The sequence below is a fragment of the Microchirus variegatus genome, assembly GCF_963457635.1.
Source record: "Microchirus variegatus genome assembly, chromosome: 8".
NCBI lineage: Eukaryota > Metazoa > Chordata > Actinopteri > Pleuronectiformes > Soleidae > Microchirus > Microchirus variegatus.
Window position 1 is genome coordinate 1,145,519 of NC_139809.1, and position 121,896 is coordinate 1,267,414.

At 40.5% G+C, this 121,896-nt stretch overlaps 4 protein-coding genes across 4 annotated transcripts; 2 read left to right on the forward strand and 2 right to left on the reverse strand.

Annotated features, from left to right (window-relative positions):
* Nucleotides 1-10,421: 10,421 nt before the first annotated feature.
* Nucleotides 10,422-11,738, forward strand: LOC310930196 (G-protein coupled receptor 22-like; the record flags this gene model as incomplete). Its single annotated transcript, XM_083893108.1, has 1 exon — nt 10,422-11,738. The coding sequence occupies one exon, from the start codon at nt 10,422-10,424 to the stop codon at nt 11,736-11,738; it is 1,317 nt and encodes a 438-aa protein (XP_083749234.1).
* A 12,149-nt stretch (nt 11,739-23,887) lies between these two features.
* bcap29 (B cell receptor associated protein 29) lies at nt 23,888-27,523 on the forward strand. Its single transcript, XM_083894406.1, has 8 exons — nt 23,888-23,968; nt 25,629-25,725; nt 25,910-26,010; nt 26,143-26,290; nt 26,388-26,523; nt 26,725-26,821; nt 26,916-27,016; nt 27,097-27,523. Exons 2-8 carry the CDS (start codon nt 25,634-25,636, stop codon nt 27,130-27,132), a joined length of 711 nt encoding a protein of 236 aa, XP_083750532.1. The 5' UTR covers nt 23,888-23,968; nt 25,629-25,633; the 3' UTR covers nt 27,133-27,523.
* A 1,197-nt stretch (nt 27,524-28,720) lies between these two features.
* LOC310930618 (solute carrier organic anion transporter family member 1C1-like) lies at nt 28,721-40,973 on the reverse strand (the record flags this gene model as incomplete). Its single annotated transcript, XM_083893653.1, has 14 exons — nt 28,721-28,946; nt 29,094-29,211; nt 29,327-29,391; nt 29,615-29,799; nt 31,195-31,360; nt 31,508-31,703; nt 33,599-33,763; nt 34,191-34,439; nt 35,182-35,280; nt 35,568-35,714; nt 35,810-35,931; nt 36,093-36,225; nt 38,249-38,390; nt 40,878-40,973. 14 exons carry the CDS (start codon nt 40,971-40,973, stop codon nt 28,721-28,723), a joined length of 2,109 nt encoding a protein of 702 aa, XP_083749779.1.
* Nucleotides 40,974-48,820: 7,847 nt separating this feature from the next.
* On the reverse strand, nt 48,821-121,548 carry LOC310930828 (cGMP-inhibited 3',5'-cyclic phosphodiesterase 3A-like; the record flags this gene model as incomplete). Its single annotated transcript, XM_083893879.1, has 14 exons — nt 48,821-49,134; nt 50,254-50,539; nt 52,613-52,774; nt 53,772-53,975; nt 54,638-54,837; nt 55,469-55,582; nt 55,838-55,949; nt 56,384-56,521; nt 56,608-56,759; nt 57,461-57,534; nt 64,038-64,195; nt 67,752-68,012; nt 78,663-78,713; nt 120,622-121,548. 14 exons carry the CDS (start codon nt 121,546-121,548, stop codon nt 48,821-48,823), a joined length of 3,153 nt encoding a protein of 1,050 aa, XP_083750005.1.
* Between the last annotated feature and the right edge of the window lie 348 nt (nt 121,549-121,896).

Sequence of the window (121,896 nt, forward strand, 5' to 3'; positions counted from 1 at the left end):
TCACCCAAACATCCACTTTCCACTCTCCTCAGGACCTTTTTTCTTTTTTACTGAAAATGCACTGACTTGAGTTGCAGGCACGGATGCAGAAGCTGTTTTGCGATGATGTGCTGTGTAATTACAGTTTGACAACCAGATGGTAGAGAGACGGGGTGTATATATATCATGGCACACACATAGCACATGTGTGTGTGTGCAATCCTAAGGATCCTATACTTAGCTCTCGCTGCATCTGTCATTTCTCTCCACATGTGCTCCATGTCATGCAATGTTGATATCCAATGAGACTTAGAGTTGATGACATGCTTAAAACTGGTCAGTGTTTGCTCCTTAATCCTGGTCTCTGTATGTCAGTCAGAAAAGCGTATATCAGTGTGATCAGGAGCCCTTAGTAAGACTGTAACTAAGGCTGACCGCCAATTTGCCATTGTTATAGTACCAGGGAAGAGATTCCATCAAGAAACTTAGTCATATGTGACTGGAAAGCTCATCACGCTCCTTCTAGCATGCATGATCCACGGGCATCATTACGTGTGGGTAATGTAATGCGAAACTGTCAACAAGGGCTGATGTGACTATTTGTATCTTCACATAGTTTGGTGAATAGCCTTTCAGATGACTTGGCTTTTAGTCAACTAAATATATGAAGTATGAAGTAAATTATCGAGCTCATTATTCAAAGTAGAGCTGACGTCCTTTAATTATCTCAAAACGTATACAGTAATATTTCTTGAAAAATCATCATCATATGAATTTTTTTTCATGTCACCTATTTATTTCGTAATTTCTAGTAAGATTAGTATTGACTAATACACTTTTACAGTTGGAAATTATAGATTATTGGAGCTGCATGTAAAACATATTTTAAAAATATTAAATTATTTATACTGAGTATTCACAGAGTTGATCTGAAGTCTCAGGTACTGAGTGTTCAGGATCATGTTTTCATTAGAATTACTAGAAAACTCTGTACTTTACTAGTAGGTCAGCTTTCCCTCATCCCAGTGTCCCTGTTCCTGCCAGTGAATAACACCAACATGTCTCACTGTCAGGTCTGGTCAAGTGATGGACAGTGCCCACTTTTGTCCAGACACAAGGCTTTCACTTGAGGCCAAACAGTTCAATCTTGATTTCATCAGACCAGAGAATCGTGTTTCTCACCGTCTGAGAGGCTTGCAGCAGTGTCTCTTGGGCTCCTCTTTCAACAACAATGCAGAAATCCCTGACAGAACACCAGCATGCACCAGTCAAAAGAATATAAAAGTTTTAGAATTAAGGTCAGGTTGATGATATTTAACAAAGGGCACGTTTGAGGGGTTTAAAGCACGGTTAGGCATGTTTAAAAGGTAGTGATGTGCAATTACACTGATGCTTGTGTGATTAAGAAATATCAAAGTGGTTGTATGGTTGAAACACTCATTGCACTGAGCAGTTGGGCCTTCAATGGGCAAAAGCTCAGTGAAAACACTGCTCAGGGATAATATGTAGAATAAGAAAACTTTAGCCACTTTACAAAAAGCTCAAACCAACCAGCGTTTGTTAAAGGATTGACCTTGTGCAAGTTGGTAGAAATAAAATAAAATTTTGATTGTATTTTCTACACTTAGGGAAAAGTATAATGAGTGAAACTGACAAATGGTATAATTTCATGTCACTATTGAAAACAAATAATTACCTGCACATTTAATTCAATTCAATTCAATTGTATTTGCATATATCGCCAATTCATAGCATACATTATCTCAAATACGGTCAAGACCTTACCATTATTACAGAGGAACCTAACAGGAACACAATGAGCAATCACTTCTACTCCCTTTTGACAGAAACAAATCGCTGACAGAACCAGACTCAGAGTGTACGAACATCTGCCTCAACTGGTTGGTCTGAGAGAGGAGAGAAAGAAGGGAGAAGGAAAGGGCGTTAGTGAAGGAGAGGTGGGTGAAAAAAAAGAACAGGCATCATCTTGCCCAGGGTGTGACATGCCTCTTGCCCCAATGCTATCTGGGATTGGTTCCAGCTCCTCGTGTGTCAGAAAGGGACAAGTCATAGATGAAGGATGGACGTAGATAATAATAACATTAGCAGGAATGAGTAGCTGTAAGATGTGTTGTAATAATTATAGTTATAGTAATTGAGCTGTGGTGTAAAGTCCGGACAGAGAGAGAGAGAGAGAGAGAGAGAAAGATCACAAACTAAACTAGATGGAGGGAGAGAAAACAAAGTTATTGTCATCAAAGTGTCATAGAGTGCAGAGAAGGGAGGGTGTTGAAGAGTTGTGAAGGCCCCAGTTTACATGATTGGTTTATGACCTCTGAGAAGGTCCCAGGGTATTGTATGCAGTCTGTACTGTAACACTTTCCTGCTGCAGGTGCTTTCAATCAGCTCATTACATTTCTTTCTTTGCTGTGCAATACCCAGCTCCTGGAAGGTCACAAATTACATCCCCTAGGGAGGTTCAGAGCTATTCAGTGTGCAGGTAATCCTTTGTTTTTCTCTACCAAACACCTGACCCACTGCTGGATTGGAGGTGCACAGCTGCTGCTCGCTGTTTGGTTATGTTCAAGTAGAAAAGAAAAATACTCTTGGAAATAAACAAAAATGCAGGCTCTGAATAATAATTTGTCAGTGTTTGGTGCTTGGGATCTCTCTCAAAAACATTCAGAGATGTCTTAAAAGATCAGAAGTGTATATTGCAGTAGTATTTCCACTTTTTACTTTAATTACTTTTTTATCCCCTGACAAAAAAGTTAAGCTTCTTCTTTCTCTCCTTCCTGCTTCTCCTTTTGAAGGTCCTCTTTTAGGGATCTTGTCCCATATCTAGTGCCTTCATGTCCTCCTTCACAACATCCAAGAGCCTTCTCTCTCTGGTCGTCCCCATTTTCTCCTGCCTGGCAGCTCCATCTTCAACATCATTTGTTCATTTTAATCACTATCCCTCCTCTTCACATGACCAAACCATCTCAAACTTGCGTCTCTGACTTTATTTCCAAAGTGTTCAACCTGAGCTGTCCCTTACATATGCTTGTTTCTAATCCCGTCCATCCTGGTCACTCCCAATGAAAATCTCAGCATCTTCAGCTCTGCCACTGCCTCCAAGCCATACATCATAGCAGGTCTCACTGCCGTCTTGTAAACCTTCCCTTTCACCTTTTCTGCTATCCTTAAGTCACACATCAACTGTGACACTCATCTCCACCCACTCCTCCCTGCCTGCACTCTCTTCTTCATCTCTCTTGTGCACTGTCCATTGCTTTGGATGGTTGACCCCAGTTATTTAAGCGCTACCTTTACTTTCTCCTTGACAAAAAGTTAAGCATTAATGCTGAAACATGAAACATGTCCATCCATCCATCTTATACCACTTTATCCTCCACATGAGTGTCGCCGCGAGGAGTGGTGTCAACCTCAGCCAACCAACAACCATCAGAGTGACCAATTTACCTAATATATAAACATATTCTGCTAAATTTAAGTATAATAGTGAATTGATTGAAATGTGAACCCCATTGTAAGTAATGAATACATTTAAATAAAATGATATCCATAAATCAGTACAGGTGGACAATATTACAACTATACAAGTTGTAACAGCTATGCCCATCACTGACAAGGAGCAGTGAGTCCCTGTATAGAAGAAAATGGTGGGACTGAAGGAATGATGAGGCATAATAAACCAGAATTTAAAAACATGTCATTTTATAAGGTACTGACACCTTTATGTCAGCCCTGATATCACTAGGCAGCACCAGCGCACTGCCATTGTCAAATCAGCCCGATACTCACTGCTGACAGTGCGGACACAAGGAAAAACAAATTGTATCCTCTAAACAAAAAGATTTCTGCTTAAATTCCCTGTTTTATCTAACCATTAGAAAGTGTTTTCCAGCTGGAAAAGTTTATTAATTTCCCACACCTGCGTGACGCGGGCCCCCCACTCTGCTGCACCAAAGTCCGGAGAGGAAATCTGTGTTTTTCAGCTTGAGGAAACACGAGAGCTGCTGGTCTACTGCTGCATCCTTTGGTGAATCTGTGTTACTTAGGTAAAGAGAAGAATGTCAAGAAGTGTATCCCTTGTAAAGTCACTGACTTTCTCTATGGTCTTTGGTGGAGGGAGTGAGTAGATTCCAGTTCTTGTGTCTCATTTAGCAGCCATGTTTTCATGGATAGTGAGTGTCCATGTCTCAGACTGGTTTCCAATGATGCCAGCGTGGTGGTGGCACTCAGTGATGTCAGTGGTGGTTGTACCGTCGTGCAACCACACTTTAAAAAAGACTGAACTATCCCTTTAAGGCCCAAATTCAAAAGCACTGACACTGCTATAAGAGGTTACAGTTCAGTTTTGGGAGGGAGAAAGACATGGAGGTGAACGTGGTGCAGGTGTTCCATCATGTTGACCAGCCTGTTGCTGCTGACCTTCCCAATGTCGCCACTATTGGTTGACCAAGGCAATGGGAAAAGATGATGAACAATCAACAAAGTTGTTATAGCCTGACACAGTAGTGTAACTTCCCAAGGTTGCTGCAGTTCTCTGGTCTCTTATAATGTACTTATAAAATACACTGCCTGGCCAAAAAGAAAGTTGCCACCCAGATTTAACAGATGAAGTGATGCACCCATCATACCTATACTGTACAAGCCTGTGGGGGCAGTGCTATGATCTGGGGTTGCTGCAGTTGTTCAGGTCTAGGTTCAGCAACATTATGTGCCCAAAGAATGAGGTCAGCTGACTCCCTGAATATACTGCAAGACCAGATTATTCCATCAAATGTATTTTTTTTCTTCCCTGATGGCACGGGCTTATTCCAAGATGACAATGCAAGGATTCATCGGGCTCAAATTGTTGAAAGAGTGGTTCAGGGAGCATGAAACATTATTTTCACACATGGATTGGCCACGACGGAGTCCAGACTTTAACCCCATTGAGAATCTTTGACATGTTCTCGAGAAGGCTTTGCGCAGTGTTACGACTCCACCATCATCAATACAAGATCTTGGTGAAAAATGTATGCAGCACTGGACAGAAACAAATCTTGTGACATTGCAGAAGCTTATCGAAACAATGCCACAGTGAATGAGTACCGTAATCAAAGCTAAAGGCGGTACAACGAAATATTAGAGTGTGTGACCCTTTTTTTGTGGCCAGTATAATATAATAAATAACACAAATCAAGCTGTGTTTGCTTGTGTTTCTGTGATTCAACCCTAGGATCATATGCTGCCTATGTGAGGACTAGGCTACAACATCTAGGTAACCATCCCCCCCACTCTGCGGCACCAAAGTCTGGAGAAATCTGTGTTTTTCAGCTTAAGGAAACACAGGAGCTCTTCTGCTGGGGAAGCCTCAGCAGTAAGAAAGGGTCAGGTAGGAATAAAAACAATAGCTTTAGCTATTGAAAATTAGAGGTGTCAGAGTGGAGGTGGACAGAAGCCAACATGCTGCAGTGGGAGAGTCAGAGCAGGTGTGACTGACAGCATACACAGAGACAGAGCTGTATAATGTTCATTTGTTCTCAGTCACAAAGTAAGCTCTATGCCAGGGGTCTCAAACTCAAATGACCTGGGGGCCAATTCATATCTATTGAAGTCAAGAGGGGACTGGCCTAGAGAACATAAAGTGGGAAATAAAACAACTGTTCACAATATTGCACACTACTGTATACTTAATAATACTATTTATGATGCAAAATAAATGTATTAATATCAAAAACAGACATTTATTTTAAATTACATAAATAATAGCATGGACAACTGTAATTAAAATTCATGTCAGGAGCCGTTTCGGCCAATGCCATTCCTAATTATGACCAAATGTCTCAGCTACACACTGTGTTTAAAAGATGGTGAGGTAGTGGTCCATGTTTTCATCATAACATGATATGGGGGTGACGTAATCGATTGGGGGGCCGTCAGTTTGAGACCCCATCTCTGTGCAATATGTGCCCGTTTTTTCCAAAGTTATTTAAATTAAAGCCACCGACAAAGCTTACATTTTCGGTACAATCAAATCAAATCTGTCAACCAACTTGATTCTTACAAAAACGTTAAACCAAAGTTACAGCTTCTTGTTATAAACCTGGAGCACATCAACTTTTAATGTCTTAATAATTAAGTGAAATTGTTAAACTGTCACCATTGGAAAAACAGCACATGTGTTTTCTATGGAGCAATCATTAGTTTATCAGGAAGCCATGCCAGAGTGACAGATGCCCTGTTCTCTTGACTGGAGGCTGCCAGGTACCTGAATGCCCTCTGGCAATAATTGCACCTGACAAATGGACCTTGACAAAGGAATGGAGGGTGTTCAACCTCTAAGTAATCTGACAGTGCAACTTAATTGAAACTATCAATCAGAGCCACTATCCTCTATCTCTTCTTTTCTGACTGTTATTCTTTTTCTGCATAATCCGTCTCTTCTCCTCACAGCTGTCCATCAGTCTCTTTGCCTCTTATGCTCACTTGCACAAGCATGTTTACAGAAATGTTCACAAATCAATACAAAAAAATAAATGCTTTTCTCTACTGGCTCTGCATCCACATTATTCCTCCTACGGAAAAATAATAATAATATGAAAAAAACATTACTTGATCATTAAATCTTGACAGCACTAATTAATACATCATCTGAGCATTTACTGCTGTTTTTCCTGCAACAGTCTGCATATACAACTCTGCAGCAGGTTGTGTATTCAGTGCAGTGGCATCATTGTGCCAAAGGGTAGTAGAAGCCTTTTTTTCCCTAAATCACTACAACCCCAGAAAGGGATGTCACAGACACTGGTAGGGAAGAGATGATAGAGTCAGAACAAAAGGAAATACCTCCCTTCACTGGAGAGGAGAGGGTTAAGCCTATTACAGAAGACCAATCAGGATGGGGGGAGCACTGCAAACCTCCGCAGTAAGAGAGAGAGTGAGGGAACGAGGGAGTAGGTAGAGAGAAGAGAGCAGAGCAGAGGATAGAGAGATACCAGGAGTGCAAACCATTGCACTCCAATCCAGACTGTTAGACAAGGAGGGAACACAGACACTTGGTGAGATGAGTATTCACACACCAATCCATGTGGATGATAAGAGAAAAACAAGGACAAAAGAAGAAAAAGAAGAATCCCACTAACATCTCTGTCAGGACTAATCTCTGTGGACTTGCTTTTTTTTCTGCCTGGGACTCAGGAAGGAAAGAACATCTGTCAGTTGTGTGATCCTTGTATGTTCATTAATAGTCGGTCCTAATTCTTGGATTATTGCTGACAGGAGCAGAGGATAAATCAGAAATGTGTATCTGTCAAACGTAGACTGTTGCAGAGGTGGAGAGGAGAGGGGACAGTGTGTGTTATGGACCAGTCCCGGAGCATCTGTGTTTACCCTGCATGGTGAGCTGTGCTGTGTTTTGATGGGTCACTCTACTTATTGGTTTGGTTTACAGCACTCAGCTGAGAGACGAGTCTGTGACAGCAAAGCAAAGTCAATGCCAAACATCTCTGTCACAACCAATCAAATGCATAGGATTAGGAACCAACAATAATGATTTAACTTTATGACCGACTTTCAATCGGAAACATGTGGTTGTTGTTAAAGTAAGAACTACTAGCAGATTATTACATCATGGCTGTGCTTCCAAGCAACTGGTATTGTAAGCATCACATTGCAACACACTTTTGTTATTTTGTTTTATACATTAAGATGACTACATATACACGTATTTCCTTGTGCTGCTTACATCATAGTCCAAACTATCAGACTCCTATGATACAAGACACTTGTGGTTGTGCACCTTTAAACCATGCACGACCCCCTCTCTTGCCTGGTATTCATTGCTCATGTCTGCTGACAATATATCATCTTAAAGTGTGGCATCCCACACTAAAGCAACCTTGAACAATGACCGACATGTTCCTCTCCGAGGAGATTACATGGATCACATGTATTGACACTGGAGCCAGCTTCCATGTCTTTAAGTTCCCCAAGGAGCAACACTGCGCTAAAGCTCTGAGCAAGTCTGTCCTTTGACAGAAATTGTATGAGCGTTCCAGCACCACAGAGGCTGAATGTGATAATGAACACTGAGCTTTTCTTGTAGTAATATAAACAACAACAACAACAACAACAAATCCATCTGAAAGCAGAAGGCTGAGTTGTGAAATACCCGTTGTTTTTGTACAAGCTCTGTATTGTTACTTTTATGTTAATGCAACAGCAAAGATGTAAAGCGCATCAGGCAATGCACAGGAACATGATAAGACATCAGAGGCTTGTTGCTATGCTAATATGATTTTCCATGTCGCCTCTCTACTGAGGATAATGTTTATTTTCATTAATTCATCCCCCTACGCTTCACTCTCCTACTCCTCCCACTCTCTGCCTTTCTATCCTCTACCATTACCTTGTTCTTTCTCTCTTTCTTCAGGTCACTGAGAAAGAAAGATGTGTGGCTGAAGGACAGACAGGAGATGCTGTGTGCTTCCCAAAACATTGTCTGAGGTCTTGTTTTTATTTATTTTTTTTATAAAACTTAAAAGTGGGCTCTTACTTCCACTACCTCATAAGGATGACCTTCTTCCATATTGCTGCACCAACTGCCCTCCCAAGCTCAAATAAATATGGTCAGATAAAAAACAGAAACAAATGTCACTATGATTACACATTATGGTGATTGGATACATATGCATGCTGACCATCTGCTTCGCTCGAGCCATCTCCAGTGATTTAGGGATCAACGTGTCAAGAGGTAAACTGGAAATCTGTGCTCGATTTCCAAGTCAATGGCGGCTGGAGCCAGGCGTACAGAGACTGATGGGAAAGGTGGAGAGTGAAGGCCTGTTCCATTAGTGATCCCAGGAGACACATGGGCCTGGATGCTGCCTGGATGCACTGACCTCTCCTGGACAGATTCTGGACGTTTCTGTGCTGTACTCTGGGGAATCTACATGTACATGGCTCACTGACTCTTGGAGTACAACCTAATGGATGTAAAACATTTCCTATATTTATAGATCTAACTACGACACTCTCCCTGGGGACAATACGCAAAAAAGCAAGGGTTTGGATTGTAGTGTGAGCAGTAAATTCATTCCTCTGTGCAGGGGAAAGATTCTCCTTCCTGGGAATATCATGAGATTATAAACAGGAGGTGGATCCGACATCTTATCCCTGTTCCAATCACCCATCAGTGCAACCATTACCAAAACAAACAGACCAGAGATCTGGAAAAAAAAGGTCTGGAGAGGACATTAACTCATTTCTGGGTGCAGGTGGATGATTTCTTGTCTTTTCTTGTCATTGAAGTCAGGAAGAAAAAGCTGGCGGTGTATAGATACTCTTTGTCAAGACAGAAAGGTGCTTTTCTGGCTGCCAGCCTCTCTGGGAGGACCAAGCAGGGAAAGGAAAAGCCTCACTGGGAGGCCCTGCTGATACAGAATCACTTTTCTACTGGCCATGTTTGGATGCGATGCTTGTCTCTGTGGATCTAGCACAGACTGTATGGCCTGATTACACAGCCCTGGTATTCAGATAGTGCTGGAGGGAAGGGTAAATATTACAAACCATTTTTTTTTTACCATATTATCTACAATTCCATTTGGTTTGGATGTATTTCTTTATGCAGTAGTAGTGTTGGTGGATAATATTTATATTGCACATTTAATTTAGTTTGTTGTACAGTACACGTGAATACAATTTTTCTCCCCCTAACCCCATGTTAATGACCGTCCCAAATACAAACAGTATTTTTGGAGCGCATGTTAGTTCATCAATTATTTATGTTCCGTCTGAACAAGCATCTTGTATTTCAAAGTTTTTTTTGTTTTTTTTCTGTGAGAACGGGAAGCCTGCTGATAATGAGATAAACATGACTTTCTGGCAAAATATTCTTGTTAGTCATGAACCACCTTCAGTTGTCCTCATTTGGCAAGGACTAAAGGGATGAGAAAAAATGTTATGGGCTTAGTAACTAAGGACTGTGGAAAATATTTTATTACCTACCTCCTAAATATTACATTAATCTTATCTAAATAGAGTAAATATCTGCTTTATGCATCACGGCCTTCATCCTCCTCCACATTCACTACATAAAAGGTAAATGCTAATGCATTAAGACGATGTTATGTGACACGTCTCTGTTTTAATGCAACTTTGCGATCAAGGAGGGTGATAAGAAAATTAGAAGCTGATTGAAGTGAGGTAATTATTGCTTGTCTTGCCATGCTCACTGCGAGACACTTTAGTCTGCAGGAAAAAAGAAAAAAAAAGTTCCAGCACTGCTCTCAGCATTTCTCATTTCAACTCAAAAGATTTCCTTATCATTTGCCAAATGGTGCCATTACATCTGACGAGATTTGTCAGATATGCGTTAATTACAACTTTTTCACAGATGCTGTTTTCCTCTTCATGAATTCTCTCTCTCTTTCCTCTCCTCACACAGGATAATGCATATCCTTCCCGATCTGGAACAAGAAGCCACCATGAGCAACGTCACAGTCACCGACAACACCGAACCCATCAGCCGCACCATGAGTCCGGCGACCCCCAGCCCTTATTCTTATCCTGTCAGTTTCCAAGTCTCCCTGACTGTATTCCTTATGCTGGAAATCCTCCTGGGCCTGAGCTCAAACCTCACTGTACTTGCCCTCTACTGTATGAAGTCGAACCTCATTAGCTCTGTCAGTAACATTGTCACAATGAACCTCCATGTATTGGATGTGCTGATTTGTGTGTGCTGCATCCCCCTCACTATCGTGGTGGTGCTGCTGTCCCTGGAGGGAGACACAGCACTTGTCTGCTGCTTCCATGAAGCCTGTGTCTCCTTTGCTAGTGTTGCCACTGCCGCTAATGTGCTTGCCATCACCCTTGATCGCTACGACATCTCAGTCAAACCAGCTAACAGAGTACTGACTATGGGCCGTGCCCTGACCCTGCTGGCTGCCATTTGGGTGCTATCCTTTGTTAGTTTCCTTGTACCCTTTATTGAAGTGGGCTTTTTTGCCCAGGGCCATGCTGAGCTGAACCAAACAGTTGGGGAGAATGTGGTCCACACTAACCAGTACTATACAGATCTTGGCTTGTATTACCACTTGCTTGCTCAGATACCCATTTTCTTCTTTACTGCTGTCGTCATGCTCATCACCTACTCAAAGATCCTGCAAGCGCTCAACATTCGCATCGGTACACGTTTCCACGCATCACAGAAGAAGAAGGCTCGCAGGAAAAAGTGTCCGTCCATGACGGCCATGACGCCACAGCAGGAGGCCACAGATGCATCGCAGAGCAGTAGCAGCCGCAACCCCACGCTGGGCATGCGTACTTCTGTGTCTGTAATCATTGCCCTGCGCAGGGCCGTTAAACGCCACAGAGAAAGGCGAGAGCGCCAAAAAAGAGTTTTCAGGATGTCCCTCCTGATTGTGTCTACTTTCCTTCTGTGCTGGACACCCATCACAGTACTCAACACAGTCATCCTGAGTGTGGGCCCCAGTGACCTAATGGTCAAGTTGAGACTGGGCTTCCTGGTCATGGCATACGGGACCACTATCTTTCACCCTCTACTCTATGCCTTTACAAGACAGAAGTTCCAGAAAGTCTTGAAAAGCAAGATGAAGAAGAGAGTGGTGTCCATCATCGAGGCAGATCCCACGCCTAATAACGCCATCATCCACAACTCCTGGATCGACCCAAAGAGGAACAAAAAGGTGACATTTGGGGACAAAGATGCCCAACAGAAATGTCTGTCTTCTGAGGATGTGGAGTGAAGGAACTCATTACACAGTCAATAAACGCAGCTAAAACTGACATCAGGTTATGATTTAAAAAAGGGAAAATATTAATCCAAAGCAGTAATGTAAATAATATGTGTAACAATGTACAAAAGTAAGAGGTGGATAATTTATTTATTACTATTTATTGAGATCAAAGTAGCTTTGATAGATAAAGTACATACGATAATGTAGATATTGCATGGCTTTTTGTAACAGTAGCAGTCAGTGTTTCCAATGAATTAGCTAAGAAATTCATTTACTGTTGGTAATTAATATCTAATTTGTCCCGCCACAATTTCTTAATGAACCGACAAATTCTAAGCTTCTCATGGTGACATAAAAGATGTGCAACTTTGTGTCTTGTGTCATTGCCTCATTGCAGAGCTGTGTGCCCTCTCCACACTGTTTGTTTGTCTCCGTCTCCCAAAACATTGACATTAGACTCATGGACTCGTCTGTCACAGTCTGACAAGTCACCGGCAGCACTAGGAGAAATCCCTGCTCCATCAGCAGCCCTGTGGATCCTCAGAACACAAAAATCAAAAAAAAGTTTCTTACTGCCGTTGTCAAGCAGAACTCTGCATAACAACGTTATGGGCATGCAGTTCTAAGCAGGCAGACAATGACATAACATCCCCCCCACGCCCACTCCTAACGGCGACATCTACCACCACAGACAGGATCTAATTCTGTGAGAAACACTGCATAATTATGTACATACACAATAAATGTAAAGAATAAGGTCAACACGGTATATACATAGAAAGAGAGAGAGGTATTGTTATCTATACGTATATTTGTAATAAAATTTGTGCTAACTCACAAAAGGCCCTCCTAGTCTCCCCAAAGTGAGGTGTTTGTGATTGTGTTACAGCTGTGAGATTACTATCATTCATCACTTCCATGCTTACTTGCTCAGAGACCAGACGCTGCAGTGCTCACTAACTACTGATCCCTCAGAGGGAAGGACCCTCTAATTGAAATGAGACTGTAGGTCCAGGGATACAATAGAATGGATGTTGGATGTACATTCCAATGGCAGTACTGTTCACAATCGCTGTTTTGATCTGAAGAGCATTCACAGTCCTGACACTCAACAGAACGCTGTGTTCTCATTGTCTAATTTGGCATAAAACAGATGTGAATTTAAAAAAAACAAAAAACGAGTCTGTTTCATTTTAACAGCCACCTCTTTGAGCCAAGTGGAAACTCTACGGTTGCCTTATTTTGGTATGATATATTGAACACGACTTCATGGTAGGACAGGGTCTGACACAGACAGATCTCATGTTGAACATAATTTAACAATATTGTTTGGATTCTAGAAGAGAACACATTCCGCAGATTATACGTTTTCATGTAGAAATGAATCGATGAAACGAACAATATCGTGCATTAAAGCATTGTTGAATGAGCTCACACACAACGCTGATCAGTGTCACAGACCTTATTCAGTGTTTCTCAGCATTGCAGTGTTTACGCCTCGCGTCACGCGGCAACATTCCGGCGCCGCACGCAGGAAGTGATTATTTTAATGTCAAGGCAGAACTGTACACTGCTAAAGTGAAGCAGCTGCAAACAGGTTTGAGCCCAACTTCACCAAGAAGTGAATCCTGGTGCTCAAAAAGTCCCGTCATTCAGCAACTTGATAGGATAAGTGCTTCTTGCCCCTCCCCCTTTTGCGCTGACACTTTATATGCACAAAATCTCCCTCAGTCAAGTCTGATAGTACTGCTTGACAGGGACGCAGCACACAAACACTGTTATGTTGTTTATATTCAGAAAGACATAACAATGTAAAAAATATACATATATCAACATGTACACACTGCTGCTTTATAGTGAATGTTGTGTGAATGGGGTACCTTGGGATTGTTTGGGTTTTTGTTTTAATTAGCCTACAGCAATGTTCACCAAATACGTAAATCCATCCAACTGCAATAAAAGGTCTAGTGCAAAAATATTTAAGCTTAATAAAAGATTATGTTTACAAAACCCAAGAACAGATAATGGAGTTCTTCTTCCATGCCTGTGTACATGTATGTCTACTAGAAGTCTTCCTTTCAGGGATTGTCAAATGAAACTGTATTTCCCCAGCGGCTGCTGCTGTTACATTATAAATGCAGCCAGCTTTTTATTGTTTGTCTCAACCTATCGAGGAGCAATGATGTTTTCATATAGATGCAGAAAGATACCAATAGTATGAATCTACAAAAACATGATTATAGTCAGCGCTCAGCTGACCTGGCTGGCTCACTTCATTAAGCGTCAGGCATTCAAACCTTGTACGGTGTGGACACGTGCATCAAGATACAATCGCTCACAGATGAATATGAAAGCGGTTTAGTTTTCAAGAGCATATCTCAGTAATGAGCTTATTATGCCTTTGTTGTCTCAGGTACAGTAAAAAAACAACAACAAACTGAAGAGCCCTTTAGATCCTGAGAGCACCGGGCCGTCGGCTATACCAAAGTGATTACACAACCACGATGGGACGCCTCCCTGACAGTCAGCGAGTGGTTTGTAGCACAGCAGAGAGCGATGATATGGGAATATTGATGCAGGGAAGGTTTTTTATGACCCTGCTATAAACAGGCAGTGTGGATGTCATGGTGCCTTGAAGGCATGTCTGTGATTGAGAGTGGAGATGGGATCATAGCCAACAACAGATCAGCTGACAGCGGAGGGAAAATAACCAATGAGATGATTGAGGCTGAGGAAGCTTTTAAAACACCCAAGTGCAGATGTTTTGAAGGCAAACTTTCAAAGTTGGGTGTATACACGTCTGTACACTATAACAACAACAAGGATCAGCTTCAGTTCCTGAAAACAAAGACAAATATAATTTGTATTGATCACATTCTAAAATTACCTCTGAACAAGACCTTGATGTCACCATTTGTTTTCCATCTTTGGGTGCAGCCTCAGTGACGAGGCCTTTCAAGCACAACCAACATGACCTGATGTTCTGCAGAAAATACAGCAAACGTGTAGCTATGCAGTTTTAGAGTGACGTCTTTTTTCAGTTTAAGTGACCAGTATTTAATGTGACCTACCTTCACACTTGAACAATAACATCACCCGGACTCTCTCAAAGCTGGAGTGGAACCCTAATTCATGTTATTGGTAAACCATGTGTTTGTCTATTACTATTTCATGTTGACATTCATTATTCAAGACCTGTTGATGAATGAGTATTACATACACATGCTCAAGACCTACAGGGCCCCACACGACATAGGGGAAAAATAAACTCTTTCACGGCCACATAATTGGTGCGAAAAAAACATACTCATTTGTGGCCACGAAATAAGCGCAACATGCACACGAAATATGAATTTGTTTAAAAAAAAGAAACGGTAATAATGATTCCTTGCAATGCCAGGCTTTTGAGTATATCTTTGTAACTCATTACCAACCTAAAATAAAACTCCACCTGGTCATCGTGCAGCTTCAGCCCTCTTGCACCCATGGCAAGCAATTTTTACATTCAATTTCTAGACAGGATATTCACTACCGACTATCTACAACTACATTCTTACAAGATACAGATATCAGCAATTCAGTGTTTACTTACCTTTTTGCTTACACGCTGTCAAGGTAATTCAAGGGAATTATATTATTTATAGTATAAAATAGTATTTAGTGTGTACATTATACCTATTTTGGAGGCACAAATGACTATTTTGTGGCTATAATTTAATATTTGGTGCACACAAATCATGTCCGTCATGTCTGGGACTGTAAAGACCAACTTTCGGCCACATTACTCCAATCCAAATGCCAATGATCACAATATTGATAGACAAATACAAAGTTGTTGGTGCCTTATGACCTTTGCACAACAATATATTCTGACCTGGCTGTTTCTCTTTCATTCCCAGTCTTAATAACTCCACATTTTCTACAGATGCTTGCTGCTCTTGTGGCAGGAAGTGGAACACAAAATAACTTACACAGTATTTAATACTGACTAAACAAAGGGAATACAAAGTTACCCGTGAATACTCAAACAGTAAAAGTCACGTTCCACAGGAATTAAAACCGTAATGGCCAGAGCACACAGATAAAAGACATTAAGTACCGACGACGTGGTTAATTAATAAGTCAATTTCCACAACCTGAGGCCAGAAATCCACAGGAGTGAATCGGACTCGAACCCACAGCTAACTGCAATGAAAAAAAACGACTCGGCCCAGTGCACACACACACAGCCTGTTAGCAACAGTGCAGTTTCGCTGCAGGAGGACAGGCAAATCAATTTGCGGCTCAGCCACTCACAAACAACCTGCCAAGGTCAGCCATAACCTGAGCACTGCTCTGCACTCCCTCGGTCCCTGTCAGACACGGCTGACATGCACCGCATCACCAAGGTTTGTGTACAATGGCGTCACGCCAACAAACCACATAAAACAATTTAGCACACTGAGCTGCAGCCACCAAAGACCAGAGGAAGAGAAGAGTGCGCCATGAACGCACACCTGTATTTAATTACAAGCACCGCCCCACAGGTAACGCATCACCTAAAGTGGTACAGTGCGCCACATAGTGGTGGGGATGAAATCCCTTTCGGTTCCACTACATTTGTTTTGATTCTGGCTCAAACACAGTTAGATCACATTCCTGTAAAGGTGCCAGTTGGTTCTGTAGTTCCTCCAACTTTAAAGTGTTTCTCAAATCTAAACCAGGTGCAACAACAGAAGTCTGAAATTTAAAAAAAAATATTAAAAAAAGGAATTTAGATGCCTGGAACCATGCTGCACAAACATGTGCAGAGCCATTTTGGATAAAGAGCAAACAGATTTTGTACATTAGAACCTGTAAATCTTAAATATCATTATTATTTAGAATTATAATAAAATGAAAGAACCAAACACCCAATGCAAGAAATACAATTTGTTATCTAAGTCTATAACATGGCTGAGTGCGAATCCTATAAAAATGACAAATATAGATTAATGACTCTTGACATTAATGTGGTGTATCAAGCTGTTTAGCATGACTGTTCATTTATGCAAATTAACTCTCTTTTTTTAGCCTTATTTCATTCTTTCTTTATATTTTGAAAACTTCTAAAATGTCTGCATGCAGTTATTTGACCTTGTGACACAGTTTTCATTCATTTATGCATTTTAAAAAGCTGCTATGAATCCATATGTCCCCGGGCAGGTCATGCTGGTTAACATATTGATCATGTTGACAAGCCACAGCTACAACTCTAACCTTAGGTTACCAGCAGAGGGAGAGGATGTTCAATGAGGCTTCACTGCAAGCTTTATTAGAATCACTTGACCTCGATGTGTCCTTCCCCTTCTCCCCAATTCACCACATCAGCGCGTCTACTTGCTGCTGGCCCCTGCACATACATTACGTCCTTCCTTCTTTGGCTCAATGGCTGCCCTAAGTCAGATGCCATCTCTTCAGATCTCCTCTCTATCCGGCTGCAGACACCGAATAAGAGCTTGGGAAATCACATTACTCTGTCCGTATGGAGCCTCTATTGCATTAAGTCAGCAAACACTCAACTGTAATTCTGCAGCCGTATAGAAGAAGAAAGTTAATTGAGCACATCAGCTGGCGCAGCATGACAAATTGTTGCTTGTGGTCATTTTGTAAATGTTACTCTCACCAAGCTACAGTTAGAGAGATGGAAGGACACTCCATAGAGTTTGAAGATATATGACTGTGATAACTATAATCTCCACACCAGTAAATCTATGGTAGTGACAGAAATCGGGCAGACGGCGTAATGGAGCATGACCTCTACCTGCTATGACCCTAATAGCACCATTGTGTGGTATTGAAGAAAATAAGACACCAGTCTGCCTTTAAATCAATAGTGCGTAGATTACTGTTTTCTGCCGTTATCAACAACGAGCAGACGGTTCATGACACAGCAAGTGCCTTTACTATTTACTCCAGGAGCAAACTATTGATTCCTGGAGGGTAAAAGGGGATAAGCCACTTAAATGCATGCCAAAGAAGGCAAAGGAGAAGAATGTAGTGAAATAGCATTTCTACAGCATTTCTTTTACCATTGGAAATCCACAAATGACCATAATAAACTGAACAAAAAACAAACAGAATGGGGACTTTTTGGCACTGTGTTATTGGTTCAAGTTGTATATACAGGATATGCTGACACCAAAATCTCATTAACTCTAACACACTGGATCTTTAATTGTCATCCATGTGTAGGAAGTGTGGCCTTCCAACTGCATTTTGGAGCCTTAATTGCAAGGCCAGCATCTGATCGTTTGGGTTCTTATATTTTCTTGTGAAGCATTTACAGTTTCATGTTTGTACCCCTCTTCCACCATGACAATTTGAGCCAACATATAATAAGAACAGTGTATGGCACCAGAGGTAAAGTAAAAGTATCACTATTTTGATAACATTATACTAAGGTACAAGTAAAAGTACGGGTTTAAAATTGTTTAAAATTTACTGTAAAAACTACTTAGTTACCTTGTTAACAAGGTTGGAGTTCTTCTTTCTTTTGTCATGCAAAAAGGACGAGGGGACACAAATCTCACATTAATTGTTTTTAACTAAAGGCAAACCTTTACAAATTAAAGTGCTGACAAAATGAAATATACATAAATGTATCAGTCAAAATGGTTCAAAGGTCACGAATGCTTTAACTTTAAATCTTTAATTAATGCCAATTCACCTGTCCTCATTATTCACTACCAAAGTTTCCGGATGTTTTTAAAGGGGACATATTATGCAAAAGACTCAGTCAGACTCCGGAAGCCCTTAGTGTGAAAAAAGATGACTCACTCATGTTTTTGTGTTCCGTCTCAGTCTAAGTACAGGAGATAAAACATGCATTGTTGACTTCCGCAGGGTAGCTGACGTCAAACTGATAAATTCCTGGAATTGTCGTCTCATGGAGCTCCGCTTTGTCCCTAAATACCGCGAGAGTGCAGACGGGGGCAATAGTATCCGGAAGCACAGTGCAGCACAGAGTTCTACACAAACATCCAGCCTCAGAGGGTTTGGATTTACGTATCCAGTGGATACATGTTATGACGGCAATGTGCCGGCTAGAGTCGGCAAATGATGGCTTTTCCAAATGCTAACTGCTGTTAGCTGCCGGAGCCTCAGTGACGCTGACGTAGTTTCCTGTGTCTCATTTGCATTTAAAGAGACAGGCGCTCAAAACAGAGCGTTCTGAACAGGGCTGTTTTTGCAGAGTGATTGAACTGCTGTGGTGCTTCATCCTTAAGGTATTTTGACCAAAGCATGTCACAGACATGTTCATTAGGACACCAGGGAACTAGTTTCACTTTTAGAAATAGGGTATAATATGAGTACTTTAAAATGTTTTTTGTTTTTTTTTGTTTTTTATTCAGGCCAACATTTTTTTTTTACTCAGTAACAGATGTGATTTAAAACGTAGTGGCGACGTACAGTTCTTCTGGAAAAAACATTCTTAAGCGAAAAGTAAAATTACAAATTTAAAGGTGCATTATATAATAAATCTAAAGCCTAAAAGACCTCGGTATTTTGAATTTGAATGTAGTAACCGTTTTTGGCCACATTCTTACATATGGTGCCTTTAAAATTACTTTAAAAATACAAAAAACCTACTCAATTACAGTAACATGAGTAAATGCAACCCATCACTGTATGGCGCTCAGTATTTACATGGACCTCTGCCAACTCATCTCTGTCCATCTCTTGGCCAAAATGGTGAAGAGTAATCCAAGGTTCCCCTTGAAGTGAGTTGATCATTTGCTACAAATTGTTTATATCTCAGTACCAGGTCTTTAACATCATATATAAACCATTTCCTGGGAAACTGATATGGAAAGTTATAAAAAAAAAAAAAAATAAGATTAGCATCAAAATATTAAAATGTGCTTGCCTTATTTCTCCACCTTCTTCGTCACAAGTTTCTTTCCACATCAGTCCTGACAAAACAAACAAACAAACATCGGTGAAATTACAGACTCTTCAGTATAATAAACAACAGAATTGTCCATTGAGCACAAGTATAGAACCTGTTAAGTGTGTTAAAAAAAACTAAAAAACAAGGTTGTCTGGCATAGCTCTTATTACACCGACTCAAAAACTGTAAAAGACAAAAATAAGTCAAAAACTGTGTCGACATGTCTGTATGCACAGTCACTGCATGTCACACCTTTCACCGAGAGTGTGTTTTGGTGCGTGTGTGTGTTTACATATATCGTTTCTCCCTGTATTTGTGTGTGTGTGTGTGTGTGTGTACTCTGGCATCTATGCCCACACTGAATGTGCATGCAGCCATGTGTCAGTCTTTTTGTTTGAGTGTCACCCACTGTGTGTAAGAGGGGCGACGGCAGAGAGAAGATTGCTGCTTTCCAGCTCTCCACCCAGTGATGACACACTCTCTGGTGATAATACCGCCATTCTTCTCCCCACATGGAAACATATGAATAGGACCAGCACAACAAAGATCACTGACACAGCCTGACAGTCTGAAAACTACATGGCATCAGTGTCTGTATTCACTAAAAATAAAAAAGTAAAAATCCACGTAACAAAATAGATAAATTCATCTCAAAGCGTCTTTGTGTCACAATAGAAACTTATTTCAAGTCTCCAATGCTCCTGGAGTAAGAGTCTGATTAATTTTCTCCAGAGACAATGCTGGGCTTAGATGGAATTAAAAAGCCATTACAGTACAATCATCCACACAAGGCATGAGCAATAAAGGGCTTTCCATGCAATAGCAAATCAATTTGAACAATCAACTCAACGCATATCATCAGAAGATGTTCTCTGCAGCTCATGAAATACTGAGTATAATCTTAGAGGCTGTACCAGTGAGCTTGAAGAAGCTGATTTTTTGTATTTAGGCACATAGACATGGTCAAGGCAACCTGCTGAACTGAAAATCCAGCATCAAAATGAGGAAGCAACGTGATTTAAGAGTCTTTGAATGTGCTGTGGCTGTTGGTGCCAGAGGACTGATCTGAGCATTTTAGAAATTGTTGATGTACTGGGTTGGGATTGGGGTTAAGCACAACCATCTATGGGAAGTACAGAGTATGGTGTTTTTCTATGAAATAGAAAATGCCTTATTGATGGCAACGATCACGGTCGAATAGTTTGAAATAACGGAAAGGCAACAGTAGTTTGCAGCATCAGCTAAAATAACCACTTGTTACAATCTCCGAACACACACGCACACACACACACATTCTTGTACTTGCGGCATACTGAGGACTGGGTTGCTGACAAAGTGAGGACCAGCATTTCCACTTTATAAATCAACACAATTACAAATATCTACTTCATGAATGACATCTACAAAGAACTACTGGTTGCAGTACCATAACATGTCTGCAGGTAGAGCCCCAGAGCAAAAAGGGCTGGAAAACTTTTTTTTAATTTTTTTTTAATTTTTGGTCCAAAATTTAACAAAAAAATCATACTATATTATGTTGTCCAAAATTTGAAAAAAAAATTTGACCAAAAACCTTTGGTCCAAAATTTGACAAAAACGTCATACTATACTATGTCGTCCAAAACTTGGAAAAAAATTTGACCCAAAGTTTTTGGTCCAAAATTTGACAAACACATCATACGATACGATATCTTCCAAAATTTGAAAAATAATTTGACCCAAAATTTTTTGGTCCAAAATTTGACAAAAACGTCATACTATACTATGTCGTCCAAAATTTGTCCCAAAAATTGACCAAAAATGTGTCCCAAAAATTTCAAAAAAATTTGACCCAAAATTTGAAGAAAAAAAAATTGACCCAAAATTTGAAAAAAAAAATGACCCAAAATTTGAAAAAAACATTTGACCCAAAATTTGAAAAAAAATTTGACCCAAAATTTGAAAAAAAAATTTACCCAAAATTTGAAAAAAAAATTTGACCCAAAATTTTTAGCAACCTAAGGAAGTGATTTCAATGAAAACAAAGTGAGGACCGGCCAAAATGTCCTCACTCCGTAAAAATGACCTCACTTTGTTGGTTCAAAACCCTCACTGGTCCTCAGTATGCCGCAAGTACAAGAACACACACACACACTAAAAAAAAGCCATTTTATGAGGTGTCCTGTCCTGTCCTGCATATATAGTGCAGTATATATACACATCCTCTTGGCCATGGGCTGCCTGAGATAACATATGCATTGTCACATTTTCTGCTGAAACGCACAGACAGACAATAAATTAAATGGATGGCACTCTCTCAGGTTATAACACTCTTCCGAGCATGCTATCACTGCAGCCTGACCACCTGCTTACTGCAGGCATTTTCCTATAATGACTGTTCAAGTCTCCTGAGTTGTGACCTCTGAGATGGTGAGGAGAGCAGAGCAATCACGGCACATTCAGTTCTGCTACAGTCATTTGCCTGCTCTCAAAAAGCCATCACTGGGTGCAGCTGTAAACATTTTGCTCCTCTGCACTCCTGAGACGTGCAGTCAAAGAGAACAGCAGCCATCTATCCCTTTCACAGAGGAAGCCCACATGAATACGTTTTGCAAGCTGAATGTAGCCGAGACGCTTATAAATACACAGAATAGTCCATGCAGCTGATCGGGTCAAAACAAATCAAAAGGAAGAATGAGCTGAAAGCGTTTGCTGGAAAAATCCCCCGAAGTCTCTGTTGTTGATGTGTAACACCCCTGCAGTCTATGTGTTAGTGAGCAGGTCAACAGCTGTTTGGGTCCTTTTTCAAAGGCACACAATGAAATAAAAATTGCGTCAATAATTTGTCCCTCATGAATGAACACTGGGAATAAATCCACTTGTTTTAAATTACATTCATGTTATGACGTCAGTAAGTCCAGTTTTAGTCTCAGATATAATACACTGCCTCACAGACTGAAAAAGACTTTTTTTGGCTCTGTGCTTCACTGTTTGACGTATTTAAAGGACGTGTGAATCTACTGTGGATTTTCCGAAGAAAAGAAAAAGGCTCACTCTCTGACCTCCAACTCACCCTTGCTCACACCATAAACTATTACATCCTTTACCATCATTACTCAGATGACACCAGTGTCACAGTCACTAACATCGCTAAAGGAATTCAACAATTCAATGATTAGACGAGACAGACTTTTCTCCAACAAAAACTAAAGTGACTGTTATGGCCCCGAAAAAAAAGAAGAAAAATCCAGTGCCATGACGATAAAAACTCAAATTAATATCTGAAATTGTGCAGTTTATGGGCTCAGATGAAACTTCTGGAGTTACATTAAAAGGTAATTGCAAAAAATGTTTCAGCGGACTGGGCTACTCTAATATAGTGTCAGCACAGATCTTAGTAAAACATTACATCAGCACTGGCTCAGTGTAGGAGGCAAAGAGTAGTTTGAAAACTGGTTGCTTGTCTGTGAATCACTAAATGGTCTAAATAATGTACGTCACTGTCATCTGGGACAGTTTTACCTGTGGAACAAGCTTCCTGAATAACTGAGTGTCAGCTCAATTAAACCAGGGCTTCAAACTGTATCTGTTTTCTCGTAAATGAGTCTCTTCCTTTTTACACCACTTTATATTCCATTAATGGTTTTTATAATGGTGTCTGCTAAATGCTTAAATGTTAAAAGAAAATGTCTTTTCAGTGTCCATTGTTTGTCTTTGCCTTATCTGTAGCTGCTACTAAAGACAACTGACATAATTACAGAACACTCCCTGACCTAAAAAAAAAAAAAGAAGCTCCTGTATATTATATCATGAGATAATACTGCCACCTTGTGGACATGGGTGTATTTTTTCTGTGCCATGTTTCGTGCAGGAAATGCTGAGTCATAAAAGTCAACATATCAAAAGAGATATAATATATTCTAAATAGAGATAATATCTCTATTTAGTTGGTTTAAAGTTAAGGTTTGACTTAATTTATATTTAAAAACACAGCTCGTCTCCCTCGTCACATGACTGTTCTTTGTATGCATGACATGAAACGTGTGATGGCATCAACACACACACACACATATACACACACACACACGCACGGACATACTGGGGGAAAATGGGTCAAATGTATTAAGTCACATCTTGCAGTTATTCACTAGATTGAAAGTAAAGCACTTGGATCACAGAATGCTGTGGTCTTTTAAATAATCCAAAGGGAGCCGACCAATGAGGTCAACTGACCAGAGGAGATTTATTTAGAACTCTGTCGGTTCTCTGATGGTTCTCAGCAGCTGTTGTGAATGAGAATGAGCCCATGTGCCTCTCTGAACTCTCCCATTCCTCTGCGGTCTGTCTGGTAAGCGAACAACTTGATTTTATTTCTTGGAACGGGCTGAATTCCTCCTGGATTTAGACTAAAATGAGAATAGAACATGGTTTTGTTAATTAAGTTATTAATAAAAGTCTAAATATAGCAAGAAGCAATGGATATTTACTGCAGTCTATTTTTTTAATTTATGAAAAGCCCAACAGTAACTAACTAAGAATATGTTTGAGGTGTTTTTGTATTATCCACTGCTACATGTCTGGTGTGAATGACAGTAAAGCTGAAGTGCGTAACTTTTAAATGCTACATTCAAATCATTGTCAAATGAATTCACACAAGGCCACACTACTCCCTCTCTCTCTCTCTCTGTTTCTTAATATAGCAATGTTTTGATCTAGTGACGCTCTCTCTGTGTGTGTGTGTGTGCGCGTGTGCATTCTTGCGCTGCACGCAGGAAGTCATTTGTTTTGTGTCCAGACAGATGAAACGGCAACATTGTGCTGGTAAAGGTATTTGGTTGGAGTGTGACTTAAAACACAAATAAACTGCTCCAAAAACAGGATCAATGATCAGTTTGATGGAATAAATGCTCCTTGTCGTCACCTGTCCCTGCTCTGCCGCTGAAAACACTAGACATGGCCTGTTTTGAGATGAATGACGGAGAATATTAATAATGTTTTAACATCATTTCTGTTTCATGAAGACCAAACACAGGCAGAGAAACAACGTTCACAAAAGCTATGTACTAGCAGAGGTGGACAGAGTACACAGCTTGATTACTTGAGTAAAAGTGCAGATACCCCTTGCTAAATTTTACTCAAGTACAAGTAAAAGTACTACAGTCAGATGTCTACTAAAGTAAAAGTACTTGTTTTTAAAAGTGATACTTGAGTATCAAGAGTACGTTTTCTAAATATTGCATTACTACTGCCACAGTGCTTACATTTACATACAGAAACATCCTAGATAGAGTTCTGTAAAATGTTCATGTTAATACCTTGAAGAATGTAAAAGGAATTGAAAGTAAAATCAAGTCATTTTCACCTTTTTACCTTTTATGATGTTTTTTTTAACATTTCTCACTCTCTGCTAGAGTTTTCATGGATTTGTTGCATCCACATTTGAACCTGACCGTGTTAAACACACAGCAAACTCAAGAACCTCAAAACTAATGCTCAGCTTGTATCAATGTGCAATATCACTGGCGGTGATGAAGTTTTGTTTTGGTAAACGCAGCAAAAACTTGAAGCGAACACGATCATTAACTTGTTCAGAAAATTGAAATAGTCTGGTGAGGTGGGGTCACAGGTTGGAACATTCCCGGGATGGACCAACTGTCTTCATCAACTAAATCTGACCATGGAGTCGTTTCTTTAACGGGTAATGACGGTTATGGATAGAAATTTATTAGAGTAAAGAGTACAATATTTGCCTCTCAAATGTACTTAAGTAAAGTCATGAGTACTCCCCAAAAATGATACTCGAGTAAAGTACAGATCCCTTAAAATTAAAAAGTACTCAAGTACCATACTCAAGTAAATGTACTCCGTTACTGTGCGGCTCTGCGTACTAATAAAAACTGTTGTATGAATGACACTGTATGGATATGTCTCAAAGTGTGGGTGTCATATTAATTCACTCCTGGACTAAACACACACAGAGTAAATCAACTTTTCTCATGAAATCACAGAGACAATGACTCTCCAGTGGACGGCTGTGGCTTTCTTCCTCTATGGAGAGATAGCAGTCAACCTCATCTTCTGTATACCCTTCATTTCAGCACAGAGGTAATTTCATACAGTACAGCAACATACAGTCTGTGTTACCATAAAACAACATGTTCTGTGCACGAGCAAGAAAACTGTAACATGCAGTTCATACCGCTCACCAGCAGAGTACGTCCACATCCTCTCTGATCGACCGTTTGTTATGACAGCTGCACTCACACTGTCCTTTTGACCTACTTTGCAGATGGCGTAAGGTTTTCAGCTGGAGAATATGGAGCTGGTTATCACCATACTGGAACAAATGCTTCTTTACTATGATCATGGTTCTGATTGTTCTTTTCCTTGGTAAGCAGTCTGCGGTGAGTCAGAGACAATCTGCTGTGAGTGTCAGATGCTGAACAACACCAGGAAGCCTGATATACATGTGTTTAAGTCAAACTGCAACAGTCATGCCTCCGCTCTCCCGCTCACACTCAGATGCATTCCGTGAGGTACACAAATACTCCGGGCCTGAGCCAATGCAAGATGCGAAGGCGAACCCGAATGTGTACGACCACGTCCACATGAAGCTGTTCAGGGCCCAGAGGAACCTCTACATATCTGGCTTCTCCCTCTTCCTCTGGCTGTGAGCTTAACGGCTTTCCATACTTATGCCCAGTCGCCTATATTCACCTTTTGCAGTACACGCAAGGCAATGATTGGCTTTTCTTTTCCTATCACAGTGTCATGCGTCGGGTTGTCACGCTGCTAAACCAGGCTGCGGTCACGCTGGAGAACAGCGCAGGCCTTCAGGCACAGATGGAAAGTGCAGCCAAAGCAGCCAAACGGCACGAGGAAGACAACTTAATACTCAAACAAGTAAGAGATACAGTTAAATCGAGCTTGGTGAAAACATGAAGCTAATTTTATCTGAGTTTTCCTTCAGTACACCAGCTCTGAAATGTATGCCTCACGCAACAATTTCATCATATTTTGAGTGATTTAAGTGTCAGAGTGAGTCATGTTCATGTTGCATTGTTCAGAGTATGGTTTCTATTTTGTATTTTTGTATGTACTCAGACTCTCCTCGATGAGGAAAATTCCTTGTCAGCAAAAAACCAGCAACTGAAGCAGGAGGTGGAGAAGCTGGCAGGTCAACTGAAGACTGCACAGGAGGGCGAGTTATCAGTCCAACATTTCACAAGTGTTAATGCAAACCTTGAAATCACGAATTCTGACACGCAGTGACTGGTTTGTGTTTGTGCTTGTAGCTGTGCACAAGTCTGATGCCGAAGTGGAAGCCATGAAGAGGCAGGCGAAAGGTCTGGCACAGGAGTACGACAGACTACTGAGGGAACACCATCAACTTCAGGTAACACCATCCAAAAAACAAACAAACAAACGGCCAAATCCTGGGGGTTTTTATGTTCTAATTCGCTACTTAATCCACAGAATCTCCAGAGCTCTGAAGACAAAAAGGATCAGTGACCACAGGAACACAGCGACAGAGGCCGCATTCGTGTTTTCCTTTATCACATTCACCACGGCACGTTTGAGCTGATAGAATTAAGCAAACGACCGTTTATTGGATAAACAATAGCACTGAATATTTTTAAATGCCTGAACTGACATTGTGCCTTTTTGTATCATCTTTTAATACCTGCTCCCTCTAGTGGTTGACGGTCGTCATGCTAATGCTAAATGACTGCTGATAGAATGTCTATGAGATGCAGAGCTTACGTGTTTTTGTATTTATTATAAACCATTGAAAAAGCAATTATAGCAATTAGCTTATTTTCTTTTTAAAATAGCGGTTCAAATATCTGTCTTGAATGGTGGATTTCCCTGTTAAAAGAAAAAATAAATAATGATAATGCAACACCGATCTTGAGGTTTCTTTTGTTAAAAAAAAAAAAAGGACATAACATAATATTACAAATAAAGGGCATGAAAGTGTGGTTTTTTTTGTGTAATCACTGCAAAGGCGGACACCATACATGAGGATACATGCTCCATGATGACAAGACTACACACAGTTTATTATACACATGTTATTATATATATATTATGTTTGTAAACTGATGCTGCAGATATAAAATATACACGTTGTTGAGCGGTTTGACGGCTGCACATTTGTTCCTTTATTCTTGGTAACTCACTGTGATGAAGCCACAAAATAAGGAAACAGTGATGCCATTGTGGGAATGCTGTATTTTATCTTTATCTCTACAAAGAAATAATGGTTTTAACCCTCGAGGCGAACACCATAGTTGCAGCTGTCCTTTGTTTCCTCTTTGATCGGGTTGTTTCACCTCATCTCACCACAGGCTGAAACGGCTACTTTGCTTCAGTGCAGCTAAATGCAGTTATTCCAGTGTGTTTGTGCCACTGGAATAACTGACAACAGATGTGTGGAATATTTGTATTTCTATGAAATTAAAGCACAGCCAAAGACTGAGGTGATGCCATTTAACCCTCTTATTTAGACACGCTAAACCTGAAAAATAATCATATTAAGCTTAATCATGATGATCTTGTTTATGGCAAAGAAGAGGGAGAACACAGTGGTTTCAATGACTTCACAAAAGTAATTTATTTAACCTAAAAAACATAAAATATGAGGTGTGATGTCAGTGTAACACCACTAGTGTGTGAGTGTAAGTAGTCCATCAGATTAAGTGGGGAAAAAAAACAGGATTCCACATCACAGAATCTGCTGCTGCTGCAAACACTGGCCTGATTTGCAGACAGATTAACTGAACCCAGGTTAATATCTAAACCTCCTTAAGCTTAACCCGCCAACACTCCAAGACTCTTGTTTCAAACCACCATGGGTTAACACAACAGTAATAATAAAAGGACCTAGGAAATTTAAGCACCATTACATTCATACATTCAAATTTCACATTGGTCAAATACCACATTTGTAGGTATAAAAAAAGCTTTTTCTCAGATATGTCATAATATCAGTCTTTGTTTAATACACGTGTTTTGTATTAATAAATGTGTAATTAGTGTATATTGCTACTTCGTGCTACATGGAGCTGATTCAGATGAGAGGTGGTTGTGTCGAGTCTCACAAGTGAGTTTCTGAGTCAGAAGTGCAGTCTGTGGACAGTATTACCTGCTCACAGTGCACGGAGCCGTTCTCCTCTTTCCTCAGTGACGCCATCTCACCATTCTCACTGGCGAGAGCCTTTTTCTCCTTCCTCTTAATATGTCTTTTGAGCAGAGCAAATCCCAGAATACAAAAGAAGAAGGAGACTGTCCTCAAGACCAGTGTCAGGCCCAGGTACACTATCCTGTCAGAAGAGACAAAATGATCATTTTTACTGACGTGTCAGCGTTAAATGACAACTTGGCGATGGCTGGTCACAAGTCATCTGAATGGGTTCTTCAGAATTTTAATGTCACAGTATCACCCGTGCGATTGTAGATTATTATCTTACCTGTAAGCTGAGGTATTATATATTCTACATGCTCCTCTTCCTCCGCACAGCTTGTATCCCCATTTGAGGCAGGTTGTATCGATTATGGCTCCAAAGTATATGGGGGCAGGTATTCCAGCTATTGTACAGTGTAAAATCAGTTGTTAGATCAGCAGATTAAGGGCTACATTAAGAAAGGTTCCCACAGTTGTCCTCACTCCTTGTGCATTAATGTGCAGAAAAGTTATACTCACCGAGCATACGAGTGGCCAGTGTGTGGATTCCAAGTGCAAGAGATTTAAGCTCAGGTTTAATGAACCTATGGAAACAAACCGGAAACATTATATCTGACTTTTCAACCACACAACACATCAAGGACAACTTATAACAATAAAAAAAAGTTGCTATAATAGACAAAAGAATAAGATGTTTAAAATACTAATTACATAACAGATACTGTCAAATAGACTGACACAGTGATAACATCAGTTCAAAACTTGTCTGGTACATAACAAGAGCCCACAAGAGGACTGTTGACAGACCTGATAAGCAGCACAAAGCCAGGTGTCCCCCCAAGAGAAATAATGAATGAGCTGAGGACAGACAAAGCCAGGAAGTACGGAAAGATTTGTTCACAGTCGTCGTTGCGTGGGCACTGACCCAGAGTGACCGTCATGTTGCCTGAAGGGATCATAGTCAGCGCCAAACACCTGCAGTTGTCAAAAACCTAAGAGACAAACACATGTTTTGATATCAGTGTTAGATGATAAGCAGCAAGGACGAGGCAATAATTCAATAACAATACACTATGCTTCTTCAATATCAACACAATGTTCAGTATATTCCTATGATATGTTTATACATACACACTTTTATATCAAATAACTGGTATTAAATGCTTTCACCGTTTGATTTCTGTCCATAAATGAGTCTAAAACCATAATGTACTCAACTGTCAACGGTGAGTAAAACCTCATCTTTAATAGCAGACATTTTATCACAATGACTATCAATAAACTACAAAAACTGTGTGATAAGAATGAAACAGCACTTCAAACTCAAAATAATGGCCGTAAGTCAATATGCCATTTTGATAATTGTCACTTGAGAAATCTTATAGAGTCATGAGTCATTCATGCTCTGGTGAAAGGTTTCAGTCTTCTCCATATAACCACACAGTCAGTCACAGTTGTGTCTGTTTATTAGAAACAGGGGTGGGTCAAAATATCAATTTGGTGCAATAACGTCGTCCTTCGTCGTGCAATACGATAATCGATACAAATATCAAATATTACAGGGCAAATATCAATATTTTAATTAATAAATGAAGGCGCTCTAAAGTAAACAGGCCCTCCCATTTTCACTCGCCAGGCATCGCTACTTGATGACTGCAGTAGACAAAGAGGTGTGAAGGCACGGCCTGGAGGGTCAGACCCCTTCAACAGACAAAGGGGAGTTCCTCAGGTATAAACGTTTAGCTCTCGCCATGCTCTGGCTCTTTCTTCATCTCAAACACTCGTGTGTAGATTGACCTTTTCTTTGCAAAGAAAAGAAAACCTTGTCCGCCAGAAGAAGTCTCCATTTCATTCTTCACCAGGAAGCTACGTTAAGAGATGCATCATCCATGTTCAATGCATAGACTTTATGCACATTGTTCTCTATGTTGTGAATAAACAAAAGAGAAATCGTGCACTTTTAACGGACATTTTGTTTCAGTTAGACAGATATAGTGATATATCACTATATGATTGTCTTGGTCTTGCAATATAGTGATTATCAAGGACTATGCATCGTATCGTGAGTAACCCTGCCATTCCCACTCCCAAGTTAGAATCCATATGTGTTACTTTTTATGAATTTGATGAAGTTGTTGACAAAACTGAAAAATATTTTGAATTTATTTGTATTAAAAGGACAACATGAGAGCAAGATATGGTGGTAGACAATGCATTGGTTGAATAAAGAAAGAGAGCAGCAGGGAGAGTATTATGTTTTGGGCTGAAAATGTCCACATCCATCACACTGGGCAACAAAATGTCCACCAAACAAAAACATTATTGAGGTGTGGAAAGTGTCGAGCAACAGCATTTCCTTTTGTCCATTTCATAAAAGTGTGTCTGACCAGGTTTTTTGCAGAGCCAGAGGAGGAGGTGCATCCTGCCAAGCATGGCGACACGTACGTGATCCCATTCTCTCCACACACTGGATCCCACTCTCTGCCTGAGCACGAGCACTGAGAATTGCAGTCGGAGAAGAGAGATTTTTCCTGATAAGACATGGCCTCCACGCTGCAGGATGTGACAACATGAGAAAAAAAAACACATATATTATTGACAGCTGTCATGAAAAATGGATCAAAAGAACCCAACACAGAAAGACAGAGAGAGGATGAATGGTTGCAGAATTGACAGGAAAAACACACAGACGTCACTAACCCAGTGTATGAAACTGTGACGCCTGCCACTTTAGGGTTCTCGCAGCCCATGGCTAAGAAAAAGAGTGACAGGAGATATCCCAGCAGGGAGGTCCCAAAGGCAAATTTAGCTGCTCCCATGACACCCAACCTGAACTTCTTCATAACAACACCTCCAGAGAACATCCCGAGGGCCACAGCTGGGATGTTGATCATTCCTAAACAAAAAAAACGGGCACAACAAGACAACACATTCTTGGATAAGAAAACAACCTGATGACGAGGCAAAAGTCTGTTCTCCTGGAAACAAAAGATCAAAAACATTCAGCTAATTCATATCAAAGTAGTCTCATTCATACTTCAGGTGAAGTGACCTGAGGTCATGTTGTGAAAGATGAAAATGATTATTGATGGTTGAGAGGATGTGGTATTTCTCATCATCTCTTTACTTATTCAGTTACGTGGATGAAAAGATTGTCTGCACTTTTTCCACCGTGGTTTAAAATGTTATTTCACATTTGCAACCGTTTCTTGAAACACTGATGTGGGTCCAGGGAAAAAACACTTCAATGTTCTTTTATTTATGCAGGTAAATAAGGAAAATGACACCACATCTCGAGCCTTGAATCTCGGTTGTCGTCGTAAAAGCTGTAGCCTTTACTTAAGAGGCATGTCGGAGCTGGAGCATTAAATATTAATCAAAATCTCATGAAACACTTATGACCATCCAGCTCACTTCACTTAGCATTCGTAAATATTGTTCTTTCAGCAACACAGGTTTAGAAAAAGCACGTGTTTGGTTGATTACTTCTTTGTTGTAATAACGCTTGTTGGGTATAAATCTTATACTGCTTATTGACTCTTGTTATTGGATAGAATGACTGGTGTTCGAAGAAACAATTTAAAGTAGACATATTATAGCCTATTTCTCCAAGTTAAACTAGTTCCCTGGTGTCCTAATGAACATGTCTGTGACATGCTTTGGTCAAAATACCATAAGGATGAAGCACCACAGCAGTTCAATCACTCTGCCAAAACAGCCCTGTTCAGAACGCTCAGTTTTGAGTGCCTGTCTCTTTAAATGCAAATGAGACACAGGAAACTATGTCAGCGTTACTGAGGCTCCGGCAGCTAACAGCAGTTAGCATTTGGAAAATCGATCATTTGCCGTCTCAAGCCAGCACATTGCCGTCATATGTAAAATGTATCCACTAGACACGTAAATCCACTGAGACCGGAAGTTTGTGTAGAACTCTGTGCTGCACTGTGCAGCCAAGAATAGAACACTTTGTGGACTTCCGCTCTTCCAGATACTATTGCCCTCCTCGCCTGTACTCTCGCGTTTTTTAGGGACAAATCGGAGCTCCACGAGGAAACAATTCCAGGAATGTCTCAATGTGACGTAACAATGAGTGCAGAAGTCAACATCACGTGGAGGACCACAAAAACATGACCGAGTCATCTTTTTTACACTTTGCCTACTCATAGGAACTCCAGAGTCCCAAATATAAGTATTAAAATGATTAAAAAGTTGATTTTGCATAATGTGTCTCCTTTAACAAACAGGGGCTTCAGTAGCATGTGGAAGAACCATACACAGTCACAACAGCCTGGTAGCTCCTCCTCAGGCCTTTCTATCCTCTCCACTCCCAAATTAGTAAAAATTAATCATAAGGTAGTCTCTGATAAACCTCGCTCTGCAGGAGCGAGCATTGTCTTCTTGGAGGAAAGAGATCGGTCCTGGACTATGGAGATATTGGATTGCCACTGGTTGCAGAATCTCATTTTGAGATTGACTCCAATATTATGACAAGACTTGTGAGGGAAACACTGCGCTGCCAAAAGCTCAAAGCAAGAGTCAGTAGCAGAATAAGCTGTTCGGCATTGGCAAAGAAGATTTGGCAAGTTTTTCATGGATGCAGCTCACATACTCAACTCTACTGCTCATCCCATGAATGCAATTTCTAACGGTATGAGATTAATTGCTAAGAATCATTCTTACAACAAAGAAATAATCCACCAAACACAAACTTCCTTACTTTTTGTGCTAAATTATACATCATCTGAAAAAAATCATAAAATGAGGGATTCATTATAATCATAATCTGCTTACCCATAAGAAAATTGGCTTTCGATGCCGACTGGCCATAGTGCTGCTCGATGTATTTGGGTTTGTATGTGACCATACCAATGAGAGAGTTGAACTGAATGATGGTCACACACAAGTAGATGATGTACACTGGATTTCCAAGGAGACTCTTCAATGTAGGCACAAACTCTGTGTGACAGGAGATAAGAGAAAAATACAACCACGATCAGACTGAAACAGGAGCCGTGTGGTTCACATTTTGCCCACTAGACGACAAGAGCACATGCTGTTCAGGGGGGTTTAGAAATTCATGTTCTCATAATTTATAGATTGAAATTGTCAGCGTGTGGCATTCAAAACTAGACCCAGAAATGGATTTAAAATGTCATCATCTACATACAGCATACTGGGAGTTAAAATGAGTTTGCAGTTGTGGTAAAAAAAAAAAAGGATTCTGATGGTTTCTTAAGAAATGAGTCACAAGTAAGTGTCAGGTAAAATGTTTTGTTCATCGTAAAAAAAAAAGGAAAAGTTGTTACATCCTCACAGAAACGACTGTATGCATCACAATGCTATTATTCAATAAACACTGCAATCAATTTGTTTGTCTTTATACCCTTGGCCATCTGATGTAAATTAGGCGGCTCCTCTGGTCTGAACTTGTGCTTCATGTTTGGTGAATCTTTGATGAACCTGCTTTGCTCTGGTGTGCAGCTGGTGTCATGTTTATCCACAGGCATTGGCAGTGATTTGGGCAGAAACCAGAAGGGAACAGCAGTCATGAGAGTGATGATGCCAGCGATGAGGTAACCCAGCCACCATGCCCCCACCCAGCGGGCGTCACTGGGAGTAATGGTCACTGTCTCTGTGAAGTGATGAGAAAACTTTCATTAGAGATTTGTTTTGCTTGCTTCTCGGTCATTCACTGCAGGTACAATTTTCTTTTGAGCTACATATTAATATCTTAGTAAATAACAGACGATGCAAGTGAAATCTATCTAAAGCAAGTTGTGTCGGTGTGTCAGGGTCTCTGCAGGTTTCAACAAGTCAAATTTAAGACTTTTTTAAGACCATAATGAATACAATTTAAGACCCATTTCAAATCCATACTGGCAAAAAAGTACAAAAGACATGAAGGAGAATTGGAGCCACAAATCTTTGAACTTCGAACCCAATGGTGTGTTTCCTTGATTTTCACGTTTTTTGGAGCAATTTTAAATTTCGCTGATTTATCACGCTACACCAGGCAGATGCACCGTCAGAACACACTAGAGCTATCACTTGGAAAACTGTAAGTCCGCAAAAAAATTATATTCTTGGCTCCACAGTGCAGCACAGAGTCCTACACAAACTTCCAGCCTCAGAGGATACATGTTATATATGACGGCAATGTGTCTGCTAGAGCCTGCAAATGATCACTTTTGCAAATGCTAACTGCTGTTAGCTCCCAGTAGCCTCTGTGGCTGATGTCATTTCCTGTCCCTTAAGTTTTGTTTTTTCTGGACCTAGCAGTATGAAAGAGATACTACTAAAAAAGTAGGAATACTTACTTCCTACGGGCACTGCACTATTGTATAAATAGAGGAAAGATGCCCTCGCTTACTCACCCATGTCCACGTAACCGATATCAACGTAAATTTTGGCACAAAGTGAACCCAGTAGGTATCCAAAGACAGGGCCGATGATTGCTATTGTTTGGACACAACCTGTAATAGACAAACAAGACATGAACTTAACCAAATATATCTTGGTATCTATAGTTTTAGAGGACCATGTTGCAAGAAACAGTGTATGCAAGAGGTATTCCATTGGTCACGTCACATTAGCAAATTCCAGATGTACTGAACATGCAATAGATGAGCTTCACATACATAACAGACCTTGACAATACATTTTGGAAATAGGTTTCCGTTAAAAAAAAGTTTCATGAAGACAGGTTCACTTCCCAACTTTCTGTCCAAACCTACAAATATAAAATATAAAGTGTATTCACCAATGTAGAGAGCCGTATTCTTGGACTCTGCATAATCATCAATGTAGGAGATTCCCAAAGGTTGTATCGGAGTCTCTCCAATCCCTCGCAGAACATTTCCCAAAAACACGTAGGCCAACATGGAAACACTAGACTCTCGCACACAACCTAAAGTTGAAAAACAAACCGTTAAGGTGAGCTGAGGAGTTGTAATTCAAATACTTGCTGACTAAGCACACTAAGGAATCTACAAATGACTCTACCATTAGGTGGCAGTAGAGAGGGTCTGTCCCCCACACTACTGGACTCCGCTGAACTCACTGGACATGGAGAGAGGTTATTGGTTGAATTCACTGACGATCTAATGGCTGTTTCGATCTTATAGCTGCGTACAAAATACCAATGTGACTGTTAAAAAAGGGAAGGAAGAAAGCACCGGGTATTGTTAGACGATCTGTGGTGCACAGGATCATCCATCACAGAATACATGTGAACGTTTGAACAGCAGTGCATACATTATGAATACAGATCTCCTATTGTACATACCGACCACTGATGAAATGTGGCATGGCCATCAAGAAGGTCCCGAAAGACATCAAGAGACATCCCACTGATATGATCTTGGGCCGGTGAAGTTTGGCACCAAAATAGCTCACAAAGGCAATCACCAGCAAATTCCCTACAGGGATGAAATGATGAGAAGGTGAGAAGGAAATCTTAGTCGGAGTATTTTTCAAAAGGTTTGCGTTATTTAGAAATGAAATCATGCCTTTGAATTAAAAATCCTTATAAGCACGTTTATATAAGCGTATAATCGCTTTGAAATAAAAATAGTTTTGTTTCTTGGCCTTACATTACGTCTTTTATACAGTATGTATGTCAGGCAAGGGTCATGACATCTTGTGCTAGAGTTTCATGTTATGAAGTGGAGGCTTACTGCACTGCCATCGTCATTCCCTGACACACTGAGAGGAGGGGAGTCCTCCTTTTGTTATAATCTGCAGTCTCACTGTTAAATGTCACTAATTCTTGCACACTGGAACTTTAAAATCAGTCACCTGAATGATACAGAGAGTCATGCTACGCACACACACACACACACACATTCTTGTACTTGCTGCATACTGAGGACTGGGTTGCTGACAAAGTGAGGACCAGCATTTCCACTTTATAAATCAACACAATTACAAAGATCTACTTCATGAATGACATCTACAAAGAATTACTGGTTGCATTATTTTTTTTTTTTTTAATTTATTTTTGGTCCAAAATTTTACAAAAACGTCATACTATACTATGTCGTCCAAAATTTGAAAAAAAAATTGAAAAAAAATGTTTGGTCCAAAATTTTACAAAAACGTCATACTATACTATGTCGACCAAAATTTGAAAAAAAAAATTGAAAAAAAATGTTTGGTCCAAAATTTTACAAAAACGTCATACTATACTATGTCGTCCAAAATTTGAAAAAAAAATTGAAAAAAAATGTTTGGTCCAAAATTTTACAAAAACGTCATACTATACTATGTCGACCAAAATTTGAAAAAAAAAATTGAAAAAAATGTTTGGTCCAAAATTTTACAAAAACGTCATACTATACTATGTCGACCAAAATTTGAAAAAAAAAAATTGAAAAAAAATGTTTGGTCCAAAATTTTACAAAAACGTCATACTATACTATGTCGACCAAAATTTGAAAAAAAAAATTGAAAAAAAATGTTTGGTCCAAAATTTTACAAAAACGTTATACTATACTATGTCGACCAAAATTTGAAAAAAAAAATTGTAAAAAAATGTTTGGTCCAAAATTTTACAAAAACGTCATACTATAATATGTCGACCAAAATTTGAAAAAAAATTGACAAAAACATTTTTTTCCCAAAATTTGACAAAAACGTCATTCTATACCATGTCATCCAAAATTTGAAAAAAAAATTTGACCCAAAATTTTTCATCCAAAATTTGACAAAAACGTCATACTATACTATGTCGTCCAAAATGTGAAAAAAAAAATTGAAAAAAAATGTTTGGTCCAAAATTTTACAAAAACGTCATACTATACTATGTCGACCAAAATTTGAAAAAAAAAATTGAAAAAAAATGTTTGGTCCAAAATTTTACAAAAACGTCATACTATACTATGTCGACCAAAATTTGAAAAAAAAAATTGAAAAAAATGTTTGGTCCAAAATTTTACAAAAACGTCATTCTATACCATGTCATCCAAAATTTGAAAAAAAAAATTTGACCCAAAATTTTTCATCCAAAATTTGACAAAAACGTCTTACTATACTATGTCGTCCAAAATGTGAAAAGAAAATTGACAAAAAAAAATTTGACCCAAAATTTGAATTTTTTTTGACAAATTGAGTATAGCATGTTATAGCAACCTAAGGAAGTGGATGTTCATAAGATGTCAACATAAATATTTATGTATTCATATTTATCTGCAAACGTACGACCTATTCTTCATTTGATGTTCCCAGTCTGTTGTGCAACAACACAAATCATTACAAAATCCCTCTAACTCATGCCCACAAAAGGATTTTTCACTCGGTACAATTCAATTAATAATATTCAAGCCTCTATGATGTCAAACCGGCCGACGTGCTGGGAAGTTATACCTGCATTAGCATCTAAATGCTTCATGAATACCCAGCGTAAATAAAGAGACGCGTGGATGAGAAAACAGAGAAACTCACCTACTTCAAAGCTCCCGTCTATGATGCCGATCAGGTAACTGGAGATGTCAAACCGCCTTTCCAGTTGTGTGATTGTGCTCTTCATGTAGCTGCCAGATAAAGACTTAGCAAAGGAGGCAAAGGACAAGGCTGCGAGGAACATCTAAGAGAAGAATGACGTCATGAAAAGTCAGAAAATAAGTGTAATAATAACCCTGTGTGTGTGTGTGTGTCTGTGTATATATGTACATACATATATGTACATATTTTTATCTGTATATATATATACACATATGCATATACATACATATATGTACATAATTTTATCTGTATATATATATATATATATATATATGCATATACATACATATATATATATACACATATATACACACATATACATATATATATACATATATACATACATACATACATATACAGTATATACACACACACACACACACACACACACACACAGTATGTACATATACATATATATCTCACAGATGGATTTATGGGAGTATTGAGCTTCATCCTCCTCTCCCTCAGCCACCTGTTGTCACTGACAGTTGCTAACAAAGAGAGGATTAGAGAAGCCAATCACACTGTGACACAGACACTGTCCACAGTCCAAAGTATGAGAGCTGACGGACCAAAGGAGACACAGCATGATTGGAAACAGGTAAGAGGAAACAAAAGACTTCACCCTTGTGAAGGAAAATAGCCCAAACTCACACACACACACATCATTGTCCATGACGCACACACAGGCCTGTCTTCCATGTCATGTCCAAGACTTTGAGATCTGAAAACTCCATCAGTTTCATTGTTTTGAGTGATAACAAATAATGGCACAGGGTGATAATAGACTTAACTGCAACTTCTGTCAATTGGAAAAACGGCGGTTGGAGCAGTGTAATTATAACAACTACTAATGTGGACAAAACCCCTCAGTGTGAGAACGTAGTTAGCATTCATACCACACAGTGTATGCATGTCATACGACTCCATAGATAATATTGATGTGTGTAAAACTCAAAGGAGTCGTCTCTTTTATGTTGTGCTTCATTGTTACTATGACATTAACTCTGACATGAACCCAACACCAGTTATGCACACATACGTCCTCATATCCCTGTTATGACGAATGCTGCTCAGCACGTTTACATGATTCATTTAGTTTGCATCAATTTTGTACAAAATTATAAATTACTTTGGAGAGACCAGCATTTCCCATTGGAAGTGCACAGTGTTTTTGAAAAACCAAGAATCCAAATATTGGTTTGAATAACTCCCATAATCCGATTACTTGGGTCTGTTTCCCCAGAAGTATTAGTCTAGTTTTACTCGACCTAAGGTAACCTGCATTTCCATTATAACAGTCAATGGTGTACTTCTTTATATCAACATTGCACTTTCAAAACATTCAACATAAATCAAAAGTAGTGATTTACTTTGTTGCATCTGACGGCTACAGTATCTCATACAATCTTAATGTCACATAAAACCAAAAGCAATAGACAAAAACAAGTGAATGTTGTATAAAGAGCACCACAGTGAGAGGTTTTACCATCGGATTAAACCACAAAACACAGCATGACTGAAATTCCTCATTGTTTTGGCTCGTAGCTGAAGAATTTCCCTAAGCAGCTTTTTAAACATAAACCTGCAAACCAATTCTGTCATCTCTATGTGTGTGAATCAACAATGCACAGACTGATTTCCTCAAACCTGGTAAGAATAATATACTTGAGAGGACATCGGCCAGAGGTCAAGGTCAACAAAATATTATCCAATTAAAAGTTTTTCCACAACATTTCCACATATATTAGGGAAAGGAGACACAGTTCACTGTATATTGATATGAAAATGATTTCCCCTGCGCTGAGAACCATCCTGAGACACAGAGGTTCGCCGTCTCTGAAAACAAGGCGAACACAGCTTGACGGAAATTAAAGTTTTCAAACAGCTCAGTGTCCTGCTGCAATGTCAAAAAATATGACAAACAAAAGACATGGGGATACGGGAGCTGCCGATCTACTGCTGCCTCGACACAGGGATCACGATGCATGACTGACGCAGGCTCCACCTACGTTTTCATTTCAAAAGTACAAAGGTCACGGTAATCCAATTACACTTTACTCAACACTTTGCATGCATGTCATCATCAGCTAGGACTGGAACATGCAGCATGCTTCAGTTGGTGTTTCAGGGATTCATATAAACAAACACAGAAGACTCCTTCAGTGCTTCTTGTCAGCTCGTCATCTGAGGAAATCATCCTCGTAGAGCAGAGGCGCCGACAGTCATGTCTGTTTTTACATACTGTATACACAACATGCACACATGAGAAGGTGCGATCACTATCACATGTATTCTGTGACACAGTTTCTTTTGCACATGTGACTCTAGTCCTATTTTCTTACACACCAGTCAGGTGACTCCCCAATCACAGCCTTGTGGGCCGTCTCTCCCGTCAGGCTGAGTGTTCGTATGACCTTTCTCATACGTTGTACCCACTGGCTTATGTAAACCTAAAGATACAGAATCTAAAAACCTATGGGCAAATTCTCACCAAGTATTTTCTCTTCAATCAATTCAATGAAGAGTTTCATACACATCCAGATACTTGGTTTCTGCAGAACAATACCTTCAGATTGGGACGGCAGGAGTTCTTTACTGCAGAGGGGATGTGGCTGTTGTCGAGGGGCCAGCTGCCCGAGGCTGAGCTCTCCTTCTTCTTCATGGCAGTCTCTTCCTGAGCCGCAGCTTCTCATCAGATGATTGACTTTGTCTGTCCTCACTCACACCTGCTGGTGGGGGGAATTCAGATTTGGAGGTCAGCAGTGATCTGGGAACGTATAGTGTTCAGCAAACAAAAATCAATCCGAAGCCCAGGACATGCAAACAAGGACACACGCACCAAGGGTTCACACATTTATATGACAAGGTGACTGTCTATGAGATGACGGAGTAACAGAATAAACAAATGCTGTATTTGACATGCACAGCTGCTGTAGGTTCTCTGGTTTTGCCTTGTTGATAGTGATTAAAACACAAGCGCAAAATGTAGATTCTGGTCGTTTGCCGGGCGGTAGTCCAAGAAGTGTGCCTGAGTGCAACTCTTGCCTCCGAGATCCCAATCGTGTCCCGATTGGTCATTGTTCTTTGTTGTTGTAGTGACTCCTGGGCCTAAGACAACGGGACGTTGACATACGACTTCTTTTCGAGAAAATCGAGTGTGCTTAATGTGTGCTATTGTGCCAAATGGTGCTAATCGTGACCATGAACTCACGTGAAGTTGACACTAAATAGTACAAACAAAATTAATTATCCGTTTATCACAGTATGTTTGCCCTGCGATAGACTGGTGATCTGTCCAGGGTGTACCTCTCCTTTCACTATATCCAGAGGCGCAGCTTGTGAACAAGCAAGGCAGGCAACTTCTTGGGGCACCCAAGTCGATAGGGGGCCCCCGACAATCGGAGCCTGAGGGCTGTTTTTACTCCCCGTCCCCATTAAACAACAATGGGCGATTTGCAATGACATCTCAGTAGTAAACCTCCCTAAAGAGGCCCCTCCTCACTTTAACCTGTGTGAAGTTATCGTTCTGCAAAAAATGAAGAGGATTATTTACAGTGTAATGCATCTTTTTTTTTTTACTTAATTTATGTTTTTTTCCAGTTATTTACAGTATTTTATTGTTCTATATATTTATAATGTGGGTTCTTTACAGTGTAATGTGTTTTATTTTTACTTAGTATATAGTATATATACTAAGTTTATATAGTTTTTTTTAAGTTATTTACAGTATTTTATTGTTCTTTACATTCATATTTTCACATACTTTTGAATTACAAGGTTTTTCCATGTTATTTCATTCATTTCGGAAAAAAATATATTTTTCGAACTCATACATTTTTCGTTGGTGTCAGATTATTTATAACATCATGGTGATGAACACTGGTTGGAAGGAAGGGCCCACTGGGAATTTTTGCTTAGGGCCCCTACAGACTCTAGAATCGCCCCTGTCTATATTTGTTGTACATCAGATGTACATGAATGAATGAATGAATGAATGAATGAATGAATGAGATGATTCCATGACAAAAAGTGTGCAGCATTTTCAGTAGAGGTTAAGTAAATGTCTGACTCTTGACGATGCACACCAAATTTAACATATAGGTCAGTTCTGCATACATTACAGTAACAGCACAGTAACAGCACAGACTCATGGACATATTGGAAAATAAAAGCAAGACTAGTAAATACTGTATATCAGTTTTGTCATACTGGAGTTCGGCAGAGAATGTGTACAAAAAAACATGTCCTTCTCTTTGTTCTCAATTGTTTTTATACAAAAGATGAAGGTCAACTTAGAGAGGGATTTACAAACATATATATAGTCTTTAAAAAAATTATAATTTTCCATTTAGAATCCACATTTAACACGTGTGATCTGATCAATCATGCAAAACAGAATTTAGGATAAAAATCCAAATCCACAAAAGAGAGTGTTCAGTAATCCAAGGACATCTGATATGAGACACAGATATAAGAGCAAACAGAGACAGATGTGGACACAGGTTGTGGACACAGGGTGGCAAATTAATTAATTAATAAAAAAAGATTTCATTCATATTTTTATTGGTGCGTGATGTGCAATATAAACAAGGATTAACCCGAGTTCAAATAGATGCTAAATAGTCTTCATCTCTGTTAAATGACTCTTCTCAGTCTAATTAAGTGACACATAATGAGGACAATGAGTGTGTGTCCAAAAGAACATCATGGTACTCACCTAACTTCACGCTGCTCTGCTCCTCACGGTGTCTCAGACAAGTTGTCCACAATCAAAGAGACGATCAGACAAAAACAAATGTCCTGTTGTTTCAGTGAAAAGCTTCAGAACAAAGTGTCCATCACCATCATCCTCATCATCAGTGTGTGTGTGTGTGTGTGCGCGTGCTGAGCAGCAGCAGCAGCAGCAGCAGGGTCGGTGTGTTTCACTGAAAGCAGAGCACACACACACACACACACACACACACTGAACATCGTGTTCACACTCAGACCCACGACGACACGTGATGACTGCACTCAGCGAACCTCAATAGTGTTGGATTGTTGCTGCACAAAAACCCCTGCGGTGTGTGTCGCTAAAACATGGAGTCATGATGATGATGAGGAGGAAACACGTGGAGTCTCGAGCTGTTTCGTTCGTCACGCTGCGGTTGTCGTGTTTTTTTTGGGTTTTTTTCACTCCCACGACACACAGGTGTGTTTTATCTGTGCGTGAAACGCTTTCAGTGGCGAGTCTGACTGATAATAACACCAGGAAATGAAGCGTGTGGACGCTTGTGTATTTACGCACTGTGTGGAGGAGCATGGAGTGAAGTTAGTTTCACGTTGGCTTAATCACGTCACCCAAATAAATAAATAAATAAATAAATAATAACAATCCAAAATATCAATAATAATACAGTAAAAAGGGGCTTTTTTATTTAGGGAACATCAACAAAATTTAAAAATTAAAAGAACTGAATAGTTTTCTTCTATTGAATGGGGAATTTATTGACGTCTCTAAATGAATCTTAACTTATTTATGTGTCCTCACTCCACAATGTCAGTCTAATGGAGCTCACATGAGTGTTTTACCAATGACAAAACAGATTTTCTAGCACTTGTGTGAACAATAACATTATGTTTGAGTTTCTTCCCCCCAAGGCATAAGCAAACAAGAAGGCTGCCTGGGGGCCCCCTGATCACCGGGGGGCCCAACGGTGAGTGGAGGGAAAAAAAGAAAAGATTTTAACATGCATATATTTAGCAGAGGTGGAAAAAGTACTAAAATATTGTACTCAAGTAAAAGTACCAATACTTTGATGAAATTTCAATACAGTAATTTGAGTAAATGTATTTCGATACTTTTCACCTCTGATATTTAGATATCTAAACATTGTTGAGTTTGAGTTTAAATTTCAAGTGTTATTGCACATTTTGTTCTAAGTTTTAAAAACCAATGACATTAAACTGGTTCACTTATTTAATGCCACACCAAGTAAGTAAAATCACACTTATGCTGCCTTCACATGCTTTCAGAATGATGGTAAATACGAAATAAAAATAATTCCCAATGTGCAAAATGCACACGAACACACCTCCACGTCGGGATTTCCAGTGGGAAATTGGGACATAATTCCAGAGTGGCTTTAACCTTTGACATTTCTAGATTGGCACAGAGTAAGATCTGGTCATGCATAGTAAATTATTCCTTTATTATAATTAGAAATACTTTTTTTGTAATTTAAAAATACTATACTGCTGATTTAGCCAATAAAATATAAAAAAAACAAAATACCTCATCCTGCTCAAGCAAGTGAATGAACTATTCAAAAACTGTTTTACCCAAGAAGCCGCTACAGTGAGGGTGAACCATGTGTCGGCCATTTTTCATTTCGCTTCAACAACAAAACTCATAGTTCTAATTTCACTGTGTTTACAATGTCAAGTATGGTCTTTCCGATGCACGTGAAGGCAGCTGTACTTCACTTTGAATACAAGAGTGCAAATGAATACTAGGGCACTTTTGTGATTTTTGTCACTCACTTATTTGGTGTAAATAACACAACTGTGATTAATGCAGTTTATAGTGTTATCTGTATATGTGCATCTATAATAGTCAAGCACTTTAGCAACATCTATCTAATTGGGTCCCAACAGCCTTCAAATTAAAGCTATTTAAAGTATATACATATATATTTGTATTTTTTCACAGCTATTCAGCCGATCACATCCATTTGGAGTGGAACTCTAGGCTCAACCTCCACTACTTCAAAATGAAGATGACACATATACAACCTGATGTATCATTCACTACCTTGTACATTTTAAAATGAAGCAAATAATGAAACAACGCAGACACAGTGTTACCACAGAAATGATAGTCTTATAATTCAATGTATTCACATTACAACATCCACACGGCTGTGACAATAACTAATGATCTTCAAATATACTCACTGTATGTTACATAATACCAATATAGGCACTTCCAGTAAGTCTGGCAATATTGCAGCTACAGTATAGTGTCTAAATTACAAAATGGTAAAAATAAATAATGTATATCTAAAAGGGTTTTTTGTAGTTTTAAAATGTCTTTACTGTACAGCATATGTATATTTATATATATATATGTGTGTGTGTGTGTGTATTGTACAAAATGGAGCATCAACCTGGAAGGAAATTAATTATGTTACTTTCACAAATACCATGTATTTTAGAATACTTCTTCCATGTGTTAGTACTGTACATGTGGTAAGTGCAAGGTACTAGTGAGAAGAAAGCAAGTCATTATTTAATCATGTGTCAACTATATAAAAATACTCTTTTTTTTTTTGTTTGTTTACATAATTGTAAAGCTTGTTTGGTTCCCACCGTTACAATTATGCTACACGTGTGAATAATTATGACAATCAAAAAAAAATAAAAAAAAATGCACTAGTAAAGCAAGTTGACTGCTTGGCAACAAAATGCACGCATTGTCCAAACAAACAAACACAAAAGTGACCATCAGCAAATTAACAAAATGGACAGATGGATTAGAATCCCCTTGCATTTAAGGACGAGAGCAGTTCTGTGACGACCTCTTGTCCACTGTTGCCAGTGAAGGTCTCAGATCTGCAGGACGAGCGGAACGTATGTCAAAGAGGAAGCGCAAGGACAAGTGTGCTAAAGGGCCTTCTGTGAAAAAGTCTCATCAGAGTCGAAGTCTGAAGAACTAATAACTGCGTCACCGCTTTTCTCAGTGGTGCAATTGGTCAAATAGAGGACAGAGTCACATTAGAGAGGTCAGTGGCAGAATTCAAATGGACAAAAACACACACTGTACAGTATATATGTGTATACTGTGTTTCTCAAAGCAGGAGCTGGAAAACATAAACTAAGAAAATGTAAGGAAGTGCAGGTAACGTACTAAAAAAAAAAAAAAAAACAGCAGGAGTATTGTAAACAAGATACAATAGGTGAGGCAACACATGATCATTAGAAGCCAAAAAAAAAAAAAAAGGCTGTTCTGATTCAGTGGCTTCAAACAATTGTGGTCTGATACTGGGCTTAGGGTGGTGAATGATGCTCTGTTTAATGTCTCTCTAATCAGTGGGTCAACCAATTACCTTCAGCATGTGGCCTTTGTGCTGCAGTATCGACAGAGCATCCTCTCACACTGACAGCAGAGAGAGAGAGAGAGAGCAGTAAATGGGTTATTACTGTATGTCGTCTACCATTCACCACAGACGGAGACATTATGTGGTGGAAGAATATGTCACTGCAAGGATGTGCTGTTCTTTTTTTAAAAAAAGATCAGACATTAGATGAGATGTGTTACAAGTCCGGGACGTACATCTAAGTCCGGGAGCCATTCAACAACTGATTTACTGTTTATGAGTTACATGCAGACGCAGATTATGGGCACTTCATACGTAGATAATACTGCCACAATGTACTTGAAATTGATGTGACAACTCAATGGCGGTGCTTCCACCGATTAAAAGCAAAGTACATGTGAAATAGTCATCTTGAACATGTCGCATCCTGTTTGAGACGCAGTTGAATTTACTCATGTTTTTGTCTCAGGCCAAAGTCGAGGCTCTTATGTGACTTGACTTTACAGCACATTGAGTCACATTTCTTAAACATCAGGTCCTGATCACTGAGATATTAAAATTGTGTCAATTAATATTTTGGTACAAAATAGGCTCGGAGATTAGGAAGCAGTAAGAAAACAATGACCTAAACATGTGCATAGTACCTGTGATGTGGAAATGTAAGGACAACATTGGAAGTTAATTGCAACTTTTGGCTAAACTTGTAGCTTCAGAGACTTGTTTTGATTCCAATGACTTTGCCCCACAAAAAGCTTCAAAAGAATAAATTCAAAGTAAATCCTCTCTGTGTGACGCACACATCTGATGTCCTGTCTGATTTTAACCGTGAGAGAAAGAAAGTCTCCCTGAGGTGATGGAAATGGAGGTTACGTAGATTAACAAAGGTTTTCTGCGTAGATGTTAAAAGCAGAAAAATGTATTATCGTCATTGTTCTTATTCATTATTGTTAAAGTAACCTGCCATTCCGGTATGTTTTATCTTACTGTCCCAAGGAGTAAATGCAAATGTTGACTTTCAATAGTTTCCTGAGGGTTTAAGATCAGCATCATTTGCAAGTGATTACATAACGAGGAGCAGGATACAGCATACTGCAGTACACTGAGCCTTCAATACAGCAACGTGTCAGAAAGTGATAGAAAAGACACAAACAACACTGTAGTGATAAGACAAAAAAAAAAAAAAGATTACACATTTAATCCGCATCAGGGTGTTTTGTTTTAATATATTAAGCTTTCTAACTCTTTATATATTTTTATTGCATGGTTTCCTGCTTTGTTGTTTTTCCCTTTTACCATCCTAAAACCTTTGGTAGTTTCGACGTACGACTCGCAGCACTGACTCACTTTCGTACAGCCCAACATTAATTTGTCGATTCACTGACCCGTCCATATTTACCCTGAAACTGGGGACCGGAGATGGTACGAATAAATTATTTCAAGCAAAGACCCACACCTGCAAGCTCGCACACATAAGCCACTTTCAGACATGGAGAGTTCACTGTTCATATAAAGACATTTGAGCAGCTCCAGATTGGCGATGGCCCCGGGTTTCAGGACAACCCGCCGGCTGGAGCATTTCCTGCTGTGTTCTCACATGGGCTCATGGTAAATTATCCAGACATTTTACTAACGGGTGAAGTTAGCATGTCGCCCCTCTGGACAATTTCAGGAACATGCGTGCACTTATGTGCATGTCTGAGAGCAGCTTTACAGTGTGAAGGGCCTCAAGTGTTCCTCCTTAAATTAACACAGCTACACTGAATGGTATGGTATTCGTGACGTAATTAATTGGGCAACGCATGTAAAACATAAAACAAGTATTAAGTATTTAATGCTAAAACCCACGGGTGAGCAGTTAATTTTGGCAGAAGTTGAAAGGAAGGAAGATACATCAGTGTTCCTCATTTGATTGACTGCCTTCATAATCCGTATTTATATTTATATATAAAAAAAACAAACATTATGGCCCATGTGCGGCCTTAAAAACTCCTGCTAAAATCGCCACACGTCTACAGTTAATTGTGATGTCTATATATAATTGCATTCTGAAAATATTTATTTATAAATTGGCAGCAAATGTCTGCAGTCCTGTGTGACCACAATGGGTTGAGGTCTGTGCAACCAGTCGTTTCTCTTCTCGTGACAGTAGCAAAAGAGTCTGTATCCCAAAGAACATGAACAATCCTGTATTGCAATATGGAAAAGCTCCTTTAAATGTTTGGATATTCAGATAAAATGTGTAAAGCACAAATTTTTCCCACCCTGTTATTTTTTTTTTCTTTTCTGTATAGGCACACATTTCCCAAACATCTACAGTGTTGTGTCTAAGTGATGTGCTGGCAAAAACAGGTGTCAGTTGATAGGATAAGAAACAAAGAAATACTTTTTCACATCCTTGCCCTGACTGACACCTTATTTCCCATGGGCCTTTTCACTGTGGGTCGCCCTCCTGTAGTTCCTCCTGAGGTTTAGAGTCTTCCTGTGGAGAAACAGGCCACTCTGGTTCCTCCACTCCCTCCTCTGGATCTTCTCCTTCTACCAGCTCTTCTCTGCTCCCTGGCTCCTCCTCTTCTTCATGAATCGCCAGAATAGGCTCCGCTACATTGTTTAAATGGACAGACTCTGACCCTTGGTCTTGTTTCTGAGCTTCCTCTGCGATCACCTTCTTCCACATCTCATGGTTCTCCATCAGGTGCTGCGTGATCTGACAAAATACTTTCCTCCTTTTCTTGGGAGCAGTATTTTCTGGAAAAGAATAAAGTCAATTCAAATGACGTAGCACATTATGTGAAACCCAGTTCATCCAGCTGCTAAAAAGCAAACTAACTTTGTGTCTGGAATGACTAATTGAGATAAAATAGGGTAATATAAACATCTTCTTTACAAAAGGGTCCTGGCAGAGACAGGCAGCAGCATAGGCATACTGACAGAAAAGTTTTCTATAAAAGAAGAAAAAAAAAAAGCACAGATTCATAAAATATAAAAAACAGAGCAGTGCAAATTAATTGAAACATCCACAGCTAGACTCACATGAGTTATTCAGACTTTATTTAAAAGCACTTCAGTAAGCTGTTATTTCAAGTGATTCCAAACAGATGGAGCAGCAAAGTGGAACATATTTTTTTTTTTCTCTCTCAATGCAATACAGGCTTTTGGAACATTTAAGAAGTGAAGTGAAGACGATCAGTTCCACTATTTTAATGGGGAATGTAGGTCACTATTTAAGAAGGTAATAAACCCAAGATGATCCTGCAGATTAAAATATGCCAAACTTTGGGTGAACAAAAGCAGAACTCTAACTCTGGCATTGAATTTAAGATGAACTCCAGTGCTCCATGATACACTGTGTCCAGCAGGTGTAACATTCTGAGGATCCTTCAATACATAAAACATCACTATAATCCAACACAGACACAAAGGTGTTGAAAATGAAGTCTCTTTTTGGCCTTAAAATCAGCTGCAGATAAGTTGTTATATAATGTTGATTTTCAACTGCAATGTTAACCACTTTTATTTCAGACCACATGGTTTTCAAACCGCGATACATGTACCATCAGTGGTACGCAAGCTTCCTCTGGTGGTACTCTGGTACCTCTGGAAAATCAGAAATACTTTTCTACTGTACATATCAGGGTATGTGATGTGATTATTAGAGTCACCTTATCGCTCACTCCATCTTCATCTAATTTCACTATACCAGTGTGTGTGTGTAGTATAATCTTATAAGAATAAATCTTCCTCCTGAGAAAAGTCGATTTTCAGACTTTGCTCGATCTGTTTACACCTCTATATTTCAACATTTGTGATAATATCAATATTTTCTCAGATGGTTTGAGAAGCACGGTTTTGCACCATAGCACTTACCTGAGACTTCTGAGCTCGTGGAACTGTCCTCTTCTGCAGTGTCCTCTTCTTCATCATCCTCGTTCTCCCTGATCTCTGGCTCCTCCTCCTCCTCCTCCTCCTCCCCCTCTTCCTCCTCCGGGTTGGGCTCCACCCATCGTCCAGGCATGAGGCTAGCTGAGTCGTAGGAATTGCACAGTGGTCCCACAATGTGTGTGATGAACGATTCCTGAAGTTTGGCCAACTGTGGTGCCGCTCTGTCCATGAAGGGGCTGATGGGAAGACCGAGGCTCGCCTCCTCATCACCCTAAATAAAGCATTGCCACATTAGTATGAAATAAGCGCCGACTGAATAAATGCCGGGACTGAACCAAAGCAGAAACTAATTTACGAAAATAACCGAGTCATTCGGATATATTTAGTGAACAGATGGAAATGATGTCAAGCATGTTAATTGCTCCATATTTACAATTGATAATTTACTAAATGATCTGTTTCACAGTTAATTTAAGTCCTAACAGTGAGAGGCAGAGTTTTCTGTGCTGACATCATCACATAATGTGAAAATAAGGGAAATGATTTATGACATTCATTCTTAACATAGATCCACCTCATTAATCAATGGCTGTTTTACTGCCAAGTAATGGGATGTTAGCGTCACTCTGAGTCCTGGAGGCCAAGATGATTATTTTACATAAAACCTTAGTAACTGGGCCTAATAGAATAGTTGTTTTTTTAAAGGAGATTGTGAGATTTTAAAGTTTAATACTTTATGTTGGTTATACATAATCGATTATGTTCATAAGCTGCAATAAGATATTTCTTTTTAAAGGACTGCCAAATTTGAGACAAACTTATTAATTATCTATTTATTATTTATGCATTGTTGGAGACTTTTAATTTCCCTGTCTGTATTTAATCGTATCCACGTAATAAAATTAAAGTTCCTTATATTGACCTTAAAATATGGTTCCAGAAACTACGCTAGAAAAAAGGGCTTCATAAAACAAGTATTATTCAAAGGACAGACTGTGTTAGCTTGTATAGAATGTACATCAGTATACTGTATATCTGCTTCTCATGACTCAAAAACAGCCACATGTGCCATCTATGACGTCTGTGCAGACAGAAGTGAAGAAGAGCAGATGTATCCTGGTTGCCATAGTGACTGACCCAAAGCCCCATACAACTGTATGACACAAAAGCATGTTCCTGCGTTGAAGTGCACATGTGATGCACAATGTATGAAAGAGATTAACGTTCCTGTTCCTGCACAGACATACATTCATTCATTCAATTTCTACAGCTTCGTCCTTCACATGAGGGTCGCGGGGGGGGGCTGGAGCCAATCCAGCTGACATAGGGCACAGGGCACAAGGCGCGCACACACACACACACACACACACACAAGAGGAACTTTGAGATCCACCTGTCACCATCAATAAATCCTGATGAGACTTCAGAAGCGATACAAGGTTGTCTTTCACAAATTAATCTCATGTTCCTTCATGTTTAATAAATATGAATAGCGTCCAAATATAAGTGTCGACATTAGTATCACAACATGACCTTGAAGTATTATTATTAGCCCCATGAGAAGATATTTACAAGACATACAGACCTTGGTTCATACTCACACAATAATCAATCTCACGTATCCCTCAAGCTCTATGAACAAATGTCATAATCAAGGCTCCTTTGATATGTTTTCTTGCGTCCCGTGAGAGTTTTTGTGTGTGTTTGTATGAATGTGTGTAGGATTTACACACGTTTTAATGCTTTGGAATCAAAGCTGCTCTTCCACAATGACAGTAACCTGGACCATTTTGTCAACACATATCAGCTTCCAATTATTGTGAGTGAACAACATGAAAAACCCGCTCACTGTGTCTCCACCGTGAGACCTCACCTCAGGCCTTGTGACAAGCTGGTTGTGCTTTCTAGCTAAAGTAATGCAGTACATACAATAGAGTAAAGGGCCTGAGCCTTTAGCCAGAGGCCAATAGCAGTGTGGTGTTGACCAAGGTGTTGACGATGCATGTGACAATTATTCTGACAATAAATATAAATATGTAGGAGACATATATGTGTCAGCTAAAACAGAAAACAATGTATTACAAAAAGAGTGATTCAAGATGAAAGACAAGGAGATCATAAAACAGAAGAGAATAAACACAAATGAACACATGCAATGATAAAAGTACAATTATATACATAAAATACTGTATACTATCATATACATAACATATTTCCACATTAAAATAGGTCAGCAAAGGGCCACCCTAGGAATACATGTTTTCATATTCAGTCAGGAAGCACCATGTCTGGTTGTTGTTGTTGTTGTTGTTGTTGTTGTCTTTCACTGCATACAAACACTCACCTGTTCATAGAATTCGTTGACGATGCCCTCTGTCCACTGCAGATGCAGGTCCTTGCACTTCAGCGGTCCATTAATATCAGCCAGTTTAATGCACATCTGGCAGACCAGCAACCTGTCGTTCTCATTGGACCAATCGATACCTGAAGATGGATCGTCACCCACCTGGAGGATCAACGAAAAGACGAGGTGACATCGAACATGTTTGTGTTTGTTGGCGCAAACGGTGTTTGTAGCTATAACGTGATTAAGTGATGCCAAAAAATGTCTATTCAGTTGAGTCGTTGGTGCTAAATCTTAAAGGTTTATGGTCTAAACCACCTTTCTTCTAACACTGTAATGAAGCACATACACAGACTCTTTTATTTTGAAAACCACTGTGTTAAATACTTCACCAGTTGTAGTTTGTGACTATGAGGTTCTCTGCACTGAATCAGTGAGGTTTTAGATTTACAACTCATTTTAAGGGACATGGCTGCTTTTTCCTCGTAACCCCTTCCTCCACATGACTCTACAGCAAAGCTTACATTAATCAAAGAATAAATATCATAAATGTGTTATTTCCAGTAAGGCCTGATGAGCTTCAGATGACCACAAATCGCTATGGGTTAGTCGTTCTAAGTTAATAACGGCAAGAGCTGAGAAGATCAAAACTTGACGGTTACTTCACAGAAAGCTAATTCGCTTCCAGGAAACGCAGAGCAGGGTGTTTGGTCATGAGAAACATTATTTTTGCCGCCGAGCCAGCAAGCTTAGTGCCGACTGACTGGCTCTGGCCCCCTGATCACCACCAACACTGTACTAATATTCACAATGGAAAAAGCTAGATCCTCAAATCCAAAGCCAACATACTGCACTTGAACAAATTCTTGAAAAGCTGCAGGATGTTTTATGTCACTGCCCTTGAGCAAAACATATTTAAAGTGATGCACAAACTGTTCTGTTCCTTAAAATCCAATGATGACAAGTGACACTTGTGTTTGTATTAGAAAAGCTGTGGTATTAATATATAATACAATATGTGTATGGTACTATTTAAATTATCACTAGCAAATCATTATTCAGCCAATCCAGTTTCCAAAGACAGTAAAAACAGACAGACAGACAGACAGACAGACAGACAGACAGACAGACAGACAGACAGACAGACAGACAGATCTACCTTTGCATTGAACTCGGCAAGAAAGTCAAAGTGCTTCTTCAGGTCAGTGGCCAGAATGGCCTCGATAACCAGGAATCGGAAACGTTTAAATTCCGCGTGGTCCAGGTTGACAAGGAAGTTGTACTCTGGCCGTGACATGAAGAGGTTCCAGGCTGAGGCAGCGTGGTGGTTTTCCAGAACGGATCGATCGTTGTAAAGCACGGCCTAGAAACACACAGAAACTTTAGAATTACAGTAAACAAACACGACAATAAACGACACTCTTGCATAATTGATCATATTTTCATATTTCTACTCCCCTCACTGTACTTTTTACTACACATTTTACCCTTAGTTATTAAACTTCCAGATCAGATTTATTATGCAACACATTTTTTGTTTTTTTTTCAATTTCTCTCTGGGTCGCGACAGTGGATCACCTGGAAACATTACAATTTATGACTTTAAATCCTACAAGGAGGATACATAACAAGTTACTGAATGAAACAAAGTTAAATTGTGAATCAATGCTTATTCTTCATGTAGTCTTAAATATTCAACATGTATTGGAATGTTTAAGGATCATCTCATTTTTGATTTCAAACAGTAGCTGCATGCAAATTAATTGGATCTTAATTATATTTTAATCCATACTATAGGCTAATGATTATATTGGGATACTGGCATATAAACAGATATACAGTCAAATTCAGTCAAACTTTGCAGTACATTTCATAATACAAAATGAACTGGTGTTGCTCAGTGAATATTTTGGAGAGGCAATTTTATGTGGGAGTAGGGGATACATGGCTGGAGGTCAAATGTCTGAAGACATGGGACTATGTAAAGTTTGGGAACCACAGCTAAAGGCCGAATAGCGCGAGTACCTGTGGAGCACTGGTGGCCACAAGGAACGCGTTGGTCCGCCCGGGGTGGTCGTAGTCGTGCATTGCAGCAGCCACATAAAGGGCCATGAGCTCCAGAGCAGGGATGAGGCCTGACAGACAGCCATAGCCGTCTTCTGACACAGTGTAGGTCTTTGAAACCAGGAAGCCCATATGACTGTGTGTTATTCCGCTGTCTGAGTCTAGCCACGGGGGAATGGACAAAACGAGGAGGGTGAAGAGCAGCATGGTGGAATTTACACCTCCTGTACTTGCATATGCCTAGCACACACTCGAGCAGTCAAATCCAGTTACACGTGGATCAAAGGGATGGTCTTAGCAAGGCATATAAATGAGGTTATGGAAATATGAGTGAGAGGGAACTCTAATCTGTCTTTAATTTCATGCAGTTCTAGACTTCAAATAATGTTTGGCACATTAATGCCACTGGCAAAAGCCTGAGTAAGATAAGACAAACTGTGAGTAGGATAACACACACACACACACACACACACACACACACACACACACACACACACACACACACACACACACACACACACACACATGCACTCCTGCAGGTTCAGTGCTCTGACATTAGGGTAGTGCCAGGAGTGATGCTGCAGGCAGGTAAAAAAAAAAAAAAGTAATAAGATCTACCTAAAGGAAATCTGCACGCTCACAAATGGCTGAACAAAAGTTGGAAGAACTGAACAGTAGAGCTCGTTGTTCTTGTACATAATGGCATCTTAACTGGCTTCAGACACACATCTGTGCAGCTACTGGATTCAAACACAGGCCATCACTCCTGCATTCATGCACATATCAACACACCCGAGTCACTGGCGGAGCCGTGGTCAGCGACGAGGCTGGGCAGACCGGGCACAGACTGCGTGGTGAGGTACCAGACTGCATGAAGGACATCTGTGGCATGGACTCTGTTGTGATCTGGGTCGGAAAAAAAAAACTTCTGTGATCTCTGTGTTCGTAACCTTCTCCACCAGGGTGCACTGCTGGGCTACTTATGTTTCTTGCAACGACATATAGGCCGATATACATTATACTGTATGACTCACAATAAAGAAAATCTAAATGGTGTGATGTTTCCCTCTAGTAACTGCTTCCATTGACACAGTTGCACACAACTGGAGGATAAAATACAATGAAATAAAACCCACAAGAAGACAGATGTGGAACACTTACATGGTATATCTCTGTAACCATTCTCAAGGGTATAGAAGTAGTTCATGAATTCTTTTACAGGGATCTTAAAGATCCCAAACAGGCCAGTGTCTTCAAAGAGCCTGTAGGAGACCTGAAACACAACAATCACACTGTCAACTTCAAACACATTATTTACAAGTAAAAAAAATATGGATACTGGAAATGGCAATTCAAAATGATTTCACTCATATATTTGTTTATCTTGACAACTGTATATCAGTTTCCTCATTCCCGTAATTTTCCCTGTGCAGTCACATGCATAAATGGAAGTGATGTTTCAGTCAAGTGGTTTATTTTTCACGCCATCTTTAACTCACTGAAACATATTCACATTTACCTTTTATCGAAAGGCCGACTGTTCCACCAAGTGTAAAAAGCAAGTGTAAAAACTTGAATGTGATATATATCCAGAGCTTTTCAAACTGTCTCTGTTTTCATTTGTGTTTTTATGCGCAAATCGAAAAAAAAATGTAAATGAAACAGGGTCATCAAAACTCACCTATCGATTCATTAAGATGTGCTCACCTGACTGAGGATACGTCCACATTTCCCATTTGTCTTTTCCATCAAGGTGAAGATGGGGAAGTTCCAATTATTTAGCTGACTCATTAAAGGATCTAAATCCTCCATTATTAACGGCTCTGGAGCCAGAATGGGTTTGTCCTGTATGAAAAAGATACATACAGTTTACATGTGTGTGCTTCATTAATCGCTTCACTGTAACAGAGACTGTGGAAAGGGAGCTGTACCTCAGGAGGTATTAGTTGGTGGAGGATGACATTTTGAGCAGGGGCTTTTCCCTCCTCTGTGTCCTCCTCCGTATGTGCTACATCACTGCTGTCACTGTGGTTCGCTTCGTGGGTGCTGTCATAGTCTGATGACACAACAACTGGATCCTCAGCTAGTAAAGAAAAACAAACAAAATAGAAGATCACAAACAAATCATTGCTGATCTCAATTATAATAATAATAATAATAATCATTTTTGAGTGGTGGTGAATTTTCTTCACACAATAATAGTTTGCATACCTTTAGCTGAGATTAGGATTAAGATTTTGATGTACAGACTATGTAAAGAGAATGGAGAATGCATAAATAACACAAAAATACACAAATACAAAACAGACTAATTGGGAAACTCATTAGTTTTGGCGGTTATATGCAGCTATGGCCTATAGGAGAGATTGCATACTGTATATATGATATAGTGCTTAACACATTCTTTAGACCACCACCCAAAGCCAGAACTGCCCTAAATTAACAGCATGTATAATTATCAAAATAGTTTTTTTATGTTTCCATCATACACCAGTTTGTAGAAGCTCTACAAAAGGATATTTGTAACGCTAACATATACTTATTATTATTACCTTTTATCAAAAGGCCAAATTTACTGTTTTATATAAAATAAACATACAATTATGTCTTGATATAAGACGTTTACATTTGAAAAATTATAGTTAGAGTCACCACATAACGTGCACATCAAAAAAGAGAGAAACACTGTAACACAGTATGTACTGTACTCTGTAGTTTGTATTCCCATGGTGCTTTGAGGCAGTGCTGTAAAGTGATGGTTAGAAAGACAAAGTCTGAGTTTACCTGACCGTGGTATCCTGTCTCCCTTGTCTACAGAGCCCTCCCCATGGCTCAGTTTGATGTATGGTCTCCCACAGCTGCAGAAATAAAGGGTTTTAAAAGTTAGACGCATGTAAATAATGTCGGTTATTGTGTAAAGCTGGTGTTTGGCAGCACAGTAGATGGCAAATGCAGAACAGTGCGTGCGCGTTTGCTTGTAGAACACAACATGTGTTGTGCCAAACAATTGGGAATAAATCCATTCCCTCACATCTGTCTTTGATGAGTAACCAGTCGACAGAAGTTGTCCAGAAAAAAAACCCCCCCAAAAAACTTAATGGGTTTCCTACTGTGCTGTCACCACATTAAACAGATGCTTTACAGATGGTGAAGAAAACATATTAATGAACAAATTGTAATGTAAATACACAAAAAAACATATAGTAATAATAATAACAATATATAAATAAAACAGCTGGTAGCATAAAGACACTGTTACAAGAAACTGACCGCACCCTTTTTGAGATACATGACAGACCGTTGTCAGCTGCAGACGAGTGTAGAGCAGAGCTACAAACAACCTCGTCGACAAATGGAAATGTTCACATTATTTGACTGGTTTATGAAGCGATGTATAAATATTTCTACAGAGACAGCCTTGAGCTGCTCTGTGCTGGTTTCTTAGCTGTGTGACGACACCTGGAGCCTCTCGAGCGTCACTCTCTCAACTGCTTTTCCACGTTCCTCCGTTTAGGCTACTGTCAGACTGTATAGGTGGTTCCAATTAAAATACCTTTCCCTAAATGCTGTAAAAACCTGCCTATTCGGAGCAGGAAATGCCTGCTGATAGAGCATGGTGTCACAGGGAGCACACAGACCTTTGGTGTGTCTATCTCCTTCTGATAAATTGTTTCGTGAACACTTTTGAGTCGCACCCACCCTAACCCTAATGGTCGCGAGGCCCCAACAAAGGAAGTTCTGTTTTGTTTGCACGGCCAGGTCGAACCACTGTGCGTAATGCCTAACAGGTGTGGAATGTAAAATAGTTTGATAGTTTGGCGGGCGAACAGTTAGTACATTATTGTCGGGGGGGTCTGGGCAGGCAGCAGTACTTGGCATAAAAGGTTTACTTAATGAAAGTTGAAGAACTGGCAGACACTCTTCATATTCTGCTAATGCAGCAGAATAACCTCAGCTACTGACATTGAGCTTTCAGCACTGAATGTAAATAAGAAGGCCGGCTATTTTCACAGGGGGAATCTGTCAGTCAGAAATTAAGTGACGCTGCTTTTATCACAAAAAAACCCCCCAAAAAAAACCCTGTAATTACAGTTGTTAGCTCTGCAGTTACAGTAATTTAACTGTCTCACTAACACCTCGGTACGAAGACAAAACACACATTCCTCCTGTACGCTTTTTGTTTAAACCCTGTTTCTATGTAATGACATATATCATTAAATAATTTGTTTTCCTTGATACCTTTGGGAAGTATCTTATGCCAGCAAGTATATCATCTATCTTGAAGTGAAGCCAAGTTTAGCCAACATTAACACTTGTTGCCTAATCTCTACACTAAAATGAAGTTTGTATATTGATTGTTCGAGTAGCACAGCAAACAAAACCAAAAAATCTAATTTACTTTAGTATACACAGCAAAGGAATACATAATAATATATATTAAAAAAAACATTTAAAAGATAAATAAATGTTGTATTACAAATACAAAAATTCACATTTTGTTAAATGTAACCAGAGAGGCAATTCATCTCTCAGTAAAATATTTTTCCAGATGAATGAGTCATGACAATATTCACCACCCCAACACACACACACTGGTGCACACAGACCGAAGACCAACAGAAGTCTTATTTCACTTACATGTGACAGTTCTTCAGAAATTAACCATTCAACAGAGAAAGCAGAAATACAACCAGGTACTTGACTGAAAAATAAGTTAGCTAGTCCAATTTTTCCCATTCCCATTTTCTTCACACCAGCGTAGGCCTATTTTTCAAATTCTGTACTCCAAAAACACAACAAAAAACATGCAAAATGAAAATAATATGCGGTCCATGGCGTGTTGAGCAGTGGACCAGCTATGAGATGCATTCAAGAACCATCTTTAAATTCATCACTTTTTTTTCACATTCATGTTCATGCTGCCACTTTGCCGTAATAAATGCACGACAGATTAAGCAGACACTGGATTAAAAAGAATCCCAGATAAACCATTTTTCAGTTTTGTATCTTACAAATAATTGAATTGATTGATTGTATAAACAAACAAATAATCAAATCGATAATAAAGTAATAATAATTTTGTGACTGCATTCACTTAAAAATGTAAGATGTATGTAGTGGGAGCTTTAGTGCATCTTTTTCTAAAAAGACTATTCACACAAAAGTCAAAGCTCAAGATTGGTTTCTTGGTTTTTAGATAAAAAAAACAAAAAAACAATAGCGTTGTATTGTGTAACAGTGGACTGAGAATCTGTCTCTGGAGTGGAAAAATCACTCCTATTCTCACAAACTCTAAAACACATGTTGCCTTTCTTACAGTAAGCATGAACCTAATCAAGCTAATTATGTTGCAATGGGAAATACTGTATAAACTGCATAAACATTGTCTGCTTTGTCTGAGAAACGGCTCCTTCGCCTCCCCTAAACATTTATTGCTTATCTTAATGTTTCGAGCCATGTAATAAGCAATGACTCTCTGCCTGGTTTCCTCTCTGCTGCAGTTTACTTCCAGATTTTATACTCAACCACTAAGCAGGTTGACAGATTACTTTTGGTTGAGAGCCCAAACGGACAGTGTCCAAGCCATGATAAACACAGCAGCCATTATTTCTATTTCCAGTAATCTACCTACTCTTGAGCCAGATGACGTGGAGAAGATAACAGAACAGTGGCTGGAGCAGAGGAAAATGGAAGGTATTCAATCACCCCCTTTTTACCAGGTCTGTCTGATATAAAGTCGATATTGTAGCTTTGAAGTTGATGTTATTCCTTCTTAATGCCGTACGTCACAGAGGGCTGACATGATGGAAAAATGAGGGAGAAAAAAAAGACGCCTAATGTCCAAATTAAGATGGTAGAGATTTGATGATGGAGCAGAGAGAAGGCAATTGGAGCCATGTGTTCATGGTTATTGTTGTTCTGTTTGATCTGGGAATACATTTGGTTGTTACTGCTGTGTTGGCTGAGACTCAGGGATAACACTGACAAATACACATTCAAGTGTGTGAATCATAAAACACTCCCTTCTACTTCCCTTAAAACTTGTGATTGCTGTGTTAAAGCATGCAAAGCAGATAATGTGCAACTGCGAGCAGGCTGTCTGTGGGACAACAACCCAATAACAGTAAATAAATGTCTTTAAGCCCCGTTTAAATGTCTTCTCGCTTTGTTTCTAAAGCAATACATGGTCTCTATATTTCAGGGGGAAAACTCCCTCTAAATGAAGTGTTACTCTGCAGAGAGTTCCCTCAGCTGCATATTGAACTAAAACCCTGTACTCTCCCATTCTGTCTGCATAACCCGTGCCAGAAAAACAGCTGTCACACTGTGCATGTGTGTTTAATTGTAGGGCTGTGGTGATTGGGGGAGGCCCAGATGTTTGTTTATTCTCACACCACCATAAGTGGCCATCGCTGGGGCTTGTTGCTGAGCTTTAGGACCAGGCAACGTGGCTTTGTGTACAGAAGCAGCACAGTGTGTTTACATTTGCACAACGTGTTCAACTATCACATTGTCATTGTGCAAATAAGACCCAAATAAACCACTGGCAGAGACATGGTCCTCAACACAAATCAAAACAAGTAAATACATCTACAATTCATGTCTAAATCCAGTTTTGCAACTACTGTATATTGAATGAATATTGATATATGTAATATGGAATCTTCTGCAGTTTTAGAAACATTGAAGGAATTCAGAAGGAAACTATTTGCACAACATTTTGATTACATCTGCGTCATTCAAAACTCCGCCCTGTGGTCTATGCATTAACTTGCCACAAAGAAGCAATGCTGTCTCCTGATGTGTGTTCCTACAGTACTTTGGCAAATGATGGGTTGTATATCTGCCTTTTACTTGTTTGGGCCACATCCAGCAAAATTAAATGGAGCTGTGTGGTAAAGGAAACAGCAGCAACTGTGACTGGCATATTTAGGCAGCTGTTCAGGGAGCACAAAAAATGTAAACGTGATTAAGATATGATTGTGAAGTCCCATTGAACGTTAAGGATTTAGCTGTGCTACAGCTTTAAGGGAAACTACAGAAGTCCTTATTATATTGTCAGACCAGGACCACTATAAGTTAAATTGACTGTGTATTTCAAAGCTCTCACTGACCAAAGGTTACCTATTTTTGTAAGTGACACATTGCATTGCTTTACCTGATAGGTCAGTCATCTGTTCAGGTTTGAAATAATTCTTTATCTATCTTTTAAAAAAAGAAAAATAAATGTGGTAACTTACCACATTAAATATGCAGCAAGAAACATATCAGTAACATGTTAAGAGAACTTTTCTACCATTCAAAATCCACAACTGAACCTCTAACTCCTCAAATGAAGTTGTTTTCACTAAGAGTGTGTCTTATGTGCAGTACTCATTCCCAGTGTGTGCAGCTCACAAAGCCATACTTAAAAATAATGTAAATGAAAAATGTATCTAAAGACTTTTGGCCTAAAAATGTGAGCAGGTCAGATTTCTGCAAAAGAACCACTTCATATTTAATGCACATTATTGTGACAAAAGGCAGAGACTATAACATTCTGCAGGCATTGAAGTTGCTTTGGCTCATGTGTTACATGATCTGTCTCGATGGATGCAGCAGCACGCCGATCTGCCTCCTTTAATAAATGTTTAGAAATAAGGCCGTCGACGGTAAAATGAAAAGCAGTGGAAACAGTGGATTGAATCTCTGATTGGAGCAAATACTGCAGGTGTCCGTCTAAGACGAGCTGCAGACAATGTCTGGCGAGCTATTTAACTTTGTCTGGGCAGCTTGGCTTATTCCACGATCTGGGATGAGCCACATGCATATTGATGGCAACAGTTCAGTTGTACAGTACAGACATAATAACGCGTCTTCATAAGTCATATTAAAGATGTGGCTTCAGGAAAAGGGTTATCCTTTCTCAATAGAACTAAAAACTACATGGTTGACGTTGTCTAAAATCAAGAAAGTTAACTGCATCGAAGCACAAATACATCAACTTTACTCAGTACATTAAATCAGGTGCATAAAACCCATTGTTCACCTGCCTATGTGCTGCCTTGTGATGTGTTTTTGCCTCTAAATTCCAAATAAAACCAACAAATAGGAAGTGACTCCCTTATAGCAGAAAAAATCTATCCCCCAAAAAATGAATTTGAGGTTTGGAAAAAGGCCATGCAGCTGTAGAGTTATGCCTCATTTTACCAACTGAAACAGGATTCATTCACTGAGTTGCCAAAACAATGGGTTTTTATCTTTAAGTTTGCTGATTGGCCTATAGCAGACGATAACAACCACATACAGACGTTTACACAAGCCCTCAGTGTGTCCTAACTAACAGTTTTCTGCCTCAGAAGACTTTTGTGCCCACAACATAAATCCATCAGCGTAGAAAGTGAATTAAGCGGATGAAACACAACAAAAGCCTCTATTGTTGCGGCACAGTGAATATTTTAAAAGATGGGGAGTGAGCGCATGTCAAGTACTGTTTGTGCATCCACATCATAAAAACACATGCATGATTAACCTTTATACACAGCTTAATAATTTCCAAACTGACTGAGTTTTTCTATCATTATCAATTTCCCCTGAGCTGAAATGATTCATTACTTAATCCTAACAAACATTTTTTTTTATTTAACATTCGATGCTTCAATGTAATTTACTAGCATAGGGGGAAAAAAAGAGACTTTTATCCTGTTTTCAAGAAAGCTTTACTAATGGCTCTGTATATTTCTACTGATTCACTGCATCAGCATCCAGGCACAAACCCCACCACACACATATTATAAATGGTTACATGCACACAGAGCATCACAAACACCCATCACTCGTCGTGCTCTCATACAGAGAAATTTGACTTTTTCCGTCACAGTTCTCCCTAAAACCACTCAGAATATTCAGAACACTGACGTAAAAGCTGCCTCGTCCAGCACAGTACTTGCATGCAGGTCTATATTTAAGATATTTATGTGTATTATCATTCTTATGAGAATGTAAGAGTGTAAGTGTGTCTTAGTTATGCAGGTTAATGCATTTGCCTGTGGGGCATATTTCCATTCTGGCTCCCTTTGCATACATATCACTTTCCAGACTGCTGCACCATTACAGTACACTCACACTGCTCGTCCTGGTAGAACTACAGCAAAAGAGTCATGGATATACCTACAGTACAATGTTGCACAGTGGGCCCTATTTAGCATAATGAAGCGTAAAGAGCTTCCAGAGCTTTGAAATTATACTGCAAGTAGTGGATCTCACTTGATAAATCTACAATTTGAGCAAAGTACAGGCCTAGGACAGGGAGAGCATCAGCTAAAAATAGAATAAAACAAGACTGAAGCATGAATGAGTCAGTCAGCTGTTGTCCAGGTACCTGCAGGTGAGCGTTTCATGGTAGGGTTTGATGCTGGCGCTGCGATCCCTGCAAACAGGCCCAGGCTCGATGGTGGGAAGACCTGTGGCAGAGGTGGTGGTGGTCCATGTGGAAGAGATCCTCCTCAGAAGACCAGGGTGGAGACTCCGCCTGAGACGCTGCACACACACACATACACATACATGTATCAGAAAGTAACATCACTTTGATTAACACTTTGTGGGAGTCAAAAAGCATCGTTTTCATTGTGTTAACAAATCGATAAAAGCTCTGGAAATACAATTTTTCCACATAAAGTCAACCCTGCCGTCATCATTGCCTCAGAGATATAATTAGACAAGTGTCCCAAGAGTCAAGGATGGCTCCATACCATTTTTTCTTGTCCAACACCCATACCACAACTTCGAGTATCTAGCCGTACAATTATCAGTCTGATACAGTGGGTTTTACAACCTTTAAACAAGTACGTCCACAATATATCTGTGCAGATGCATTAACCACCTACTGTAGCCATAACCAGACTTTTCAAAAGCAATCAACCCCAACCGTAAAACAAATAATCCACTCCCATAAAGAAGATAAAGACATTTTTACAAACTGTGCTGATTTAGTGTTTTGGGGTTTTACTGAGTGTATGTTTTTCTTTTTCCAATAATCAACCCAGTGATTTTGTATCACACTGTATCACACTGATACAAATTAGGTGTGGGAATCGTAGGGTACCTCACAATAATATGCAATGCATGGTCCACAATATAATATCAACAAATCTGTCATAATCAATATATCGCAAGACAATCATAGAGCGATACGATCACGGTATATGTCTGAATTCAAGAAGACTCTTTATTCATTACATTTCTAGAGTGCTTTTCTTGACACCCAGAGCTTTACAAATTACCCATTATTAATTAACACATTCTCACTGGTGGTGGTAAGCTACGTGTAGCCACAGCTGCTCTGGAGCAGAATGACGGAAGCATGTGCGTCAAACGGCCCCTCCGACCACCACGATCATTCATACGTGCATGTTTTTCGAAAGCCGGAGAACCCGGAGAAAGCCCACACACACACGGGGATCGAAGTTGTTCCAACCAGGGTTTGAACCCAGGAACTCGGGTCTTCTTGGCAAGAGTGCTAACCACTACACCAACCGTGGGTCTTTAAAAAGAGCAGGACTTCTCTGTTTATTCACAACATAGAGAACAATCCCGCTGCAATCGCTCTTCTTCAGCCAGGTAATGTCCATGAAGTAGAGACGCCCGGCGAGTAAAACTAGCAGAGATTTTTTACTTCAGAGCATCTTAATTTGGAAATTAAAATATCAATATTTGCCCTGGCATATCGATTATTGTATTGCACGAGGAAGGACGACGGTGCAGCATATCACCAAATGGATTTTGACCCACCCTTAATACAGATACCAAGTGTTCTCTTCTCATCCCTATCAAGAAAGGTGAATTGCACATATAGATTCATCATCACTGAACTTCTGCATAACTGCAAGAGTTAGGGTGTGTTACATGGAACAGTCAGCATCGCTGGTCTGTACCTGATGTAATACATTGTTTCATTTGGTTCATGTTCACAAAGGCAACTCGCTATAGATTCTAAAAAGCCTGTCTTTTCTTTGTCTCTACATGCCTCCTCTCTGGAATTCCCAGTGGTCTGTTCCCTTGTGAAGCCTCCATCTGCTCAGTGCCATGCAGCAGCTTGGCACTGCACGTGTTCTCTCTCTCCCTCTCTCAGTCTTCTGCAGGGTGACCTAGTAAAGATCGCCTCAGAATCCTGAATGAGCCCATTCACAGTAAGACGTCATATACAGAGCACTGAGTGCATACACACATGCTCATACAGGGTGTTCATTAAGGTCACTTTAGGAGACATTTCAATGACTGTCACACACATACCTAAAAAAAACAAACAAAAAAACTAAAATCTCTGCACAATCAGGGCACATGAACACACACACACACACACACACACACACACACACACACACACACACACACACACAGACACATTCATGCACCACAAAATGTCAGGTCCACAGAGCCGCTTTCTCCACAAAGACAAAAAAAACAAGTGTATGATGATCTCATTCAATATTTATTCCCAGAATGCTGAGTTGTATAAAATTGCATGGAATTGTTTTTTAACTCCCAAATATTAACTTGTAATAATAGCACTGTAATGTGATTTTGCAGCTCAGTTGTTCCTTTAATGAAAGCCCTGCAGACACACACCAAAAGCAGCCATGACACAGACGCATACACATATCACCAGCGGTGACTGTCTGACAAAACCAGGCCATCTTCACAAAAAAAAAGAAAAAAAAAAAATCAAACTTCAGCCTGTCTCTGCAGCTGCTAGTGTAGATTTAATCATAACCTTTTTTCGAGCTACTTAAAGCTGAAAATAAACAACATTTTGTCTTTAACTTGTCATTATGATGTTAACACTGATTGCACAGTGTACGTATAATAGAAAAACAGCACCTTCTTGGTCCATTATAAGCTCTGCTGTCACTACTTTACTGCTTTATATTTTAGAGCAGTGACAGCGACCAAACAATAAGACGTGCCACAAAAGCTATCTGTGGCCTCTTAAAGACTGAGGTCATTTCAAATAATTTACAGGAAGATACAGTATGTGTTGCGTCACTCACGTTATTGATGTCTGCACAGCATCTAAGTTCAATGTATTGTACTTTTTTTTGCACCTCAGCAAACATGCTTTGGGTCCACAATAAATCAGTTTCAGGGAAAGAGGATGAAATGCATCAGTGTCTGCACCATATGATGGACATGGAACTGAAAGCCAGCAGGCAGGAAAAGCAAATACAGGCATTCTCATTACTCCACTAACCGCCTTCTCTTCTCCTGCTTTTCTCCTCATAGCTGGTTAGAGTTAGGAACATTGTCTCTGGGGAGTCGTATTGAATGAAGCCTTACTGGCAGCTCTGGAGGCACAGTCTCACTTAGCTACTTCTACTACTTTTTAAAGTTCTGACAGTGTAAAAAAAACAAAAAAAAACACACACACACACCTGTCAGACAAGCAAATGACAAGGTGGCACAGCAGCCGTCAACCACACACCTGCCAGCTGCTAAAACGGGACGGGTATCACCTCAGATTAATGGCTGATCCATAATCGGGGTTGGGAGTCCAGCTTTGTTGACACGTAGTCGTCGCTCATTGCGATCGATTGAGAGATGTGTTCACCTTCACACTGGCCTGTTCTCTTCTACCCAACACACACACACACACACACACATACGTACTCACGCAAGCACGCACGCACTGTCTGGCTCTGCACATCTGTCATGTTGACACAGCTGTGGCTATGAAAGGGAAAACAGTGCTCTGAGCAGTAGACGTGCTCTATTTTTCTTCACTCAACTCTATGAAAATACACTCCTTCATTTGAGGCTAAAAGCTCTCAGAGTGAAAACACTCATTAGCTCAAACTCAGGCTAAAAGATTAACATGTGTGGGGAGAGCTGTGTGGTGTATAAATCATTTGGCCTTAATAAGGTGGACTGAATTTCTATAAAAGGATTATTTCATACGTTTCCAAATAAAACTGTTTCGTCTGATTAACACTTGTGAATTTGGATATTTGAGTGAAATATCCCCCCACTTTCATCTGGGCTACCGAAATATCTTACCGGTCGTAAATCAAGACACTTGCGTCTTCAGTCATTGCTTTACCTTGTGGAAAGATGTCTTCTCGCCTTTCTCGGGTCCTTCCTCTGAGTCGGAGCAGGTGTAGGCGTCGCTGAGATTGAGGAGGGGAGCAGGGCGTGGCCGGTGCAGCGGCTGGAAAGTGAGCTGGGTGGTTAGCAGGTTGCTGACAGCACGAAGTGAGGTGCAGGTATGAGCAGGCAGGGAAGGGTCAGCCAGCAGGTCTGTGATTAGTCCGTGAGCCTCTCCCATCACTGCGATGTCCACCATGACTGTGGTGCCTGATGACTGTGACAGTGAGACAGAGGTAGCAACAAATTGACAATCACTGACAAGTCTCTTGGTCTCATAATGGCTGAGCGTAGCTTCCTGGTGACAGGCATGAAGGGCAGTTTAAAGATATTAGAAGATAAGAGTAAAAGGGGTTTTTCAAAATAACTGGCAGCCAAACTGTGCAAAAGTTTCTTAAAATTGACCAAGAGTCTTTACTCAGATGTTAAACCAAATAATATTGGATTTCATTCAAAGGGAAAGAGACACATTGAAACATTAACTTTGTTCCATATCTGTTCCATGTGTTTAAAACCTGTTCATTTCATTTATTGCTACTTTAAAGTATAACTTCAAAATCATTGTGATCATGTCCCCACTCTGAATGTGAATGTCTGTCCTTGCACTGAATACGTTTGGGGTCAGGCAGAAAGAGTGAGAAAAGCATGAAACATAATCAAAGTCAAGTTAGTTCAAGAGTCAAGCAAAACCAAATGCAGTAAATTAAAATACACAGTGATGAACAAAATATGTCAAGTACTCGGCTTCAACAGGACAAAATGACAGCGACAGGCGCCTCTGACTATTGCTTTTAATGTCAATGTGTCTGTGTATCTTGAATTTCTACAACTGTGATTAGTGTTATTCATGTTACACAGGACACAACCAGAGAGGGCAGTCAAACACTGCTTTTTTTCAAGAGCTGATTTTATTATAATAATAACATTGATGGGCCACATGGTGGATTAATGGCTGGCATTGTTGCCTTACAGCAAAAACACCCGTGTTCATAACTTAATAATTAAGTCTGACCTCCACCAAGCAGGTTATGCTTTTGCTGGTGTTTGTCTGTCTGTCTATATTATTCCATTTTAGTGGTGAGCCAGATATGGATGCAGGATAAAACATTTTTTAAACCTTGCACATTCAACAATAACAACTTTATCACAACAAACTCTGCAAGCAAATATAATGTAAAGGCCAACAACACAACAGAAATTGCCACCTCTCCAATTCTCACAGCAAATGTATAATATGGGGACGGCAGCCGCAATGAGAGCCAAAACCACAGCATTCTTTAAAAGTGCACTAAGCTCAGAGGGACAAAAAAACAACATAGTGAAAAATATATCAAATGATAACTTTTGACAATATCCAAAGTGAGAAACTGTGAAAAAGAAACACAAAAGAAAACCATTTTTTTCAGGAATCATATTAGTGTCAGACTGTGATTCTGCCAAGCTTTGTAAAAATCTGCCATAGTTGTGGTTTCACATCAGTTGCGTGCACATACACATGCACACTTTCAACCACTCAACACACCAACTTTTTTTTTTAGCTCAGAGGGAGTGAAAAACATGAGGAGGAGCAGGGTGGTAGGTGTCGACATGTCAGCGGTCGAACAGATCTCATCAACAACATTGAACTGAAACATGTTCAGCACGGTTGTGTATCACTTGGTGCTTAATGAATGGACTCGTTAGCAAAGTCTCCGAAAGAATCTGACCTTTGACCTCCTCAGTCACGACCTCTCAGACGGCTAACAGCCATCGTCTGTTACGGACCGTCTGCGCCATTGGCTTTGAAGGTATCAGGTCGTGTGAGCCAGCCTTGTTCTCGCAGCGCAGAGTAAAAGTTCACAACCCGCTCTTAATTGCTTTGCTGAGAGCAGTTGAACAACCACAACTAAACACAGGTCAGTCTCGGCTGCCAGCTAATTGATCTAATAAGCTCACAAGTTCCCCTTTCTCCGAAGAATGTTATCAGATTTTTTCTCCTTCAATATCCCATTCACTCTGACACCAGCTGCCAGGCACCCGGAATTATTCTGCTTCTACTGGCTAAGTGACAAGACGTTGACCTAAATAACACTTTCACTCAAAGGTGTGTTTTCAGGACATTCCCTGACACATTTAACGATTCATATGACACGAACAGCATTGGGACCGAGCTAATCTCTTTTAAGACATTAAGACGTCCGGTGGGGAACCTGATGGATGGATTTCTGCACAGATAACCATTGTGCTCCTATCATCCCTCCTCTGCATCTACTCACGCTCTTCTCTCCTTTACCCTGCACTGATGCATGCTTTGAGGACAAAATGTAAACACCTGTCTCACAGCTCATTTACAGGCTGATTTAGGAGTTTGCTAAATGGGGGTTAAAGAAGAATATGGCTGCTGGGGAACATCTGGCTCAACGGAGACAACACTGCACAGGGGATCTGAACATTTTCAAAAAGTGTGTGTCTTCAACTTCTTAAATCTTTACCCACTTCTCACACAGCCAACTCAAACGCCAGGTAAACAAATACAACAAAGGGTGGCACAAAAATATACCTTGCCATGTCCTGAGCAGTGACACGTGTGTGCACCCACACTGCGTCACTAAACTTGTGACTCCAAATTTGGACCAATGTGACTATATGGTAATAATGAATACCTTTGGTTCGATTTTGTGCTGTGAACAAGCCACTTAAAGCCCCCAAAAAAATTTATATTTCCGTGAAAGACTCCATGGATTAGGTGAATTGGTCACTCTAAATTGACCGTAGGTGTGAGAGTGTGAGTGAATGGTTGTTTGTCTCTATATTTGGCCCTGTGATGGACTGGCGAACTGTCAGCTGAGATAGGCACAGCACCACCCGCAACACTCCGGTGGAGGATAAAATGGTAGATAATGGATGGATGAAAGACTCCATGTGCATACGTAGAATCTGAAAGTTAAACTCTGGGACGCAGTGGGGAAGTGCTTTGACGGGATTTGTCCCATCAGTGACCCAAAAAGTGTTCATCAATGAGGAATCGTCGAGAAATGTTAAACAAAGCTGACGGCAGGTAAAGATAAAGATTGTCCCCCTAAAAACTAAGTCTCAGCTGGACGGCACCTCTTGATGTTCCTAATCATCCCAAAAAATCGGCAAAAACTTAATCCGGGAAATTTAAGCATCATCAATGGACATCCTGTAGCAGATCATACCTAAGTTACATCATATCATCAGATAACTTCCTGTTACATGACTGTGTTCATTCCTTAGACATGGCCACCTTTGTAGCAGGAGGCCTTATCTTCAGAGCGGATATACTGTATCTCATATGAGCCTCACTCAGTGACCTCAGTGATTAAAATCTGTTGTTTTTTTTTATTCTCTTTCCCCCGGCCTATCCCACATTCATTTAAGCACACTCAAATCTAGGAACCGTCAATGACTGTCCACCACTGGCTAATCTCTGTGGAGATTACATCCGGCAGAGTTTGTGTGGGACGCAGCACCAGGGAGAGACAGGAGTAGTTGTTTTAAATTAAACAAATCAAAGAGAACAAAGCTGCCTCTTAGGTAATAAAAAACAATGACGTCCTTAGATTAAAAAGTATTAAACATCCCCCTATTTCCAAACGAGCATATTTAAAGGAAACATGCAGACAGTTGATGGGTCTGATAACAGCTGATAACTATAGGCTGGCAAGCCCAGATAAACACATTAATACACTGTGTGTGAGCTCCTCAACAACTTTTTCACTTCACACCTCTTTTGTCTTTGATAGAACTGTTAGATTATAGATGTTCAATTTATTCACAAAGAGTAAAGTTAAATACTAAAGTCAAAACCGTGAACCTGATGCACAGTGATAGCTGTCGCCCTCTAGAAGTACTAGATATATAGGTACATTTTGACATTATAATGATACTGATCTACGCATCAATTCTTGGTAACAAACAATGAAATACTATATCTATTGCGATATAAACTACAACTTTGAATACTCAAGCCACTGTGCCAGAACATTTGGTCACACAAGTATCACAAATCTTCACAAAGTTGAATCATAAACTCTGTTGCTTTGTTTAATAAAACTATAAGCATGATTATGATTCCCCCAGAAAGTCAATCCGTGCACCAAACCTTGCACAGAATTTCTGTTATGACATTTTCACTATGAATAACAACAGTGAACATGATCAACGTCCGTACTGTGTTAACACAGCTTGGAACAGTACATCAATAGACTTGCCATAGATTAACACCAGCACAGCAGTTCATGTAAACTCAACCAAGGACCAGTCAAAACAAACCAACGATCACTCCTGAGCAGTGAAAAGCTGTTTGTCCACAGTTTCTCTGCACTTACAGACCAACTTGGCCGTGTCTGTAACTTTAGATGTAGTTAACTTCACCACAACTGGACCAGAATATTGTAAATAATTGTTACAGTTGTTCATTCATTCATTAATTCATTAATTCATTCATTCATTCATTCATTCATTCATTGTCTACTACTTTATCCTCCACATGAGGGTCCCAGGGGGAGCAGGAGCCAATCCCCGCTAACATGGGGCGAAATACGGGGAACAACCTAGGTGTCTTCACTTATTAGATTTAAATTAGAGCTAATTAAAACAACACATAACTCTGATTTGATACCAAATCAGCCTACTATGCATCCACAACATTCGATTAACATATGTACTGTAGGGCCAGTTGTTGATGTTCCTGCTCTATTCAAATATTTCCTTTTGCCAATAAATATGCAGAGGACAGATTAAGTGCCTTTGGTGGAACAAACAAAATGTTTGATCCTGCTGTGTAATGACGTATTAATGGGAATGGGATACACAGACAGAAAGGTCCTGAGATGGTTCCCGACATCAGCAGCTTTAACCCCTCGATTCCCTCAACTGAACATACGCTCTCCTTCTACAAGAATGACAAGGCTGTGTTCTTGCGTCTTGAAATTGTGCAATGGTGAGATTGTAATGCAGACCCAGAGGAGAATGAGACAAATGCCTCAGAGGTCTAGTGGAAAAGAAACGGGATTTCATTTCCTTTAGTTAACATAATTCAATGATTTAATAATCCCAATGAGGAATACTGGTCCTGACAAGGTCAGTGTTTATGCCAGAAAAGGTCCTGAAGAAGTGGCAAATATAAGTACACACACATGCAAACACACAGTGGTGCTTTCTTTGCAATCCCCCCCCCCCCCCAAATAAAAACTCTCACACGTGAGAAATGTAGGAATGTGCTCAAGAAGAAACTGTATATACATATACATATGTACAGAATATATACACCCATGCGTGTGTGTGTGTGTGTGTGTTTTCTTAGGGTGATTGCATTTGCACATACCTCTCAGCATGTTTGAGAAATCATTACCGCACAGTTTTCTATTTCAGTGGCAGCCCCGTTAGTTTAATGGCCATGATTACATCTGTCGAGATGGATTAGCTGAAGACGAGCCTGGGAGACGGTGATGTTCTCTGCTTAGAATATCAGCGCAGTGATACAGTGTCAATCGGAGCAGAGCTGTAACACTAAACTCCGGCGAGACATTCCTCATTCTCTCCCTCAGCACCAGCAGCCAAAACTACCCCCAGCAACACAAACCAAACCAAACCTCATCCACACCAAGGCACAACTTCCTATACAACTCCGATATCAGCTAAGACTGAAGCTGTGCTGAGTCACGTCCGTGGCTGCAGGCAGGATACAAGTATTACATATTTTTATTGAGGGGGGTTTATTTACTGGGAAAAGGTCAAATCAATTGAAGAGCTTGTTTTTCCTTCATCATATTTCATGGTGTTTGATTTCTGCAAAGGAGTCAATGAGGATTAAAAAACAGATAAAGAGGGAGAAAATAAATAAATAAAGGTAAATAAAATCAAAGCACGAGGTCAAATGATTTGCCTATGCTGAGCAATGATTCACTACATGAGGCAAGTACATTCATATTTATTTTGATTTAAATGATCTATAGTGCATTAGGGCAGTGGTTTCTTTTTTAACTTTGTAAACCAAGTAACACATTATCACCAACATTAAAATACAGTGGTGTAAATAGGCCGAGTAAAGTCAGCTACAGACTTTTCAAAGGAAGCAGATTTATCCCGATAAGGCAGTTTGCTCTCTCATCATCCTCCTCTTCCTCACGTTCTTTCAGACACTGGTATAGGGAAATAAGATGGATCAAGACAAAAGGTGACTTAATAGAATTATTTAATTGTGTAATTTTTCTACGCACTCGGGACAGAATTCCTCAGCTCCACTCTGATCACATACCCTGGTATATAGAGTAGAACAGTATTCCCAATTTTCCTCCAGAAGAAGCCTGCGTAACACTGGTGGTACATGTACCACAGCTTGAGAACCATGGCATTAGGACATGTCCAATTCAAATTTAACGAATTATACAGCACATAAATCTCTGTCCAAAGTGCTTAAAAAAAATCAACTTTTTATTCATTTAAATCCTTCTTATTTGGGAGGCCCCACCAGTCTCCAAAATGTGAAAAAAGATGACTCATTAATGTGTTTATGATCCTCCTCAGTCTAAGTACAGGAGATAAAACATGCAATGTTGACTACCTCTCTCATTGGGACGCCACAATGCGCTAAATTCCAGGAATTGTTTTCTCTGTCTTTGTCCGTAAAACACGCGTGAGTGCAGGCGAGGGCAACGGCATCTGAAAACCGGAAGTCCATGAAAAGTTCTATTCTTGGCTCCACAGTGCAGCACAGAGTTCTACACAAACTTCCAGCCTCAGATGATTTATCTGTCCAACGGATACATGTTTTATATGACAGCAATGCGCCAGCTAGAGCCTGCAAATGATCACTTTTCCAAATGCTAACTGCCGATCTGTCATTTCCTGTCCATTAAGTTTCGTTTTACTATTTTTTTAAGGGATACTCCTAAACAGAGCATTCTGAACAGGGCTGTCTTGGCAGGGTGATTGAACTGCTGTGGTACTTCATTCTTATGGTATTTTGACCAAAGCATGTCACGACATGTTCATTAGGACACCAGGGAACTCAGTTAAGGCTCACATAGAGTGGTCCTGTTGCACATATATGTTAGTTAAGGAGGTCTACTTACATACATTAACTTGTTTTTATGGTCAAAAACCTCCTAGTTTCTGTAAACGAGCCGATAGAAATCCCCTTTTCTGACGGTGTTTCCCAGCCCTGTATTTCAGACTCAACTCTCACCCCGGCTTCCCAACTGTCTTGTGATTGGCCAATACCAGGAAGTGACATAATCAGCACACCAGCTCTCAGAAGCACAGCTCCCCCCTCTGGAACAGTGGATCCACTGCTACTCATTATCAAAACATTGTTTTAACAGTGTTTAAAAATAGCTTCTTCACGACTCCCCGCCTCAGTCCCTTTGACGACCTTTGACCCAGAGTCAGACCCAGAGTCAGAAAACACTGTCACTCGTGAAACACCTCCACAACGGACGTTATTCTTCTTCTGCGGTTCAATGTACGCAACCGGATGTACCTGGACTAGTGCCCGGAGCAGGAGAATCTGCTGTTCAGGAGAACCGCTGTTTACGTAACCGGACCTGGTTTTTTCAGAGATCTCGCTGAGGCCGAGATTACAATAAAACACAGCGTTCTCATCAGTGGCTGAACTGTTTGTTTTGAACCTTCAGGGCTTCGTAAACAAGGTAATGACGCAGATACACACTAAAAAACAGCGTTAATTGGAACTTCCGGTCTAGGTCCGCTTTAACTTAGAGAAATAGGATATAATATGGGACCTTTAAATGATGAGGAGGAGCATGGAAGTGAATCTCTGTCCGTGTAACAAGCAGAGAGTGTGTCTAAACTCACGTAGCAGTCATCTCACTCATCTAATGCACCATTAAAATAAACATGATAATACTGCGTTATTAACTTGACATGACCAGGTTTTTGTCGTAATTGCCACAGTGGCTTTCTGTTGCCTAAAAATAGCAATTCGCCAACAATGCGCGTAACCGCACCTCGTTTTAACAACACACTCACGAGCGCACTGATGAGCGCAAGTGCAATTGCTACGTGCAAAGTGTGGACGCTCGGTGTGAAAATGACAACTTTGTCAGTTGGCAGACTGAACAGGTACACTATGAATACAATTCATCCACAAGAATGACACCGGCTCAGAGGTTTTTTGGCATTTCGCGTCAACAAAAATGGGGCCTTGAAAACTGCACAAATTGCAAAATGTTTCTGTATCATTTGTGGCAGGTCTAATTATTTTCTCAGCAGAATAGAAAAGTCAAAACTGCAGGTATTTAAATGTTTTCGTGCTTATATTTAATATTGCCACTGGGCCCATTTTACCGACCCTACTACACAGTCATGACCGTCATCATCTTCCAGACCCATGTTTCAGTCACTACTGATCTCAAGTGTTTGATGTGCCCACATTGATTTTGAGAACTCTTCAACATGACTGCAAAGTCATGGTTTGCCTCTGATGCAGCACTCTTCCAGGCGTTCTGTAATTTAGAATAACAGTCACAAGATCCGGGCTTACAAACACTCCTTTCTTCAATAATCTCCTGGGCTGATGTTCCAAAACCAATGTTCTTTCAAGTCAAAGACAAATATTTAAATAGCTCTCTCCATACATAACTTCACTGTCAATTCCTCAACTAAAACATCCACCGCAAGCTTTCGACAGGCAAAAGAAAAAGATGCGGTTTTGGAAATTGGGCCAGCTAAATGTGCACATGCTGGCGAACACAAAACAGTGGAGATCAATCAAGTGCTCTGGTCACTGGATAAAGAGCCTGTGATTTGTGTATTCTAGCTGCCACGACAAAGGGACGTGCTACCAGCCTGTCTCACCATCAACCTGGACCAAATGGGAAGCAGAGCAGAGAGAAATGATCCACAAGATGGAGAGAGATGCCAACAAAAGCCTCCACTTCTTACATATTGTGTCAGCCTGAACGTTTACAGGGTTCCTTTGACGATTGCATTGCACTGATCCAAGTAAAAAAAAGAATGAATTGACCACTGAGTATAAATGGCAGCTTGGAGAATGTATCAATCAAAGAATATTTGCTTTCCTACTAATCCCACAAAACAAATTGATTTGAGCCTTGGACCAGATTTTAATGGATTTCTTGCCTTTATTTGACAGTAAGAGGAGAGAGAGAGAGAGAGAGAGAAGTTGGGGGATGGACTGCAGAAGAGGTTGGATTCCAGTGAAAGACTATGTGAGGAATCTTCATAGAAAACTCCTAATACATTAGTAACCCATTCCACGTGTTAAAAAATCAGTTTAATCCCGTGTGATGTGTTTTTACCAGAGTGTTTCATTTTCAATCACTCCTGCAATACACACAGGATTCTTCCTGGATTATTATTGGATTCTTCAAATAAGGCCCAGGTGAATTATGCTAATTCCTTTTTCAACTGCTCCTTTTGTAACATTTCCAGTGCAGTGCTACAACACACATTCATCTTTCAACCATCATTACCAGCAACAATGTTTGTAACACGGCTTCCTTTAAAGGGACACTGTGTAGTATTTATGGGTTTATATAACCCAAAATGCACTCTTTTATACATATTATGTGCTCCTGCATTGTCTAGTCGCTGTATAATAGTTTTTGTTTCATTTTCATAGTGTTTCAAAAAGTCATGTAAAATAACATGGTCGCGGGCCGCGGTTGCATAGCCACTGTTAGCAGAGAGACGCCATGTTTCTACCGGAGCCTGTAAGGACAAACGCGAGAGAACAAATCAAGCATCTCTTTACTTGTAGCTGAAGTCCCGCCTCCTCTCTCTCCGCCTCGTCTGCTACGGCCGCGAGAAAGACGACGAGGACGACATTTGACCAGCTGAGGATACCGTAGCGCTCAGGGAAGGGAGGGGGTGAGCAGAGGAGCAGTTCTTTGTTGTACATTTCAGCCTCTCCTCTAGATGGCACTATACACTACTTACTTCACCTTTAAGAAAAAAAATAATAATAATGGAGTTGTTGTTTTTTCTTCCTCCCAATCATTGTTTCCGGTGTGTCTGTGACATCACAATTCATGCAGGGGTGGTAAAAACCACAGACAGGGCTGACCAACCACTGGCAATGGGAATGCTGTCAATCTTTTTAGAGTAGTGTAGAGAAGAGTTTTCATGGTTTTAGTCTGATTCGGGGGCAGATATACCATTACATGAGCCTCATATCTCAAGGAAATTATACAGTGTAAAATTTGATTTCAAACCTCCTTCAGTCAGGATCACTTATCATGAAAGACTCCTCAAACACACCGTTGCTGCATCCATTATTACCAAACACTATAGTGTATTTTGTCAGAATTGAGGCAGAAGCCACTCATTTCTAAAGGATATCCTCCTGATAAGAGAGCATGCAGCACAGGACACACTCATACTGTAGATGGTCATGTGAATGCTCAGGGCAATGTTTGTTCTCATTGTGCTCCAGACTCCTGCCCAGCGGCTCTGTGGCTTTTCCTTGCATCAATTTTCAATTACAAACACTCCCCCCAAAAAGAAGGAAAAGGTCATCTCAAAGATGTACATCATGTGCCTCCTGCGCAGAGACCTTCTACATTCAATTCTCTAGCCTTTAATAGTTTCCGCAGCGAACTCACAGGCCAACGTCCTTAAGACTAACAGGAGGACAACAAGGACGCTAGATGGAAGTAACACCTCTGGACATGCTGTTTAACCAGGGCTCAAATGAACGGGAGACCAAGCCCTATTAGTGGTAAGATTTCTGCTATTTGCGTCATTTATAAGGTGTGTGTAGGGGGCTAGTTCCTATGTGTGTGTTTGTTTCTTTGTGTGTGTGTGTGTGTGTTTTCCTGTCAGCTGTTTATCATTATTATTACTTCCAGTGGGTCTCTCTTCTGTGGACAGTGCTAACCTGTGATCCTCGGGAGCCTCTCTTGTGGTCCCAGTCCGAGCGAGGGAGCATCTGTGAGAAAACAGAGACAGACACATGTTCAAATTGCAGTCCTGCACATGCTGTTTTCTGTTAGTGTCCTACAATGCAGGCAACACCGTCATGGAGCTGTTGTTGTGCTGCAGAAGAAAAGAGGAGGAGCAGGCAAAGTGAGGCAAAGAGCAGGGGAAGTGAGGGGGATGTTAATGCCCATAAATGCCCAAAAAAATTGTTTTATCTATTTTTTTTCTTTCTTCAAATTTCTATTAGGCCTCTGGTGTGATTTCACAGTGAGGTTTGGTTCTCTTAAGCTCATATTCACTGCCTAAAGGGGCTGCAGGAGGATGAAGATTTTTTTTACGCCGTCTAATTACCAGCCTCCCACTTTCTTGGGAGTCACCAAATGCATCAGCTTGTTTGAAGATGTTTTGGTGAACATACTGCACAAGAACCAAGTCAACATCAACCCCTCCCCCCACGCTCTCCGCTGACAGGACTCTCTTCCCCAGAACTGAAAAATCCCAGAGGAGCCGAACATGTTGCTGTGACAAATTGCTGCGGCACACAGTGAGGCAGGGGGCTGAGTATAACAGCCATATTGATCATTCAGGTGTAATTTACTTAAACACTGGAGGTCATCAAGTTATGTTACTTTAAAGGTGAAAACATTCTGAAACTGTGTCTGGGTTAAGAGTCACGTGTCTGTGTGTTGTTTTATGCCATGTTTTCACACAGTGCCGCTTTAGTTTGAACAAACAATGGTGGAGATATCGCTCCATTTACCTTCAGTTTATCACCGACCATAATCATTCAGTGATATTTCTATAGTGACATGAATAAAGAAGAATGTTTATCCAGTATACTTGTGTTCATTCATCCATTCCAATCGCAAAAGGCAAAACATACAAAGACAAACCATTCACTCTCACATTCACATTTACAGCCAAATGAGATTAATAATAAGATACAGCCAATTAACCCTAATCCCCAAGTCTGTTATATTTGCGTTTCTCTAAATTAGTGTAAAAAAAAAGAAAATTAATGTTCAATGACGTAATGGACAACGAAAGCCAATTCAAATAAATGTAACAAGCCACCAGGTCTTGTTTCGAACAGAAAGCTCAACATCTCAGCTAATTGGCTTCATTGGCACGACGTGAGTCTGGTTTGATAAGCCAACATAAACAAACAACACTCCAGCTGTGATCACATTTCCACTTGAAATATTGTTAATATTTAAATCAAAACAATGGAAATCACATTTCAAACCAGTAAGAAAATCACAGACAAATATCTTTCACATGACAAAATGGAAAAAAATACAAAATTGGGGAAGGGATGTGTATTCAAACAGGACTCCCTCATAAGTAAAATCCTGTCTAAGGCCTTTTAAAACCCTTCCTGTAAAAGTTGGGAATTACAGAATTACAGGACTCCTAAGTTTACATTTTGATCAGCAAATGTCACAAGAACATATGAAGCAAGACAAGTTACAAGGCGACGTCTGTGTCTCCTTTATGGGATAGTTATTGTCCACCTCATCCTCTGGTCAAGGTTCTGGTAACAATGCGTACGGTCCCACTAAAATGCTAACCTTGACAGTGTGCAAACAAGTTCACCGACAGAACAAGCACACACAATGTGGTGCACACCCATTCATAAAGTACAACGGCCATAGTTTGACATTTAGGAGGTTGTAAAAAAAAAAAAAGTAACATGAAGGTTTTGCCCTCTCATAACAAACATTTCATTCTCTCATCTCCACCATTTTCTAACCTAAGCACCACAGTTATGAAGAGTCTTCCCTGCATTGATATCTAAGTAACTTTAATGCTCCATCAAGCATTCACATGCGTTCAAAAAACCAAACAAGATGGAAAATGAAGTCAACAGTAATCATCTGTGTAAGGGGCTTGTGTATGAGATGTAAATGACTGTAAATGATAGTATTAGCCAGTGAGTGGTTTTGTCTTATCCTTTGTGACTCTGATGACGGGGTTTGCTGTTATAAGACGTGGCAGTGAGCTCCTCCACGGTCGCAGCAGAATCCTGTTCTATTACAAGGTCCTTGAATCAGTGAGGTTCTCCAGGCACGTTCACATAAACAGTCTTTAGGTCTTACAGACTTATGTAACTCAACCCTTCATCTCCCTGCTCTGAGTGAGACAGACCCAGACTACAAAGATGGCTTCATGGTCCCTTTGATGTACAATACAAAAAAAAAACTCACACGATGAACATTTACATTTGCTTAGTGCAGATTCTTGCCCTGAGAATTCTTCCTCAGGGCAACTTTACAGGCCACAGAGAAGTTTATTTCCACTGAGACTGGTTCAGACATTGAGAAAAACCAACAACTACATGAGGATGATGTACTACTCACTTACTAAATCAAACAGGGGATGCCGTCTGTGCCACTGTGGTCAAATGGGTTTCTCTGAAGTGTGGTTTCACTGATTTCTCTCAGAAAAATCATTGGCGTTAGAATAAACCAGAAATCCCACTAACACCAGCATCATTTGTTTAAAGAGGCAAAAAGCAACAATGGTAACAAAAAAAAATCTTATTTTACATCAAGATTCAAATATTATTTCTTGAGAAACTGACCAAATGTGAGAAAATACTCTATCTGAGACAAAAGAATGCATGAAAAAAAGAAAATCCCAGATTGGCCTCTTTACCCAGTTCCACACCAACATTTCACAGGCTCTTCTCTGGCCAATGCAGCATTCCTCAAAGAGGTTTGTTGTAAATCTGTTTAGTATGTTTTGCGTAATCTTGCAGAGACGGAAAAAAAACACAAGGGATAATAACACAATCTCACAGAGGCAACAAACTATGCCCTGTATATATCACTGTAAAGAAAACACGCAATAAAGAAGAAGCTGTACATTTTCTACTCATGTCAGTTAGACCTTTCCACACAACAATGATTCAGTACATAAACAAGTCTTGTTCAGTCTTTATGATCTTGCTTCTTTACTCCAAGAGAATCAAAGAAGTCTAAGAATATACTCAAAACATATGAGAGCACACTGCCAATATAAGGTGAAAACCTCATATGAATGATTTCTTAGATCTCCTGGTTTTTCATGGACACCCTCCGGCCAGTATATCACCGTATCACAGGGGAGGCACTAACGTTTCCAAATGGATTTGTTTGTGTCTTCATTGCACCTAATGGGAAAAATAACAACTTTGGAGAAGTTATGCCCTTTGTTTCACCCTCTGCTAGATTCATTATGCTGCCTCATAACTCAGAGTAAGCACGGTCTAGTACTGGGTTTCCATCACTTACAGCAATACTCAAGATTTAAGGCAGACTGAGGTCTTCAGGAGGAAAAACTGTTTTGTTTAAAGTATGTCTTTCAATTACAGCACGATACCCACCAAATAATATGATACACTCAATGAGGTCTGAGGCATTTCATGGAATTTCTGCTCCATTGTGAGTGGATTTTGGTGATTTACTCTACTGTCAGGATCCAGAGTAACAAAAGAATGAGTTGCAGAGTAGTTAGCATGCAGTAAATGCTTTAAAAAAACAGTGGAGGTCAAACTTTAATTTACGTTTACCAAAATTGATTCTTCTGGTATTTAATCATTCTGTATTTCTGCATATTCTGTCAGCATGTTAATTTTGTATTAGGAAAGCTTTCTGTATACCTATTGGCAACTGCTGAGCTACATCCTAGATATGATTTGTCCAGGTTCACCCGTTTGATTTCTGCTTCAATAAAAATAATTTCATATGTGGGACTCGCAGGCCTCCATCCATTGTCAACCACTTTGAGGTGTGGGGTTGGTTGCCAGTCCATAACAGGGCCAAGACACAGAGACAGAACAACCATTCACACTCACATTCACACCGATGGGCAAATTAAGTGTATAATTAACCTATGCATGTTTTTGGACTGGGGGAGGAAACCGGAGAACCCAGAGGAAACACACTTAAACATGGAGAGAACATGCATGACCTGGTTGCTTTGGATAACCTGAGACCTCACAGCTGACAGTTTTCTTTGGAAGTCATTTCTACACGAGGCCTGTAAACAGTGAGGTCACAGTCAGGTCTGGAATCAAGAGTAATCTGACACATTATTCCTGGAAATAAATGTCGCTGTCAACACGACACAATTAAATTTTTTGGTGCTGACGCAAAGACAAAACTTGGACAAATTAAGTGAAGAAAAAATAAGTGAGTGTGTGCTGGCATTAATATTAAACCCTCGCACAAACTGATGAAACTACATTTCACTTTCAGCTGGACTGCATTAGTCCCCCTCAGGAAAACAGAAAAAGTGGACACATATCCCAGTTTGTACAGTATAGTCCTTTCAAGAGATCGTCACTTTGTGGGCATAAGGAATGTGAATGTTCATAGTTTGAGCACCCTGTCTTTAGCTCAATGCAATCATTAGTTGTTGTTGCTGATTATTCTGCCTTGAGAAGAGAAAAAAGGTTTGTATGCTTTGTTCTTTATCCGAAAAAGGTGCTCTGTCAAGCAATACTATCAGACCTGACTGAGGGAGTGTTGCTGGACACAGGGAAGAAGCATTTCTCCCATGAAACTGCTGAACAACAGTATAATACATGTTTTTAAGTTTTTGTGAGCATAATGCAAACCAGTTTGCACTTTATTCACTTTACGCACTCAATTTTGATGTTGCCTCTCTCTTTATGGACCTAAAACATATTATTACTGTTATTTCACATTTGCATATTAAACTATACAGTGTACATACACTAACAAACAGAGAGAGAGTCACGTGCAACTGAGGTTTAATCAGCAATAATAATTTGTGAGAGCTAATTTGACAGTGGTTTGATTGTGAGACATCTGGTTATATTGTAAAGTTATGCATTATAGTTACACAGTCATAACATCACGATAAAGGAAAAGCAGATGAGACAGAATATGTCAAAACTACTAAAAAGGCAGCGACACAAAATATGACGACTGCCATCAAGTCGTCCTCTTACTCTGGATGTTAAGAGGGCAGGAGTGTGGATGCCAGTGCAGCCATGCCCTGTACACCACCATGGCCCTGAGCCACAGCCCACTGCAGGCTGCCATGCCTCTGAGGTGCTGGGTAAACACCATGGTGTAATAGCACAAACAAACTACCGGATATGCATGTTGTTTAAGTTGTCCCAGCCAATAACCAGTCGGAAACCACTTCCCTGCGGTGGAAGCTGCAACAGCAGCATCCATAATATAGTGAAGTTCCACCTGCACACAGATCAGTCTAAAGCTCAGCACTGAGCCTGAAGAATTTAACTCAGAGTATAGTTTATTACAGTATAGTATATAGTATAGGTGAAAGGGAAGATCTACTCGATGGTAGTCAGGCCTTCTATGATGTATGGCTTGGAGACAGTGACACTACTGTCTAAAAGACAGGAGGCGTAGCTGGAGGTGACAGAGCTGAAGATGCTGAGATTTCCATTGGGAGTGGCCAGGATGGACAGGATAGAAATGAGCATATTCATGGGACAGCTCAGGTTGAATGGTTGAGAAATAAAGAGAGAGGCAAGGTTTGATGGTTTGGTCACATGTGGAGGAGTAATAGTGAATATATTGGACAAAGGATGTTCAATTTGGAGCTGCCGGGCAGGAGAAAAATAAGATCACAGAGAAGGTTCAAGGCTGTTGTGAAAAAGGACATAAGGACAGTTGATGTCACAGAAGAGGACACGAGGGGACGGGACAAGATTCAGGCAGTTGACCCACTGAGGTGACGCCTAAAGGGAGAAGCCGAAAGAAGAAGATATAGTATAGAGGTTATGTTCTATCTGAGCCTGACCCATCGATCATCTGAAAGCTGGAACCCTGACAAATGCAAACCTTGGAAGCACTGTAGCCTTTAGTCTATTAATGGTCACAGCAACTGATGACAAATACTACTCATTTGTGCCACTCTGCCATGTTGTTGTTACAGAAATGCCCTTTTTGTAATTTTACTCCCTGCATTTCCTTACCCACACACTAGCTGGCATTACTGTTGCTTAGCGGATGTGTTCTCACAACCTAACCATTTTAACAGCGAAAAGTGTAGACAAAAGTTCACAATTTTCACTTGAATGCACCATGTTTTCAGGACTCTTTAACACATTAATTAATTACAATTAAGATGAAAGTGGAATACCGAGATCACGGCATGTGTTCATGTGGTCATTGTGCTATTAAGAAGAGCTGAACCATTAATCGTTTTCAAGTCTGCAATTTGAAACAACAACATTAAAAAGACAGCAAAATAATGGTTCCATTTTTGATTGTTCTTTGTTCTATGTCATAAAAAAGGAGTGTTTCCACCTAGTGGAACGGTTTGGTTCGGCACAGTCTGGTGCATATTCTCATTCTTTAGAACCTTTCCCTTGGGGTTCCAAAGTAAAATGGTATGGTACAGTCAGGGTAGCCCCACCGATGACTGGGAATGATCAGCTGATTGGGCAACAGAAAAATGTCACTCCCTTGGAATTCAATGCAAACGCCTGTAGTCTACTCTGACACCAACAGGCACAAACTGAGCAGAAAAAAGAGAGCTGCTGGATGAGCTGCTGGATCTCCTCCATTGTTGTCTGTTGTGTCACATTCAATGTCGTTAGGTGTCCTTGCACCGGTACGACATAACGATATGTGACCATCGGACATGACTTTATCATTAGCTCCATGATGGAAACAAAGCATTAGAGAATAGTAAAGAATATGTTGATGGTATCTCATGTGGTAATTCTGCATCTTGTGGTAAAGTAAATATTGCTTTGAATTTAAATGACATCACAACTCAAATCCCAACCACAATATATGTCAGAAAATTTCCAAGTAGATATTTTACCCAAATCATTCAGCCCTATACTATGAAACATAAGCGCCCTCCATAACCTTAGGTCACAATAGCATCAACTATTATCCCTTTTATAATTAAACATTCTATTCCCTACTGCTACCATTGCTAATAAGCTACCAACTGCACTCTCTGGATGAGTTTGACCTCAGTGCTGTCTGACACAGCTGAGTCATCTCAGGGCTTCCTGGTACAGACGAGTGGAATCTGATCCAGGCCAGATTGACTGTGGATTTAATCCCATGCATATCCTGGATCAGGTCTCAATCTCCATAGTTCAGGAAAACCAGTGGGGACCTTTATTTCAGAGCACTTTTCTAAATCTGTTTGGGAAGGGAAAGGGAAACAGCCTTGTCCTAATATAGCTCTGTGCAAGATAATTGCTAGCAGTGTTTCTTTATCATTCATTCATGATCAGACTAAGTTTTCTGCTGCTTCCCACATCATATTTGTGTCCCTCATTTACTTGTTTGATATGAGAGGAGTTGATGTGTGTCTACTTGGATTTTCAGTAGCTGTATTCACATTAGTCCAGTGGAATCACTGGGACCCAAAATTCAGTGTCAACTGAGGGCATAGTTACAGGAAATGCCAACTAGAGATCTCCAGGAGAAGCAGAAAAGAGAGAGAGCGCTAATCTGTCATGGTTGAGTTCATTAAAGTGGTTCTGAAGAACCAGGAGATCAGCCTGCAGGATTTCCAAACAGCTTGACCTTAGGGTTTTATGCACCACCTCTGTCCAATTAAACTCTCTATGCTCTGAAGGTCTGCAAAGTCATGAATTCATACACAGAAGCAAACAGAGACAGAATCTCACCCAACGCCAAAGGGTCTCTGGGCATCTTCTGACTTACTCCTCTGTTGTTACTTCTCTAAAAATTCTGACATCCACTGTGCTTGACATCCCTGAACCCACTTTCACCTCAGCTCATGACAGAAAGTAGGTCAGATTCTATTAGGTCTTAGTAGGCTTCAAATATGACAGCAGCTAAGTCAGAACATCAGCAAGTCAAATATTCATGACTATCGTCGCATTTGACTCTTATTTGCAAAATGTTGGCGTCACACTTAACTCTACAGTAAATCTCTCTTACTGTCTTTGAACATTAGGTGTAATCTTGTTTTGCACCTGCAGATGGAGGTATTCTCATGATTAGTGTCATAATCTCTTGGGACTGTCTTTTATTTTTACACTTTTGCTGAGAATTATGACAATTAATATTTGCAGGATGAATGATGACAACGTTTTTGCTGGATTGGTTGGAATGAAATGAATATTAAACCAGTAATAAAATATAATTAGCATACATTTTTGACATTTCAATTAATTGCTATCTCAGTCTTGAGTGCAGGGAGCTTTGATAATTAAAGCCCCTGGTCTACCTGGTGCTCTATCTGTTTCTCACTGAAGTGTAGACAGAAACAGGCCACAACCTCAAGAAGATTATATCTGGTTACCTTATATGTTAGCCTAAGAGATTTCTAAATTTAGCTGTGACTGCACAAACAGCCTATAGCTGCTATGTAATTTAACATCACTAAAATAATTGCAAAAAGTGTCAAGACCATACAAACAGATATAAAAGAGGGAGAGTAAATGTACACAAATAATATGGTATTTATATTCTATTTACTTTCTTTTCATTAAATCCCCATCGTCCTCCTTGGAGAATTTCTTCATTAACTGAACTGAATTTCACTGGACACAAGGTAATAGTAATGTAAGGAGGGAAAATAAAATATATATAGGGTTGTAAGGCTTAGCTCCAGAAAGACACTCATTTCTGACCCACAGTATCTGGCTCCAAAAGCACCACACCACCTTTTCCTCCACCACTTCCTTCCACCCTGAGCATGACAGCCGTCTGGACAGGACACCTATAAATTCGTCCCTGGCTGCCTGCTGTGGGGAGAGTATGGAGAGTCATTCCTATTCACGCTGGCTAATGTTTTACAGGTTTTACCATGGGGGTCAGTCATCGTGGGTCATTTGCGTCATCGCTGGAGGGAACTATTGAAGTGGGCTGCCAAAGTGGAGGAGGCTGTGTGAAGGGAATGAGGAACACATTTGTGTGTACACGGAGATTAGCACATGCACACACACCTAAAAGCTGTTCGGCATCTACAGCCTCTCACGTTCTCCGTTTCATGTGCCGGTCTGTAACGCGCACACAGACTTAATGAACAAAACCACACGTGCACGGTCTGTGCAGTAAAAACATGCATATGCACAAATATGATCCTATGATATGTCTCGCACACACGAGTGAAGCCCTTTGTTTACACACATGCAAGCACACACACACACACACACACACTCTTCACACTTTCTTACGCCGACTCTTCTAATTTCTGAAGTGTGACTAATGGGATTCATCATCTTTACATTTCTAAGAGAGACTTAGTCGGATCGTAGAAGATTCCCAGTGTAGGGATCTCTAGCAGAGGTAGAGTAAAAGCCAGGACAAAAATAAACAAACAACAATGCACATGATGGCAATGCACAAGAAAATCTCCCCATAAAACTTCAGCCATGTAGTTTCATGACACATCTATTTTTCTGAAATATTATTTATGTACACACTGTTTTCCTTTGCGTATGCGTCCTAGCTGGCTCCCTCTCAAGCAGCTAGGTTCCCAGCTCCGCACTTTCAGCTGGGTAAAAGAGAGGGGATCTGGCTGGCTAGACCTGGCAGCCCACCTCAAAACAGCATGCCAAAGCCATTAGTGTATAATGGTCCAGTCAGGATTGCTGCTGGGGCCTGGAGAGCTGAGAAAGGGAACACAGCACTCACTTGTTTGTTTGTTTTACAACCCTCAGCCCTGTTCAGTCTGCAAGGTGCCAATAGGCTTTGTGTGGTTTAATTCACAGTTGATTCAAACGGTGTACAGTGTGTCAACAAAAGTGACACAAGCACACTTATTTCAAAGAGTCATGTCCGAATAAACCAGTTGTGACATTGCAGTTCATTTGATAAATCCACGGTTGTTGTTTTTTTTTGTCTCCCGGAATACAGAGAAAATAAACTCCTCTCACTCGGTGGTCGAGACAAGACGACTGCACCTGCTCGCTGGATAAGATACACATCAAGGATTCAGCAAAGTCACTTAAATGCTTTTCATGTGTTGTTTGCCTGGTTTCATCTTCATAAAAAAGGAAGAAGAAGAAAAAAGATGGACAGCAATAAGATAAAGAGTGCATTTCCCCATCATCCATCAACTTAGTGATTCAGCCCTTGAGTCTACTTCAGCCACTTGGGTATTTTCCAACTGAGCTTTCACTACAAGATGGAAATGGTAATATTGATTTATGTGTCTTCTTTAAGACTTCAGTGTTTATGAATTTCATTTTGAAAGGCCAGAGGATTTAAAGTGTAGGCTGATAAAAAGGGTTAAGCTACATTTTCCCCTGTTCTGTTGCTAGTCGGTTTTATTTAAGCTATTAAACATTGGATGGATTTGTGCTTGTTTTGTGCTCAGTGCAGGTTTCAGAAAACAAGCTGGGTGTTACAGTTCCACCATAAAATGTTTTTTTTTATGAAGCCATAAGTCTGACATGACAGGATGCAATATTTCTTTTGGAGGAGGTGATCTACGTCAGGAGAGATTTTCAAAGTTAATCAACAGTTGAATAACAAACTATTTGGACACGACCTTGACGCAAGAACTGAGCAAATCACACTGAGCTTTTGAAACATTTCAACATAGTGTTGAAATCCAGTTTTCTGATATTACACTGATGTAGCTTAAAGGTGCATTATGTAAAAAATGATAAAATCCTCCTAATATGTCACAGAGACTCAGGAATAATGTTCATATAATAAACTTAACTCACCAACAACAACAGTACAGACAAAATATTTGCATTAAAAAAAAATATTGTTTATGTTTTGAAATCATGTTTTGGCATGTGGCGCCACCTACCGCCGTCTACCAATCATTGCAGTCAGTAGAGTCTCAGCTGCCGAGCAACCACGGGTTGCCAGTTACGTCTGAAAACGAAACCTAAAAGACCTCGGTATTTTGATTTTGAATGTACTAACCGTTTTTGGCCACATTGTTACATATGGCACCTTTAAGTGTGTCACTTAATATTAGTTTTAAGACAATTTAGTGAGAAAGAAATGTGAATATAAGAATATAGAGTTCAGTAGAAGCCAACGCAAGCGAGGGAATTTGTGCATACAGGTTGCCTCAGTACATCATTTCACCTTTTATCCACACACCTGACTCAGCAAGGTAAGCGCTCGGTGTTCTGTCTGTGCTCGTCAGAGCGAGGACCACACAAGCACGTACGCGCAAAACACACACACACACATGCACAGAATACACACTACTCAGCTGCACGCGGAACATTTACAATCCTGTCCCCATTCCCACAGGAGTCCAGTAAACAGGCAGTGACTGCCCGCTCAGGCATATGCCTTTATAAATCACTGATGTAGAAATGTGCCATCAGGACAATACCTATGAACTGCCTGATGTGCTCAAAGTGCATGTGCACGTATGAACGTGTGAATGCCAGCTTCTAATAAAGAGCATGTGTACCTGTGCGGGGGTATAAATCTCTGCTTCCTCTTTTGCAGGTGGAAGGATTTGCATTACACAGACTGTTCTCCTAAGACGCTCCGGTCAGAAACCCCATGGGCAGGTTTTTCCACCATTAGCTTGTAGAATGCTTTCTATCTATTTTCTGCGGGTCTGCAGGGACCATGAAGGTAGAGAGGCCTTCACTAACATGCTGCGGTGGGCTTCTCGCTATGAGGAAAGAGACAGAGCCAGGCATTAGGATTCAGCCATCACACTGATAGCTGTGCATCTGCTGGAGAAATACACTGAGTACTGTCATGGGTGACAGAGACTTGTCCTCTATAATATCAATCAATAAACAATATCTCAAATCTTAAAGCACCAAAATAATGACATAATAACCAAGGAATGATCATTTGAGCATTTGAGCTTAATTTAGGTATCTCAGAATCCTTCAAATGAATGGACTGAACTTCCTGGATTATATTTCATGTCTCAGCTGAAACAACACACCCTAAACCAGAGGTGTCAAACGTACGGCCCATGGGCCTTTGTAAATGGTTAATTTAGGCATATTGTTGATATTGCATTTATTTTTCCCAAGAAATTTCCGGTTGTTTTGTAAAAACATACTTCATTTAAGGTAAAACAAAGGGAAACATTTTGAGTGCTTACTAAACGAATCATATTATACCCTATTTCTCCAAGTTAACCTAGTTCCCTGGTGTCATAATGAACATGTCTATGACATATTTGGTCAAAATACCATAAGGATGAAGCACCACAGCAGTTCAATCACTCTGCCAAAACAGCTATGTTCAGAACGCTCTGTTCAGTAGCATCTCTTTAGGTCCACATTAAAAAAAAAAAAAAAAGTAAAACAAAAATTAAGGAACAGGAAATGACTCAGATATGAGAAATCAGCCCCAGAGGCTACTGGGAGCTAACAGCAGTTAGCATTTGGAAAAGTGATCATTTGCAGGCTCTAGCAGACACATTGCCGTCATAACACGAATAGAACTTTTTCGCCAGCACTCTCGCGTGTTTTACGGACAAAGCGGAGCTCCACGAGACAACAATTCCAGGAATTCAGCGCATTGTGACGTCCCAATGAGTGCAGAAGTCAACATCGCTTGTTTTATCTCCTGTACTTAGACTGAGGAGGACCACAAAAACATGGGTGAGTCATCTTTTTTCACACTTTGCTGACTGATAGGGCCTCCAGAGTCCCAAATATAAGGATTTAAATGATTAAAAATTATATGTTATATGTCCCCTTTAAGGTTGACCACAAGGTGCAAAAACTTAAAAAAAAAAAAAGTTCATTAAAAAAACAAAACAAGTAGATTTCTTTTTGAAACAGCACAAACAGAGCCACCATGAAGTAACTCTTTTCTCCTGAAGCCTCTCCATCATCACAACCACTGGCCTCGCCCACATTTCGAGGCCAAGCGGCTACTTGTGTTTATCTAACAATGTGACCGGAGCTACAGTACATCCAGTGACGTCATTGCATTCCACACATTCAGCCACCTCATTTCTCACTGATACTGTCTCAGATGATGAGGAGGTTACAAAAGCAACAATCATTCACTGGGAAAGTGTTTACCACATTTATCTTTTCCAGATCAAATAAACGTATACTACTTTGTCTTTGCCGTCTGTTGTTATAAACAGTTGTGTACCCGTGTGTAGCTTTGGCCTGAAATAGTCTTCCTGTTCCACATGAAACATGGAATCCATAAATAATTGCAAAACTGCTGTCAGGAGATGGATACGGGAAAGAAACTTCTCACTGCATGAATATGTATGAATATTTCATTTTTAAACAACAGTATGTTTTTGTGCTTTAGTTTGTTCTTCTGGGAGCAGCTTATTGATGAATGTATTTTCCTTTTTTATGTTATGGTGGACAATATATGTAGTAGACCGGAAGGTATTGACTCCCAGAGAAAACAAGAGATTACATTTGCAGTTTTTCATCATGTAGCAGACAGTGTGGTTTCTACACTATAATAAATGTACAGTTGAGTGGATATTAAAAAGCTTAACAATAAACTTTGGTCAAAATACCATAAGGATGAAGCACCACAGCAGTTCAATCACCCTGCCACAGCAGCCCTGTTCAGAACACTCTGTTTAGTAGTATCTCTTTAGGTCCACCTTAAAACTAAACTTAACGGACAGGAAATGACATCAGCCACAGAGGCTACTGGGAGCTAACAGCAGTTAGCATTTGGAAAAGTGATCATTTGCAGGCTCTAGCAGGCGCATTGTTGTCATATATAACATGTATCAACTGGACAGATAAATCCTCTGAGGCTGGAAGTTTGTGTAGAACTCTGTGCTGCACTGTGGAGCCAAGAATAGAACTTTTGCGGACTTCCTGTTTTCGGATACCGTTGCCCTCGTCAGCACTCTCACGTTTTTTTTACGGACAAACCGGAGCTCCACGAGACAATTCCAGGAATTTAGTGCATTGTGACGTCCCAATGAGCGCGGAAGTCAACGCCGCGGTTCATCTCCTGTACTTGGACTGAGGAGGACCACAAAATCATGAGTGAGTCATCCCTTTTCAAGCATTCTTTTTTTCCGACAGATCGGACTTCCAGAGTCCCAAATATAAAGATTTAAATGATTAAAAAGTTGATTTTGCATAATATGTCCACTTTAAGATCTGCTGGTGGCACCAACAGCAACTGTTAACGCATTCGTAACATTGGTAAAACTGACCAAGTCAACAGTGAGTCGAGTTTAATCAAAAGTGATTTATTATTGTCTGACCACATCCAGCCCAAAACTAAGTGACTGTTTTTTGCTCAAAACTAACTACATGTGTGGTCTATGGTGCTTTGGAGAGCCCTCATCCAACTCTGACCACCTTTTTTGTATGGAGCCATAACATGTCCTTCACTGGAAAAGCACTGTAAATGAACCAACCCAAGCAGCAATTAAATTTCATAACAACTTGTAAAATATTCTTTTAATATTATTATGTATTTTACACCTTTAAATGTGAATATGTTTAATTATGAACACATGAAACACCACAGTGACACTTTGTTTTTGAGGGTTTTGTGTTGTGCTTGTTAATGTTTTTGCATTCTGTTGCTGGGAAAACATTGCAAAAAAAAAAAAAACTCAACAACCCAAAAAACTCTCACAAGCAGGAAAAAACGTAAAACAACAAAACTCTAAAAGACCTTCTAAATTCTTAGCCTGTCCTAAAGAGGCATCTCTGCCGCACAGCTGAGGAAACAATTTGCTAAGACCTTTGCCTTTTACATTCTGCTCCCCACGCTACGCTCTAAAGACGCCACTGAACAGCAGGCTCATCTTGCTACCATCTGAGAGTCGGATGGCGGCTGTGTTCAAACATGCTCACTCAGTCCAAATCCTCATTTGTTATTTTCTAAATTGGCTAATCAGTAATGATGGCAGGATAATTCATCAAACTATGAAAAAAAAAGGATTTATCCTGGTTTTTAGATCGTGTCCAGGAGGAGTTTACATCCCATGTGTGTCTGACAAAGTTGGTTTGTAGCCTGAAGGTAGTGTGACTTCTCGTCTGTAATTGCTGTAATTGCACTTTCCATAGACCATGTAAAAGCAGAAACAAATAACGTCTGCCACTGCTCTGAATAAATGACGACCATCAGCCACGGTTGTTTTCACAATGCTGGCATGACAAATGCCCAATTGGAAAGGATAATCCAGCATAATGGGAAGTACTTCAATTAATTAGGGAGGTAGACCAGAACAGAGGTATCATAAAACTAGGCTATAAACAGCGCTGTTGATACGGCTGTACTGTGCTAGACTTTTAAATATAAAATGGCCACCCTGGAGTTAAAATTGTGGAAATTTGAAACTCTGTGCTTGTATTATATGCATGTGCACATCAATCTCATAAAAAGCAGAAACCAAAACAGAATAGTTCTCTTTATATAACTTGATTAGTCCACTTGAACAAACATGGGTCGAACTGATCTGGTGCAGATAACTGCAGGGGATAAAGAAAAGGGCTGAAGGTGAGAATAATAACCGCTCACGGATCTGGACGTCCCTGTCACTGTCAAACTGTAAAACCCTGAAGACAAATAGTGGAGGATGGATCCAGAGAGAGACCTCACCCAACCTGCATCCACATCCAAAACTTCCACTGTCAGTCTCTGCGACATTACAGAACTAATCACAGCAACAATAATGACGTGCCTGTCAAGTCAAAAGGAGATAGATTGCTAGACTTTTCATGTCACAACACTGCAGCCCAGTGAAACAAAAGACATAGTTTTGTATTGTGTTGGTTTAAGAAAATCTCTTGGACAGACAGAGCTCAGACTGTTTCTCCTTCAAACTGCATCAGAAAATTGTTCCTTTACCGTCTAAACATTTTTGGTTGACGTTTGATCCCACTTTGTCTAAATAACAATAAGCTAGGAGAGCTGCCCTGGGTGTGGTGAACTTTATTACATTCTCTTTGCAGTGAGTAAATCCACCCTGCTTGGCAGTAACACTCACCTTGCCTTTGCCCTTGACGAGGTTTGGTTCTCTGCTGAGCTGGCAGTGCCACACAACTAAAAACTCAACTCAAAAGTAAGCGGTGAGGGCAGAGTGGGCCGTGCTTTACCAAAGTACACCATCGTCTGTGTCTCTCTAGGTTACGGTTTGATCGGGCTCACAGTGGCTCACGTCAATACTCCAGTCACACGTAACAAAGGACTAATAGCTAGAGCTCTGCACTGACCCTGGGCCTCGGAAAGAAGAGGCCAAGTCGGTCTGAATCGCAGCCATGACTCAAGGCTGAGCTGTAAGGCAGCACTTTTTTTATTGCTGTCATCTGGTTTGGCTGCCTCTCTGGCAAACCGCACAGAATTACACACACACTCATGAACTGTTCCTCATGCTTCCTCTTTCTGATTTTTTTCCCCCTCTATCACACACTGCCACACATCTACAGAAAAAAATTCACGTGCACGCTCACACACACACGCACCCGCGTCACACTGCATGTTTTCCACCGGGGTCTAATTGACTCGAAAATTGAGATGGACACCTGTGCGAGCTGAGCCCTAGTGATTTAGCAGAGACTTGGGTAGTGCGAGGTGCATTTGATTGGCATGGTGACGTTTACGCACTTAAACGTCATAATGAATTGTCGCACCTCCTCCAAGTGTGCTGTGGTGCAAATCTGGCCAATCAGTGCCGAGCGAGTCGATTGGCCAACCTGTTCTCATTCCAAGAGCGACGTATACCGCCGCTCTGTCACGTGCCTCAGCATCACCTTACTGATGCACACAGGGTATTCTTTCAGATCTGAAAGAGGATAGTAGTGTGATAGTAGTGTGAAAATACTGAAGAAAAAAATCTGCTGGTTTGCTGTGTCAAAGAATCAGGCACTAAAGACTGTTTGCAGTTTGTTAATTGGGATTCATTGACAGTAATACATGTATATATCAGTGGTGATTGCTCTAAGACTCTAAAATGTTGTCAAATATGTACTGTGTTGTATTTACATGTGAGTTCAGAATCAGCTGTTCATCACAGACGCCTGTTCTCTATGGGACAGCACATAAGCGGGTTTTTTTTCCACTGCTGTGAGTTCGACAGTGATTGGACACTTCCACAGAAGCTCAGCTTCTCTGGGAGTCAATGGAGCAGTGGGCGGGTGCAGATGCTGGACTTCTGCATGATGATTGGAGGAACTGTATGAGAGGCCTGTGTGGATTTTGCGAGGGCAGTCTGCAGACAAATAGCTGGTCGTTGTGTGTTATTTTGTTTGTCCATAAACACTGTAGATAAAAACACTATTATAGCATTTCAGTTTTGCATAATTATCAAGTTTCCTTGTTCTAGTTAATCGTTAATCGTATATATACATTATACTTGTTCAATGTTATAAGAGGGAAAATTTAATTTGTGTCCGTGGCAGAGAGAGAGTGTGGCATCATGACGGTAATGTGTGTCAGCTGTTGGCGATGGACAATGCAATCATTCATCTTCCGAACCCTAACAAGGTCTATTAGAATGGTCCTGCTTAGAGCTTGGTGTTGAACTTCACTGCTTTTGTGGTACAGACCAAACTTTGAGCTCAAACTTTCTCTCGCTCTCTAAAGAATTTTAACATAATCTGTAATGTAATTTTATAGGATTTAATAAAATTCATATCATGGAATCAGTACTGAAGTCCATCAAAAGCAATACAGTATTGAACAGTTTTAAATCAATACCCAGCCCTGGTCCTGCTCTCTATCCAAAGTCAATCAACATTGTTGGTTAACAATCACACACCTGACTGGATGAGTAAAACAACCATGTATCCAAACCCAATAGTGGATCATTCCTGGGTTTGTGAAACAGCAATAGCCTTTTCCTTAGCAGCATACGCACTTCAATAGGGAAATTAATTGGAAAAAGGCAGTTTAATGCTTTCAGCATGAATACATGTGTCTGAACAACGACAACAGGCATGACACTGAGCCATTAACAACTTCACTATATGGGCTTCGGATACCCAGGCAGACCAGCCACTGCACAGGCCTGATTATTGACATTTTGATGGTTTTCAGGCTTGGAAAGAGTCAGACTTTGTGGAGCTTTGATATATTTTGGCTATCGTGCTTACACACACACACACGGCTACTGGTATAGAGGTATAGCTGCTCAGTATGTATCTGACTTAATTTCAAGGTCTGTATGAATTAATTAACATTGTATATGTGCACTCCAGCAACCTTCAACCTCCTCATTTCAGTTATAAACTAAACCTGAACTGGCTTCATAGTCCGCTCACACCCCGGGGGATAGCTGGAGCTGTAATAATCTTATTTGGCATAGATACAGAGTACGTTTCCTTTTCATCCAAGCTTGTACTCTCACCAGAGCGAGGAAAGAGAATGGAAAGGACAAAACTGTACAAAGGGAGAACCTGTGTAAAAGAGAGGGGTCGAGCATTCAGTGGAATTCAACAGTGCATGAAAGGCAAGTTGAAAATGAATACATCTGTCGTGGAAGTATGAGAGTGGGGGGTTTGTCGCACATTACAAAGTTTGGACACGAGAAGCATGGAGAGTGACCAGGACAGAGAGAATAAAATGGGGGCTAATCGTGAAAGGGATGGAGCTGGGATGCAAAAAGAGTCAGAGAATGATTTAAATGGAGACTGAGAGACCGAGAGGGGAAAAAAGTGAAAGGTAAAATAGAGCAAAGTCCAGCACTCTCATCATAAGAGCAAATTGTGAAACTATAGATTAGGGGGAGGAGATTTTAGGTTCGAGAGCTAATGTCTCCATCCAGACCTAGAGCTTTGAGTGCGTACAGGACAAGATGTGGGGGAAAGAAGAAATGGACGCACCTCCCCAGAGTGGGGAGCACTGCGTTGCCATGGAAACAGCTCTGACGTCAAAACAGGCATTATGTGATTACTCAGAGTCTGTTGAGGAGCGGGCCAATAAAACAGGGACCATTACTCACACAGAGGGAGATGGCCAGAGCTCAGGTTACACACATGCTTGCATATGCACACACACACACACGCTCAACAGCACACATACTTTACACTACAGCTGCACAAAAAAAAAGCAAACAGATACACACATTGTTGACTCATTCTAGTAATTTCATCTTAACTGAAAAGCAGAGTGATGATGCACCGTGACATTTTAACAATCCAGACGGTACCGCTTTACAAGGGCTCCTGATTTGAGATGTGAAAAGTGCAGACTCAGCGTGTTACTGCACCGTAACCTTGGCGCTGAGAACGAGGCAATAACTTGAACACGCGTCACTCAGCACTGAAACTTCAGCATGGGCGTCGCCTCGTGTCACCTCACAGTCCACCAGCCTGTGACCATGAGGAGCGCAGACTCGAGTCCATCAGCAAATGCCCAGACACTTTATCGCACAACGAATCTGCATGTCCTGCATTCCACACATTCTGACCCATGTCTGAAAAAGTACATCAAACATGCACACTGACATGTACACTATTGTGCGTCACAACACACACACACACACACACACACACATGCACACTTCCTTTCACCATCTCCCACACATTCTCCACTGGGAGTTAAAACACTGTTAGGGCTGATAAGGATCCAGGCAAACAGTGTGGATAAACAGTCATTCTGGTAATTAAGAACAACGGGCCTATAAGAGAAGAGTATTCTGAGACAAACATGTGATCCAGACTCCATTACTAAAGGCTGTTCCCACCACAAAGACCATTAGATGTGTCCAGACAGAGTTGCCAGAGCCCTGATATTCAGGTCTGGCTCTAAAAGTTTCATCTTGGGTGTTTTAACTGTGTTTTCACTTAAGAAAGACCTATTGTGTATCAATCACTGTGTACACAGTGTATGAGCGTTACAGTTGGTAGTATTTCTTTAAAGCTCCTGTGACATAAACATTTAAGTGGTTACATTGTGTATGTTTTGAAAGGTCACCGACACAACCATGCACAAACTATTCATATCAAAAGAGCTATTGTTCTGATATTTGCTGATTAATAGATTTTACACATGTGTAAAAAGTCCTCAACTGAAGATAAACTTTGTTAGATAAACTCTAACATATATTATGTGTGAAGAGGAGAAACTCTCCATACGCTTTACAGTAGAGGTCTCAAACTTGCAGCCCATGAGCCATATGCAGCTCCCCAATCCAATTGCATGCGGCCCACCACTAAATATCAAGTTATCTTTTTTTTTTTTTAATTAATAGATTAATTTGGCATTATAAATATATTTATATTGTGAACGATTTATCAAAACAAACATTTTCATTTTGAAATTCTGTGAAATTTCATCATCTATATATCTTTTTCAAAAAGTTGGACTTATAGTCACATGACCGGCCCCCTACTGACCAAACTAGACACTCAGTGGCCCCCAAGGTCATTTAAGTTTGAGACCCCTGCTTTACAGGGTCTTTAAGCTCAGGACACAGCGTTGTAACAGCCATCTGCCACTCAATGATCATCCATAGCCTTTGTTGGTCCAGTGTGTGCAGCACCGGCCAACGGAGCATAAATCAGCATACATCAGTGTCCATTGATGAGAGCGATTGTTCTCTGTCCAAAAAACAAGACGAGACATGGAAATGATGGAGCAAGAAAATGACTCTACCCCAAGTGGGTCCACAACAGGTAGCTCTGCTCGTGTCTCTTTCTTCTGTCTCTTTCTTCTGTCTCTTCCTCCTTCTTTTGTCTTTTCTCCTTTCACCCCAAACAGACACCGCAAACATATCGGAGTCTGGTTTTACCAGAAAAGCCTCTTTTGCTCGACTGATACCAAGTGCTTCGTCATTGTGTGGCTTTAGGATTTCTCTTTCTCTGTATATCATTAAGATTTTTATAGAATTATTGATCGATAAGGAAAAAAACACCCCAGCTCTATTTTCAAACAAATGGCGTTTTGCTATTCCAACATGGGAATGCTTGATGTTTCAGACATAACAGGGTTTTTAAGGAGAAAGAGCGAGCAAAATCCACTAATGGACTACAGCAGTGAGTTGAAAAGTAATGATGTGAGGAAAGGATGTTTTCTGTATCTTCACATGGCTGCATAAGTGATTATTTTGAAAATGATTTCCTTGATAAATAACCAGTCATGTTGAGGGATGATCAGTCCTGCTTCTCACTGGTGAACTAACGCAGCACATTTCCTTACCAAACATCAATCATCAAAACGAAGGTTTCGTGTGCGTTCAGTTTTAAAGAGTGATCGGCTACAGCCTTCAAACAACTAAAACTTGGATCACTCACAGTGTTTTGTGTGTGTTTTGTTTTAACGCAAAATGTTACCAGTGTAATACACTGCTCTTGAAACAGTGCAAAACGGAATATTTAACATTTAATTACACATTCATACCGTTATAATGTAGCATTCACCAGTTTTTAAGCATATAATTCCTTTTTTTGAGTGGTCCAAAATGTTATACTTGTAAAGTGTATCCATCAGTCCATCTTCATCTGCAGTATCTGTATTTGTTACTGTCCTTAATGTGCATGACGCAAGTTTTTGTTATTGCATTTGGGACAAGTGTTCCATGTCACCTCTCTGCCACAAATGTGACTGAGCTCTGGCCAAAACCTGATATACTGTACTCTGCATCATCACTAATGTGGTTACAATGATACCACATCTGAATTGATCGAATTAGAGGCTCACAAGCTCAATAGCTCTCCCCCTTCCCTCGTCTGTGCCTGCAACGAGTGTTGAGGTGTCTTTTTTGTGCACATGCATACATTCATGCATTATAGTGTGTGTGTGTGTGTGTGTGTGTGTGTGTCAGCGTGAGTGTTTTTGTGTGTGATGAAGAAAGCTAAAGTCCACCTGGCAGGCCAGTGAACTTAATGAGAGTCATATTCGTGCAGCATGTGCAGCCACATCCGCAGCCTGGGGCTGTGACCAGGTGCTCTGACACAACACATGTTCAGACAAACACAAGGAGGATCCTCCCATAATATCACTGTGACCAACAGAAGACCACCCAGAAGGAACTACCTGGGGTGGGAGTGTAGGGGATCGGGTCTCTGCAGACATAATCTGAGAGTGGGTGATTGAATTAAATTCCGAAAACAATTAATGATTGGCAACTCCTGAGAAATATAATGACGTTAACATGTAATCACATTAGTTTCTACTACAGCTGAAGTAAATCGATTACATTGTCGTTACAAACCATTTTCATGGAAGTAAAATGAGGTTTTGTGATAGTTATGTCCAATGTTGTGTGTGTGTATGAACTTTAGATTTGCTTAAGTAATGGAAAACGCTTTCTGTATGAATTATATTAAGTTATATTCGATATATGAAAAGCTTGAGCTACAACTTACTACACAGTAATCACACTGTGTGAGGGCCACTTTGCCATCATTAATAAACCCCCCATCTCTCTGCTTCATCCCACCCCATAAATAAGATTTACCTTGACAAACATTAAAAATGTAATTCTAATTCACCTATTCACACCAAAGACACACAAAGCAAATATGGCAGAGAAGCAGCTTAGTCATTCAGTGAAATTTGAATATGAAGAGCAACCAAGCAATTAATGAACAACATAAAGTATTTACTGGGCCACATCCAGTCTTCAAGTCCTCATGATACAGCTGTTGAGGCACTAAGAGCATATACATGTGCTTCCTGTTGAAACACCCTTGACATTGGGTCTTGTCGCCATATCAATTTGGACCTTTAAGCGACAACACAGCACAATGACTATGAGTCATCAAAAAACCCACAAGTGACTTGAGGACAAAGCAACCTCTAAAGTTGAATAGGAATATTGTAAGAATTGCTCCTTTGATATTAGGTTGTATTAATTAATTAACTTTAATATTATTAATTGTACTCGAACTGTCCAGGGTGTACCCCGCCTATCGCCCAATGTCAACTGAGATGGGCACAGCACCCCCCGCCACCCTCCGGTGGAGGATAAAGCGGTAGATAATGGATGGATGGATGGATTATTAATTGTAGTGTAGATTAAATAAAATAATGGAGAATACATTTGGAATCTCAATGGTAATGTTTGGTTCTGTTAGCAGAATGCAAATGGCTGTGAAATTAATAGTAGAATTAAATCAACAAAATAAAACAGCTGTATAATTCATTATAATACTAACATGTTTTATAAAACACATAATGGGAATCCCTCCATACAAGTAGAATAAAAAAACATGCAGTTGAAAGAAGTTCAAAGAAATGTTGTTGGCCCACTGGGAAGTTTCTTGGCCTGGCCTGGGTTAGGGTTCATACTTGGTCCAGTCAAGTCAGACCTGACAACACAAATATACTAATGAATCACAGCTGCGTGGTCTGAAGGGAAGGCCTCTTTGCAAACTCTCTCTTTCGCTCTCCAACTCCTTTGCTTTATTTCTTTTTCGCTCACTCCTTTCACTGAGATCAAGAGGGCGGACCCACACCTGACTCTGCATTCACTGCATTAGGTTGCATTTATCGTGCAATCATAAACTCACAGATCTCAAAAACCTTTACTATAGTGGTCCTTTGATTCATTTAGCAACTTTGACGATTCAAAACAGTTACAGAAGTTGAGATGAGTTTGAGAATGAGTTGAGCTTGTAGACCTGTGAGACAGACTGAGGACGTTTTGCTGCCTGCAGGGTAGTTGTTTGCTTTGACCTGCAACTTAGCCTGGTGGATAACAACCAGGCTAGCACAATGCTACCAGGGCAGAGGTGAAGACACTACAGGGCTTTAAAGTGTGTGTGTGTGTCTGTATCATCTCCCTCAGTGTTTTCTCTCAAATGTGACCCCTGACTCCGTTTCCTTTCCAGCAGCTGACCACCATATGTAAAAGGCCCGCACAGGTCCTATGAATCCCCGTCTAATGACCTGCACAGATGCCACTTTCCTGGAACATATTCCTCCTGTGTGTGTGTGCGTGTGCGCGTGTGTCTGTCTTTCTCGATGCAAACAGACGAACGTTCCACACGTTTCCCTCAAAATGTTTCGCCACTGTCTGGAAACAATGAAAGGTGCAGGGGGGAGGGGGGGGGGGGAGAGCGGAGCTGAGAAAAAGTGGAAGAATTCTGGAAAATGGCATGGTGGGAGAAAAGGAAACACAGGAGGGGGAAAGTTATGCTGCTGTTTGGACAAGCACTGTTGAGGGTAAGTAAAAAGGGAAGTACATACACTAACAGCAGGTCAGTTGTGATGGGAGGGGAGAGAAGGACGGGGCAGATTGTTGACACTATAGCAGAACTGAGGCTGTCAAAACCTTCAGAGACACTGTTTGTGTAGTTTGAACCGGGCCTGGTAAAGAACGTGAGGCGCGATGATGGAAATCATACACTCAACTCAAAACAAGCCCAGTGACCTTTTCATGAATCAGTCCTAACATTCCACCAATGTGAAATGAATGAGCGCCACATCTGTGACAACATCACAGGCACCGACCTCCCTAAAAGGTGTGCGCTCGTGTGTTGCTGCGAGCGCATGTTAGTGTCGTCTGTTTGTGTTTCCTTCGACATCCGAGAGCATTCCTGCTGTCGAGCGACACTATGTGCACACTTGAAATGAAGCACAAATAAGGGTTATAAGCATGTAGTATAAGCATGTAGTAGGTCTCAAGTGTACAACCACAAGGATCGTGTCATGGCAAGAAGCACAAAGAATTGAGTTGCTTCTTGAAGTAAGAAGTGAAGGTAATGAATCTTCATTACCAGCAACATTTCAAAAGCCTTATCACAAGAAGAGCCACTGTTTCTTTCTTGGACTTCACAACAAAGAGAAAAATACTGACCCAAAATCTGCCGAAAGAAGAAAGTCTCTGGGGAAAAATAATAAATGAAGGAGCTGCCAAAAAGGTGAACTAGATTAAAACCTGAACAATTCTATTATATCAATAGCACATGGTCGGGCTTATGATTGAGATCAATAGGGATTAATATTTTCCTTTTCCATAGATCTTGGACATGTGGCAAATTTATGAAAGAATTTGCCAAGTGACTGCCAGCTGTGGTTTGACAGGTATTACAGCAATGTAATGTTTTGAAATGTAGAAATGGTTTGGCCCATTGTGAACAGAGACTCTTATATGCAACATAAATGAACCCAAACATATCTTTTGGAAATAGTCACAATATACAAGAATGATGGGATTATATGTAGAAATCAGGTGTCAAGTCAAACCTGTGATGTTCATTCAAAAACTAACAATAATCTCAGATGAATATTGGACTGCTTTACACAGGAGCTTCTCCAACAATGAGAAAACTACCACAAGCTTTCAATACTGTGTCTGTCATTTGATTTACTCAAGATGAAATTTGTGAGATGCTTGAGTTTTTTTTTCTGTCATTACCACAAATTATGTACGGGGATCGGTTACACCACAAATCACGATGTGCGTATCAAATTTAGAGGCTGAAATCCGATTAGACGAAACATCATCATCTCCCACAAGAGAGTGTGTGAAGACTTACATGGTGGCACATGCAAAAAAAATCAATAAATGTTTTTGTTTTTTTTTTTTTAAAGAAAGCAGAGAAATAAAACTACTTATCAGCATCATCATCATTCTGTGCAACTTGGAAGCAAAACAAAAGATGCCGTTAATACAACAGAATTAGCAGATGTTGTGAATGCAGGAAATAAAGATTATTTGTTTGTGTCACTTTGTCGACTGATAGAGCCTCCAGAGTCCCAAATATAGGGATTTAAATGATTAAAAAGTTGATTTTGTATAATATGTTCCCTTTAACATAAAAGAAACAATAGGCACAAAGGTTCTTATGCTTTAGAGGTTGTGTAGAGTTGGTAGTAACTGTAATTATTATTTTTTTTAATTTGAGCGTGATTTATTTTGTGGATTTATTTTTGGAGGACCAATTCAAAAATGTTGACATGGTTACATGGATGTTTTTTTTTTTTTTAAGCTGGTTGTTTTGTTCTATGGGATGGATCAGGAACTATTCCTGAGTGGCACACCTGTTTTTGCAGTGTTGTGATTGAGGTGAGCGGAGTGATGTGGAGAAAGGTGAGATCCTGCTGATGAGAGTTAAGGGAGACTTTTTCACTCTCCCATGTGTTTTTTCCACTCCCACAGCCAAACAGAAGCACATCATTCTAGACAAACCTAGGATAGACCTAGGAAACAGAACAGATACAGTGACTCCAAGTTATTCAAAGTTGATCGCACTATTCAAGGGGTCACTTTACAGGATTCAAACTTGACAGATGACTTACTCAGGGCACCAGTGTGTGCAGATTGGAAAAGAAAAGTAAGAGATATTGGTATCGCAGATATATGTCACATATCCCAGTAAAGGTTTTGGTTGGTCCACCATGACGGATGTCACCTGCCCAACCAATCAGTTGTTCCTTACGTTGACCAAATGAAATGCTGCTCTGAACACATTTCCTTTGGGGAAAAGGTGCAGAGAGTCAAAGCTCATTCATAATGTGCTTGTGGAGGTAACAACCTGACACTGAACACTGCAAAGGACTCCAGGAATCTTTTGAATCTAAACAAACCTTTCTGCACTGAGACCGGCTTTCTGGAAACCCTTGTGTTATTCTGGACTTTTAATCAATCCCAGCTCTTGGTGAGTGTCATCTCACGATTTGGCTGCAGCATTACTGCTGCTTTAGCAATCAGGTATGCTATGCTAAGCAGCTATGCTAGCAAGCCTGTTGCTAATTATCACTTCTTCCACACCAACTTCACAGCTTGTATCACTGAATCCACTGGACTACTGTGGATTTCAATCTATCAAGCAGAGACAGTCTTGCAGGGGAACATCGATGAGGGATTGTTTGTGAAGTTATGGAAAAGTATAATTCCTCATGCCTGGAATTAGGTGGGTTTGCGTCTCTTAAGCAGCCCAGTTGGATGGTGAGCTAAAGAAGGGAATCTTGAAGAAAAGGAGGAAAAAGAAGAATTTATCTCCCACTGAATACAGGCCTAAAGCCTCATAAAGATTGTTGGTTTGTGTGGTACGATTTTTATTTCTGTTTTCGGTTTTGTGACAGATTAAAAGGCTGAGGCTGCTAATAATACATTTATTGTATACTGTGTATTGCACAGTTTGAATCAGGCTTGAAATTGAAAATGATTTCCTGAACTTCGGTGTTTGTCATATCTACCTTAAGAGAATTCTTGCTGGCAAATAACTTCAAAACAGGTTGTGTTGAAACAACTTTTTTTTTTTTTTTTTTTAATCAAAGGATCCATTTTTATTTTAACATTTGTGTATTATTTATTCCTTGAATACATTTCAAGTGTGATGTGTTCAGAAGATTTAGCAACCGGTGACTGGGGTCTGTGGTGTGGCCTTTTTTTCCCCCCCAATGTGGTGCAGACATTTGGGGCATTTATTTAAAAATAAGTTCTGAGAGTGTAGGTTATAATTTTCACCACTTTTACAAATACCGGTGGACCCTATTGATCAAAGTGAATAAGTGTAGGTTCACTGCACTTGAAAAATAACAGAAATGACAGATGAGTGAACTCGACTTAATAGCAAATATCACTGCACTGATCATCAGTTTGCACCTTCTTACTCTTCTTCTGTGGCCGTGGTTCTCAAACTGTGGAACGTGTGCCTTCAGTGGTGCACATGCTTCCTCTGGTGGATCAGAAATACTGTTCAACTGTATATACCAGGGTATGTGATCAGAGTAGAGCTGAGGAACTTTGACCAGAACAGGTAGAACATTTAATAAATAATAATAATGAATTAAATAATAATCAGTCACCTTTTCGCTCGCTTCACAGCTGACTTTGCTCGCCCTGTTTACACCACTGTATTTTCACGTTGGTGATAATGGTGTGACCTCGACAGTTCAATATTTTCTCAGGTGTTACTTAGTATAAAACCACTGTACTATGGTGACCCAGACTTTTGCGCCACCTACTGCTATTCTTGCTGAACTCACTCCCAATATTTGCTTACAAGCAGTGGATGGAAAACACACAATGAAATGTGTGCTACATTTTAATGGACTCTGAATTACATGCAGGAGAAGTTGCTCTCGACCCTGTGAGACTGTGCTTTAAAGGAAACTTATTCAAGCACTGGGCCAAAGGTTAATACAAACCCCCCCCTCCTTTTAATCAGAATCAGATTAAATGGAGGTTGGTTATGGTTAACTACCTGGACTGTAGACTAAAGGCAAAGTTAGTCCACAAATTCAAGCTGTCAACAAGAAATTCTGACCCTTTCATGTGTCTGTCTCAGCAGAAATCTAGATTCACCAGCCCAGGCTACGTTTTTCCAGTCTTCACCTGCCCGGTTTGGTGAGCCTCTGCCCACTGCAGACTCAGATTTCTGTTCTTGGCTGGCAGAAATGGAACCTGACATGGTCCTCTGCTGCTGCAGCCCAATCGCCTCAAGGTTCGACATGCTGAGCACTCGGAGGTGCTTTTTTTTGCTCACCACAGCTGTAAAGCGTGATTATTATACCGAGTTACTTTAGCCTCTCTCTTCACTCCAGTCTGTTGTGCATTAAATCCCAGGAGCTCAGCAGTTTCACAAACTCTCAAATCATCCCGTCTAACTGAAACAATGATGCATCACATTTTCCCCTCTTCTAATGTTTGAAGTGAACATAAACTGGAGCTTCCAGAGCTGCATCTGTATTTTATGCTACCACATGACTGGCCGATCGGTTAATTGCAAAAATATGCAGTCGCACAGGTGTTCCTCTAAGTGCTTGGTGAGGGAGTGACCTAAACGACCCACAAACATGTTCCCCTTCATCATGCTTTATGTTTCCTGTCAGTGCACAAGGTGACGGCCACATCGGTTAATGCCTTTGCAAAACCACACGGCCAAGTGAGATCCAGTTAAGGCTCCAGTGTCATTGATTCTTTTTGGTTATTTATTGGAAAATAAAATCTGAGCAGAACTTGTGGGTAGGTTACAGGGGAGATGTGTGTGTGCGCACGCGCACAGGCTCATCTGTGCAACATCTGCTCTACCAGCCCAAGGCTCCGCTTCCCTCTTGAGAAATGGGTCACGTTTCCCGATGACGTCAAAAGTCCTTCTGCCTCTCCAGTTTGTGGAGCTTTGCCAAAACCACCACATGCCGTTCCTTGTCCTTACAATGGAAACCCTCTCTCCAAAACCTTGATGAATCACCTGCCAAACGTTTCACTATTCTTAAATCTTAACACTGAAGTGGGTCTGACCATGACGGCAAGACACAAGGTGAAGGGTTAACTATGCGCAGAGAGAGAGAAAAAAAACGCACTTATGCACTTACATGTGAACATGTATTTTTATGTTTGCTCGAACAGGAGAGCAAAAGAAAGAGGTAAAAAGAAAGAAAACTAAGTGGCAATGTCAGGTCTCAGAGGCATCACTGTGATCCAGTATGAGGCTGCTGAAATACCCCAAACGAGAAGAGAAGATTTAAACTGTCCACTCCTGACCCTGAGGACTACAACAAGGTGATCAGTGAGCGTATGAATGGAGCAGCAGCTAAAAGAAAACATGGTTGTTGGAGGATGTGTGTGGAGACAGAAACTACAGGTGGCCCCAGGCACAAAACCATTAAAATAAAGCTCGGTGCACTTACATCTCCATTATGTAGTCCCCCACAATTTTCACCTCTCTTTACAACACCGAGACTTAATACACAAAGCAAAGCAAGTGGCTATGGTGTTATTTGTGTGGAACGATCGGCTGTGGGTTGGGATTCATTTGAATGTTCCTGAAACAAAACAACGTCTTATCAACCTGGCTCACATGTTGTCATGGCATGTCTGTCCTCACATCTTGTTTTCCAGCAGAAGACCTGATCCAACATGTATGGAGTCTGTGTTCTGTGCACCATAAAGCAAATGGTGCACAGAAGGGGTGCTGGGAACCAACACCACACTATCTCTACTACACAGGACTTGTCTGACACACACACACACACACACACACACACACACACACACACACACACACACACACACACACACACACACATGCTGCTCATAGCCATCGATTATGGCCGAGTATAAACGGATGTCACCTACACACGGACACATCAGCCTTGACATGGCTCAGTGTCTCCAGGCAATACACAGCATAGCAGCAACAAATCAATGAGACCTTGCTTAGCCAGTCTGCTGAACCATATGTGTGTGTATGTGTGTGTGCGAGGACACACATTGACATGACACATTCCCAAACCCATGACCCAAACCATATGAGTAGTGGAAGGGATTACCACTTTATCAAAACTACTCACAGAACTAAAGAAACAAGCTTGAGGCCTCAGCAGACGTGCACTGGAAATATCAGTACATATCAACAACATTTTATTGTGAATATCTAAAAAATGCATTATTTGTGCATATATATGAGCACTAAAACTGCGAAAATGCATTTAATATTTTGGTCTTGCTCCACCATTGACCAGCTCTCTAACTCTCAAGAACAAGAACAGAGACGGTATCCTCAGCCGGTCAAATGTCGTCCTCGTCGTCTTTTTCCGTGTCAGCAGATGAGGTTCTAGTATTTATTCAGGCAACTAGAGGAAGAGGACGAGTGACAGCTCTTCGTGGCCGCGGTAGAGCTGTCAGAAGCCGGCGAGCTACCGCGGCCGTAGCAGACGAGGCGGAGAGAGTGGAGGCGGGACTTCCGCTACAAGTAAATCGACGCTTGATTTCTTCTCTCGCGTTTGTCCTTACAGGCTCCGGTAGAAACATGGCGTCTCTCTGCTAACAGTGGCTATGCAACAGCGGCCCGCGACCATGTTATTTTACATGACTTTTTGAAACACTACGAAAATGAAACAAAAACTATTATACAGCGACTAGACAATGCAGGAGCACATAATATGTATAAAAAAGTGGATTTTGGGTTATATAAACCTATAAATACTACACAGTGTCCCTTTAAGTTGGTCAGTCAGTCACAGGTAATAGATTTTATAGACCACTATAGCCTGGTAAAATTCACATGTAAGTGCAAATAATGACAGCCATCACACTTCAATTATCTGTAAGAGATATTGCATTTGCATTATGATTCATAATTGGTATGACACCTCCTTTTTGCATCTTAATTTTTTTTTTTTTTTAGAGAAGTATTCAAATCTAAATCATAATGATCGGACATTTGTGGGATCTGTCAACACAGTTTCTCATCTGGAGGAGATGTTGGTGCTTGCTGCAGCACTGTGGAATTTCATCGATGTTTTGTCACACATTTTAGATTTATTGAACAATTGTACTATTGGTTATTGCAATTTTAATTATTTTGCGATTAACTGTGTAGCTCGAGTCATATTTGGACTAAACTGCCTCGACGAGAATTGGTGGTTTGCACCTGGGTCCCTCTGACAACACCAGTGCACTTGCATGGTCACAGAAGTCTACAGGGACATCAAGGAGGTCTATGATTGGGGAGCTGGGAGAGGAAAGATAGACGACTGCATCAAAGAAACATATTTGACTGGGCAGCAGCTGCAGATACAAAGTGGTAAAGCAGATCTAAGTCCAGTCAGTAGATATCATCTCTTAACTGTGGGTCGTTAAGTTTGCAATCGACTCACAGTCGTAATAAGAGTTGTTTTTTTAGTCCAAATGTAATTCATAAAGCAGCAGAGAAGATAAATTAGGAGACTTGGCATGACGTAGGACTAATGAGAGTCATTACACTGCAGATTTCAGGCAAACAATCAGAGAAATACAATTTGGCACAACTGGACGATGCACTCTTAGAGATCAGGGTTCCTAAAGGGTCCTTCTACAAGGGCTGAGGTTCCACCTGGAACCATTTGCTTCTGAAAAACCCTTCCCTGGAGAAAAGTTTTTTCAAGGGTTTTTGGTAACACTAATGGTTCCAGTAAGAACCATTTTGATCCATAGAACCCTTTAAAACACCTTTCCTGAATAAAGGGTTTCAAAAAGGGTTTTTGGTAGAACCTTTAGAAAAAAGTTCTACCCGGAGCCAAAAAGGGTTCTCCTATGAGGACAAGCCGAAGAACCTCATATGGTTCTACTTAGCACTTTTATTTCTAAGAGTGTGGGTCCAGGTGGTTCATGTTGGGGCAAAGGCCTCACAATTTATTGTTAAGCCACAGTTTCTAAATACAGGCCATGTATACACAGTATATATGTATGTAGTGTTATGGACTGACTGCTTTGATATGTTCACTGTATTTATAATGCACCAAGACATGGAAATCTGACTTTCTAAACTGTGGCATTTATAAATACAGTATTTACTGTGCGTGGTTCAGTGGGGAAAAACACCTCCAAACATAGTGTCTTATATTAATATGCGAGCATTAACCTCTGCCACGTGCACAAAGCTCTGGTCTTTCTACGAGGAATAAGATGAACAATGGCAAACACTGAGATCACAGCACAGAAACAGCCGACTGCCTTTCAGTTGTTGACTTCTCTCCCCGTTTATTGCCATTTTTAATTGATGAAAACAACTTGTTTCCTTGAAATGACCATTAGTGGGTTCTGTTTGCAGAGTCTGACCAAAGTGGTGCATAAATGGATCCACGCTGTTTAACTGAGCATCATTAGCAGCCGTCCGACATTTGTTCATGTGATGCATGTCCATGAAAATGTAAATCAGCTGGTCACTGTGTACCGTCATGCAAATTTAGCTGCAAATTCCACTTCAGCCATACATTGCATTTTTTAATATCTACCTAATTGAAGGTGACTGTACAAAAACAGTCCTTAAACCAAACCCTAAGAATCTCGCCCCTGCTAGGGTTGAAATAACCTGCCTGACAGACAGATGTACAGACAGGGTTTTTTTTTTTCTTCTCTAACATATTTAGAGAGTAAAACATAGCATTGAGGCCGGGAACAGCAGAAGCCTTGTTGGTTGCTGGGAGAGACAGACTCATGGCGAGCCAGTGAGGCAGCAGGCTGGACGGACAGGGAGTCAGGACTCACCAGGTAGAGGTTACAATAACACGTTTCCTTGCACCGATGTTGTTGAGCGAGACAGACATGCAGCGTGGTGACTGAACCTCATAACATTCATTCCAAAGTTTCTACTTGTGATAGCACATGGTGCAGTACACCAGCTGCAGAGTTTAAATGACAAAATGTAACAAAATAAGGCATGTGCATTGATATATAATACAAAATACAACAATAGGTGATTATTTAAGTATTTTCTACGATGCCTATTACCCTCAGTCTAAATTATTTTAACATTTTACACATCGCTTACTTTGCAGTTTAATATTTCAAAGACAAAAATGTAATTAAAGCTTGAACTTGACAAGAAACTGGCCCTTTTATGTTTATGAATTAGTAATTACACTCCCATTACTCCTACACTACACAACTTTGGAGTCAATCCTCAGCATAGCAACCACAAGTATGGTCTGTTGAAACTAATTTGGTAGTAATTATGTGGAATAGTCGTCGTCGATAAATTCTTAAGTGTTTAAATCGGGGGGAAAAAAGTGACTTTTGTGATTTTGACTCAAACTTAACATACATACAACAGCCTGTCCAGGGTTTAACAAACCAGACAGTGGATTACTAAATAAAATCACCCGTCAGTGAAAACAGCCTCGGTTGTCATGTTCCTGAAATATATAATCAATTAATAGCAGAGTATATTTGGATTTATTGGACAGCCTCAGTCACAGGAGTTCAAACTGTTCCTGCTTGTTAAATGAATCATAACAGCAGCAGCAGCAGCAGCAGCAGCAGCAGCAGCAGCAGCAGCAGCGACTGTGATCTGTTCTGGTTCTAATAGAACAACAATAGCGAGAATGGACCTGAGGGATTTGCTGCACCTCATCTATGAAACCTGAACACCAATCAATCGAAGGCCATGAGATCAATTCTGGGGACACCTCTGTCCACGATGCACACATTCACCCTCTAAGAAGGGAAATGAACACTTGTTCCTTCCATTTGTTTTGAACACATCCTACTGACGACAGCTATTTATGTCTGGGACTGCACTCCCCCCCACTTTCACAAACACACACATATGCACACTCTTGCATACACTTCCCGGGGGTGATGTGAGAGTGTCTATTCATTCAGCAGAGGCCAGCTGCACACCTGGTGACAGCCCAGGATGGTGGTGTTGGCTCAGGTCAGGGTGTGTGCGGGGAGAGAGAGGAGGGCCCGAGAGGGGAGGACCGGCTGAACGCTGCCCACAGGCCTGTCCTTCAAGGTCTGCTCAACCTGCACATTCCAGTTCATTCAGCAGCAGGGAAAGCACAGGAATGTCCCCTCATGTAAAGGATCACTGTCCAAAATGTGGGCGACTTGTGTGATTGAAAAGGCCCTTTAATAAGATAAATAGAGATGAAAGCCAAATGTTCCGCGCTCAGTTCCCTAAAGTGATGTTCTGCCGTACCGGATATGTACTGACGCCTGGTGTCCTAATGAACATGTCTGTGACATGCTTTGGTCAAAATACCATAAGGATGAAGCACCACAGCAGTTCAATCACCCTGACAAAACAGCCCTGTTCAGAACGATCGGTTTTGTAGTATCTCTTTAGGTCCACCTTAAAAAAAAGTCAAACGAAACTTAAGGGACAGGAAATGACATCAGCCACAGAGGCTACTGGGAGCTAACAGCAGTTAGCATTTGGAAAAGTGATCATTTGCAGGCTCTAGCAGGCACATTGCCGTCATATATAACATGTATCCACTGGACAGATAAATCCTCTGAGGCTGGAAGTTTGTGTAGAACTCTGTGCTGCACTGTGGAGCCAAGTATTGAACTTTTCGCAGACTTCCGCTTTTTGGATACAGTTGCCCTCACCAGCACTCTCGCGTGTTTTAAGGACAAAGCGGAGCTACGCGAGACAACAATTCCAGGAATTTAGCACATTGTGACGTCCCAATGAGTGCGGAAGTCAACATTGCGTGTTTCATCTCCTGTACTTGGACTGAGGAGGACCACAAAAACATGAGTGAGTCATCTTTTTTCACACTTTGCCGACTGATAGGACCTCCAGAGTCCCAAATATAAGGATTTTAAGGAGTTGATTTTGCATTATATCGCCCCTTTAAAGGTGCGACTAAAAATGTTCTTCAGGCGGTAAAAAAGAAATCAAAGCCAAACATAAAATGGACTCACTCCCACACCAGATAATGCACTGGCACATGTTCACCTAACTGTCGTTTAAAAAGCAAAAAGTGTGCTTCAGCATCACTCACATCATCACTCCTGTCATGTAGCTTCACCCTTGGCTGGAGTTCAAACCACGGACGAAGGTTTGATTCCCAGCTGTATAAATGAAGTGAGTTTCAAGACATTATTGACTGAAAAACTGCCATTGAATGCCCCAAACGATCTGTAATTTCCGGATTTAAATCACTTTTAATCAGTTGCAGACTACATTTTATTCAGTGGAACTCCATAAATTACAAAATCCTGTCTATGACAGGCTACACTACACTACCACTCATCCTCCAGTGCTGCTCACTGCTGACATGGTGATGCTGTTAACCTTATAGAATTAATGTGTCATCAAAATGTTTCTGAAATGTGATGTTATTGTGTACGCGTGTGTGCTTTAGCACAGCGTGTTTGCATCAGCCTGCTGTTTTCTATTCTTGCAACATCCCATGTTTCCAGAACATATAGGATACATCAAACCAGTGTTGAAATGCCACACATGTGCACCTCTGCATCATAGGAAATGTGAACATTGCCACACAACACACACGCAAATACACTCATGTACAAGCACAGTCATCCCTGTACTGTGTGTGTGTGTGTGTGTGTGTGTGTGTGTGTGTGTGTGTGTGTGTGTGTGTGTGTGTGTGTGCGCACAGATTTGTGCCAGGAACATTCTGTTCACCTCGATCACTGAAACATTCAGTCTTTTACGGCATCGCAGAAAAACCTGAGCGACATAATTGTCTTTGTCCGAAAAAGACAGTAGAAGAAAGTACAACATGTAATCTATGCTGTCGACACAGAAACATTCCATTAAGCTCTAAAGATTCTCCCATTCTATTAAAAATAAGGCGGTTATTAGGATTCAGAGGTGTTAATATGTGCGCTATGTGTCAGGAATGGAGGCCTGCGCCTGTCTAGTGATTCCAGCTGCGTTGGGTTGTGTCTGTGGTTTTCAGGGCCTCTGTGTTTCTCTGAGCGGATTCAACCTCTCAGCCTGCAGCAGCTGGCAGCCATCAAGCTGCTGGCAACACACACACCACACACACACACACACACACACACACACACACACACACACACGCTTACATTCACACACAGACGTCCTTCCATAATTTCCATGGTAATCCACGGGGATCCAGAGCGTGGTTGTGCCAGGGGAAGGGGAAGAGCTGTAAGACGGGTACGACTGCACTTAGTCCCGGACCTCTTGTTTGCTTTGGCTGGACTTTGGTGATCAGAGACATGGTGTAAGAATCAGGATATGAGTTACTTTTGTTGCCATCGATGAATGAAGGCAATGAAAGAACGAGACGCATATGTTGAGCCGTGTAACGGCGAGTTTCAAGAGCAATTGGGTGTTACTTTCATTTTGAATGCCATTGTTTTTACTAACAGTCAAATTGCTCTCACCCAGTTAATTTCTGGGAACGCCATTAAAACGAGTTTAGTTTGGATAATAAGGTTAGAGCAAGATATATATGTTTAAAATGAATAGTTACCCTAAATGCTACAAGTAGTGCACACAGTGACTGACAGGCTCTGTGCATTCTTCATTGTATTCAGTACTTTAAAGCCTTGTGAGTATTTACATGTCAACTTCATGATTTAAAAAGGAGATGTTGTATTTTCTACAATGTGGGAATTTCAACATTTCAGGGATAACACTTGCAAAGTTGTAGCACAAGTACAAAAAAGAGACTACACTGCATCAGTCAGATGCAAGTCTTTTCCACCATTTGGGGGGTAGGAGTAAGTCTTCTGTTTTGCCTGGCTACTGAACAAAACCTTGAATGACCTACTTTCATTTCAACCCCAATTCCTCTACCCCTTTGCCTCCTCACACACGCACAGCACAGCTAATATACCAGCACTGAAGGAGGACTGAAGCGTGGAGTGAATTGTCCAATCTCAAGATACACATCCCCGTGATGATATCACCTTCCTTCTTCGAACTGCAGAGGGAGGCTCTTCAGTGAGACTGTTTCAAAACCAGAGGCTGGTCCAGTCAAAAGAAAGAGAAATTATGAAGAAACACATCATATCCCATGAGGCTATGTGTTTAGAATACAAACAAGCTGTTTGGGATGAGAGTGTGTAGTGGCCCAGTGGTAAATCACTGCCCTACAGGCTATCAACAACCTCCTCCTCCATCCAAAACACAATTCAATTATGGACGGTGCAGCAAAAATAGAGTAACAGGAAACATTTACAACAGCAACACTAATTGTGTTTGGATCCTATTTCACAGGAAGTCATTACCATAGATTTCAAGAATATCTTTATCAAGCAAGTTAAGAAAGAATTTCCTCCACTGGTCGGGAATAATATTTGTGTTGGTGTCAGTGAAAGGACAAAGAACAGAGGGCTATGGAGAGGGGAGGAGTCACCAAAAGAAAATGGAGGTGTTTCCAACACCTCGCAAAAAGAATCGCCAAAAAAGCAAAGGCGACTCGACAACGTCTCCTCCCTGCCTCATCAGCTTATACTCAAACTTTACAACACAGGTCGGTCAAGTTTAAAAAAAAAAAATGTCTGTAAACTGGCAGCATGGCAGACTGTTTTCCTCTATGAGGAGAGAAGTTCCATGACAGTGCTGATGTCTGCAGCACAGGAGTCTTTGACTCAAATTTCCTCACACACTGTGAAAAGCGATCCACACCACAAGTCCACACCTCTTCCTTTAGTTCAATATCCCGAGCTGAAATACAGAGGACTGGCCTGTCATTATGTATTAACCCAAGAAGAAAAATGATCCCGCAGAGGCCCCGGCTCACCACTATCAGATCAGATGATAATGACTTTCTTTTATTATGTCCATGATTGGGAGGCTGACCCCAGCGTTGAGAAATTAACCCACTCAGTGAGCTGATGGATGCGGGCGGCTAATTTGTCATCAAAAGGAGGGTAAAAAAAATGGCTGTTTATTAAATCTACAGTTGAAGCGGTGATGTAGTGGGTTAGCAGTGCAGCCAACAAAGATAGGGATGAGTGATATGGCAAAATATCATATGGCGAACGTTGGCGAAACAGTGCAAGTGTGTTAAAACACAGTCCTAAAAGAAGAAAAAAAACACATTTCTGAAGAGATTTTGCCAACTTGTGCCAAGTACGTAAAAATGTAGGTACACATAATGTTGGACTTTTAATTTAAAAGGTAAACAACATCTTTACACGTGTTGTGAAAGTGCTTTAAAGGTGAAGTAAGTAGTTTATAGTGCCATCTAGAGGAGAGGCTGAAATGTACAACAAAGAACTGCTCCTCTGCTCACCCCCTCCCTTCCCTGAGCGCTACGGTGTCCTCAGAGGGTCAAATGTCGTCCTTGTCGTCTTTCTCCGTGTCAGCAGATGAGGTTCGTGAGGCGAGGGAGAGGGCGGAGCTACCGCGGCCGTAGCAGACGAAGCGGAGAGAGAGGAGGCGGGACTTCAGCTACAAGTAAAGAGACGCTTGATTTGTTCTCTCGCGTTTGTCCTTACAGGCTCCCGTAGAAACATGGCGTCTCTCTGCTAACAGTGGCTATGCAACCGCGGCCCGCGACCATGTTATTTTACATGACTTTTTGAAACACTACGAAAATGAAACAAAAACTATTATACAGCGACTAGACAATGCAGGAGCACATAATATGTATAAAAAAGTGGATTTTGGGTCATATAAACCCATAAATACTACACATTGTCCCTTTAAGAGTGAGAGCATCAGCCCCAAAACGTCACCGCTCTGCAAATAACTGTCATTTGTGCCAAAGAGCCTAACCATAAAATGGAGGTGTTCGGAGTTCTTTTTAAGGACCAACTCCTCTGTTTTTTTTTTCCATTTTCAGCCATGGCTTCACACTACATTCTGAATCAAACAAGCTGGGGAATGAGAAATTCTGGACACTGCCCATAGTTTGTGTGTGATTTGGCTGAGAGAGAAAAAACAATGTGTCCATGCAAGAGCTTTGAACAGCGATGGATAGAATGTTCACTATAGACCAGGGAGCTCAAACTCAAGATGACCCAACAACAATTTGGGAAAAATTAACGGTTTAGTGATTAGAAATTTAATTTATGTCGTGATAATCCATCATGATGTTGCAATTACAAATATTTAGCATGACATTGCACACCATTTCAAAGTAAAAGTGTTTGTTTTGATATATAGTTCACAACAACAACAAAAAATGATGACGCAAAATGAATCTGTAAATAACAAAAACAGGAACATTAAATCAAAATATACATGTAGACAATTGTAGCCACAAGTTAGAGACCCCTGCTATAGACGATACTATATTTACTACTATTATTATTTCACTACTGACAAAACAATACAATGGCCTTGTCTGAGAATTCCATGTGGACAGTGTGATGTTGTTGTTGTTGTGATGAGATTAATGCATAAACTTCATGTGATTGATGCCAGTGCTGAAATATTTGCATAACTTGATTTTATTGGCTGGCCCTCGCACTGACACTGAAAACTGAACAATTCTAAAGTGCTGTTGCACACAGTCCAAAACAAAACAGCAGATCCACGATGCAGGTCAGATATGCACGAGTCTCACCACGTTCATGTCAGCACAGCGTACGGTTTGTGAGGAAGAGGAGACGTCTGAATGAACCGTTTTTCCACACAGTCACTAAACTGTAATCAATCTGACACTATTCTGTAAGTGACACCGGACTAATGCAAACATCATCAGGTCAACAGAGCGCAGACCTGCTCTTCTTGAAGAAACATCACTCAGCCTGATGAGGTCATCTAATGAAGACGCACTACCTGGAAAATGATGGCTTCCTTACTTCCGTGCAAACCTATCTTTGTTCCTCGAGGCAGAGCCAGTGAGACACTTTAATGCTGTCTGACATTTCCCTCAGTTCCCATCACTGCGTGGTGGTTGCATTTTGGGCCCTAACGTGTGTTTGAACCCCGTCCTTTAGGGAGCACAGTGTGAGCGAGGCGATGACTAGCGAGGGTCAGCATGGGCTTGTTTACACATTAGAGACCACACAGACAAGACACAGTTAAGACGCCACATGTACGCCATGTGTGTCTCAATTAAAGGCAGGGCACGGCCGCTCAACTGCTTAGCACAAAGCAGATGAGCGGGAAAAGTAGATTCAACACATCATTGAATCACCTCTCAGTGAAAAAGCTTCAGTCTGGTCACGGCATCAGTGCAGAAGCGTCAAATAGCTCTGTTAACTAGTAGTGTTTTTATTCTAAGCTATTTCTTAATTTTTGTTAAGTAGCTCCCTTTTATGATAAAATGAATCATCTGCATCTTTGTAGAATGATGACAGAGCTTTTTTGTCATATTACACCTTGGTTGCTTCATGTTTACGTTCTCTAAAATGAAGATACTACTGTGTAAAGTGAAAATACATATCAATTTATTGTATTTTTTACTTTCACCTGCACACTGCTTACATCTCACGTTTCCATACACGGTATAAAGCTACATTTTAATGTGCTTCAAATAAATATTTACACAACAGTTAGCGCCGACTGGTTGCGAACAAGTCTTTTGATTGGACGAGACACTTTCCAAGAGTGCTGACAGTATACGTATAGTATGTACGAACAGCACTGCAGGGTTAAACCGTAGCGTACGTCCGCATCACATCCGTGCTGATACTCAGTACAACTGCACTCTTAATTGTAAGACTGAAAGAGTGGGGGAAAAATGTCCTGCAATTATGCATTTATACATTTTAAAACAAAGCAATAGTGTGAAATAATCTGCTGACTGTTCATGCGAGTGCTTATTGCAACTGCTCGGTTATATAATTAACCCATTTTGTAGTTTAAAAATGCACTTTCATCTTTCAACCACTGCAGCAAAACAACAACAACAACTGGATATTAAACTAATAACAAAGATTGACACTTGAATAAAGCTTCAGCTGAGACGTCAGACCTGCACAAGAAAGTAAAAGGGAGAACTGTAAAATATCCAAGAGGCTTTTCATATCCAATTTGTGCGTGTATGTGTTTGTGTGTAACCACAAAGAAAAACAAACAAGCACACTACAACACTAACTAGCCCTGAGAGCTTAGGGCATCTTTCAAGTGGCTGGACCGACAGTGCAGCCTCTCATCTCCCAACGTAACCGCACTCACAGGTCACAACGAGAGCTTTGATCACTGAGAAAATCTGTTTCCCATTCACATGCTCAGCATGCTCATTGATATTCCATAAGGTGGACTGAGAGGGCTGATGTGACTTGGGTTGAGTGACGCCCTCCCATCTCCTCTTAATACAGGTATGTAATCAGCATCAGATGAGGATTAAAAGCTAGAAATGCCACATTCCTGGGCTTTAAGGACATCAATCCCTGATGAGTGATGTAGAGGAAGTCGTGAAAAAAAAAAAGATCAATACATTTGTCATTTTTGTGGCAGAGGCTCATCACGAGGGGGGCAAATGTTTGACATAAACAACCAGGGATGAGATGACTTCGTATCCTCAGCTTCTCTTTAATGCTTGAAAGCACAAAATAGCATCCATGTGGTGCAAATGTGGCTGCTGATAGAAGCAAGGTGCATCTAAAATGCATATATTTACATAAGTTAACAGCATGTGCATGATTTAAGTTTAAATTAAAAAAAACATGAACATTAAACAGTGTTGTAAATTGATTTGTTACTGATTGGTTTGGCTGCACGTGGCAAAACAACATGTTATAGTGTTGTAGTGATGTTAATAATAGTATGTATGTTGTTGTAATAATAATAATAATATGCAAGTGATTGCATGATATTTACAGTACATTTTACAAAAGATCTGCTATTAATAGAAATAAATATTCTAATTAGTGTCCAGTAACAGTTGACAGTTGACTGGACTGTGTCCTTGCATCTCTCTCTCTTTCTCTGTGTCAAACACAAAACTCCTCACTGGAAGATTTAAAAAAAAAAAAAAACAAGCCAGAAAAAAGCTAAGTTGAATGGGACAGAAACTTCTTACCTGGTCCCTCTGGATGCATGGCAGAGAGGTCCGGCGATGTGACTTACTGTTGGACTGACTGTGTGCCATGTCTGACGCTATCACAGAACTGGACCTCCTGCGCCTTTTAAATACAGGGATCTCTTCCCTGGCTCCAGTCACGGGGGTGCAGCCCTCCTTGTGTCTCCCTTGGTCAGGAAGGAGCTTGTCAGCATACCTCGCCAGCAGGATGCCCAACACTCCAACCAGGTACGCTACGTACGGTCTCCAAGTGGCCCTAACTTTGTGCAGCGAGAAGAGTGAAACGGTCCTGATTAGGCTGATGAAAACGACCACAGATATGCCCTGGTTCAGCCGCGCTACCATGAGTGCGCCGGTGGCCACGCAGACGAGCACGACTCCGGCCGCTGTGGTGAACGAAAAGAGCTGCTCATCTGTCCCGTCCAAGAGAGTCCACGCAGCCGCTTCGCCCAGGTGGCACACGGTCAGGAGGGACAGGGCTGTCTGGATTAAAACCCCACAGCGGATTAGGTAGACACCGACCCAAAAGAAGGCACATACGAGGGTGAACAATGGCGAGAGCACACTCCAGCAAGTTTGCAAAAGGTCCAGCGCGCAGCCCGTGACGAAGTGAACTGGAGACGATGAAAGCGAGAGTGTGCCGTCAGCGCTGCTGCTGCTGCTGCTGCTGCCTTCAGCTCTCCAATCTGCACATTTGACCAACAGAGCGAGGAAAACCGAGAGCGACCCCACACACACCGCAATCCGGAGTCTCTGGGAACACCATATTTTGGTGAACATTAGCCTCACCCACGACTCGCAGCCTCGGTCACGGCACAGTGGGATGACACATGTTTTCACATAACCATTGCGATCCAGTGCGCTGAAGCTTTTCTCACGAGCACAGCCCTGCGCACCGGTACTGTCAGATTCTGCAGACATCGCCATCACTCATGGGCACATGTGAAGTATGAGGAAGTATATAATGCATCTATACCAGTGTGGTCATGGGACAGTGACAAAACAAACACGTTTTATTGAACGCACAGTGGAGGGAAAAAGTACGGCGAATACGCACAGATGCGTCTCCATTTACGCACGGCAGTGTGCGGCCACTGAACGCATTCTCTTTGTTTTTCCTGCTCCACTTGAACCCGAAACAGCATGAATGGAGCCTGAGTGACAGAGTAGCTCAGATGTTACTCAGATCTAGGGCACTGCTTCTCTGCACACACGCGTCCTGCTCTGCCCTCCTTTGTGGCGCGCCGTCTCTTTGACTTCTGCTGCCATTCTCCT

Excerpts from the sequence above, each read along its gene's own strand:
- bcap29 (XM_083894406.1), top strand. The coding sequence starts at position 25,634 with ATGACTCTCCAGTGGACGGCTGTGGCTTTCTTCCTCTATGGAGAGATA. Across the intron at positions 26,291-26,387 it reads TTCTCCCTCTTCCTCTGGCT|TGTCATGCGTCGGGTTGTCA; the intron begins GTGAGCTTAACG and ends TTCCTATCACAG. Across the intron at positions 26,524-26,724 it reads ACAACTTAATACTCAAACAA|ACTCTCCTCGATGAGGAAAA; the intron begins GTAAGAGATACA and ends GTATGTACTCAG.